Raw genomic sequence first — 141,656 nt, 5'->3', positions numbered from 1 at the left:
TTGAATCTGGGCTACAGGGAGATCTTTCTTGATTCAGCAGAATGCGGCATGAGAGATACCATGCCAGCTCCAGGTCTAGGCCCTAAAGAGCCTGGCAGCTTTCTCTTTTGCTCTCCTGAAGTTCTCAGCCACCCACTAAGGTGGGCCACCCTGCTGGAGAGACCACATAGAAAGGCACCCCGCCAGCCCCAAGGTGTCCTACTCAGTGCAACAGAGGCACCAGATGTGTAAGTAAAGCAATTGTGTCTGCCCAGCCAAGCTTCAAGTGCCTGTCGCTATGTGAGTGACCCCAGCCCCTGCCACTTGGAGCAGCAATGAGCTGTCCCCACTGAACCTTGTCCAGGTTGTAGAATCCTATGTTTTAAGTCACTAACTTTTGAGTGATTTGTTACATGGCAATAGGTAGCTGATATATAAAATGCCTATGGGGACTACTGAGGGTCTGCAACTGAAGGATGAGTGTGCAGATTAACCTCTGTCCTACGTGATCCACTATGGTGACACCTTATATCTCAAGCCACTTGTAAATATTTTAGGAGATATACATACTCCTCTACAAATCCAATGTATTTATTCCAATCTTATAGCTCAAGAAACTGATGCAAAGACCAACCCAGGGCCACATGTCAAGAAAATTACAGAACCAACCACTGAACAACCCAGATCTCATTCCAAAGCCTGTGTTCCTTCTGATAGAGCCCAACACCCCTTAATCATGTGATTCTTTTGGTACCCAGGAGCCCACTGGCATTTCTAATATATGAATTAAAAGGGTAGTCCTGGATGAAGGAAACCGTTGAGTAAACAGATGCTTTCCAAAATCCCCCGGGAAATCCTCCAAGGCAGTGGCGGTGTCTGCTTTGTGACTGCAGAGCCCAGTGCCGTGCCCTGGGTACCACTTCCAGCAAGAGCCAGCCGTAAGCATTTGGTTTTCTTACCTCTGTGTGTAAGCCTGATCTTTCACCAGCTATTACAATGTAAGCGTGTTTTGGATCCTCTGGTTTCTTTGTTTCACTTTCGTGGAGCACACTCTGGGTTTTAAGTAGTCTGAAGTTCTCCAAAATTGATTCATACTTTTCCCCATCATTTCACGGTGAAAATTAAAAAAAGGGATAGCAGTCTTGCAATAAATGTACCCAGAAAAAGGAGAGAGAGAAAGAATGGGAGAGAATGAGAAGTAGAATCTGGAAGATGAACTGACAAACGGTGCCTCCTTGAAGATGAAAGCCAGACACTCCTTTAATAAACACTTGGAAAAGCACTTCTGGGAGGCGCTTTTCACCCTCAGCATCCCAGGAGAAGCTTCTTGGGGAAAGCTCCAGCCCCCGAGACTGGCCCATCTGACCCACATGCACCTTGCCTGCCACTAGAGGCATGGGCAGGCGTCTACAGACCATGCCAGAGAGGATCTGCTAGGCTGAGGAGCCATCGTTCTTCATTTCCGGAGCATTTTGCCTGGGGAACACATGTGGACATTTGGACGGCCTCACAGTCTTGCAACCAGTGAGCCTTCCCACCTCACCAGCTGCCTTCCCAAACATCACACTGAAAGTTTCAGTCCTTAGCCAGACCCTGAAAACACCATGTTTCTATGTTCCCATATGCCCTGGTATCTAAATCTGAAGAAGGTGAAGTGAAAACCCTTCAGAACTGCAGGGCAGACAAGGGGATGTTCTCTGACAGACTTGATTCCTGAATTCCAGGGTCCTATGTCTGAGACATTGCCCTCCCTGGGGAAAAAAAAAAAAAAGTGTCTTTGCTTCCACTGACTTCTTCCCTGAGACTCTCTCACCTCACATAAAACTTTCCAAGCTGGAGGCAGGATTTGGATTAACACCTGCTCACACTTGATTTATAATATTTCATCTCAAACCCCATTGATCTAGCTAGCATTGATAAACCTTCTGAGCTTTGTATTGGTTCCTGAGATTAGTTTTGAATCATGCATTCATACCCTCAATCATTTTAAAAGCCCCAACTGCAGGCTCAGTGATAAATTCTATGCTGTTCTCTAAATTTATTACCAGCTTAATTTGGAATCTGTACTTGTCTCCACCTGAGTTACCTGGACCTCTAGTTAGATGCCAAAGTCCAGATCCTGACTCTGGGTCTGCCCCTGAATCTCATTAAAAAAAAAAAAAAAGAAAGAAATCTCGATGTATAAAAGTATAAGGTAAGATTAAAAATGTGACCTTTTATATTGCAGTCCAAGATGACTTGATGTTAGACAAAATTGATAGATATAGAAACTTTCATTCCAAAGTAAAATAAATTATCCTGAAATATCGAACCTCAAAACAGTAAATGAAACACGTGGAGTACAAATGTTCCTCTGACACGCACCCAGAGTACAGTGCTGATGGTGCCTTAAGGAGTTAAGGGGCAGAGAGTCCTGAACATTCACAGCTGAGGAGATAAGAATGTTTTGATGGAGGAGATGGGGTTAATTCCCTTGAGGAAGGCTGTCTGCACTAGATTTGCCTCCCCTTGTCAGCAACAGTCATGAGCATCTCCCATTTGCAGGGAAATATGCCCAGTGAGCTTGGGCCAGTGTAGCTGCTATGGTTTGCAACTACCCTTGAAATATGAGCGATCTCAAGCTTTGTGTATTAGCAACTGTGTTCTGCCTGACCCGCTTTAAGCTGGTGTGCACACAGTCGTTTGGAACAGGAAGGTGTAGATTGCTCCAGATGCGTCTATGTTTACCAGCTCACGAACAGGGAAGGAGACCTCGGAAGCCCATAAATTAATACCCCAGGCACACTGAAGCCACCGATATTCACAGGAAATTCATTAATTCACCAAAAATGAACTGAGCCTATACTATGCATACCACATTGTTCTGGCTGCAATCTATAAATCAGACAAAACTCCTGCCCTCATAGAGCCTACATTCTAGAGTGGAGATACAGACAATACAGAAAATAGATGAGCAAATATACAGTGTGTGTGCTGGGGTTTCCCTGGTGGTCCAGCGGTTAAAACTTCCCTTTCCAACACAGTGGGGTGTGGGTTTGATCCCCAGTTGAGGAGCTAAGATTTCCACATGGCTCATGGCCAAATAAACCAAAACATAAAACAGAAGCAATATTTAATAAAGCCTTTAAAAATGGTCCACATCAAAAAAAAAAAAAACTTAAAAAAAAAATATATACACACACTGTGAGTGATGAGTATCCACTGCAGACGCTTTGGGTGCTACATCCATATCCCCAGGGCATCTACTGTTCAGTACAAACAGCACTTCTTATCACAGGTCAATTAATCGAGGGCTTTCTCTAGCTACATATGACTGGCTTGTACAGGATGTGGCCAAATGTACTGGTGAATTAATGTCCCAGAAGTGATCTTCAACCAAAGAAGAACAGGAGTTGATGTATTTGCCTCTCAATTCCAAATCCACTCTCTGTTGGCCTCCTAGGATGCTGGGACATTGTCTCCCTATCAACTGACGCAATGTAAAACTTTGTTGCCGAAGGGTACTGGGCGGGGCCTGGAGGAGGAATGGCCTCCTCTTCCTGGTTCTGGCGTCATCCCCTCTGTTTGCTCCTTTAGGGCAGCCATTGGCTAGAGGCGCTCACACTGCACTCCCTTCTGCCCCCAAGAGCCTCAGCAACACCCGCTCACAAGTCGGTCCCTGACAAGTTCTGCACAAGGCACATCCCTGGGGACAGCTTCCCGTTACCCTAGAGGTTAGGTGGCCAGTGAGTCCCTCAGGCGCAGCACCACAGCAAAGTTCACCACCCCGTGGACGCAGCCACACCCTCTCTAGTGAGATCTAGACTTCTGCCCTAATGGGGAATCTCTTCAAGATCCATTTATTCCTTAGCTCTCTGTCACAGCTCTAGAGATGGTGACTCTTCCCTTTTATCTGTCATCCATGTGTTTTATATGGCTCTTACTCCTTAGTAGGTAAGACACTAATATCGTTAATTCTTTACATTAAAATTTTCTTACTTAAATAACTGTGTGGCTACGGTCTCCTTATTGGACCTTGATTGATACAAAACTGTTTTATTTTGTGAGTTTTTTGTTTTCTTACTCTTTGGGCTGGGCCACACGGCATGTAAGATCTTAGTTTTCCAGCCAGGGATCAAACCTGCACCCCCTCCATTTGCAACACAGAGTCTTAACCACTAGTAGATCAGGGAAGTCCCATAACTGGTTTTGTATTTGTTTATTTCTGGCTGTGCTGGGTCTCTGTTGCTGTGCCAGAGCCTTTTCTAGTTGCAGCAAGCAGGGGCTACTCTCGTTACAGTGTGTGGGCTTAATGCAGTGTCTTCTCCTTTGCCCAGCACAGGCTCTAGGGTGCGGGATCTTCGGTAGTTGCAGCACGTGGGCTCAGTAACTGCAGCCCACAGGTTTAGTTGCCCTGCGGCACGTACAGTCATCCCAGACCAGGGATCAAACCCATATCCCCTGCGCTGGCAGTCAGCTTCTTAACCACTGGATTACCAGGGAAGTCCCACAATTGTTTTTTTAATTACTATTTCCTTCTTTAATTCCTAGCTCAAAATATTAGGGACACACAACCCCCAAAATCCTAAACTTCTCTGAATTATAATCTCCACCTAAGAAACCCTGAAAATATGTATTCAGAAGCTGGAAAATGATCACCCTTTTCCTGACAATTCCACTTTTAAGAATCTATCATAGTCTGAAGAATGAGCAAAATCTGAGGCATGAGACAGTCACAGCAGCATTACTTATATCTCAGCCTCCTTCCTTTTACAAAACTTTATCATAATTTGTATTATTTTATATCACTTGTCAATCTCCGGTCTTTTGAATCTCTAGCTTCAGTGGAATGTAAGCTTAGTGAGGGCAGGCAGCACTTCTGTCCTGTTCATTGCTAATTGCCATGAGGCTGGATGTCACCTAGAGAGCCAGGTAGAAGAAAGAAGAGCTTTAAGGCAAGGAGGAAAGGGATGGATAGAGAAGAAACGCATGGAGACTGTGAATGGGGCCCCTGTGCCTTCACCCTCACCCATTAGGGAGACCGCAGTCGTGTGGTTAGAGAGAGTCCAGCTCAGTAGCAACCCCCCCTCCAGATGCATCTCATACCCACAAGACATGAGAACGAGAGAGGAAAGTTAGCAGAAAGGTACAGCTGGACAGGACGGGCAAAGACAACCCCAGATCCACCTGGGTCCCACAGAATGAATCAACTTAGAAAACATCCATGAGGCTCCAAGGTCCTTTCAGAACAGCAAAGAAACTGTCTCTGAGGTCTGTGTGTGAACACTCACTGGAGGGAAGGGTGGGTGTGTGTGTGTGTACACTCATGGAGTGGGAGGGGAAACTGCTGTACACCCAGGAGGTGTAGGTGGGCAGAACAGACTACCTGCATCACAGGCTGGATGGAGTGATGCCACCTGTGCCAGGCAGAGCTGACTAAGCAGTGTAGAGATAACCCTGGAAGAGAAACACTGGAGGGCAAGAGGAAGCCCTTCTCCCCTCTTCCCAGCCCTAATCAATCACCAAAGGAGGCCCTCAGGGGAAGCCAGTGGGGTACCACACTGGGACTAGAAAAGAATCCCAAATCCACCTGGGCAAACCACTGGATCATAGTTGCTGTTTGTGAAAGGGCCGGGATGAAGTCCCCCCATTCACGGGAATAAAAATCTCAATTATAATTATAAATTAACTGTGGGCTCCATTTGTTGTGCTTTCAAGCTTTGCAGACTGTTACAACTGTTCAACTGATACAAGTTACATGAGGCTTCAATAAGTATTTCCCAAATTATAGACATGTATGTAGATGTGTAATGTCTGCTCTAATTTTTGCCAAATTTGAATACCACTTAAACTTATACTGTTATTTAACATTTTTCTTTAATCAACTTCCTTTTATAACTAGCTTCACTCTAAGCAAGAAACTGTTATAGGTTTGTTGTACTAATTATATTTGCATTATAGATTTATTACACACATTAAAATAAATACCTCTTTATACCTACTAATAAAATAAAAGGTCTGATCTTTATCCTACTTAAAATCATCTCACAAACCACTGATGAGTGCAATGCGTTTGGTGAATCATGGTACTACAAAATGTTTAAGGCCCTTCATTTGTCCAAGTCATGAGAGTTGGACTGTGAAGAAGGCTGAGCGCCGAAGAATTGATGCTTTTGAACTGTGGTGTTGGAGAAGACTCTTGAGAGTCCCTTGGACTGCAAGGAGATCCAACCAGTCCATCCTAAAGAAGATCAACCCTGGGATTTCTTTGGAAGGAATGATGCTAAAGCTGAAACTCCAGTACTTTGGCCACCTCATGCGAAGAGTTGACGCATTGGAAAAGACTCTGATGCTGGGAGGGATTGGGGGCAGGAGGAGAAGGGGACGACAGAGGATGAGATGGCTGGATGGCATCACTGACTTGATGGACATGAGTCTGAGTGAACTCCGGGAGTTGGTGATGGACAGGGAGGCCTGGCGTGCTGCAATTCATGGGGTCACAAAGAGTCGGACACGACTGAGCAACTGAACTGAATGGAGAAATGTCAGGAACCCTAAGAAAGATGCTGTGAGCTGTTGGCATCTTCCTGATAGAAAGAAAGATGTTCTGTGCCCTACTGTAAGCTTTTCTCTTCAAACAAATGCTCATCACTGGAGACATTTGGAAACATAAAGAACTTAAAACAAAGCTGCTACCTACTTCCATTTCCCTTCTGTGATATCAATATCCCAAGTGATGCCAGCCAGCTTGTACAGAATGAGACCCATAATCTTTGGTGCTTATCTAAACAGATAAAGGGAAGAGAATATTAAGGCAATTACAATATGTAAACAACTTAGAGAATCAGAGCACATTGCTGTGTTAAGTGTATTCGATGCTAAAATCGAGACCTGGGAGAACCTGGGTCCTTGTCTCACCTCTGCCACTTACAGGCTGAGCTGAGAGCCTGCAGGTAAACTGTTCCCTGTCTCTGGAGCATCTTTCTTCTGTAGTAAGAGGGTTGGATTAGACAAGAGCTTCTTAGGCTAAGATGGCTGGACAGATACCATTACTTAGTGCTACCCTCACAAGGAGGCAAAATACCCAGTAGCCCTCATCAACTTTTCTAAATTTTATTATTCTCCTAGAAAAAAACAAAATAGCAACCACTGGACAATGTGGCCTCTTGTCACATTCAGAAGCTGACACTCCCTCAATGGTTTTGAGTCAACGCTGGATAAAGAACTCTTTAAAGGCGGGTATCTTCTCGTGAGAGGTTCCTGGGCAAGAGATTGGGGGCCGGGAGCCTTGTGCTCACCCAGGACAGAACTGATGGGGACCTTTCTCCTGCCCTTGAATATATGTTCACCAATGGCTCACCTCAAATGCTTTCCCAGGCTTTCATTCCCTTCCCGATCCTTCCGCTGAACCCTGGGCTGGCTCCCTCCCGGGACACTCAGAGTCAGCCCGCAGGAACTGTGGGAGCTTAATTCATCCTGGGCTAATTCATCCTGGCCAAGCTCATTCTGGCCAGTGAGCTGCAGTTGATGGGCAGCCCTGCAGGCTCCAGGGCACTGATTTTCTCTGAGGTAATCTTACTTTTTTACATTTTCTGCTCTGCAAAACTTGTTCAGAACAGCAGTGTAAGCCTTTTGTGTTGACTAAGGCAATACCTTCACGATGCACAAAATGGCTCAAAGATTTACAGTCAACCTGAATTTTCACTTCTTACTCCTTTAACCACAGTCTTGGGCTTTTAAGCTTGACAAGCCTATCTCCCCAGACAAGTGTTTGTATCCTGTAATCCCTGGCACTCTTGTGTGACCTGCCTTAGAAGGGACACTTTCTGGCACATGATGAGTCCTTAGGAGTCATATATATGACCCCACCAGCCACTCCTGCAATCTCAGGCCACTTTATTGTATGAGAGGCTTCTGCAGGACACTGTGTCCACAGCCCTCCTCCAGTAACCATAGAAACCACGGGAGAGGGACCCAGTTTTCCTGCGGCACCTAGAAAGGGATTAGCTTCACTCCCAGTCTGCTGGAAATAACCTCAAGCTCAGAAATAAAGACACTCACCCAGGCTCAGCTCTTGTTGCAGCAAGGACGGATCCTGCCTCACTTCCTGGCCTAACGTGCAAGACCATCCACAGGTCCGTCAGTGCTCCTCCTCCCTCCAAGACTCCTCCCCACGCTCTGTTGCACCAGCGAGAGCAAAAGTCAGCAAGCCTGTTCAACACTTTATACTGTTAACACACAGGGAGAAAATAGCATGGCTCCCACCATGTTACAGATGAGACAACATTGAAACAGAGACTAAGCTACTTGCCAGAAATCACGCAGATTCTAAGCGCTGGAGCCCATATTCACACCCATGCGCACTCACTTCCCAGGATGAAGAGTGGTGCCCCAAGGACAAAAGAACAAGGTGAACGAGAAGTGTCTTGGAATGCAGGAACGGAAAAAAAACAGACCCTTATCACCCTTTCCACCATGGTGTAAGAGTTGTGGAATTTTTGAACCCTCCTGAGTTGTAAGGCCTGTCTCCCCTTCTACCTCATATAAGAAAAAGGTATTTACCTTACTCTTCTCCCACCGGGTATACCTACCTCATCCAATCAGCAAATGACTAGCAAGACCCCTGCCCTGCTCCTTGTCCGCTAGCTGTAATAACGGACCAAGGACCCACTTTCAAGGTCGGCTCTCCCTTGAGCCAACCTGCTGTTCTAACAGCATCGCCCACTCTAATAAACTTTAATTCTCCGCTCGCTCTGCCTCACATCTGGAAATTCTTTTCCAACCCACCCACAGACCATGACAGAAAGGTATTCACAGTCTGAGCTCCTGACCTAGCTTCTGCTGATTTTAGCATAAAATCACAAGCAAGATTCAACTGCAAAGCTCTCTCTCTCCGTTCTGGATTGGTGCCCAGCCCTACCGAAGCCGAACAGGACATTGTGGGACTCCTGGGCACAAAAGTCTTTCTATCCCCTGAGTTTCTTTTTGGCAGGAAATAGGCTTCATTCAGCCTACGTGACCTTCCCTGAGTTCCAAAGGGCAGGTTCACAGAGTTGCCAATCAGGGAAGGGAGAAGGATGCTGAGACAAGCTGGGCTGTGTCAAAAAACAATTGTGCAGCTTTGGGGCAGGATCCTGGTTTCCCCTCGAGAGATACAGAGAACAGCACCTTTAAGCTGATTTGCAGAGCCCGAAAGCCCTGCCAGGTGAAAGAAGTTAATTGCATGCTGCCCGCTAGAACAGAGACCCCAGACCAGTAGAAACCAGAAGGTTGATGGTGCTGACTCCCACTCACCTCAGCAGCAACCGGTTAGAAGATTGTCCATGAGCTGATCACACCCTCCCTCCTCTTTGAACTGTTACTATACAACGCCTCACGCCCACTTTCAGGCTGGAACAAACAGGTTTGAGGTCATTAGCCCACTGTGTCCCGCCTTTGCCTGGCAAAGCAATAAAGCTACTATTTTCTACTTCACCCAAAACTGTGTCCCTGAGATTCAGTTCAGTATCGGGGCACACAGAGGCTACACTACCAGTGAAAGACAGAGCAGGAGTCACAATGAGGAGGTGACATATGTAAAGCCCCGAGAAGCGTGGGTTAGGTCTGCTGGTATAGCCGGGGAGCACTGGTCACCCAGGGCACCTCCCCAGGCAGGCTTTGTGTGCACTGTGGCAGCCTGTCCCACAGAGCCAGCCTGGTACAAGTGTGCTCCCCACTAGGGTGCTGCCAACTAAGAAGAGCTTATGTGACCGTGACATTTCTCTGTAAAGCTTTTCTTACTAACTTTGAATGATTTTTCTCTCATGTGTGCATGCTCACTTGTATCCAACTCTTGGCGACCCTACAGACTACACCCCACCAAGCTCTTCTGTCCATGGAATTTTCCAGGCAAGAATATTAGAGTAGGTTGCCATTTCCTCCTCCAGGGCATCTTCCCGACCTAGGAATCAAGCCCAAGTCGCCTGCGTCTCCTGCATTGGCAGGAGGATGCTTTACCACTGAAGCACCTGGAAACCCTTTTCTCTTATAGACTTTACTAATAAACTCTGAAATGTCTTGTTTTCGGTCAGAATCCAACTGGGATTGTTGGATTCATCTACATTGTTCCCTTTACACATATGCGTGCACGCATGCACTTGTGCACACACCTTTAAGCTGGGCAATTCCTAGAGCCTGCCTATACTTTCTGAATGTGCCTCTTCCGCATTAAATGGCTTTAAGCCAGTATTTAAAGCCCAATTCAAATGCCACATACTCCAGAAAGCCTTCCCTGATCTTTCCAGGCAAAAATAAACTTAATCTTTTCCCTCTCTAAACTCTAAAAGCTTTTTACTTTAGCTCCTTTCTGATACCTTTATTTACGGGTTTGCATCTCATCTTCCCTGATCCTCCTGAGGCTGCAAAACCTTGCTAGGCTCTCCATCTTCATAATGGATATATCAATACCAATCAATAGGTATTTGCTGAATTTATTTCGATAATTGTAGTCCCCAGTGATGGCTGACAGTAGAAATTAGATTGTGATTAGCACTCATGATCCCTACTGATGATGAAGATAAAAAATAATGAAAGTCAAAGGAAGTGCAAATGACGGCGAATATGTGATTCAAAACAAGATAAAGAAGAATTATGCATCCCATTTCTCATATAAGGAAACCTCAGAAATTTGCATTAAGTATGGATCCTACCAGATAAAGCCAAGAGCCTGCAGTTGTCTCCATCTTACTTCTGGAAACTCTATAGTCCATAACTTTAATTCTTTTTCACATTCATTGGTCAAAACAGGGAAAATTATTATTTATTATTTTAACATTCTTTCCTCAACCCTGTCACCCTCAAGTGATATTGGCTGGATGACTTAAAATATGTAAATATATTCAATGCCTCAATTTTCCTCTGGAAATTTTAACTGTTGTTTTCATGTACCTTAATAATTTCTTGGTGTAATTTTTCCCAAGAGAATGTATCAAAAGAAAGCGTGCATAGATTTACATACATAATTGCTAATAACCCTCCCGGGAAGAAAATAGCCTTCCAACCAGGTAGAAACCATATCATTTTAAATAAAAACTCAATGACTACCAAATTATATTTCTGAAATTACAGAAGAATGCTAGGCTATAAGTCAAAGACAACTGGGAAACATAAATGACAGTTTTGACAAGTGGCTACTTAAATGACTGTGTGACCACGTTCCAAACTCTTCTATGCCTCATTTACCATTGTGTCTGCCCAGACTGGATACACCCTTCTTATTGGAGAGTATTGATAATCCCAAGAGGGTTGGCCATCTCCCATACTGGATAACCAAGGGACAGCCTAACTCCTGGGCTACAAGAGTATAGGCATGAAATGATGAAACCTGACAAAGTAATAAAGGATCAATTAATGACAAAGTCCAACAAAAATTTAGTTTATAGATGGCATCCTGAATTAGTGTAATTGTGTCGTAAGTAAAGCTTTTTTTAAGTTGAGAATGAAAACTATAAAATGTTTACAAGTGACTTATTATGATGTCTAGAATTGCTTCACAATATTCCAGCAAAAAAATTATTTTTAAATGGGGGATAGATTAAATAGAATTGACAGAATTGTAATAATCAAGGAATCTGGGAATGAATGCATGGAGTTTCATTACAGTTTTATATGAAACATTAAAATTTTTTGTAAAAAGTTTCAAAAACTTTTTTAAAAGCCCATGAGTGTTGCAAGGAAGGTCCTGGAGCAGTGGTGGTTTTGGAGGCAGTGATAAGTATCCAGGAATACCAAGGGCGCCTGCCTATGGCCCAGATTATCTTGTGTGCATGCTCAGTCACTTCAGTCACGTCCAACTCTTTGTGACACTATGGACTGTAGCCCGTCAGGCTCCCCTGTCCATGGGATTTTCCTGGCAAGAATACCAGAGTGGGTTGACATGCCCTCCTCCAGGGGATCTTCCTGATCCAGGGATCAAACCCATGTCTCCTGCACTGCAGGTGGATTTACCGCTGAGCCATAGGCAAGCCCCCAGGTTATCTTGGTTGCTGCCAATTTTACGAGCTAGGTTCTCCAGCCTTCCTGGAGAGTCAATGAACTTCCAATATCCTACAGTACATTTTGTTTTCTGCCTAATTTCCTGTAGTTTGAAGCCCTGGACCTTAATGGTAACACCTAGTAAGTTAAAACGGAGAAGGCGATGGCACCCCACTCCAGTACTCTTGCCTGGAAAATCCCATGCACGGAGGAGCCTGGTGGGCTGCAGTCCATGGGGTCGAGAAGAGTCAGACACGACTGAGCAACTTCACTTTCACTTTTCACTTTCATGCATTGGAGAAGGAAATGGCAACCCACTCCAGTGTTCTTGCCTGGAGAATCCCAGGGACAGGGGAGCCTGGTGGGCTGCCGTCTATGGGGTCGCACAGAGTCGGACACGACTGAAGCAACTTAGCAGCAGCAGCAGTAAGTTAAAATTCTGGAAGACTTTCAGGGTGCCTCATCTAGTAAGTGCAACTTGTTAACATGAAACCAGGCCAAGAATGCCAAACACATTTCAAAAGTGTAGCTTTTCTCCCTCCCTACACCTGTGACTTTGATAATTAATTTTATACCAATTAATGACCTTCCTGTTACGCCTGCTTATGGCCTCAGATTCCTTCTCAACACAGCTTTCCAGGCAACCACTGCCTAACATAGCTGACCCAGGAATTAAAAGATATTTTCCATTTCAATCCAAGCAAAGTAGAATAAACAGGACTATCTGCCATTCCTAAGGGATCATGTCATTTTAAGATGATTATAAATGAGATGAAGGCAATTGTATCTGCCCTCTCTCCTCTCCATCTCCCTTTTCCCAGTAGCAAAGGTACAAAGGACAAATACATTATGTTTGGTATGAATATCAGAAACTCCTCAGAAGAAAACTTCACCGCAGGAGATTCTCCCTGGACCAGAGACTTTAGAATCCCTTTTGTTCAACTGTATCTCTGTATCTGTTGCTTCATAACCCCGGGAGTTCCTCAGGTGAAATCTGAGACTAGTCCGCATACCTGGTGGGCAATGGGAGACCAAAGAAAGAAGCTTTGTCCAAAGCTCCCGGAACTTGATCAGCCTTGCATAAGCCCTCCTGGCTTTGCACGCTAAGGGCTCCAGTATTGTCTCCTGCGCTCCCGATTTATCCACCAGCCCCACACTAGCAGATCAGTGGACTCCTGCACATCGTCTCCAACCTCAGTTCTTCCAACTTCCTGATTTGAGCTCAACCTCTAGTGGGCTCCAAAATCACTGAAGATGGTGACTGCAGCCATGAAATTAAAAGACGCTTACTCCTTGGAAGGAAAGTTATGACCAACCTAGATAGCATATTCAAAAGCAGAGACATTACTTTGCCAACAAAGGTCCGTCTAGTCAAGGCTATGGTTTTTCCTGTGGACATGTATGGATGTGAGAGTTGGACTGTGAAGAAGGCTGAGCACCAAAGAATTGATGCTTTTGAACTGTGGTGTTGGAGAAGACTCTTGAGAGTCCCTTGGACTGCAAGGAGATCCAACCAGTCCATTCTGAAGGAGATCAGCCCTGGGATTTCTTTGGAAGGAATGATGCTAAAGCTGAAACTCCAGTACTTTGGCCACCTCATGGGAAGAGTTGACTCATTAGAAAAGACTTTGATGCTGGGAGGGATTGGGGGCAGGAGGAGAAGGGGACGACAGAGGATGAGATGACTGGATGGCTCACTGACTCGATGGACGTGAGTCTGAGTGAACTCCAGGAGTTGGTGATGGACAGGGAGGCCTGGCGTGCTGCAGTTCATGGGGTCGCAAAGAGTCAGACATGACTGAGCGACTGATCTGATGTGATCTAGTTGGACGACAGAGCCCAATTAACCGCGCAGCCACGTGTTTCTCTCCCATGCCTCCTGGCGCTCTGCACAGTTCCTTAGACCAGTCGGCATTTTCCGGGTGCCCCTGAACTCCCCAGGTGCCCCTGAACTCACCGGGTGCCCAAAGCATCTGACATACAGGTCATAGAGAGGGGTCAATGGCCCAGTCAGGAGTTCCCCACTGCGCGTCTCCCAAGATCCATTCTTCAGTTTCCTAGCTGCTCCCCCCCCTCAGTTGTTAGTTTCCAACCTTGGGAGCTTCATGGGGGCGGGCAGGGGGTGAATTCGAAACTGGCCCTCTGGACACGGAGGGCAGGGACAGACTGAAGAAAGAGGCAAACCACTTCCAGACGGGTAGGTGGCAGGTTTAGTAAGAAAGGGGACGTACTCACGAGACCGGCCCTGGGTGGTCACGAGACGAGCAGCTCTCCATTCCTACCTGCCGAAATCTTGGAAGTTTCTGTAGAGGACTTTACTGGATTCAGTCAAATATACTGTCCAGATGATCTCAAGAACACCTACTCTCCCAAGACTAGGTGTGAGGCAGCTTCCAGCTCTGGAAAAGCCAGCGGAACTCCCATCCCAAAGACGGTACAGGGACAGGGTCAGAGCCTTGGGTTGCCCCGTGGAGCTCCAGAGTCAACCAGCAATCACGTGACCCCCTCCAACAGTTTCATCTGAGTCGTTTGCCAAGACCAAAAACCACTCCCCCCACGGACACCTCACCCAAGTCTCCAGGTGGATTTTTTAAGCCCTCTCAAGCATAGACAAAAGGCACAGGAATGGGCACTTTAGAATTGATTAGGACGTTGAAGGTGTAACCTACATGAGAGTAAGTAGCCAACAAGGCCCTATCCTACAGCACAGGGAACTGTATTCAATATCCTGTCATAAACCAAAGTGGAAAAGAATTCTAAAAATAATATATATATACACATATATACATATATGTACAACTGAATCACTTTGCAATATAGCAGAAATTAACACAACATTGTAAATCAACAGTCCCTCAATTAAAAAAAAAGAGCAGTATGAGTCATAAAACTGGAATAGGATCATTAATCAGAAAAAATAGCTGAAGATTTATAAAACTGGGAAGAAATCTGGGAACAACAGAGAAAAGTTAGAATTTTTTAGAAAAATTAAACATGTTCATATCCCCAAAGAGCTGAGAATCCTCAACCATATTAGTTAAATATGAAATGGGATAAAAATTGCATCTAACTCACATGGTTGCTGTGAAGTTTAAAAGAGGAATATGGAAGGTTCATAAGGGCAGATGTTCTGTTTGCTTTGTTCAACACCAAAAATCCTTGCCTAGCACACAGGAGGCTCTCAAAGGTATTCATTGAATGAACAGTTGCCTTGACTAGCAGGCAAGTGCTAGATAAATGTATGTTCAAGATCAGCCTATGTAACCCTCCAAACTAACCACCTCTTAGTTTGGCTTCTCCAAAAGCAGGGACTGAGACAAGGATGAGGGCTCAAGTAGTTCATTTCAGAGTGGCCAGAGAAGTTGGCAAGAGAGGGGAGGACGGAAACCCAATAAAGAATTGTTTGACTGAGCTGGTGGTTACTGCTCAGTCCTGCTGGGGAAGATACACAGAAATGAAACTTGGGTCTAAGGTTGGGTTGGAGTTATTTATCCATCAATTCCTACCCCAGGGGATGCTGGTTACTGTGGGGGCACCAACTCCTGTCTCACACTTCCAGGCCCAAACACACAGGCTGAGCAAGCCCCTTTCACTTGGAGAAAGACGGTAAGGCAGAGCTAAGTCCTGAGAGTATGTGAGAAGGGAGGTGGTCTGCATTGAAAGCTCCCACCACACCACAGCTGGAGGCCAAGGAGGGCTTAGGGCGTAAAACACGGGCCAACAACAGGTCTGCTCCATTCCTAATATATAATCAAGTGTTAACAGGTGTTAACTATTTATGAGGTCCTGTGAGTGCCTCAGGAGACAGCCATGATATCTAATCACAGAACAATTTTATAATTTAAAAGGGATTTGATTCTCTCCTCTGTCTAGACAGAAAATAAGCTGGGAGAATGACTCAGATCCTGTATATTTAAACAGAACACTTTGTATGCCCCTTAAGTTAAGATATGTTAGTCTCTAGTGTGGAAAGTCAGATTAATATACATTACTTTGCAGGGAAACTAATTAAATTTTTCAATCTTCCTCCATGGCCTCTGTCAATTAACTGTAATTTAAACTTTACCGGGGTCTTTCCAAAGAGGAAATAAAGCACACAACCAAAGTCCTGAGAAGCAAATACAGTGTTCTTAGGGGAAACCTGTAAAACGTGAGATAAAAAGCCGAGAAACCTGGGTCCTTTAGAGTTCAACTAATTTTAAATTCTATTATTGAAGGAGGATAAAACCTAGATGGCACAAAGAATTGAACCAATAGGCTGGCCCGCATTATCCATTTCAAGGAGATATTAATGAAAGTCATATTTTCTACAATAAAATCAAGCAGAGAAACAGAACCAAGAAAACTATTCTACATAATATTGCTTCCTAAGCATTTTCTTAGATGAGTTCCGGATGTTTCTGCAAGCCAACCAAAGGGCTAGTTGAAGGAATGTCCAGAATGAGAGATGACACAAGACTATTCTTGCAGGTAATGAGATTCTGCCCCGCCCTTCACAGCCGGTGGGAGCTACCAGTGTGCCATTAGCAGAAATAATTCATTTTTCAGTGGGTCATGCCCCTTCTGGGCCACTGAGGTGTTTCTTGGAGTCCGGGTATGTCTCAGGGGTATCTACGAACACGTCTGCTCATCTGAGTGCTGCTGTTGTCCCTCTATTTCCTTCCAGATGTCCCTCTCCCACTGCAGCTGAACTCTGAACCCCCAAGATACCAACAGTGCACGGTGGTCCCTCTCCCCTTGTCTTCGCTCTGTTTCAGGAGTGTCAGAGCTGTGTGGCTCGTGCCCAAGTGGCCTGGAGAAAAAGCCTTGTCAGAGTACGTATAGCATACTTGTTCTCCAAGGGACTCCAACGCCTTCTACAAAACCCCAGGATGAAAAACTTGGCACAAACTGGAATAACAAACACTGCTAAGTCCTCCCCACCACATCCCCTTGGCTCTGTTTGGTTCAAAACTTCTCCGTGATCCCTTCCTCCTTTAGGTGGCTTTCTCTCCTAGGAGACACTGTAATCCCTCCAGATATGCCCAGGTGGCCCTGAACCCCAGTCTAGGACTCTGTTGATTAAAAAAAAAAAAAAAAACTTATGCCAATTTTCATTTTCTTTATTACTTTTCAGTGCTTGTTCTCTTTTTTTATAAGCATCTCTAAAAAAATTCTTTTTAACTTACTTGTCTATGTATCGGCTGTGCTGGGTCTTCACTGCTGAGCAAGGGCTTTCTCCAGTTGTGGAGAGCGGGGCCCGCTCTCTAGTTGCAGGCTGCTCACCGCCCTAGCTTCCCCTGTTGCAGAGTGCAGGCTCTAGGCACGTGGGCTTCAGCAGTTGTGGTGCAGGGGCTTAGTTGCCTCGTGGCACATGAGAACTTCCCAGAGCAGGGACTGAACCTGTGTCCCCTGCATTGGCAGGTGGGTTCTCGACCACTGGACCACTGGGGAAGCCCCAGTGCTTGTTCTCTTTAATGAACTCGTTCCCTACCCAAGGTTTCAGGATGGTGGTTTCCCCTGCATCTTCATTCCCATAATAAAACCAAGAAAAGTCACTGGTTTTCAGGTTGTCCAGTTTTTCTTGTTGTAAGGATAGGAGTGACAGATTCCAAGCTCTTCACATTTGGAAGCTGAATTGAAAGTCCTTTTTTAAAAAATATTTGGGCCTCACCCCACAGCATGTGGAACTTTAGTTCCCTGACCAGGGATCGAACCCATGCCCTCTGCATTGGAAGGCAGAGTCTTAACCACTGGACCACCAGGGAAATCCCTGGAAATCTTTTCAATGTTAATCTAAACATCATAGTTTCATAAAGGAAAGTTATCAACAGAAATAAAGCCAGATTCATGTGTCATCTCAAAACCAAAGACCATCCATGCCAGTTCCTCAAGCATCTTGCTCAGGACTTCTGTTCAAAAACAGATTCATGTTGATGTATGGCAAAACCAATACAATATTGTAAAGTAATTAGCCTCTAATTAAAATAAATAAATTTAAATTAAAAAAAAAAAAAAAAACAGAACTAAGATGAAAACTTGTGTAACCAAGCAGGACCCTATGATGCCTTCCCAGGATAGGCCCCCACCCATGTCCTCCGCCTGCCTTTTGTCTGTAGAAAACTTTAGTCAAAGAATAAATTTAATCAGAGAAGTGAGAAAATGCAAAAACAGTCAAGCAGGACAAAATAATAATACTTTAGCCATTAAACAAAGTTAAGGGCCTTTAGCTCTCCTTCAAGGACTATGCTGTCCTCCTTAGCATAGTGACAGGTATCCCCACCGTCACTCCGGAGGCCAGAGTTTGATTTCCTGACAGGGAGGCAACATGTCCTCTGGGCTTCCCAGGTGGCGCTCCTGGTAAAGAACCTGCCTGCCAATGTAGGAGATGTAAGAACCGCAGGTTCGATCCCTGGGTTGGGAAGATCGCCCTAGAGGCGGGCACTGGCAGCCCACTGCAGTATTCTTGCCTGGAGAATCCCACGGACAGAGGAGTCTGGAGGGCTACTGTGCGTAGGGTCGCAAAGTCAGACACGACTGAAGCGACTTAGCACGCAGGCACCCAAGGGCTATAGATAATATTGTGAGCTCAAAAATAGCTCCTTTGAGCTATTTTACACACACCAAAACCCCCACCAGGTGAAGGAAGTTAACTACATGCTGGTCACCAGCACGTAGACCCCAGGCTAGTCGGAACCGGAAAGCTAACACTGCTGACTCCCAATTACCTCACCACTAGCCAATCAGAAGAATGTCCGTGAGCTGATCACACCCTGCTCCTCAATACCCTCTGTGGGGCAAGGCACAGTCTTGAGGGCATTAGCCCACTGTGGCACCCTTTGCCTGGCAAACCAATCAATAAAGACATTTCTTTCTACTTCACCCAAAGCTCTACGGGATTTAATCCAGCACCAGGGTATAGAGACTGAATTTTGGCCACATTTGGATTTGGTATTTCTGCTCAAGATATCCACAGCCTTCTTGTAGAAGATCCTGATTTCATCCTCAGTTCACTGTACTCCAAAGACAATTTTTTCTTATCAATACACAATATAATCCCATGTACAATGTGGCAAGGACACTGGAATAATAAGCCTTAACTGTGTTTCCTTTTCATTTCTAAATATGAAATATTTATGATAAATCACAGCCATAATCTAGGACAGTAGTCCCCAACCTTTTGGGCACCAGGGACCACGTTTCGTGGAAGACAATTTTTCCACGGAATGAGAAGGTGGGGGGGGTGGTTTCAGGACGATTCAGGCGCACTGCATGTATTGTGCACTTTATTTCTATTATTATTACATCACCTCCACCTCAGATCATCAGGCATTAGATCCCAGAGGCTGGGGACCCTTGGTCGAGGAAGCTCTGGTGTTGGGCAAACACTGCTGAATTTGAAAGTCGAATGCCATGGCTTAGTTTTGTGCTGACTCAATATCAATTTAGAATATGTCCACCTCCTTGTCTGTGGCTACTTTTTCCAGTTATGTAAGTGACCCTTTTGTTCTCTTTCCAATTCTTTTGTTTTAAATTTTTTTTTATTAATTTCAAAGAAAATAGCAATTTTATATCATTTAGAAAATGCCAAAGTGTAGGGTGTAAACAATTATTCATTTTCTTACCATGTAAAGACAACTGTTAACATTTCAAAAACTTTCTTCTACCTTTTTATGAAAACCCTTTGACAATTCAACAACAGTTGCTGAGTACCACGAAAGTGAAATAAGGGAACTCCCTGGTGGTCCCGTGGTTAAGACTCCACCTCCCAATGCAGGGGGCAGAGGGTCAGTGATCTCCAGTGAACTGGTCAGTGAACTGAGGTCCCATATGCCATAGCATGCAGCCAAAAAAAAAAAAAAATGTTTTAAGTGAACTAAAACAATGCTTATGTCCCTCTAGTAGTGCGGATATCAAATGGTTAAATAAATATTATTACTATTACTGTATGAAGTAATCCCTCGTCCCAATTCTTATATTACAAGCGTCTTATTCAAATATTGAGCATGACTTGAAACCAGAGAAATAGAAATTGAAAGAAGAATGAGGTATATTAATGCCCAGAGTGTGTTTACAAAATGTGAAATGTCAGCAGAGCATGGTGGGGCAAAGGAAAAAGCATTAGATCATCTGACAGATGACCGCTGAGCCTCTTAGGACAGTCCCTGGCCAGCTCACCTCTTAGCCTTGCCATTGCCACCTGAAAATGGGCACATTCACAGCACCTGTTCGTGCTATTCAGTCAGTTGAGTTCAGCCACGTCTGACTCTGCGGCCCCATGGACTGCAGCACGCCAGGCTTCCCTGTCCATCACCAGCTCCCGTCCAAACTCACTTCCATCGAGTCCGTGATGCCATCCAACCGTCTCATCTTCTGTCGTCCCCTTCTCCTCCTGCCTTCAATCCTTCCCAGCATCAGGATCTCTTCGAATGAGTCAGTTCTTCACATCATGTGACCGAAATTCATGCTGTAATGAAGATGAAATGAGGGAGTCCCTTAAAAACTTAAAGTATCCATTAGACAGTAAAAATCAACTTTTAATTATTGCTGAGTCCAGTGTGGTTGTGTGTGTCTGAAACACTTCCTGTGAGTTGACACAGACACAACCAATACGGGCTTCAAACCTTGTACTTCACCCTGCCCGCCCCGCCCTCTTGGCTTTTTCTGCCCCACTGCTTCTTCAATCTTTAAGTGTCCATCAGATTTTTGACCTTTTCTTTTTTTTTTTTTTTTTTACTTCCTATTTCCTTTTATTCCTCCTACTTACAATTCTACCTCTGACTTGAAGTTCACAGCAGAATTTCAGCTTCACTAAGTTTTACTGTCAGCAAATCCCTAGATGAAACTTTCAGTGGCCTTCAGCCTCTTTCCACATGGGAGAGTCATTCTGCCTGACCCTGCTCCAGCCTTTTGGACCATATAATCAAAGCTATGGTTTTTCTAGTAGTCATGTATGGATGTCAGAGTTGGGCCTTAAAGAAGGTTAAGCACCAAAGCATTGATGCTTTCGAACTGTGGTGCTGGAGAAGGCTCTTGGGAGTCCTTTGGACTGCAGGGAGATCAAACCAGTCAATCCTAAAGGAAATCAACCCTGAATATTCATTGGAAGGACTGATGCTGGAGCTGAAGCTCCAATACTTTGGCCACATGATGCAAAAAGCCAGCTCATTGGAAAAGACGTGGTGCTGGGAAAGATTGAGGGCAGAAGAAGCAGGCAACAGAGGATGAGATGGTTGGGTGGCATCACCGACTCAATGGAGTTTGAGCAAACTCTGGGAGATATTGAAAGACAGGGGAACCTGGTGTGCTGCGGTCCGTGGGATTGCAAAGAGTCAGACACAACTGAGCAACTGAACAACATCAACCCACTTAGCAAACTTTAATTGGTGATGTCATAATCAGTAAGCTCTTTTAAAAAGGCAATATGGAAATAAATATGAAGTTTAAATGTTCATCCTCTATGACTCAGTAATCCCACTTTTGAAAATATAACCTACAACACAATATAGAATATAGGGATAGAGTCACACATACAATATTTTTCAATACAGCCCTACTTATGATAGTGATAAATTAGAAACAGACTAAATATGTCCTATAGTAGAGGAATATTTAATTAACTTATGGCCTATATATTCCCTGGCATATTATGCAATCATTTAAAAAGAATAATGATAAAGGCTACTTAGCAACTCAGAATAATGCTTGAGTCAACCAAAAAAGCCAGTGATAAAACTATATATAATCTGTATGATTGTAATTATGCAAAAATATGAGTGCATATAGAAGAAATATAGAAATACTCAAAAAGGATAGTAACTATGCTAATAAGATTAGCAGTGGTTCTCTTTTCTGCTTTTTGACTCTCTGTTATATTATTACATTGTTTTTACAATCAAAAGAAGTTTCTTACAAATGTTAATAAATAGCTACAAGGCCAAATTCAGCTTCCAGAATTTCTTGTGCTTTTAGCTTAAATGATTCATGCTGCTGCTAAGTCACTTCAATCGTGTCCAACTCTGTGCGACCCCAGAGACGGCAGCCCACCAGGCTCCCCCATCCCTGGGATTCTCCAGGCAAGAATGCTGGAGTGGGTTGCTAGCTCCTTCTCCAAAAATGATTCATAGTCCAGGGTTAATTTCTCATGCTCGAAGGCTGTTCTAGAGGCAAATATTTTTCTTTCCAGAGAGAATAAAGGGAGTAATTGAGTTTACTGAGGAAAATTTGACCTCTTTGTTGAAGTGATGTTATACAAAGATAATGCTTTTGCTCCTCTGTGAGCAGGGCATATGTTTTGAATTGCTTTTTCCCTCGTGGGGATGGATTTGAGCTGAACCATCCTTTCTCCTTTCACCTTGCTCTCTGTTCAGCTGATGATGACACATTTATAAGGCTGGGGACAGGGGGGCACTCAGGAGCCTGGCCAAGCAAAGCAAATTGACCCATCCACTGAGTACACTGAGGCCTTGGCCAAATACTCAACCCACACACACTGAATTGAGATGCAATAATGAAACGCTTGTAGGTAATTCTGTGCCAGTCAAGTGAAGCACAGTCATTCAGTGGAAAGATGAATTATCTAGAATGCCACCAGATAATAATGTGTGTGTGTGTGTATGAATGTGTATGTGTATCTTAATGTAAAGCACCCAGAGAGGGAATTTCTTGGCAGTCTAGTGGTTAGGAATTGGCGCTTTTACCAGGGCCTGGGGTTTAATCCCTGGTGAGGGAATAAAGATCCTGCAAGCTGAGCGGTGAGCCTCTCCCCGCAAAAAAAAAGCACTCAGAAAAATAAGGGGAATGGCCCATGCTAAAGAATAAAAAATAAATATACTTATGGTCATAACTTATGGGTATGAAAAGGGCAGAATATGTAATATACTCACCGTTGTGCTGAAACTGCTCTGATGAAATGCACTCGGAGCTGCCCCGTCGTTCCAGCCTATTTCTTAGTGACTTCTCTGCACCCCGGCTGGTGGCGAAGCATTGCTTCCTCCGTAAGGCTTTTCCTCACTTGGCCTGCATTTTCCCACCATGTTACTTGTCCTCCTACTGTTCCAGGTGCCCAATTTCATTCTCTCTGTGTGAGTTCCTTTCCTTCTTCCCATCTTTACATTGGTGATCCTTAGCCTGCTAGGATTTTTCTGTTTCCACATTCTTTTCCTAGACAATGTCGTGCATTTCCATGGATTCTAACTCCCAGCAACCTACTGATGACTTTCAGCTCTTTATTTCTGTGCCAGACCTCTCTTCTAAATTCCAGCCTTCTGTATGACCAACGTACTGCACAACCCTCTGTGGATGTTTCATAAAGGTTCCTCCACTGTACATGTCCATACTTAAATATACCTTAGCTCTTTTCTTCCGAAATCACCTATTCCTCCAATATTCCTTATCTCCAAGAAAGAAACCTATTGCTACAAAACACCCGATCAGCACATTGCAGACGTGTGAAGGTGCGAAGGTCAGGAAAGACAAAGTCTGCAAAACAATCCCAGATAAGAAAATACTGAAGCGGCATGGCAATCCAACACAATGTGGTGTTCTGGACTGGATCTTAGAACAGAAGAAAAAAATTAGTGGGAAACCGATAAAAATCTAAATGAAGTCTGTGATTTAGTTATTAGTATTGTACCAGCTTTATTGACTATGCCGAAGCCTTTGACTGTGTGGATCACAATAAACTGTGGAAAATTCTGAAAGAGATGGGAATACCAGACCACCTGATCTGCCTCTTGAGAAATTTGTATGCAGGTCAGGAAGCAACAGTTAGAACTGGACATGGAATAACAGACTGGTTCCAAATAGGAAAAGGAGTTCGTCAAGGCTGTATATTGTCACCCTGTTTATTTAACCTATATGCAGAGTACATCATGAGAAACACTGGACTGGAAGAAGCACAAACTGGAATCAAGATTGCCGGGAGAAATATCAATCACCTCAGATATGCAGATGACACCACCCTTATGACAGAAAGTGAAGAGGAACTCAAAAGCCTCTTGATGAAAGTGAAAGTGGAGAGTGAAAAAGTTGGCTTAAAGCTCAACATTCAGAAAACGAAGATCATGGCATCCGGTCCCATCACTTCATGGGAAATAGATGGGGAAACAGTGGAAACAGTGTCAGACTTTATTTTGGGGGGCTCCAAAATCACTACAGATGGTGACTGCAGCCATGAAATTAAAAGACGCTTACTCCTTGAAAGGAAAGTTATGACCAACCTAGATAGCACATTAAAAAGCAGAGACATTACTTTGCCAACAAAGGTCCGTCTAGTCAAGGCTATGGTTTTTCCTGTGGTCATGTATGGATGTGAGAGTTGGACTGTGAAGAAGGCTGAGTGCCAAAGAATTGATGCTTTTGAACTGTGGTGTTGGAGAAGACTCTTGAGAGTCCCTTGGACTGCAAGGAGATCCAACCAGTCCATTCTGAAGGAGATCAGCCCTGGGATTTCTTTGGAAGGAATGATGCTAAAGCTGAAACTCCAGTACTTTGGCCACCTCATGGGAAGAGTTGACTCATTGGAAAAGACTCTGATGCTGGGAGGGACTGGGGGCAGGAGGAGAAGGGGATGACAGAGGATGAGATGGCTGGATGGCATCACTGAGTCCCTGAGTGAACTCCGGGAGTTGGTGATGGACAGGGAGGCCTGGCGTGCTACGATTCATGGGGTCGCAAAGCGTCAGACACGACTGAGCGACTTAGCAACAGTAGCAGCAGCAATACCCTGTAATGGTGTATGTCACACATGGAATTGAGGACTCTGAACTCATTCATCTCGAATGCAAACACTGCAATCGTCATGAAGACAAAAATGGGCACAATTAACACATATTTCAAAGTGTATAGTTCTGCTTTTATCAGTCCCATTACAATCCTGTCTAAATTCTAAAGTGAAAATGAATGTCACAGTGAAAAAATTACTGGTGCATATGAAACAGCCTGGTCTAACTTTTTAATATATTCACAAACAGGGATTTGATTCTTTTATTAGTAGTTAGAAAACGTTGCATTAATATTCAGTAGTTAAAATGTACTGTTCTAAATTTTTTATAATTTCCCATGGGGCAGTAATTTTTTGGAAAATATTTCCAGTAGGTGAATGACTTTAATAACACTGTGTCTGTGAAGATGGCAAATAAAATGGCTCCTAGATCTATGCTTTGGCAAACAGTTGAAATAGCTATTCTTTATAGACAAGTGTTAGCCGTGCTTGTTTGAGGTTTATTGAGATTGGTTAGCTTCTGTGTATAAGTATGTTGACAATTCTTGGAGTCCTATTGACTTTTTGGGTCCCAAAATCCTTTCCTGAGAACTTTAAAAGCTAAAGCCTTAGTAAAGAGAGCAGAGAGTGCAGACAGATGGGCCCGGCCGTAAGTAAAGGATTCTGAAATAAAAGAAATGAAGACAGCAACTGAAAATTCTCTCATTTCTCAATCTTGCTCTCTTTTTCCTTTCTATCTTGGTTGCAGAGGTACAGGATGACCAACCTATATATATATATATATATATATTTTTTTTTTTTTTTAAGAATATCAACTTGAAGTAGCAGAAGGGGAAACTTCTTATTCAAGTGAGGGAAAGAGCTACTAGAAGCCACAGGAGCAGACAAGCAATCATTGCGGGTCAGAAAGGACTGCAGTGCCGTTGAAAGCTTTTTTTTCCTGGGGTTCTGAAGAGCACCACTGCAATCCCAGCAGAACCAGACAAAATTGCCTGGAGAGAGTGAATCACAGCAACTACGCCCAAGGCTAGTGATGTACTCCACTCTAGAAATTGTTCACAATCAGGTAAACACCACTTTTCAAAACTCGAGAGTGCCATGTCTGAGGAGTCCAACCTTTCGAGACGGCAGTTACTTTTCTGCTTTGCAGAGTTCTGAGGTGGATTTGCAGACACGGATGTGAGAGACCAGCAATTCTCAGGCAGGCTGACATTCATGGGCAAACACTTCAAACATAGCAGCGAAGGGATGAAGGGAAGATTTGGGCACCCCTGACAAATCTCTCAGTAAAGAATCTGCCTGCAAGCCGGGAGACCCGGGTTCAATCTATGGGTCGGGAAGATCCCCTGGAGAAGGAAATGGCTACCCACTCCAGTATTCTTGCCTACAGAATTCCATGGACAGAGGAGCCAGGCGAACTACAGTTCATGGAGTCACAAAGAGTTGGACCAGACTGAAGCAACTAACACTTTCACTTTCAAAAAATGCCACGTCTCTTCTCTGAGGGAGAGGACAGCAGAACACCTGAAAATCGTCATTTTCCTAAAAGCAGCAAACTGACCTTATATATATATATATATATATATATGTATATAATCAGTCAGTCAGTTCAGTGGCTCCATCATGTTCGACTCTTTGCGATCCCTGGACTGCAACACCCCAGGCTTCCCTGTCCATCACTAACTGCCGGAGCTTGCTCAAACTCGTGTCCATTGAGTTGGTGATGCCATCCAACCATCTCATCCTCTGTCGTCCCCTTCTCCTCCTGCCTTCAATCTTTCCCAGCATCTGGGTCTTTTCCAGTGAGTCAGTTCTTCGCATCAGGTGGCCAGAGTATTGGAGTTTCAGCTTCAGCATCAGTCCTTATGATGAATATTCAGGACTGATTTCCTTCAGGATGGACTGGTTGGATCTCCTTGCAGTCCAAGGGACTCTCAAGAGTCTTATCCAACACCACAGTTCAAAAGCATCAATTCTTTGGCTCTCAGCTTTCTTTACACTCCAACTCTCACATCCATACATGACCACTGGAAAAACCATAGCTTTGACTAGAAGTACCTTTGTTGGCAACGTAATGTCTCTTCTTTTTAATATTCTATCTTGGTTGGTCATAGCTTTTCTTCCAAGGAGCAAGTGTTTTTTAATTTCATGGCTGCAGTCACCATCTGCAGTGATTTTGAAGCCCCCAAAAATAAAGTCTGTCACTTTTTCCATTGTTTCCCCATCTATTTGCCATGAAGTGATGGGACCAGATGCCATGATCTTAGTTTTTGAATGTTGAGTTTTAAGCCAACTTTTTCACTCTCCATATATATAAATTATATATATATACATATGTATACATATATCCCATGTATATATGTATACATATGTACATATATCCTGTATATACGTATATAGGTAGAACAGGAAAATACTATAGATCCTTAAAAGATATAGATGGATACACCAGCAGTGATTACATTCATAGAAAAGGTTCTAGAAGTACAAAACTATTGCATTAACAGTGTTTACAGGGACTTTCCTGGTGATCCAGTAGTTAACACTCTGTGCTTTCAACCCCTGGTTGGGGAACTAAGATCCCATGTTCAATGTGGTGCAGGCAAAAAAAACAAAAACAAAACAGTGCTTATCTCTGACCACTGGGATTATGGGTTGTTTTGTTTTTCTTATGTTTAATCTGTAGAGCACTTGCTTTTTTGTGTGGTATAATTGACACCAAAAAATTGCGTATATTTTGAAGTATGATTGATGTACAGAAACTGCACAATATTTAAAGTGTACAATTTGGAAATTTTTGATGTATGAACATACATGAAACCATCACCATAATCAAGACAAGAACATGGCTGATACTCAAGAAGTTTCTTTAGGCCGCTTTGCTGTAATCCCTTCCTCTCGCCTCTCCCTCCCTCCACCCTCTCCAGGCCACCACTGATTGGCTTTCTGTCACTTTTGAGTAGTCTACATTTTCTAGAGTTTTATATAAATGGAATCATCAGTTCAGTTCAGTCGCTCAGTCGTGTCCGACTCTTCGTGACCCCATGAATTGCAGCACGCCAGGCCTCCCTGTCCATCACCAACTCCCGGAGTTCACTCAGACTCATGTCCATTGACTCAGTGATGCCATCCAGCCATCTCATCCTCTGTCGTCCCCTTCTCCTCCTGCCCCCAATCCCTCCCAGCATCAGAGTCTTTTCCAATGAGTCAACTCTTCGCATGAGGTGGCCAAAGTATTGGAGTTTCAGCTTCAGCATCAGTCCTTCCAATGAACACCCAGGACTGATCGCCTTTAGGATGGACTGGTTGGATCTCCTTGCAGTCCAAGGGACTCTCAAGAGTCTTCTCCAACACCACAGTTCAAAAGCATCAATTCTTCGGCGCTCAGCCTTCTTCACAGTCCAACTCTCACATCCATACATGACCACAGGAAAAACCATAGCCTTGACTAGACAGACCTTTGTTGGCAAAGTAATGCTCTGCTTTTGAATATGCTTTCTAGGTTGCAGTTTTGTTGTTGTTTTGCTGGGTATTTACTTTTTACAAGTCTCTAGGGTAGCCTTGGTCATTCATCGGAAGCCCCTGCTCTAGGCAGCATCCTTCCTAGAAAAAAGATTAAACCAAAATATTCCTCTTGGACCTAGGAATTTGTTACAGAGAACTAAAGAGGGGACAAAGAAAATCAAAGGGATCCGAGTACTTTGCTAAGTTCTTTTATTGAAAAGAAGAATAAACTTTTAGCATATATTTCTATACCTGACAACTCTCAAATATTTCCATAATTCCTTGGAAAATTAAAGACTATAAAAATGAGACTATAAAACTTTCAAATAAATTGCTTTACTATAGGAACAGCATTATATCTTATATTTATAAAACACTAAATTAGGAAGAAAATATTAACCTTAGTTTTTATTTCAGATGTTTGTTAACTTACACCTGAAATTAACTATAGTTGATACTTTTTCCAACTTGCCTTTTCTGATCACAGACTTTTAAAAATGTATAATAAATATGGAAATGTCTTGCAGAAATGGGAAGATAAAGAACTGCTCTGTGGTAATATTCTTTAGAAATCTGATTCCTCAGTGTGGATGTCATTAAGGACTTCTGAACAAAAAGCCCAACTCTACCACTCAGAGGTGCTGACTCAGGAACTCACATACTAGCAACAGCAAGCAAATGCTATATCCCTGCTATCTTAATAACTCAGATTTTATGGCAAAGGTGAAAACTGGTTGGCTCCTCTCTGCTATAGGGAACCTGATAGTACTTTTTTTTAAAAAATAATTGTATATGATTATTTATTTATTTTTGGCTGCATTGTGTTCTCGTTGCTGCACAGGCTTTTCTCTGGTTGTAGAAGCAGGGGATACTCCTCATTGTGGTGCGTGGGCTTCTCATTGTAGTGGCCTCTCTTGCTACAGAGCACAGGCTTCAGCAGTTGTGGTTCCTGGGCTCTAGAGCACAAACTCAATGGCTGTGGTGCACAGGCTTAGTTGCTCTGGGGCACATGAGATCCTCCTGGACCAACGATCGAACCCATGTCTCCTACATTGGCAGGAAGATTCTTTACCACTGAGACACCAGGAAAGCCCAGAAACTTGATAGTTCTGTAACATGTGATCACTTCCTTCCTTGAAATTAGCCTCAAAGGAAGTTGTATATTTCAGGTGGACACTAATAAACCTACAGCTTTAAACAAATTCTTTTCTTCCTCTGAAAGGGTCATGCTGGAGAATGTTAAAATCTCTTTAGCTCCAACTGTCAATGGCCTCAACATTAGAGTCTTTGTTCAGCATAAACCTGCAAGCTTCAAATTCATTTCTAAATCAAGAACTAAGAATAAACCGTAAATGGAGAATGAATGAATGAATACACACTGAACATAAATTCTTCTACATGAAAAAGAATTTGAATCTAAATATTAGTTCAGTTTCTTTTGATGTCAAGGGTCGGGAACCCAACGTGCTAAATGTTTAAGTGTGTTCTCAGAAACTCTGCTCTGCAGTCTGTGGGGATATGAATGATCCCTCCATTTGTCCCTGCTGAAATGTGTATTGTAAAGGCTAGAACACAGAAGATGCTCTTATTAACTAGATACCATAGTATTAATATAAGCAGCTTCAATAAATAAGCCCCTGAAACCCTTTGCAGTGTAAGGAGAAAGGCATCTAGAATGCAAAGCAGGAGGCAAAGCGATGGTATGCTCAGATTTCCCCCCAGATCTAATTTTTAAAACTTCAGTGCAAGCTCACTCCAAGGAGAAATTATATTAAGCACAGACTCATTTATTTTCTGCATAAGCAAGTGAACAGCTGATAAAAAGTCATCTCTCTCTGCAAAAGGATATCAGCAATATAGTTATGAGTTTCAGTTTCAAAGTTCAAAACCACCCTAGTTGAAAATGCAATAATAGGTGTGCCACCATTGCACTAGACTAAATGTGTAGGTGGCTTAGCTCTGTCTTCTTTTATTGTCTTCCTTAGCAAGATTGGCAAGGAAACATGTTCCACCTACTAGAAAAAAAAAAATATTTCAGACATCCATTCAGGAAATGAATACAATGAGAGGTGATAGGAATATTTTTGGAAAAGTATCGAAAATTCTTAATTTTAAAAAGTTCTCAGCATGAGAATCCTGACTGCATGTTTCGAAATCTGGGTAAGGAAGGCTTGTTGCAGAGTTTTCAGCTGCCGTCTGCTCAGGGCTCCACGGAGACAGCTCCCCCACAGCCCATTAACAATGACCCCCGCTAGGGCTGTTTCCAGGGAATCTTGTTGATTCGCCATTTCATTCAATCTCAAAGCCGTGAAGATAGTCACACAGGTTTATGACGCCTATTACAAATTCTTCTCTCTAGCCCTGCAACTGTTTTTAAAGCTATTAAGCCTACAGACAGGACCACATATGTGATGTGGGAGGTCCAAGGCAAGATGTAGTTCTTAATAATTTTTTAATGTTTTCAAGAGAGTAATAGCAGAACATTAAACCAAGCACTGGATCTTTCTAAGCACATAGCTTTGCGTGACTGTATAGATCACAGGCCCATGAAGACATCCTTGCCTACAGAAATGTTACTCACCTTCTCCTGAAATTAGTGCCCTAAAGACTGGCTACACTTCCCTCCATGAATTCACTGTGATTTTCCTGATGTTGCTCCTCTCTCATTAGGCTAGTGTAGTCAACTTCTTACACACAATGTGTGTTCATGCACATATGTGTGTGTGACTCTCATTAACTCAATCTCAATGAGCTCACTACTAGATTTCTTCAGACCTTAGAATCATGGGCCAAAGCACAAGATGCTCACCTTTAAATCCTTGCTGTAGATTATTTTCCAAACAGAAAATATTGCTTTCAGCATAGTAACATCAAATGCTCCCATTCATAATATAAAAAGAATATTGAAAGGAGAAGTGTCAGCATTATTACTTGTGGGTGTAATAAAAAGGCTGCAGGGAGGTTAGGCATAGAAATATTATCAAGTATGAAATGCTAAGAATATTTCCATTAATGTTAATAAATTAGCATTCTGTATTTAGCTAGGCATGATTAAGTACACGATTTGCTTAAATTAATGCTATAGCATAATAGATTCAGAATCACTATAAATAACTTAAGGTTTTTTTTATTATTATTAATGTTTTCCTTAGAACCTGAATTACCCAAAGGTGTTGAAGATGACCCCAACCTGATTAATGGACCTGTTTTAATGACCTGTCTGAGAGCAGCATCTCCAGAACATTGCTTATGGAAATTCTCTTAAGAGTAAATAAATATAAAGAAGCAAGAAGCTTGGGAGAAAGAATGAAAAGCAAATGGGCACTCAGTTATTTCTGAACAAGATTAATTTTCACCCCAGTTTGTGGCTTTAACACACACAGCTAGCACCACCTATGGAAACAAAAGTGAAAAATTGTGCTGACGGCAAACAGGCTGTTTCTGCAAAGACTGAACCAGATCAAACATCATAAAGCAATGAGCCAGCATTGTAGTGAAAAACTGTGGTCTTTGTGCAGTAAACAAAAAGGCCTTACTCTAATAAGCTTCAGCAGGGAGCTACTAAAGGGTTATTAGAAATGGAAAATGTGGTTTATTATCAAGGCTGTTTCTGAGTCTTACCCCAGCCTATTACAAAAGAAAAACAAAAATTGAAACAAGCACAACAATTCTCCCACAGGGGGAAAGCACTGAGCTTTTTATTTTAACTAAGATATCACATTGCTCATCGTTTTCTTCTCTGACTCGTTAATACATATTCAAAATAACATTTTTGGAAACATCTACTTTCTGCCAGACACTTGAAAATAAAATACTCTGTCCTCCAGAAGCATCCAACCTAATTGGAAAAATATATACATATGCACAGAAATATCAGAATACAGCTTAGGAAGTGTTCAATACTGTAAAATTCTTCACAGCACAGATGAAAACTGCGGTATGCAGAGGAGGAACTTCTAGCTGGAAGATCAGATAAAGTTAGATAGAAAAGCGATGTAAAATGAAGAGAACAAGAGGGGAAAGTGGGAGAACACAGTTATGTATGAAGAGTAGCAAACAGTTCAAAAAGAAAGTAGAAAGGGAGGCACATTTGGAAGGGTATCAAGGAGCCAGATCATAGAGTCTGTGACAGCAAAGTAATAAAATATAACAGAAAACACTTGTATAGTGTTTGCAATGTCCCAGGTTCCAGTTTCCAAGTTTTTTGTAGATTAACTCATGTCATCCTCAGAACAGTCATGAAGAGGTGGGTCCTATATTTAATATCCCAACTTCACAGGTAAGAAACGGAAATATAGTAAGTTCATATAACGTGACTGAGATCACATAGCCAGTAAGATTTCAACCGTGCTCAGAACGACCACCCACTATTGGCTGTTGGTAATATGAAGTTTGCGCTTAATTCTCTCCAGGATGAACAAAAGTAGAACACTTGCTTTTGTTTTTATTTTTTTTAAGTAAACAACTGCTTCCATGGAAAAGTAAATAGAAATCATATAGATAACTCAAAGGATAAAGCAAAGAGAAGGGAGGAAATACGATTTTACTTCCCAGAGATAAATGCTGTTAACTTTTTTCTCTTTTATGGAAATGTGTGTGCTAAGTCATTTCAGTCATGTATGACTTTTTGCAACCCTATGGACTTCAGCCCACCAAGCGCCTTTGTCCGTGGGATTTTCCAGGCAAAAATCCTGGAGTACATTTGCCATGCCCTCCTCCAGGGAATCTTCTCCACCCAGGGATCAAACCTGTGTCTCTTATGTCTCCTGCATTCGCAGGCAGGTTCTTTACCACTAGCACCACCTGGGAAGCCCTTCTCTTTCATTCCAACATGTTTTAAAACCTCCTGGACACAAATTAAAGAATAAAAGAGAGCTGAGGGTGGAAAGCAACATAGCCTGCCCCAACCCACCCCTGTCATCCCTGCTCCCAGCCCACACCCCCAGAACAGCCTCTCTCTTGAGCCGACAACTGGAGGAAGTATTTATAGAAACCAGGAATGCTACTCCTGCATCTCATAACGTCTGACAATTACCATTCTGCTCATAAGTCTACTACTGGTTTTCTTAATCATTTTAAATTATATAGTCATCCTCTACTTATTCTATCAATTTTAGAATTCTTCATTCACAAAGTGGGAATATTAATGCCTCATACTTCCCTTCAATTTTCTTCCCTTGACCTCCTGCAACTGCACTTTTGCTTATAGTACCAAGGTTGTTAACATTTACGTTCTCTGCTGCAACCACAATTGAGTTCTCTTTTCTTTGTATTTAGGTTGACTTTAAGAGCTAAAAAGCAATAAACAGCATTTACATTAATATGACTCAATATTTTCTATGGCAAAGCCAAATGGAATGCTATGATTATATACCCTTTCTTTACAAGTCCAGTGCCACAGCCTCAGGCCATGACAGGAAGAATGCTCCCTGCATCAAGGTGAAATGAGTTTTCTTATATTCTATCAATTATGCTTAAAATCATTGCATATTTTATTTTGCTTCAAGTTTGGATCATAACAGCTTGTGGCCTTACATAGATTTTATTTTGGAGAGGTGTGAAATGGCCTGTTTTGGAGCCCTCTGAACTGCTTCAAGGTGATGTGTTTGGGCTATAGGCCTGTGGCACAATTCTTATCCTGGATTTTCCTTCAGTGCTCTCTCGAATTGGATCTACTGTTCCCTCTTGTCCTCTTGGAGTGGATCCAGCCTCTTTCCTGAATTCTTCCCTTACTGTTTACCATCATAAAACTTCCTAAGAAGGACTATGCCAGAGATAAAACTTTCTGAGTCCATGAATTTCCAAAAAGTAACTTTATCTTGCTAGTACATCACTGGAACTCCTAACAGGAAGAGTGAAACCATTATGGGCACCCAAACAGGAGCTTTAAGGGCGGCAACTGGTTACTGGAATAACGGAGGAGCCATGACGCCGGGCAAGGAGAAAGGCGACGCAGTCATTAGAGAGTAGGCACGCACAGCCACCCTTAGGCTGCGCGGACAAAGCAAGAGGTGGTGTTTGCAGGTGCCAGCCTTCGGCCAGATCATCCAGAAGCTGGAGCCACCGAGAACACGCAGCAAAGATCAGACTCCTCTAGAGGGGTAGGGGTGGGAGGCGTTGGGAGGAATTAAAACCCAGTTTCTTCATTCTTCTTGTGCTCTTGCTGGTTGAACCCAGCCAGAAGCCAGTGAAACAGAAGCCTGGGAGCCGCAGTCTCTGGAACAACTCCCCTGCAGGGCAGAGGAAAAGGCAAGGGATCTACCCCAGAGCAAAATCTCACCCACACTCACACTCACTTTGTGTTCTTGCTTAGTACACAGCTCCAGGTGCTAAGTCCTTTTTCTTTAGAGCTTTACAGGCATTGCTCCCCTGACTCCTAGCATCTGATGTTGTGAATAAGAAATCTGATGCCAGTCTGATTCTTCTTTCGTTTTAGGTGGCCTTCTCTTCTCCGGCCTGTCAAGCCACCAGAGAAAACGAAAGTCCCAAGCTTCCTATTCCAAATAAGACATCACTGCCATCAGTGTTCTTTCCTTCTCGTCTCCCCTCCACCATCCAGACTGCCATACCACCCTGCGCATAGAAGAGAAAAAGGAATCTTTTAGAGCAACTCAAATTTCTGGCATTCAGAAGAACAGTCCCCAGGAGTCCCCAGGAGTCCCCAGGAGGTTGCACTAACTTGCCTGTGGGTCAACAAATCATTCTTGCCCATAACAGATGGGCTCCTGTAACAGATTGCCACTAACTTATTGGCTTAAAACAACACAAATTTGTTATACTTCAGTTGTGGAATCTAAAATGGTTTCAGAAAGGGTTGCATTCCTTCTTGCACTTCCCTTGTGGCTCATTTGGCAAAGAATCTGCCTGCAATGTGGGAGACCTGGGTTCGATTCCCAGATTGGGAAGATTTCCTGGAGAAGGGAAAGGCTACCCACTCCAGTATTTTGGCCTATGTAATTCCATGAACTGTAATATTCTCCATATTCTTGCTTCCCTGATAGCTCAGTCGGTAAAGAATCCACCTACAATGCAGGAGACCCTGGTTCAATTCCTGGGCCAGAAAGATCCACTGGAGAAGGAATAGACTACTCCAGTATTCCTGGGCTTCCCTTGTGGCTCAGCTGGTAAAGAATCTACCTGAAACACGGGAGACCTGGGTTCGATCCCTGGGTTGGGAAGATCCCCAGGAGAAGGAAAGGCTCCCCACTCCAGGATTCTGGCCTGGAGAATTCCATGGACTGTAGGGCTTCCAGAAGGGAAGCATCTATCTCTGTGCCTTTTCTAGCTCTGAGAGGCTGCCCACATTCCTTGAGCCATAACCCCGACTCCAACCTGTCATCACATCTCCTGCCCTGACTCTAATCCTGTTGCCTCATTCTTATAATCATCCTTGTGACTAAATTTCCCCTTAGCCCCATAATCCAGGCTAAACTCCCCATCTGAAGATCCTTAACCCAAACATATATACAAAGTCCCTTTTGCCACATAAGGAAACATAGGGTCCAGAGATTAGAACATGGGCATTTTTCGGGGGCCAATATTGCATTTACACACCCACCCTCCCTTCCACCTCTACTCCTGTCACCATTCTCAGCGCATCAGCATCCACTGGAAGATCTGTCCAACACCTGCCCTCTCAGCTCTGTCGCTAGTAATCATCTTTTATTCTACCATACATTACTCACTTATCTCACGGTCATACTCATGACCTTGCCATTACCGTTAACCACACTTGCTCCAAACTCTGAATTTCAAATACCCCGTTTGTTTTTTTTTCACTACAACCTCATTTCATTGAAATCACCAATTCTAGAAATAATGCAAATTCCGAAACTTCCAACTCATTAACAGTAGCAGGTTTTTAGTTTCTTTCATCTTTCCCACATCCATCTGACCCAGCCAAGATCCATGGATCTTGGATTATAATAGTCCATCATTATAATCCCTACCTTGAAAATCCTTAATTTGTTTGCCCTTTTTGACCACCCACACACTCACCTGGAAAAGTCCCATCCTGGGTCAAATATAATCAAGAGATTTAGATTCTCAAGCGGAGGGAGTGGGGGGGTGGGTAACAGGGTATAGATCAAGGTCAAGCCTCTGAGACTTTCTAGTAAGCCTTCAGTTCAGTTCAGTTCAGTCGCTCAGCCATGCCCAACTCTTTGCGACCCCATGGACTGCAGCACACCAGGTCTCCCTGTCCATCGCCAACTCCTGGAGTTTACTTAAACTCATGTCCATGGAGTCAGTGATGCCATCCAACCATCTCATCCTCTGTCGTCCCCTTCTCCTCCCACCTTCAATCTTTCCCAGCATCAGGGTCTTTTCAAATGAGTCAGCTCCTTGCATCAGGTGGCCAAAGTATTGAAATTTCAGCTTCAGCATCAGTCCTTCCAATGAATAGTCAGGACTGATTTCCTTTTGGATGGACTGGTTGGATCTCCTTGTGGTCCAAGGGATGCTCAAGAGTCTTCTTCAACACCATAGTTCAAAAGCATCAATTCTTTAGCGCTCAGCTTTCTTTCTAGTCCAACTATCACATCCATACATGACTACGGGAAAAACCATAGCTTTAACTAGACGGACCTTTGCTGGCAAACTAATTCTCTGCTTTTTAATATGCTGTCTAGGTTGGTCATAGCTTTTCTTCCAAGGAGCAAGCATCTTTTCATGGCTGAAGTCACCATCTGCAGTGATTTTGGAGCCCAAAAAAATAAAGTCTGCCACTGTTTCCCCATTTATTTGCCCACGAAGTGATGGGACCGGATGCCATGATCTTTGTTTTCTGAATGTTGAGCTTTAAGCCAACTTTTTCACTCTCCTCTTTCACTTTCATCAAGAGGCTCTTTAGTTCCTCTTCACTTTCTGCCATGAGGGCGGTGTCATCTACATATCTGAGGTTATTGATATTTCTCCCAGCAATCTTGATTCCAGTTTGTGCTTCTTCCAGCCCAGCATTTCTCATGATGTACTCTGTATATAAGTTAAATAAGCAGGGTGACAATATACAGCCTTGACATACTCCTTTCCCTATTTGGAACCAGTCTGTTTTTCCGTGTCCAGTTCTAACTGTTGCTTCCTGACCTGCATACAGATTTCTCAAGAGGCAGGTCAGGTGGTCTGGTATTCCCATCTCTTTCAGAATTTTCCAGAGTTTGTTGTAGTCCACACAGTCAAAGGCTTTGGCAAAGTCAATAAAGCAATATAATAAATATAAAATGACCAACAACTAGCAATGCCTGCCCATAGTAGAATTCAGTAAGTTTTATCTATTATTATTCTTTCAGCCTACTTTCTGTATTATTTTTAAAACAGTATAATCCTAGTATCTAACAAACTGTTGCACTATTGTTATCTTTTCTTTAAAGATCCATGTGGGCCCCTCACTTTCAGGTTTTTGACCATGTGGCCTAGTCCTGTCCTAAAATATCTGGATGATCACGCTTTATTACAAGTACACCTTCCATTCCTATAAATCTAAATAAATCAAGTTCTAAGATACGAATTTTTTTTCCTGAAAAGATTTTCATTATATTTTCCAAAACTATCAGTGTGTTTGATGCTTGAAACTGACATATAAAATGATATAAAATGAGTGCTTTCTGCCCATAAGCATTTATGTATTAAAAAGACAAGCAAGACATGATGTAAAATATAGAAGATAGAAAATGAAAATAGTGTTGGGCTTGCTATTTGACAAGAACATTTTGAAATGTGGCAGGTGAGCTTCATCAGAGACTGATAAAAGTAATCCACTCAGGAAAAAAATAATAATATAATCTATATTTATAGAGTAATGAGCTCAGAACCATCTGTTATAAACCAGTAAAGAAGACACTATAAACTTCTAAAGGAGACACTAATCCAGAGGGCTACAGAGGTTGGGGAGGGGAGTGAGATATTAACAAAAACAGATTACATTATACATTAAAAAGTGTATCCCAAACCACATAGTATATATAATGTATGAAAGCCTGTTTGGTTCACCTCAAGAAAGAGAACTGAAGCTCAAAAAAAAAAAAAAAGGTTTCTAAAAAAAATGAGACTCACTACTTAACTCTTAATACCAATAATAAACATAATAAAGAATTATTGAACTTTCCAGGCAGTCAAGTGGTTAAGACACTGTACTTCCAAGACAGGGTGTGCAGATTTGACATCTGGTCAGGAAACTAAGATCCCACATACCAAGTATCATGGCCAAAATAAAGCAATAAAATATTTTTAAATGGGTTATTAATCATTGTGCATTTACTCGGCTCAGAAACCTCATACATGCTACATCATTTATTCCTTCTAGGAACCCCATGGGCCACATATTCCAATCTTCATCTTATAAATGATGTCTTAGACTGCTTGGACTGCCACAGCAAAATGCCACAGATCAGATGGCTTAATCAACAGAAATTTATTTTCCCACAGTTCTGGAAGCTCGAAGTCCAAGATCAAAGTGCCATCAGGGTTGGCATCCGGTGAGACCTCCCTTCCCGGTTTGTAGACAGCTGACTTCTCGCTGTGTCTCAGATGAGAGTGAGGGAGAGAGTACGAGAGATTATCTGGTGTCTATTCCTCTTCTAACAAGGACATTAGTCCTATCAGATTAAGGCCCTACACTTACCACCTCATTTAACTTCACCTCCTTAAGAGCCCATGTCCAAACACAGTTACACTGGTGGTTAGAGCTTCAGCTTATGACTGAGGGAGAAGGGGACCATAATTCTGCCTATAACAAATGAAGAACTAGAGTCCACTCTCAACACTCATCCACGCTGCCATGGGCTCTGGAAGACTGACCTCAGGGATGCACTGTTGCAGCTCCCTCTGGCTTGAGTTGAGTTCAGCCACTGGGAGACACCAGCAGGAGGTTAGAGGATGGGAGGTTGGGATATTTATCCCCATGGCTCCCATCCTGCCATTGCATAGGTTTAATAATGGTCATGCATGGCTCCGTTTGATGATCTCTCTCTCCTATGCCTGAAACTCTTGCCAGGATCCACTAACTGTTTCCTCCCCTTGTCCCTCTGGGCCCAAGGTGGTAACAGCTTCTCACTGCTGCTAATTCTAGGATGCTCTACTATTCCCATGTGTGTGTTATGCTAGCACACACACTTGCAAATAGTGACTTCATTAGACTCTTCAATTGTCTCCTTTTAATGTACCATCTGTTTTCTATGAGATGCTAATACAATCAGTGGTACCCAGGAGATAATCCTTTTGAGATACAGGCTCTCAAAACAGGATTCTGAAATGGCTCACATATTTGATGAGAGCATAGATAACCTTTTTCCCAGACATGTGGTGGCAACACAATGACTCAGATTATTACTGGTATAGAAAGGGGTGCAGCATGGATCCAGGGAAGGGAGTTGAGAGTTGTAGCATTTAGTTGCTAAGATAAAACGCGGCACTTATTTGTTAAGGCAACAGAGGTCATTATAAACATGTGGGGCCAGCTGGCTATTTCTGACTGTCCTGTACAGGGAAGACGACACTGAAACTTTGAAACCCAAACTCAAATAATGGGTATAAAATCAAAATATCACTATGGGACTTCCCTGGGTGTCGAGTGGTTTGGACTCTGGGCTTCCACTGTGGGGCACATGGGTTCTAATCCTGGTCACAGAACTAAGATCCTGGAAGCTGCACAGTGTGGCCAAAAAATAAGTTAATTAATTTTTTTAATTTAATATTAAAACAAAAAACACCACTATGACAACAATCTCTTATCTCCTGTGACCACAGAACAGATGTAGTTGAGAATCAAACTTGGGGCCTGATTAGAAGGATTATAAAGTTTCAGCATGAGTTATCTAGGAAAATCTGCCAAATCTCACACTAAGGTGAGGGCATCGGTGCAGACAGAATGGTGTGGCAACATTTGGGCAGATCCTAATGAGGTTGAGAATTTTGAACCCCCAAGTGTCCCTTAGTATTCATTCCTGGCAGCAGTAGTCACACACACACACACACACACACACACACAAATGCCTGCCACTCCCCCCACAAGGAAACCTTGCCTTTGCTCCATTTAAAAAACTAAAATTCAACAGCTACACCTAAAGCACTTTACTCATAAAAGATGCAGAATCTTATCACCTATACCACCACTTACTGGCTCCAGGTCCAAGATAAGAGTCAGATTTCAACATAGCCCAGATGGAGAAAGCTGCTTCTGGAGGCTTTTTTTTTTTTTTTTTTTTTAACATACCAAGGAGTTATAGGATCTCACCAATTAGAATCATCAGTAGTCTGGCTAGCACATAAGGATGTAGAATGTAAGGGTATTAAGGAAAATTAAATATATAGTTTGATTATCAATACAGATGTACTCCCCTGGAATTCAGGATTTAAATTGCATTACTATGAGCTTGTGAGGTCTTCCCTGGTGGCTCAGTGGTAAAGAATTTGCCTGCAATGCAGAAGACGTGGGTTCGATCCCTGAGTGAGGAAGATCCCCTGGAGGAGGGCATGGCAACCCACTTTAGTATTCTTGCCTGAAGAATTCCATGGCCCAAGGAACCTGGCAAGCTACAGAACATGGGGTTACAAAGAGTTGGACATGACTGAAGCTACTTAGCACATACACACACGTAAGCCTGTAGAAGTCCCTTTATAATTTTCTAGTTGATTAACTAAAGCTTGGGCTTCCCTGGTGACTCAGACAGTAAAGAATCTACCTGTAATGCGGGAGACCTGGGTTTGATCCCTGGGTTGGGATCCCTGGAAGGTGGCATGGCAATCCCCTCCAGTAGTCTTGCCTGGAGAATCCTCATGGACAGAGGAGCCTGACAGGCTACAGTCCAACAAAGAGTCGGATACACTGAGCGACTAAGCACACCACGACTAAAGCTTGGATTAAACAGTACCCTATATGAAGGTATATGAGACACCAAAATTTCCCTAGCACACTGTCAAAAAGTGGTTGTTAATTTTTAACATGCTGAAATATCACTTGGAAATTTGGTTAAACAGTTTCCTGGGCCCTAGAGCCAGAAATTCTGATCTAGTAGGTTGAGGGGGACCTTGAATTTTCATATCTAACAAGCTCAGGGGTGATGCCACTGCGTTTGGCACAAGGATCTGAAAGAAAGTGAAAGTGAAGTCGCTCAGTCGTGTCTGACTCTTTGCGACCCAGTGGACTGTAGCCCACCAGGCTCCTCCGTCCATGGGATTCTCCAGGCAAGAATACTGGAATGGGTTGCCATTTCCTTCTTCAGGGGATCTTCCCAACCCAGGGATCGAACCCAGGTCTCCCGCGTTGCAGGCAGAAGCCTTAACCTCTGAGCCACCTAGAACCTATTAATCCTTACACTTGGAGTGAAAGTCACTCAATCCTGCCTGACTCTTTGCAACACCATGGACTATACAGTCCATGGAATTCTCCAGGCCAGAATAATGGCGTGGGTAGCCTTTCCCTTCTCCAGGGGATCTTCCCAACCCAGGGATCAAACCCAGCTCTCCTGTATCGCAGGTGGATCCTTTACCAGCTGAGCCACAAGGGAAGCCCTACACATGAAAAGCACTACCATAAAAGAATCTGAAGGCTCAGGGAGAAAGGAATATTGGAGTACATCTCTTACATGCAATCTGCTGGACCACCTCTTAGTTTAACTTGGTTTTAGACATGTTAGATAGAGATGTCCTAGAGCAGCTAGAAATAAGATTCTGGAATACAGAGAACACATTTATGGATTACCGAGAGATCATAAAACTACCTCAAACAACATCTCATTGATTGATAGAATCGTAGATGGCAAACTAAAACTTTTCTGCTGAGCAGGCCTGCCACCAGAGTGGACCACCATGTCAGAGGAGTCCAAGATTCTAAAGTTTCTTCAGCCAATTTTTCATGATTTCTTCTTTAAGGAATCTTTTCAGGCATTTTTTCCCTAATTTCCCTCCTCCATGAAATTTTAATGTCACAGATAAACTGGTACGTGTACTGTGTGTAATGTATAGCTGTGGTGTGTGTGTGTGTGTGCACGCGTGTGCATGCATGCTAAGTTCCTTCATTTATGTCCGACTCTCTGAGACCCCATGGACTGTAGCCCACCAGGCTCCTCTGTCCATGGAATTCTCCAGGTTAGAATACTGAAATGGGTTGCCATGCCCTCCTCCAGGGGATCTTCCCAACCCAGGGCTCAAATCTGTGTCTCCTGCATCTCCTGCATTGCAGGCAGATTCTTTAGCAGATTCTTTATACATATCCAGGCATATCTCATTTATTGCACTTTGAAGATACACTACATCTTTTACAAGTTGAAGGTCTGTGGCAACCTTGCAGTGAGCAAGTCTATCGCTGCCATTTTTCCAATGGTATTCGTTTACTTCGTGTCTCTACGACACATTTTGGTAATTCTCAGAACATTTCCAATGTTTTCAGTATTATTTTATTTGTTATGGTGATCTGTGGTCAGTGATCTTCGAGTTTACTACTATGACTGAAGACTCAGATGATGGTTTGTATTTTTTAGCAATAAAACATTTTTTAATTAAGATATGAACACTGTTTTTTCAGACACAATGCTTTTATTGCACACTTAATAGAGTGCAGCATAGTGTAAACATAATTTTTACATGTGTTGGGAAATCAAAATATTTGTGTAACTCTTTTTAATGAGACAGTCACTTTATGTTGTAGCCCAGAATCAAACCCACAATATCTCTAAAGTCTGTCTGTGTATAAAGATTTTTTTCAGCCCTTGAGAACCAGTTTTTACATTCATTTGGGAACGTACATTCTAGACCCAGATCCACCATTATCTTGTTAGGTTTTCTTAAGCTTACGATCATTTCTGGATCTTAGTTTACTCCTTCCAATCTGATCAGGAAGTATGAGACAATTCTCAGGATTTCTCCAATGTTCTGCACCTCCATGGATACTATTCCATTAATGGTGTTCCCCTGTGACCCATATACAGTATTTGGTTGCATCTCCGTGTGAAGTAGACACTGAAAAGTTGCCAGTAAAATGAGAATGAAAATGAGCTGCATCTTCCCTTAGTCTGACATCAATGTTGCTTTCGAGTCCTCAGTCAGTCTAAAGCAGATAGCTTAGTTTATTCCATTCTGGGAAGCTCAGGACAGTCTGGTAATTTGCCAGCCCAGATTCAGAACCTATCACCAACCCTGGAGTTCAAACTATTTTCTCCTCTCCTGGGTGCCATGTGGATTAGAACAGCCACATTATTCAGTTCTTCTGCCCATTTTTAAATTGGGCTGCTGTTTTGTTTTGTTTTTGATGTTGAGTTGTATGAGCTCTTTATATATGTTGAGTATTAATCCTTATGTCATTTACAAGCATTTTTTCCCATTGAGTAAGTTAGGGCTTCCTTGGTGGCTCAGACAGTAAAAAATCTGCCTGCAATGCAGGAAGATCTCCTGAATGACAACCCACTCCAGTATTCTTGCCTGGAGAATTCCGCTGACAAAGGAAGGGCCTGGTGGGCTACAGTCCCCGGGGTCATAGAGTTGGACACTACTGAACGAATAACACACAACACACACACATTAAGTCAGTTACCTGTTTTGTCCATAGTTTGCTTTACTATGCAAAAGCTTTTAAGTTTAATTAGGTCCCACTTTAATATTTTTGCTTTTGTTTCTTTTACTTTAGGAGACGGATCCAAAAAATATTACTGTGATTTATGTCAAATAGTGTTCTGCCTGTTTTCCTCCAGTATCTGCTGCTACTGCTAAGTCGCTTCAGTCGTGTCCAACTCTGTGTGACCCCATAGATGGCAGCCCACCAGGCTCCCCCATCCCTGGGATTCTCCAGGCAAGAACACTGGAGTGGGTTGCCATTTCCTTCTCCAGTGCATGAAAGTGAAAAGTGAACGTGAAGTTGCTCAGTGGTGTCAGACTCTTTGCGACCCCATGGACTGCAGCCCACCAGGCTCCTCCAACCATGGGATTTTCCAGGCAAGAGTACTGGAGTGGGGTGCCATTGCCTTCCCTGCCTCCAGTATCTAGTAGTTTTATATTTAGGTCTTTAATCCATTTTGAGTTCATTTTTGTGTATGGTGTTAGAGAATATTCTAATTTCATTCTTTTACATGTAGCTGCCCAGTTTTCCCATTTTTTCCAGAGGACCTGCAGATGGTCAATGGGCACCTGAAAAGATGCTCAACATTGCTAATCATCAGGGAAATGCAAAATCAAAACCACAATGAGATGTCACCTTCCACCTGTCAGAGTGTTTATCATTAAAAAGAACACAAACAACAGATGTTGGCAAGGATGTGGGGAAAAGTGAACTCTCATACTGTTGGTGGGAATGGAAATTGGTGTAGCCACTGTGGAAAACAGAATGGAGGTTTCTCAAAAAAAGTGAACAAAGGACTACTATATGACCCAGAATTTCCACTCCTTGGGAGATATTTGGGGGCGGGGGAAGTAATGCTAATTTGACAAGATACATACACCCCAGTGTTCATAGCAGCATTACTTACAATTGCCAAAGTATGGACGCCTCCATCAACAGATGAACAGAAACCCGCTCCAATAGTCTTGCCTGGAAAATTCCATGGACAGAGGAGCCTGGCAGGCTACAGTCCATGGGGCTGCAAAGAGTGGGACACGCTGAGCACAGTGTACCTACATTAGGATTAGTGATTAATGACTTTTTCTGTTATCTGTCCTACAGTGCCAAGGTCTTAGACTCAGAGAACTTACAATGGAACACTTCATACTGAGCTTTATCTACTTCCCCCACATTTGTAGCTCTTCCTGTATCCTGCCTCTAAATTAATGGTGCAATTATCCAGCCAATCTCACTCCATTCAGTACAGAGGGATTATGTTGAGTGCCTCCCTCATCCTTATCAGCTACATTCAATCAGTCATTAAAACCTGTAAATTCCTCCTTACTTTTTTACCTCTGTCATAAACCCCCTCTGTCGCTCTACTGCCTTAATTCCAACGTGGGTCCCTTTTTGCTTAACAATTGCAATAGATTCCTAACTGGTTTCTAAGTCAATGAAACCTCTCCCACTCCACACTAAGCACATCTTCCCAGTGATGTGCCTAGGTAACTCGCCTTCCTTAAAACACTTAACATCTTTGGAAACAATACTAGCCTGAAGATTATTCATGATCTGTTCATAACCTCAAGTGACAGCTTTCTCTACAGTATTTTCCTGCCATTTTCAGGGTAAAGAAACAAGAACTGTGTGTGAGCTGCCAGTTTTATTACCCACATAAAATGCAAATCTGTGTGTCAAGATTTACATGGTTAGAGAATTATCATAAATCACAATTAACAATAGCTTAGATAAGGTTCATAAATTTTACATGTTGTTAAATCACCTTTATCGAAATACCGCTCCTCTAGTGTTTCACGCAGCTTTTTCTTCTTAGTGAAGTTGCTCGGTCGTGTCCAACTCTTTGCGACCCTATGGACTGTAGCCTACCAGGCTCCTCAGTCCATGGGATTTTCCAGGCAAGAGTACTGGAGTGCGTTGCCATTTCCTTCTCTAGGGGATCTTCCTGGCCCAGGGATCGGACCCAGGGATCGAACCCTGGTCTCCCGCATTGTAGGCAGACGCTTTACTGTCTGAGCTACCAGGGAACCTGGTACTTCTTAGTACTTATCACTAACAAATATTTTGTCAATTTTTAGTCTCCAGCAGAGTAAACGCCATAGTACCTTTGTTTTGCCAAAACGGTACAATGTTATCTTTTATTTGTACGTATCCTTAGTACAGAGCTTGGTACAAAGTTAGCCTCAGTAAATATTTAATGAGTAAACAGGCTAGGAGAAAAAAGTCTTCCTCGCGTAACCAAAAAAAGGTTTTTCAATTTACAAATTATCTGAATAGGAGCAGTTCTCAGAACAACCCTGCATAAGAGGCAGAGCCTGTTGTACCAACCTATTATTCAAGTATTCGCTGAACCTTGAACATATGTCGTGGGTATGTCACAAAACAATGAAATAAACTTCTAAAAATCTGCCTGTCCGCTCTCCGACCTTGTGTAACTCACACCCTTTTGCACTTTTCACCTCGTACCCAAGACACCGGTTGGTTCCGGTTTGAACCCAATTTGGCACACTATGTCGCAATACGTTCTTGAGAAGGCGCAAAAACGCAACAAGGGGAAAGAAACGCGGCGAAAGAATAATATTCTCATACTATCCTCTTTCAATTTTAAAATCAGATCAGATCAGATCATAATTTCTGTAATTCCTGCCGTTAAGACAAGAACGAAAGAACGTTCCGCGGTCCTCCGCAAAGACGGCTTAAACGCCTTCGCTGCCCACACCCACAATGGACGTTGTCTGTGACGCCCTCAACAGTGCTCCACTGGCCCCGCCCCCTAACCCGGAAGCCCTCCTCCCTACTATGCCCACCCTTCCGTTAGGGCTCCGTTCATGATTGGCTGTCCGTCGTAGGGTTTGCAGCTTCTCCGGATGCTGCGTCACGCCGTGAGCTAAAGAGACTGCGCGCACAGTCAGTAAGAGGTGGGCGGAGGGAGCGGGAGGTTTGGGTGCTTGAGTTTCACCGGCCCGGAAGGGGAACTGCGCGCTTGAGGTGTCCAGGGACTGAGGTACGGCTCCCCCGGGCCTACAGGTACCGCGGTACTCTGCACTACTGACTGTCGGCCCTCTGGGGCCGCTGCCGACGTGTGGGGAAGGTCGGAGGCTGCGGCGCTGCAGACTGCGTCACGGCCTGGCGGCCCGTCAGTTTTCTCCTGCAGGTGACCCTGTGGAGGGGGTGGCGGCTGCGGGACCTGGGATAGGCGGGCAGGGGCTCGTCCTCTCTGCCCTCTTCTTGGGCAGCGAGGTGCTGATTCATCTCCGCGGCCGGGCGGCCCAGCCGCCGCCCCAGTAGATAAGGGGATCCCGAGTCTGCTGTGTTGTAGAGTGGTGCGAGTTTTGCTGCCCGGCTCTCATCCGAGTGTTGTGGTAAGGGTGAACTTTCTTTGATGACCAAGCGCCGGAGCTCATGAATGTGCACGGAAGCGTAAGGGCTCGGTAACATTACCCATTCTGTAGCTAAGGCACCTGAGTTTCAGAGAACAAACCTGTGCCCGAGGCCACTTTTTTCTTACGGTAGAAGCAGAATTGCCATCTTGGAGGCCGCTGAACTGGCGTGCCTCCGTAGGTGTGTTGAGGACTGAGAGGCATAGCAGCTTTAGGCTGAGATGATGTAATGGCGTGAAAGTGCTAGAATGACATGGTGTTTTCCCAAAGGATATTTGTCAGAGTTGTGCACCTCGCAGATCCCGTGACAGATCTGGAAATACATTTATATATTTAAAAGCAAGGATTCTTAGCTGTCTTCTAGGGGTTAAATCATTAGAACAGGAGTTAGACCTAGAAATCTACATTTTTAAGATATATCTCAGGTGGTTTTAGTACCTTGAATATTTTTATGTTTTGTTTCCAAGGGAAGTAATACTTGGCATGGGCTTCCCAGGTGGCTCAGTGATGAAATATCTGCCTACCAATGCAGGAACCTCAGGCTCAGTCTCTGGGTGGGGAAGATCCTCTGGAGAAAGATATGGCGGCCTACTCCAGTATTCTTGCCTGGGAAATCCAGGACAGAGGAGCCTGGCATGCTGCAGTCCATGGGGTTGAAAAGAGTCCCTTGGACTTAACCAACTAAACAACAACACTTGGCATGTTTGGTTTCCACGGATGGTTTGTATAGCCATAAAAAGTAATATGACCTTGAAAAGTTAATCATTTCTTGTTTGGATGACATTTTTCCTCTGCTCAAAGTTGTTATTAGCTCTCTTTTATAATTTCCCGCTGAATACTGGTATAAATCTTCAGCCAAAACCACGTTTATAAAATCCATCACACACCCTTTTAATTCTCTGTTAGCCACATAACTCAAACAAGTTATTTCTTTTGTTACTGTTCCTGTTGAGATTTAAGCCCATTTTGGTGATCTGTCTCAAACTTTTTGTGAGATGGGTTTCTTGAACTAACAAGAAACAAGCAGAGTATTTATTATCATTTTAAAACATCTCTTGGTCTTTTCCACTAGGAAGTGACTGGCTTTTATCTCTTCTACGTCCTTCCTTCAGTTGGTTAATGGGTTATTTTTTGTCTGTTTCTAGCGTTTCAGATCTGCTTGGTAAACCTGGTGGACCACCATGCTGGCCGCAAGACTTGTGTGTCTCCGAGCACTGCCTTCTAGGGTTTTCCACCCAGCTTTCACCAAGGCCTCCCCCGCTGTGAAGAATTCCATCACAAAGAATCAATGGCTTTTAACACCCAGCAGGGTAAAGATAATGTTTTTGTATTGTCTGTCTGTCTCTGTGCTCCTGGGCCTTTTTTTTTTTTGGACGAAGCATGAAGCTCCCGACTCTATCATTAGTGATTAACTGAAACAACCCTGCAAAAGCCCCAAATCAGCACTGTCTCCCTATTGGCTTCTTAGCGTTCTGTTCCGGCCTTATCGCATATGAAAAAGAACCCCTACAACTTGTCCTTTACTTACAGCTCTTGGAGTTTCTCATTCAGAGAATTTAGAGTAATTTGTGAAGGATTGAGAGCTATATGGTTCAACAAAGAAATCGTGGATCCTATTGTCAAAAGCTTAAGACCCTGAGAATATTACTGGCTGACCAATTGCTAACCATGTCATTTCAGCTCTTGCTTAGAGAGTGGTAAAATAAAATCTGTCAGGTTAAAGAGAAACCCGTTCCTTTTATACTAGATTTCTGCTCTAGCATTCAGATTAGGAGTATAAATTTTAAAATGTGAGGTAGATGGAAATGTACAGAAGCTAAGAGGGACAACTTTTTTCTTCTTAAAATTAACTGTTTCACTGTTGAAAAAGCTGAAATACAGGTAGAAGTCCTCTCTCCCTTTGGCTTTGTGTTGAGGGAAAAATTGAGCCCATTTCCCAGAAGAGAACTGTAGTTAATACTTATTGAATGCATATCTTTTAAAAGTTAGTGTTTAAAATGATAAGTCTAGAGGTATAAATAAAATTTATAGTTTATGAAATAAGTAATTCTGAAACTTGAACTCAGAAGTTATATTGTAATGAATTAGTGAGTCACTTCAAAGCTAGAATACAGGTAGGGTCTAATTTAATTTATTAAAGATTAGCTAACCTTCATTCATAGTGAAGTTACACACATAGAAAGTATCAAGCTACTTTTTACAGAGTTATCTAGAGTGTCGAGATGCACCCTCTGTTTTATTGTTAACATTCTTTTATATGGGTGGTATGTGTCTTTGTTTTCATTTATGTCAGGAATATGCTACCAAGACAAGAATTGGGATTCGACGTGGAAAAACAACCCAAGAACTCAAGGAGGCAGCTTTGGAACCATCGGTGGAAAAAATATTTAAAAGTAGGTGGCAACCTTTAGTAAACTCTTAAGAGGCCCCTGAACAACCTCCTTAAAATGTGTGCAAACTTGTGTGTATGTGCATCTTGTGAGAAGGGCAGTCATCCTCAGGGATCTGATGACCCTGGAAAGATTGCTACTTGGCTCTGGGCTCAGTGGTTCCCAGTCAGATTTCTTCCAGAAAAAAAATTGTACTTTCACCATTTTTTTTAAGGATTATTAGTTATTATGCTATAATCTGAAAGTTATACTCTGTTAATGAAGTTCATTTGAAGTTGTGTAGACTCTTACTCAGACATAATATTTGTATATGTTTCAGGCCAAGAGTAAATCACCAAAACATAGGTGTTAATAAAAACCTGGTTGTTCAGGAAGGGCCCATTTAGGGCCTCTCAGGAAGCAATACCTTAATGAAGTCAGCTTAGTTCACAGCTTGACTTTCAGCTTTGCAACCTCAGAATCTTGATTGGTCATCTACCCAAAGTCAAAGAACTCTACTTAACACCCTTGCAAAAGGTTAATACCTATCTTCCCTGACTTAAAATGGGGTTACATCCTGATAAACCCATCATAAGTTGAGGATAAGTTCAGGATACACTTAATATACCTAACCTTGAGAATATCATACATAGCTCAGCCTAGCCTACCTTAAATGTGTTGAGAATATATAACATTTGCCTAAAGTTGGGCAAAACTGTTTTATAAAGTGTTGACTCTTTCCTGTTATTTGTTGAATCCTGAAGGTGAAAAACTTGTTGAATGAGCACAGAATGGTTATAAGTGTGTGGGTGGTTTGCCCGCACAGTCAGCTGGCTGGCTGGGCGCTGTGGCTTCCTGTCACGGCCCTGCATCACAGGGAACTATTAACCCAGGAAAAGACTCACATTAAAAATTTAAAGTGCAGTTTCTACTTGAATGCATATTGTTTTTGCATCTTTGTAAAGTTGAAAAATCTTAAGTTGGGGATCATCTGTATACAAATGGGAGAGAGCCCTACGTGGCGTTCCTCAGGGCATTTCTATTGGTCAGTTGGCCCTAGAAACCAAATTATATGAGTCATCTCAGTCCATAGTAACATTGTTAGTGAACAGACTTTGACTAAAGGGAGTAAGAGGCTTTTTGTCAATATCTTCATCCAGTTAAGAGTTGATAAATTGTTTCTTTCTCAGTACTCTTGAAAACAAGAGCACCCTCTCCCTTGATTCAGCTGCATAAACACTAATTACATTTTACTTTGGTTCTTTTGTTCTTGATCATCTTTGTTAATAGCACTGTATAACATTTGACTGAAAATGTGCTCATCTTTACTTTCTAAGAGTGCCATGAGGATATACATCTCTTATGAATAAAATAGTGTGTATCACAGAAGTACCCCTACATCTGCAGATAACACTGTGTCCTCAAATTTTGTTAGAGTGAAATCACAGATTAATTAAGTCTGATCATGTTAGTCAAGACAACAATTACTGTGCATCTCCTCCTGTGTTCTGCAGTTGATCAGATGGGAAGATGGTTTATTGCTGGAGGGGCTGCAGTTGGTCTTGGAGCTTTGTGCTACTATGGATTGGGAATGTCTAATGAGATCGGAGCTATTGAAAAAGCTGTGTAAGTAAATTGTTCCCAGACAAGTTAGCCTTAAAGCTTCCAGGTTTCTTCTCATCTTTTGCCGCTTTTGGAATCTTTTATGTCCAGTGTTCTAACTGTGTGCAGATATACATGAATAAAAACAATCTATTTCCTTTGCACCTATTTATTCAAAGTAAATAGAAATCTTTACCATAGTCATATGTGTTTAAGCTAGGAGAAAATGTGTTGTTTTGTATGTATGCCAAGTGCTTCTATGCATTTTGGTACTTTTTATCATAACTCCAACATACACATCATTATCTCCTAGATAATGGGATAAAATTTGGAGCAATTATCCAGGTCTCCCAGCCAGTAAATGATTCAACCAAGATTCACATTCATAATCCTGTAAATTAACCATGTTGTGTTTCTTACAGAATTTGGCCTCAGTATGTGAAGGATAGAATTCATTCCACTTACATGTACTTAGCAGGAAGTATTGGCTTAACAGCTTTGTCTGCTGTGGCAGTGAGCAGAACTCCTGCTCTCATGAACTTCATGATGAGAGGCTCTTGGATAGTAAGTCGGCTTGTTTTTGTTTTCCTTTGCCACTAAATAGCAAAAGATTAGATGAAAACTATTGGAGGAGGGGTATTAAGTGGAAAGAATACCTTACTATATTAAATATGTTTTTGTTCAGGTAATATATGAATTGTGGGTGCAGCTGAAACAAAGTAGGATATACATTCTTAGGCAAGTCAGGTATTATTCCATGTTGAATATGTATTTTAGTAGCAGTAAAGGTGTTGGAACTTACAGGGAACATCCTACTTACCTAGTAGCAGATTTAACACAGCTCTGTTTTCTAGAAGTTCACTAAAAAATAAGGCAGATGAAAATCCATCTTAGAGATCAAGGAAAATAGCTGTCACAAAAACCCAAGCTACTCTAAGAGTAGAATAATACTGCTGCTGTTACTCTGAATTCTCCTTGAACCTATATAAGGCTTTATATTCAATGAGAGTTTCGGTTCAGAGGACAGAGTAGTCCAGTTGTATAAAATAGTTTGGAAAGAGGAGAGAAGGTAGTCACTGCAAGTGACCTTATAGTCCCATTCAAGTGAACTTTGAGCGTTTGAGGTCTGGAGTGTAAAGAAGACACAATTAGGGTGTGTTTGATTGCCAAGCTGAGCAGAGTGCCTAACAGAGGCCATTGCAGATACTGAAACAGCAAAAGTATGATGTGTATTTGAGCTTTAAGAGCTGATGTGGACTGGCATCTCGTTTCATACATGATATTTTACATGTTTCAATGCCATTCTCCCAAATCTTCCCACCCTCTCCCACAAAGTCCATAAGACTGTTCCATACATCAGTGAGGGAGGAGGGTTCAGGATGGGGAGCACATGTATACCTGTGATGGATTCATTTTGATATTTGGCAAAACTAATACAATTATGTAAAGTTTAAAAATAAAATTAAAAAAAAGTAATCCCAGTTATCACAGAAAATAAACATCTTTTCATAATTAAAAAAAAAAAAAAAAAAAAGAGCTGATGTGGAAGAGACGAGAAGCAAGTGTACCAGCTGTGTCTCTTCGAGGTCTGAAACAAGGGATGGTAAGAGCACAAACCAAAGCAGTAGTGTGAGACTGGAAAGGAAGGGGAGATGGGAAAGTTTATCTAATACACTTACAGACTTCTCATGGCAACTGCCCACTGATTCTTTCCATTTTTCTCTTGGCAACCCAGATCCCCATGACTTCCAAATCTGTAATATTTCCACTATACTGTACTTTCCAAAAGGAGACCCATGTGCAGTTATTTAGCCATTTGGACGCTTGAGTATTAGGGTCTTGCTTCTCAGATGGGTGTAAGGGTCTCCTAGCCTCGAGGTTGTCGAAGGCACACAATCAGCTTGTTGCATTCTCATCAGGTATGCCAGTTTTAATGAGGTAAACAGTTCAAAGCAGTGCTTTTATAATAAAGCAAACATGAAAGATTAAAATACACAAAAGACTTTAACCCCTAAAATACAAGACTTAAAGGAAGTTTTGTGCTTGAACCATATTCTGAGGTGCCTGTAGGCATAAGATTAGTCTCACCTAAAATAGTTTAGAAAGCCAGACAGGTGCTACAGAGATGAAGAAGCCTTTGGAAGGTGACAGGCATACGCATGCTGTCAAAGTACCAAGCACAAAGTTTCTGCTTTTGAAACAGAGTAGAGACATCTGACACTGCTTATAACAGCCATGGTACCTACTAAGAAAACTTTCTCAAGGAAGGAATCCTTGAATACCTCAGCCAGATGGGAAGACAGGTATTTTTTGGCACAATAAACAGAATTAAAGAGGCATGAAACTGGAATGTATTTGCAGTATACCAGTTCAGTGTAGCTGAAGTGTACAGTATGGGAAGGTAAAAGGCAAAAAACAGACCTGTGTCATGAAGGATTTTAAAAGAAAAATACACAATTGTGTTAAATATCCTGAAAATGCAGAAATCCATGAAGTAGGTTTTAGTAATTGTTTCTCCATTGGAAGATGTTGGAGTAGAATCCAGTGTGCTGGTCTGTATTAGGAGTGAAGGCTTTCCCATTCTCAGCAGAAACAGCTGTTACATTTACCTGGACTTTACCACAGGGGTTGACCATTCAGATGTCCTTGGTTCAGACAGATGAGGCAGATGAATGAGGCAGGCCTGGTATGTTACACGGGATTATTGGCACCTAGAGAAGTGAAGTGAAGTCGCTCAGTCGTGTCCGACTCTGCGACCCCATGGACTGTAGCCCACCAGGCTCCTCGGTCCATGGGATTTTCCAGGCATGAATACTGGAGTGGGTTGCCATTTCCTTCTCCAGGGGATCTTCCTGACCCAGGGGTCTAACCCAGGTCTCCCGCGTTGTAGGCAGACGCTTTACCGTCTGAGCCAGCAGAGAAAGCCTTCCCAACTAAATGAATTCACTTCTGTTTGTTTGTTTGAATAGTTGGCCAAACAAAATGTCTGCTGCCTAATCTTGCCAAAGGGCTGCAAGTATGCAGTTTCTGCCTTAAATTTCCTGAAGATCATCATCTTTCTTGCATTACAAACATTTCTCTTTTGTGCACACAGAGTATATAAATGTATAACAATGGAAATCTAACATAGACAAAGAAGAGGGATGAGGGCCAATTCAGCCAAAAACTGGGAGGTTAGAAGCGAAGACTCTTATTTCTCATCTTTTCATGTGCTCCTATTTTTCAAGTTTTCATTTAGAGAATAAAGTTTAAGGCAGTGTGCCATATATGTTCTAATTGGTATATCATCACTAATTGTTTTTAATGTTAGTGCTATGCCAAAATAAATATAATCTAAAATAATTGTTCTGGGATTTTTAAAGTGGTTTTGTTACACCTCTGTCTAGCAAGAATAAACTTTTTTAAAGATTTATTTTTACATTTATTTGTTTGACTGTGGTGGGTCCTTGTTGCTGTACGTGGGCTCTAGCTGCGGCATGTGAGGCCCTCTCTCCATTGTGGTGCGTGACCTCATTGCTGTGGCTTCTCTTGTTGCGGAGCACAGGCTCTAGGTGTGTGGGCTCGTAGTTGTGGCTCCTGGACTCTAGAACACAGGCCCAGCAGTTGTGGTGCACAGGCCTAGTTGCTTCGTGGAATGTGGGACACTCCCGGACCAGGGATAAATAGGTGTCCCCTAGCATTGCAGGGTGGATTCCTAACCACTGGACCACCAGGGAAGCCCAGAATAAAAACTCATTTACTTAAAGTTGTCTGCAATACCTTATGTGTGACAGTAGGGGGCACTCTTGCTAATTTGATCAAACTGAAGTAAGCACAAGGCCTTTTAATGTGCTAGAAAAATAAAGGATTCTGTTTATTCTTCATCTTTTTAAGCATAGTCTATTGGAAGGACTAACTGAACTTGGAACTTGTGGGTTCTACTTTGTTGTTGTGTGAGGATCCGTTTTTCTTAGTAATACATGTCTTTCAGACCATTGGTGCAACCTTTGCAGCCATGATTGGAGCTGGAATGCTGGTACAGTCAATATCATACGAGCAGAGTCCAGGCCCAAAGCATCTTGCTTGGTTACTACATTCTGGTATGTTGTTTAAAATTGTTGTTAAACAGTCTTAAATACTACCTTTTTGGGTGGCTCTTCACAGTCGTAAATGATACACACACACAGTTTAATTAAGCCTCTGGTCTACTAAACACTTATCCTGCACTTATTCCTGGTTGTATTATTGCCAGAGCTCCATTCTGGCAAGTTAATGTTTCTGATACTGAGACCATGGACGGTCCCAATGGTACACTATTCTCTGGTAATAGTCTAGGTAAGGCAGAGGTTTCTTTTTATGTATTTTGTCTAATACCAGAAAGATTTCAGGTCTGGTACACATCACTTGAGAATTGTTCTTACTGTGTATCTTTCAGAAAATAAAAAACTAAAGGTCTCCACCAGGGACAGAGGAGGTAAAAATAAGAGCAGAGGTTTTTGCAGTAGAATATAGGGAAGAAAACAATCAAAAAGATCTGTACAGAAGTACAGCTAATGTGACACCATTAGCTGGATCGATATTTAGATAGATCTTGACACAAAGTTACTGTAGGCAAGGCAGAGGCTGTCCAACCCTGGTATTCTGGAACAGTTTTAGTATTCTTTGAGGTACTTGTAATAGTCTCCTTAATTATGGAATGGCACATGCTTATTTACATAAAGTATTTTCCATGGCAAGTATCTGCCTCTGGGTTGAGCAAAGAGCCAGCCAGGTGCAGAACCAAAACGCTTCTTAGATGCATGTTCCCTGCCACAAAATAAGACAAATTCTATAAGCGTTTCCATGAAACTTCCAGGGAGAGAGACTGAAATGTTTTTAATATGGGTTAGTACATGGAAATTAGGCTTTGGACACCCAATATGATGAATTTCCAGTGTGAAATACATCATTTATATTCATGTGCTGTCTTTGGGTGTATATGAGACAGCGTGACTTCCCAACCTTGGCTTTCAGGTCTCTGTCCCATTAGGTCTTAGGTAATTCAACCATAGGTATTTTCCATGGAACTTTACAAGACAGAACTTTAGTGGATGGGAGGGCAGTGATCCCAGTGTTTTCTTTTAATACCAGTATCCTGCTTTTAAGAAGAAAATTATTTATAACATAATATGCATTTGCTGCTTTTTAAAAAAAGTTATTTTAAGCCTTTTCTTCATCTCATTTCTTCCAAATGTGAGTGTTATTATAAAGACTTGGTAGACTCAGACCCAAATAGTGAGCTACATTGAATTTGACAGCTACTAAAAATCTAGACTACTGTTTATACTTGTGAGTATTGATTATTTGGCTAGAAATGGTATTACTGTTGTGATTTAGAATTTGGATAGGTACAAGTTTTAGCTTAGGAGTTTTGTGGCTACTGTTAGCTAAATAAGGAGAAAACTTTGTAGTCCTATTGTTTAACAGTAAGCTCTAATTTGTTGAAAAGGCAGGTTAGTTAGAAGCATTTTCCTTTTGATGGTTATGTAGTAAATGCTTAAGTGCCCACTTGCTCTTTCTCCAGGTGTAATGGGTGCTGTGGTGGCTCCTCTGACGATCCTAGGGGGGCCTCTTCTCCTCAGAGCTGCGTGGTACACGGCTGGCATCGTGGGAGGTCTCTCCACCGTGGCCATGTGTGCACCCAGTGAGAAGTTTCTGAACATGGGGGCCCCCCTGGGTGTGGGCCTCGGTGTCGTCTTTGTGTCCTCACTAGGTAAGCCGCTATGCTTTGACGCTTGGTTCTTGGTCCTGAAATCATCTAGCATACCCTCGTATTCTAATGGAGAGAATGTAGTCAGTGTCATTCAAGTTTATTTAAAGATATATGCCAGTTTGACTGGATTTACTCATTTGGCATAATGGCAGACCATTATTACTGGTTTAACCAAATACATCTAAAATGAGAAAGTTGGTCTGGAGAATGTGAAAATTGCTCTGATGCAGGAACCTTCCTATTATGTGGGCAGATGACCCATTGCAGGAATGAGTACAATGGCTTTTGAACTAAATGTATTTAAAATTAGTGCGCTTACTCAAATGTTTCCTTACCTGTGCAGTATACCAAACAAAAAGTTTTGTGAGTAATGTTGATTACAAATCCCAGTTACAGAAAAATCCTTTCAAACAATTTTTTTCCCATTTTGATTTCAGGATCGATGTTTCTTCCACCTACCACTGTGGCTGGTGCCACTCTGTACTCAGTGGCGGTTTATGGTGGATTAGTTCTTTTCAGCATGTTTCTTCTGTATGATACACAGAAAGTAATCAAGCGTGCAGAAGTAGTACCAATGTATGGAGTTCAGAAATACGATCCCATCAATTCGTAAGTAGCCTTGAATGTCTTTTCTTCGTTGCATAAGGACGTTTGTGTTGGTTTGGCCTATTTTGTTTTATGACTCTTAGTTTCCAAGGGCTGCTGTAACAATTATGTAAACTGGGTGATTCACAACAACAGAAGTTTATTCTGTTTCAGAGCCCGGAAGTGTGACACCAGGGTATCATCAGGGCTGGTGCGTTCTGAGGGTTCCAGAGGAGCATCTGGTCCATGCCTCTCCTAGCTTCTTGTCGTGACCAGCCATCCTTGGCATTCCTTAGCTTCTGTCCCTCTGACCTCTGCTCCTGTGTTCATGTGATGTTCTCCCTGTATCTCTGTCTCTCATCAGTTCAGTTCAGTCATTCAGTCGTGTCCAACTCTTTGCAACCCCTTGGACGGCAGCACGCCAGGCTTCCCTGTCCACCACCAGCTCCCAGAACTTGCTCAAACTCATGTCCATTGAGTCAGTGATGCCATCCAGCCATCTCATCCTCTGTCGTCCCCTTCTCCTGCCGTCAGTCTTGCCCAGAGTATTATGTCTCTCATGATGATGCCATATTGGACTAAGGTTCACCCTTCTCCAGTCCTACCTCTTCTTAATTCACATCTTAATTACATTCACAAAGACCCGAAAATAAGGTCACATTCACGGATAACACAGATTAGGACTTGAACATATCTTTTGAGTTCAGCCTCCAACAATGACTTTGTTGAATTTTAGTATTTTATTACTATTAACATTTGGTCTGGTCTCTGTCCTTAGTAAGCTATATGTACATGGAACATTTGATTGTATGGCAACTAAGTGTGATAATTAGGTGTGTATTCAGTTCATTCAGAGTATTGTACCTACTTTTGTTAGTTAGCCTTATAGAACTCTTGTCGGTAAATTATTTTTGTAGTTTATATTTAACAGACTTTAAAAGTGAAGAAAAGATATATTAGTCAAGTGTTGTTTTTGGCGAGTGTACATGATTGACTTAATTTTTTATAGAAAAGCCAGTTTCATTAAAAATTGAGAACACTTCAATTTTAAATTTTTTATTAAAAATTGAAAATTCCATTTTGGAAATATTCAGCTTACACGCTGATGTTAAGTGTTGTATAATGATGCTGTTTCGTTTCCTTGGTGTCTCCACCAAAGTAATTAAGTAATTTCCATGAGTTTCACAGGGTCTGTGACATTTCTAAAAGTAACTTATTTTTCTTTATTTAAAACTTAATATAATGATTTTTTTTAAGTGTTTCTATAATGCTTACAGATTTGTAGCAGGTTTCTTTGGAGGTGACGCAGGGAGGCAATGAGGAAGTACACTTTAAAACGCCAGGCTTGTGTCTGACACATTTTTGTAAGGTGTCTCTTTGGTCTTGTTTTGATGAGTTCATTGTCTATCACCCTTTCTTTTTTTTTTAACAAAATAACTGTACTCAGAGTATCAGAGAATATAAAGATTTTTTAAAAACTGCCCTTAAACAAAGATTAATCTGCCAAAAGAAAATCTTGACAGTTTGCTAGTCTGGGACTTCCTTTTTTGTTGTTTAGTCCCTAAGTAGTGTCCCGACTCTTTTGCAGCCCCACCAACTATAGCCTGCCAGGCTCCTCTCTCCCTGGGATATCCCAGGCAAGAACACTGGAATGGATTGCCATTTCCTTCTCTAGGGAATCTTCCAGACCCAAGGATCGAACCCGCATCTCCTGCATTAGCAGACAGATTCTTTACCGTTGAGCCACCAGGGAAGCCCAGGATTTCTTTAGTTGACATCTTTTTTAAAATTTCCATTTCATATACCTAGGACACATAATCTCTGGAGAAGGCAATGGCACCCCACTCCAGTACTCTTGCCTGGAAAATCCCATGGACAGAGGAGCATGGTAGGCTGCAGTCCATGGGGTCGCTAAGAGTTGGACACAACTAAGCGACTTCACTTTCACTTTGCACTTCCATGCATTGGAGAAGGAAATGGCAACCCACTCCAGTGTTCTTGCCTGGAGAATCCCAGGGACGGGGGAGCCTGGTGGGCTGCCGTCTGTGGGGTCACACAGAGTCGGACACGACTGAAGTGACTTAGCAGCAGCAGGACACATAATCAGTATTGCTCTTTCTCTCCTTCATTAAGGAATAGTTTTTGTCATCGTTACAAGAACTACATCATACTTAATGGACATAATTTCTTTTCTAGGATGCTGGGAATCTACATGGATACATTAAACATATTTATGCGTGTTGCCACTATTCTAGCAACTGGAGGCAACAGGAAGAAGTGAAGTGACTCAGCTTCTGATATCCTCAATACATCAGATATCTGGCTTGTTTAATAGGGGCAGATATTCATTAAATAGTTTGTACAAGCAGCTTTCGTTGAAGTTTAGAAGATAAGAACTTGTCATCGTGTTTCAAACGTTCCAGTAATGTGATGCTTCAGGTCTGTTTTTCTCCTGGAGAATAAATTCAGTAGTTCTCTTCCAGATAGCACATGCATTTTCAATTCTAATGTCTGAGTAATTCTACAATGTTCAAATTATTGTGAAAACCAAGGTTTGTTTTTCAGGAATTTGAGTGTTTTATCTGTTTTAAAATTTATTTGGTTTAGTGAAAGTTCACAAACTTGTGTACCTGCAGTTTCCTTTTTGGAATGTGGAATATTAACAAGTAATGTCATAAGTGATGAAAGGATTTGGTGAAGGGACCAAAGAGAAGCAAAAGGGCACCTGCAGTGTTTCTTTGAATGCTCAGCACTGAGGCGATGGCGGCGGCAAGCCAGGGAGTCTGCACATGGGCAGACGAGGCATGGCTGCATCTCCGCAGAGCCGCCAGACACACTGAGCAGGTGACAAAGACATCGAGGGTTCTCCAGGCGCTCCTTACAGTACAGATGGGGTCATGCTTGACTGCCTGCTGTCTCACGCTGTTAGCAGAGTTCAAAATGCTAACCACATGGCGAATTCCTGTTATATAACGTGTATGTTGTAAGTCTTACTTTTGAATCACCTGAAACAAAGTATCCTTAAAACACTCAGGAAAAAATACTCAAAGCATGAATGTTATTGCATTTTTAAGTATAGAAACAATATGTGCATAATTGCTGAAAAATCTTGCAAATTTATTGAGATGCTTAAAGAAATGCATGCTTGTCTTTCTCATTTCTTCAAGCTTTAAAGCTTTTATCAGAAAAACCTGTTCATGATTTATACTTGAGATTATGAAAGTTTTTCCCTTTAATCTGATTTCTTGCATTCAAAAAGGAAGGCAAAGTGAGGCTTTTTTCCTGAACTGTATTGATCAAAAATGTATTGGAGAAAACACTTCATTAGAGTTTCCCCCACCAGGATTTTCCTTCCGCATAGACTGTTATCTTGTGCCCTTTGTAAGTTTTTTGATACAGAAGAGTTATTTCTGGAAGCTCTTAAGAATGAAAAAAGTGTATGATTATTGAGATGGTGTATCGACAAATATTTATTACAGTAATCCAGAAAAAAACTATTCTAACCACCTCACTTCAGGATGTCCATTTCTGAATAATAAAGGGTCTAGTCAGATGGTGATTGGTCTGTAATTTTTCCAGCTGAACCATATACATACCATCGAATAGGGGTTTGAGAAAGCACATGACTCTCTTACTAACATAGTACGTAGAGTAGTAGTAGTTGTTTAGTCGCTAAATCATGTCCAGCTCTTTGTGACCCCATGGACTGTAGGTCACCAGGCTCAGCTGTCTGTGGGATTTTCCAGCAGCAATACTGGAGTGGATTGCCATTTCCTTTTCCAGGGGATCTTCCTGACCCAGGGATCAAACCTGCGTCTTCCTACATGGGCAGCCGGATTCTTAACCACTGAGCTACAGTATGTCATGATGATAACCATGGTACTTCCAGCTAGAACTGCATTTATTTGAACTCCGGCTCTTCTGTTTATTCCTTTTGTGACTGCAGGCAAATTATTTCACCTCTCCCCCCATTGCCTCGTCTGTAAAACGAAGATGACAACAGAACTACCTCATAGGGTTAAGGTGAAATGTACGGGCACTTAGTAAACACTGCCTGAGATTTACCTGCTGTTGCTGGCTGGTTTTGAAGGGTTTTTTTTTTTTTCTTAAGAAAGATCTGTATTTGTTTTCCCTTGTCTACGTCTTAAAATGTAATCTTACAGGTCCTGTTGTCAGTCATGTTTTAGAATTCAGTTTATATCCTTATGTTTGCATGGTATACACAATGCAAAATGCTGTATCTCAACACTGGGTGTCAGGCAAAGGCTTAGCTAGAAAATCGGGGTGGGCATCATTTTATTGTAGATAAGACAATGAAGACTTCAATATAAAGTGAGATATAAAATATGAATACTTATAAATTAAAATAGTAGGTCTAAAATGATAATAGAAGATCTCTAGTTCTCTGGCTCCTGTTAACAATACCACTGGGTTTTTTTTTTCTCTTCACATGACTCACGGGGAAGAGTGGAGACCTACTGATTGACAAGCTTTAGGGGGAAAAAAACGTTTCTCATTTTCTATAACATCCAGTGTTAATGGATAACTGAGATACATGATTTTAAAAAGTCACACAAAGTAATAAAGATCTATTTGTTTGCTTAGAATGGTATCTAATGAACATTCAGAGGGCGTGAATATAGCAGACACCGTGCTAACTGGACCCAGGAGAGACAATAATAAGTAGAAATTGCCTTCTAAAGTACAGCAACCTCATGTAAAAACAACCATAATGTATTGTGATGAATGTTACAAGAGAAGTGAACAAAATGTGTTTCTAATATGTCCAAGGAGGAAGTCTTCAAGAGTAAACATAGTTACAGCACATAAAAAAGGTAGGGCATTTTACACAGCAGCAATACAGCGGAGTCAGGGCAGAGACATGGGGGCAGACGGCAAGATGTGAAGCCCGACTTCCTGCTCACAGCTGGTGGTGTGTGCTGGGCCTAGGGCCCCGGACTTCTGAGTATTTTATGTGCATTTTGAGTGTTAGGATCTGGGAAGAAAGGCATGCTTTCCTTAAAATTGTTCATCTGTGTAGGATGTGTCCCAGTTAAAGTCCCTGGAGTTGATACCCAAGATCTGTATCATTGGAATAGGGTAGGAGGATCCAGGCATGTTAAAGCTAATGATTGAATTGAAATTTTTCCGTGTTGTATGCTGTCCTTTGTGTGATCATAACATTCCTTTGAGCCAAGCACTGCTTCCCCCATTTTGCAGAGGAGTAAACCAAAGCCCACAGGTTGTCTTTGCACAAGGTCATAGCAGGGAAAAATAAAGTGGCAGAGTTAACCAGTTATACTGGTAAGTTTGTGATGAATGCCGTAGAGCTGAAGTCCTATTTGAGAATCAGAAACTCTGTACTAGTTAAATAGGTTGAAGTTTAGCAGAACGTTAGAATTTTAGTGTTTATCAAAAGGCATTGATATTGAAGGGTAAATGGATGGTAATCGATGTTTTACTTCCTAGATCCTATTATATAGAGGACCAGAAACTCTTGTATTGCCCAGTCCACTTGAAGCTACAAAGCAGGCCATTTATTTAAGGTTGATGTAATAATCAGTAAGATGAAATCCTCCTTATTAAATAGTACTCAGTTTCACTGGCACTCAGAATGGAAGCTGTTTTCAGGAAAAGATGAAAGTTATGATCTTGACCACTTTGTATTTTTTGAAACAGCTCAGGAAGATGGAGAAAGTCCTCTCAATATTATTAATACTTGAAAATAGCAAAAGGAGCATTTTGTGTCTCCTTTTCATCTTCAGCAAAGATGAAGTAAGTGAAAAGTCTGGTGGGGAAGGAGGTTTATACTCTCAGCTGGTCCTAGGCAGGGCTGCTGCTAGTCAGCACGTGGCAGGAGCAGCGCGGTGTGTTCCCTTCAGCCTCAGCATGCCGCTCTGCTCTGCTCGTTGCTTGCGTTGCTTCCTCACCTAATGGAATATCAGCCCTCCAAAGGGGCCTCTCAGCCCTCTGCCTTCAACTGAGAGGTTGTGTTGCAACCTTGGGGCTACAGCTGGAAGCCTTTGGGTGGGGGAGGGGAGGGTCTCTGTGACTACACCCAGAAATACAGGATTGATATTTTTCTGGCAGGATCAACCTGACATTCATTCTCATAACTGGGCAAATTCAGACAGTTTTTAAATATTTAAATGCTTTCCACTAAGCGCTTGTTAAAATCTGATGACCAGTAAGTGTGGTGTCAGATGGCCATCCTTCCAGCCTAACCTTCCACATGCCTGGAAAGGTGGACTGCTCGCCTCTGCACCCCAGGGCAGTTTACATAGCATCACAGGGCTTGGTAACCTGAGGTTCTAATGATGATCTCCCAGGAGGTGTCATGTCTTGATGTATTAGCGTGTTAGTCATGCTACCTGTTCTCAGATGCAATATTTTTCACACTTCATTTCTGAAACGTGTATTTGATTTTGTAATTTTTTCCCCATAAAACCAAACCGCTTATCTTTAAATCAGTGGCATCTTAGAATTGAAGAAATAATGGTAGTTCTCAATGATTTGTTTTCTGTTTCTCATAGTTCATTGTCCTGTAAGAACAGGTATCTGATGATTCAGAGGGAATCTTCCACAAGAAAAGTAAGAACAACCTAGCCCCACCCAGTCATGTACTTAACACAGGCTGAATGGACTGATTTCCCAGCAATGCAGAATGACTTATGAACAGAAAGGGCAGTGGTGGCTGAGAAAGAAAGCTTTTGTGCTTGGGTATGATCTGTTCATAAGGAGAGTAGGGAATTAACAAGTTGGTTCAGTTTGGTACTCCTTGAAGGAAAGACCTCCTAGCACCAACTGTGGGAACAAACCAGGATGAAGGAGACCCATTTTTGCCCTCCTGTCAAAGCCTGGCTGCAAACTTGTCAGCTAGAAGACAGCATCAGATGGGCAGAGGCAATGGGTGGTGGCCAGAAGAGCTCCCAAAGTGAGAGACAGCCACTGGCCCTGGCCCTGGCGACCTTTGAGCAGGGAACACTGGAGACAAACCTCTACCATTGGTGGGAAATTTCGGGGCTGTACACCACAGCATTAATCTTTACACGTCACTTTTTTAAGAAGTCAGGTGAAGAGAGTCAGTCTATTTGGTAGCAAGCTGTTAGGAGAAACGGCAACAAACAAACCAAGGTAATTGTGAAGTAATTATTCAGAAACTACAAAAGCAGTATCCAGACTGATCGCTCCAGGAGTTCAGAGACAGCAATTATGTAAGTGCTCACAGGAACACCGATGTCCTGTGTACCACAGAAGGGTTGGGAGCCCCCAGCTTTGATGGGAAGGGGCGTGTCTGGGGCAGCCTCCACACAAGGCATCATGGGAAGTATCCTGACCTACTTTGCAGAGGTGGACTGCCATCTATGGGGTCGCACAGAGTCGGACACGACTGAAGCGACTTAGCAGCAGCGGCCTCTGCCTGCACACCAAATGTGTCTGTGACTAATTGTGTGCTCATATGTTATGTCACCATTGTACTGGCTGCTTCAGAAAAGACGGAAGTGCGATCTCCTACCTCATTTAAGTAGAAGAAGCATTTAAAAAAGAAGTTGGGGTCTTCTCTGGCAGTGTAGTGATTAGGACTCTGAGCTTCCACGCCATGGGGCATGGGTTCAATCCCTGGTTAGGGAACTAAGATCCTGCATGCCCTGAGGCATGGCAAAAAGAAGGTGGAGAAATTATGACAAGATTTTTACTCTTGTTAATTCTGAGTGACAGAAAAATGGGCATTTGGAAGGGAAATGGGGTGTTCAGTATCTTTTTCAGTATATTATATCTGCCCCTAAATAGTTTTGGGGGGCTTCCCTGGTGGCTCAGTGGTAAAGAATCTGCCTGCCAATGGAGGAGACATGGGTTTGATCCCTGAGTTGGGAAGATATAAGAAAGTGCCAACCTACTCCAGTATTCCTGCCTGGGAAATCCCATGGACATAGGGGCCTGGAGGGCTACAGTCCATGTGGTCACCAAGAGTCAGATGTGACTTAGCAACTAAATACCACAACAAATAGTTTTGTAAAATGGGAAGTCCATAGGGAGAGAAAATACATTGAAACACTTTAAAAGAAGCTTTTCGGATTTTAGAAACTTAGTGGGAAAGCAGAACCTCTCTCCACCCTGTGGCCTTTGGCACCATCTCACCTGAGTGGGACTGACCCAGAGCCTTCAAGGTTCTTGAAGTGCTGATGTGCTGTGTCTGCAGTGATGTCAGGGTTGAAGTTTAGCCCAGGACACAGAGCTCTTGCCGCACCTTAGGCATCCACCGGGTCCTGGTGGTGCTAGGTGTGGGGGTGAGAGTAAGGGAAGGTGACACCTCTCTTCTGGGAAGCCTGCTGCCAAACTTGCAAAGCACAGCAGATGCTGACAAACAGGATCCATCCCAACCCTCCCTGCCATCCTCCAGCTCCGAGCACTGGCAGAAGCGGAACATCTTGGCATCCCCCTCCTCCTCCCTGCTGCCCAAGTTCCTGGCACCCGATCTGCTGGTCCTTTCACCCTTCCCCGTCAAGGTCCTCGTTCATGAGTGGGTCTGCTGTCAGTCATTTAGACCTGAATTTCGGGGTGCTTATTTTTTCTTAGCCCTGAATCGTGGCAAGAAAAGACAGTCATTTCGCACTGAAGCATAGTACATTCTTGAACACCAGTGGGAGGTTGGTATTTCTTGGAGACAGGTTGCTATTGAAAAAAGAAAGGAAAGCTTTGCACTCCACTGCTGGCAGCTGACTGCCTAATGGAACAAAAACTCCTTTTCATATAACACGATGCTTTACCATCCCACTTTCATCAAAGGGATCTCTTCCTCTCCAGCTTCAACTACTGTTTTACAGAGGAGCAAAGAAACTGAGGAACAGAGGAGTTGAGCAACTTGTCCTGAGTCATACAGCTTACACACGGCACGGCTCCGCTTAGAGCCTGGATCTCGTGGCTGTAGAGCCTGGGCTCTTCACAAGTGTAGGGGAAGGTAGGGAGACAGTGATCGCAAGTGTCCTGAGTCCCCTACTCCAGACTAAAACCATGTGGTGGGTGTGAAGGGGTGGAGGCGAGAGGCCAGGAAGTCCAGTGAGAAAGCAGAAAGCCAAGGGACTGGTCCCATTAGAGACTCAGAGGTGGTGGCTTCATAGGTGCTGCAGCACCAGCATGGAGCGGCCAGAGGATGGGAAAGACAGTGCCTTCCAGTCTCCTCGGGCGGCTTCATGGTGTGGGAGAGGAGATCATTTTCTGGCGTGTGCCCATGGAGGAGCCAACAGGTCTGCCAGTAGCCACCATGGTGAGCCAGGGCAGCCCACAGCCGTGACTGGGGGCAGGCAGCGGGAGAGGCAAGAGGAGAGGTGGAAGGATTCACAGCAACTTTGAGCACCGAGGGGGCCAGTGAGGGCAGAGGTGGAGGCAGCAGGCCCTGGTTCACCAGTCCTGACCCCAGCAGCAGAGCAACCCAGAGGCAGGCAGGATCCAGTGAGCTGGAGGCTGATGAGGAAGTTCAGATTAGCTGTAAAAACACAGAGAAAGTATCGGGTTTGGGTGCAGATTGAGGATGGCACGTAAGCTAAACATTAACATTGTGGATTATTTCCAACCAACGAGTTCTTGTAGAACCAAGTCAGAAAAGAACCTCAGCTTTGGAGGCACAAGACTGGTTCCAAGTGAGAAGTTACCATAACCTGTTCAGGTGAAAGAAAACTTTCCTTTCCCTTGTTGCAAGATGGAAATGAAATGCCTGCATCCCTAAGGCAGGAGGAGAATTAAATTAGAAGACAGTTGAAGGACCACACCAGATGCTGACCCCTCCCTATATTATAAACTGACCTGCAATTTGCTGGGCAAATAAAAGAGGGAGAATCATTTCTGATCAATCACGGGGTCCATAAAGCATCCTTGAAGAAAAGCATGATGGCCAAGAGTGAAGTGAGGGACACGAGCCAGAATGTTCTTACCATAAAGGGCTTCAGGCATTTTCCTAATTGACCTCACAAATCACAGACTTAACTTGAAAATATTTTCTTCCTTGTAAATTCCCCTGTGTGTTAGGTGTGTCTCCGGAGACTTATTTCTCAGGAAGGCCGCCAAGTGTTCCAATTCATCTTTGGAAAGGATTCAAAGCCTCAAATTTGATTATTTTTGTACCCAAACTTCATGTGCTTAAAAACTAACAGGTGTTCCTGTTAAAATGCTTCTCATTTTCACCTCTCTCAGTTCGACATGAGATTTCAAATATTCTAAAGAGCCAGAGGTGTTTCTTCCTTTTTTAAAGAAGTTGACAGCTATCTTTGAAATGTTAAAAAAGCAGGTGATAAATCTGTGAACAGGAATTGTCTCTGGGGAGTGGGATTACAGATGGAATTTATACTTAATACCCTGTGTTATTCAAATGAATGCATCAGAGATCGCTTCAGTAATTTTTTAGAAGCATTTAAAAAGGAGATGGAATTCTGACATCTGAATCTACTCTTCTCTTTAAACATATGGTCCCAGGAACACCTGAGAATCTGTGAATCGTATGTGTGAGTGTGTAAGTAACAGTCTCCTGAGATTGCCGGTTCTTCTTGCTCTTAACTGTTCCGTGCCCCCATGGCTCTGTTCTATGGTGACAAAAAAGCCATACTGAAAACCTAATGTCTATTTCTGACTCTCTGGCTGAGTGGCTGAGGGTTCTGAGAAAATTACCCAAGTCCTGGCTTTAGTTAGAGCATAAATCTCAACAAATCTCTTCACTAGCCTGAGTTGTTGTTGTTCGGTCACTCAGTCATGTCTGACTCTCTGCGACCCCATGGACTGCTGCATGCTAGGCTTCCTTACAGAGAAGGCAATGGCACCCCACTCCAGTACTCTTGCCTGGAAAATCCCATGGACGGAGGAGCCTGGTAGGCTGTAGTTCATGGGGTCACTAAGAGTCGGACACGACTGAACGACTTCACTTTCACTTTTCACTTTCCTGCATTGGAGAAGGAAATGGCAACCCACTCCAGTGTTCTTGCCTAGAGAATCCCAGGGACGGGGGAGCCTGGTGGGCTGCCGTCTATGGGGTCGCACAGAGTTGGACACGACTGAAGTGACTTAGCAGCAACAGCAGGCTTCCTTATCCTCCACTATCTCCCAAAGTTGCTCAGATTCATATCCACTGACTCAGTGATGCTATCCAGCCATCTCATCCTCTGTTGCCCCCTTCTCCTTTTGCCTTCAATCTTTCCCAGTATCAGGGTTGTTTCCAATGAGTTGGCTCTTCCCATCACGTGGCCAAAATATTGGAACTTCAGCTTCAGCATCAGTCCTTCCGATGAATATTCAGGGTTGACTCTCTCCTAACTTCTGCACCACTGCTAAGCAGTGAGAGTTCAGCTTGGCCAGTCTCTACTCCCTCTGCTAAGTGGCTTGTTCTTTTCACCTCTGATGATGGTTTGCCAAAAGGAAAAAGGAACCATGCCAATGCAAAGAGTACCTATTTCAGCAGGTAACGGGTGAGTGGCAGCCAAAGGTAGGCTGTTGCCCAGAGAACTCGGTGGCACCCCAAGTAACCCCAGATAAGAATTAGATAAAATAGTGGTAAAGTACTTGATGTGGGTCATGGATGTAATCTCAATCTTAGGAAGCATCTTCAGGAAATGTTGCTGAGTTTAGGAACCTGTAACAAGCAATCTAAGAACAAGGTGTGGGCTGACGGATGCAGCCTCAAGACCAGCCCCATCCTCTCTCGGCCTCTCCTTCCTACGATGCCTCTCCTTGGCACCTTCTCTGAAGCCACCCTTGGCAGACCCCTTGGGTCTTTCTCATCATACCTTCTGCCACTGCCCACTCAGCACAGCCAGCAGGATTCAGAACACAGCCTGGAAAGGGAATCAGGCAGGGGCCAGGCAAGTGACTAACGCAGTATGACATTTGGTCCTTGAGCCCAGTGGCTCCAACTAGTTTCCTTGTGTGGACTGGTTTTAAAGGTTTTTGAAAACACATCAAAGCACACAGGCTGACTGTCAGAAATCCCCTGGCCGAGCAATTTGCTCAGGAAGCTGTCTGAGAATGTGATCTAAATTGAATCTCTAATCTCTAGCAAGAGAAGAGGGCCAGTCCCAGGCAGTGGGGATTGTCCGAACTGACTGCCAGAAACTAGTACGATCCTAGAGAGCTGAACCTGATACTACCATCTGTCCACATGCCCTTCAACGCTGGGAACCAGAGCCAGCTCTTTGGTTAGAAGGGCAGACTTATTAAGGCAAAGGACAGAGAGACATGATATCGCAAGGGCAAATGCCAATTCTGTGTGTCTGCACGACGCCCTCCACCAACAGAAGCTCCCTGAGACCAGCCGGTCACAGTGTCTTCTGTGTCCCTGGGGCCCAGTACACAGCCGAGCCCATGATGTGTATCCAGTGAGTAGGTGACTCTCAAGCCACCAGTACCATTGACCAACTTTCCCCCATGTTTGCTGTCATAAGATGTTCTTCCTTCGCGTCTTTTCTCACGTTGATCCTTAACCCGCATGTTCTTTTGTTTCATTACTATCTTAAATACCCGTCAAGGTGCAGCCACCAATCCATCTCCTTTCCAGCTGTACAAGCATCTCCCGTGCTTCGGGTGGCTTCTCACGCACGTCCTTGTTCAGGTTTGTGGGAAAGAGAGCAGTGTACCCACTTCACAGATAGGAAGCAGACTCAAAGACATTTGATGGCAAGTTCAAGGACACACCATGGATATGTGGCAGACCAAGGACTCAAACCCAGGCTGTCTGATTCCTTGCCCTGGGCTCCCTATTTTTCACTCCCTGCTCAAGACTCTTCCCCTGAGATTTTGCAAAGGGTTTTATGGTTCTGTTCTCCCTGCCACATCTAAGGAATAAGCAGGAAAATCTGTGTTTGATAGAATGATTACTGACACTAAAAGTTAATGTTCAACCTTGGAAAATGACTCTTCCTTCCCAGGAGCTTTCTGAAGCCAGGGCTGGGAGCTCCCCCCGGGGCTGGGCATTTATAGCTTTGCGTGTTACAGTTCACGAAATGCTCTCAACTTCTTGAAAAGCTGGTTTGGGTTTTTTCCTCTTGGGAGGGGCTGACTCTACCCTTTATGAGGATTCCAAGTGCCCTGCCCACTGGGAAACACCTCTGTCTCTGCTGCTCTATAAAGTTCCCAGGTGGCCCCAAGGGAGGACTTCTGCAGCACAGCAGCCTCCCCAGGTCGCGAGGTTCCTGGCTCGCCACCATGAGGCTTCTAATCCTCACCAGCCTGCTCTGCATCCTGCTTCTCTGCTTGTCCGTCTTCTCCGCAGAAGGTAGGACTCTCCCCTGTCCCCGCCCAGGGTGCCGGTCCCTGAGCAGGGATTCTCTGGTCTGGGATGGTGGGAATCAGGAAATGTTGGAGGGCAGGCAGTCCTGGGCCCTGAAAGACGTCACCCTTGAACCCATATGGCACCTCTATTCACAGCAGCAGCACCAGAGGGAGGCTCAGGAGCCTTAAACCCCGCAACCTGTCCACAGTGCCAGCTCCCTGCACACGCACGCACTAAGTAACAGGAAGAGGTTTTGTGTCTGTGTGGTGAGCACGCTGCTTCTACTGCGCCTAATTCCTACCTCACTGGAAGCTTTGGAGCCACTCTGATACACGTGAATAATGCAGTCAATCTGTGTTGAACGAGTGAATACATTGATTAGTAGACCATCTGGTTTGAACACCCCCAAATCTCATGCAAACACCTGTGGCAGATGGGGTGAGAATGTGGTGGGGAGGCATGTTCATTTAGAACTGGGGCACACGGCCCTTGCACCTTTACAGATATGAGTGTTTAGCGCTCCTATCTTTTTCAATTCAGATTGTTGAATATTTTGAACTTTTTCTCTTGCCTAACCCTCTAAAAACTGCTTACTGTGTGTGTGTTTTTTTTTAACAGTTATGGTTATTTTAACATTTATCTGAATTTGGGGATATAGAAATAAATACTGGAGTGAAAAACACCCATAATTTCATTACTCAAGAATAGCCATGTTCAACATTTTGTTTATTTCTTTTCAGTATGCTTACAAGCATCTTTGTAATGGATATCTCTCTGTATGTTTGCTCTTGTATCCGTTTTGTTTATCACTGTATTATTATAGTCACCAAAAATATTTACAATTGAAATCTGGAAGCATTTACACCAGAATGTCAACAGCAGCCATCTCTGCCCGAGCAGTAGGATTATCGAAAGTATTCACTTTCTAAAGTTTCTGCAATGAACATTGCCACATAAACACAGCCCATAGCAACATGATTTATCAGACCTCTTCTGCTGGACATGTTAGAGATCGCCAATGCTGCCTTGATGACATTTCAGTGAAGAGGAATGTCTTTCCTCATTAAGCTTCCTATCCTAGGAGTGTCTCTACCAGATTCCCCAAAATGGGGTTATTTAACTAATAATTTTAGGTATAACTCGCCACTACATGAATGTACTATGATGAATTTACATGTTTAGATATTTAAATGATTCACAACTTTGAGCTATTTTACATATACAGTAAAAAGCATGGTCTACATAAAACATTTCCTATATTTCGGCTGATTTTCCTAGATTGCCCAGGGGAGAGAATTACTATGTCAAAGGGTATAGATGATTCTTAAAAAAACATTTACTTTTTTAGTGTGGCTGCACCAGGTCTCAGTTGCCACCTGCACACTCTTAGCTGCAACATGAGGGATCTCGTTCTTTGACCAGGGATGGAACCTGGGTCCCCGACATTGGGAGCACAGAATCGTAGTCCCTGGACCACCACGGAAGTCCCAAGGGCATAGATACTTCTGAGTGATGGTGCTGAACTGTTTCTTGGGCAGGAAGATGAGGAAGACATATTCTGAGGGCAGAGTGTCTCCCCACATTGACTTTGTTATTTATGGAAAAGAGACAGCCTCAAGGCCCACTCTCCCTGGATCCTCCTGTAGCCTGACCCATCCTGAGTTTCCCTGAATAAATATTCCCAAGCCCTTGGCCTTGGGGCCTGAAGTTCCCTCCTGTCACTCCTGCACAGACCCTGTCCCCAGTGTCCCCAAGTGTGCTAAGGGAGGGACTCTGTTCCTGTGTCCCCTCTCAGGGAGAAGTCACCTGAGGCATCATGCCAAGCCCGGAAAAGGCAAGCCCTGCTGTCCCCGAATTCCTGGCCCTGACCTGATGACCCAGAAAGGTAAGCACCGCACAACTGCCCAGGTATAAGGAAATGCTCTACGGAGGCTGTGGGACAGGCTGTGTATGTCCCCCCCGCCCACCCGCCCTCCATTCCTGGCATCAGGCCCTTTTGTGGAGAAGCCATGAGCAGACGTGATCTTGGCCTCATGGATCTTTCTAGTCTAGTGGGGGAAACTGCCCTGCCCCCCCCCAAAAAGTCAACAGATTAATCACCTTGGATTGAATACATTCCCTCAAGAGAAAGAACAGGATGCAATTAGAAAATGGGATGGAGAAGGTCCTTACCCTGGGTGGGAGGCATCAGAGGCGCCAACCTTTGTGAGACGCAAAAGACCAAGGAACTGGCAGAAGGAGTGTGGAAGGGATGGCGCAGGAGGGGAAACAGCAGGCATGAATACAGAGCAGATGGGGAGCGCGAGGTGCTCAGAGAAGCTACGAGCCAAGGCAGGGCTGGCCTGGTGAGTGAGCTGGCCCATGAGGTAGGGTGGCAGAGGGGATGGGGTGCACAGATTCAAGGAGTCCCAAGCTGCAGGCAGGCAGCACGCATCCCAGGCGGCAGGCTAGGGGTGCAGAGCTGGACTCCCTGCCAGGGTGAGGCCGTGAAGAACAAGGCTGCCCTCTCCTACAAGGCCTGGGGGGCAGGGGGATTGAGGGGTGAGGAGACAGGCCAACAGAGGGCTACAGGCTCCCAGCTCACAGTACTGGGGCACCAGGACAGGGCAGGCTGATGCATGGGAGTTACCTAACCCAGGATGCAAGGTTGGGATGGCTGAACCTTGGCTGGCCTTTGGTAGAAGGTCCTAGGGCCTGGGGCAGTCAGAGTCCCCAGGGGAAAAGCCAGCCAGGCCTGACACAAACCCAGGGTTCCTGTCCCCCATCCCCCACTTAGTCTCTGCAGCCTAAGGAAGGCCCCATCTCAGGTGTCTAAGAAGGCCCAGCTCTGCTGACTCCTCTGGGGCCATGGCTCAGGGAGCCCGTGACCAGAGCTGGAGCCTCCACACCCCGCCTGATTATCAAGAGTTCTGTGTGCCAAAGGGAGGCCTGGGTGTGAAGCAGAGGGAGGGAGGCAGGCTGCATGGCTCAGCCTCGGGCCACTTCTCTGGAGAAGCTGACAGCCCCCCTTTCCAGAGTGGCATCACATCCCACTGGGGCTGGGTAAAAATAACCGGTTCTCACACCCTGAACCCGAGTGTAAGGCCCCCACCCGGGCTGGCTGGCTGTCTGGCTGCAGCCTGGCTCTCCCTGAAGGCTCCAGCCTGGCAGAGGAGGGCTGTTTCCCTGAGTCTCTCCGCACCGGGAGGCCAGGCTGGGCTCAGACCCTGCAACGCCCTCCCCAGAATGGACTTGCTCAGGAGCACTTGTCAATGAAAATAATGAATAAACAATCAAAAGTAAGAATAGAAAAGAGTTTTATTTGAGCCAAACTGAAGACTAGCCAGAAGCCTGCTACCCAGTTGACTCTTGAGAAACTGCCCAAGAGAAGCAGAGTTTTCACCAGTTTCATATCTTGTCAGAATAAGACAATTAAACAAGTCAGGGTCACATTTCTTCAAGGTTTTTTTTAGAAAAAAATAAAAAAACAGACCAACCTGTACACAGCAAATCAGTATGGCCTTGGTACCTGGAAAGTGACTCTTATCATCAGAGAATTAGCATTGGTGTCCTAGGAAGGGGAGCGTTTAATCTACACTTTAAACATGGACATTCTTTACTTCTGGTCAATGTGCCCTTTTTTAAAAATATTCAAAGCAGATGTACAATGTATGTTTGATAGGCACACAAAGGCTATTTTATTGAGCGTAAAATTCAAGTTAGCTCATGTATGAGCCAGAATGACTTCCCACAACACTGAAAGCCCAGAATCCTAACCACTAAGCCACCAGGGAATTCCCTGTGAAAATGTTTTTTATTACAATAAAGAAAAGAGAAGTTGAAGATGTATGTGCATGCACGCACACACGACTCATAGGAAACAGCAGCATTAACTCCTTGTGCACAGCACAAGGGTAGCTCTCTTTTTTTGAGTCACACAATACTTCAGAATAATCTAAGTGTGTGGCTCCCATGCTGAGTCTGGATTTCTATCAGTGTACATAGCTTTTAAATTCCACTGCAGGGATCTGCAAGCAACTTAGAACAAGAAGGGCAAAGCAAGCATTTTTACTAGGTCCCTACCATGCAGTCTCATTTAAATCCTTGGTACCATCCCAGGGCAGCATGGTCCATTTTACAGATTTGAAACTGAAGCTCAGAAAGGTTATGAGGCAGAGCCAGAAACTTGTGTCTGTCCATGTATTTCCATTGCAACAACTGCCTCCTGCATAGAAAGGAGTTTCCTCATCACATTATGAAGACATGCAGGTGCCTGAGGGAGAACGCAGACTTCCGGCAAGGGAAGCTCTGTCTGCGTTGGAATCTCAGCTCCACCACCGGCTAGATATGCGTCCTTGAGCAGCTTCAGCTCTGCTAAGCCTCAGTCTTCTCCCCTGTGAATGGGTATAACAATAGACTCTATGATCACAATCTATTACCCCATAGTCAGTGAGGTTGTGACTATAAAGCCAGGCATTGGCATGGCACCAGCTACCTGGTAAACTTGCTCTCTGTGGCTACAGAGGAAGTCTGAGCATGCCCAGGTGTAGTGGTTCCACCCTTACAGCGTCTTCTGGGGCTGACCCTGCGGCTCACTCAGCACTGTGGAGTAAACAGCAGGGGCGCCGGGTGTGCCGGGCTCTGGGAATTTGGCCTCTTGTACCCTGGTTCACTGACACAGGAGAGCCTGTGCCCTGTCTGCTGAAAGAGAAAGTGGCCTAGGCTGCCTGGAGGATGTCCCTGAGCTGCCATCACCAGCTGTGACACACAAAGGCCCGTATTGCCCACTGTCCAGTCTAAGATGTCTTTCGGGAGCATGGCTTTGCCTAAGTGCTGTGCTAGGCCCGTGGCAGTGACATGAAGTGGCAAGCATGGGACTCTGGGTTAATTCTAGAAAGCCATCATCAAAAATCAACGTGTTGAGTGGCCAGTTTGCTGAACTTACCACAATTGGTAAATTGTTTCAGATCACATCAGATGAGATCAGTCGCTCAGTCATGTCCAACTCTTTGTGACCCCATGAATCTCAGCACACCAGGCCTCCCTGTCCATCACCAACTCCCGGAGTTCACTCAGACTCACGTCCATCGAGTCAGTGATGCCATCCAGCCATCTCATCCTCTGTCGTCCCCTTCTCCTCCTGCCCCCAATCCCTCCCAGCATCAGAGTCTTTTCTAATGAGTCAACTCTTCCCAGGAGGTGGCCAAAGTACTGGAGTTTCAGCTTTAGCATCATTCCTTCCAAAGAAATCCCAGGGCTGATCTCCTTCAGAATGGACTGGTTGGATCTCCTTGCAGTCCAAGGGACTCTCAAGAGTCTTCTCCAACACCACAGTTCAAAAGCATCAATTCTTTGGCACTCAGCTTTCTTCACAGTCCAACTCTCACATCCATACATGACCACAGGAAAAACCATAGCCTTGACTAGATGGACCTTTGTTGGCAAAGTAATGTCTCTGCTTTTGAATATACTATCTAGGTTGGTCATAACTTTCCTTCCAAGGAGTAAGCGTCTTTTAATTTCATGGCTGCAGTCACCATCTGCAGTGATTTTGGAGCCCAGAAAAATAAAGTCTGACACTGTTTTCACTGTTTCCCCATCTATTTCCCATGAAGTGATGGGACCGGATGTCATGATCTTCGTTTTCTGAATGTTGAGCTTTAAGCCAACTTTTTCACTCTCCACTTTCACTTTCATCAAGAGGCTTTTGAGTTCCTCTTCACTTTCTGCCATAAGGGTGGTGTCATCTGCATATCTGAGGTTATTGATATTTCTCCCGGCAATCTTGATTCCAGCTTGTGTTTCTTCCAGTCCAGCGTTTCTCATGATGTACTCTGCAAAGAAGTTAAATAAGCAGGGTGACAATATACAGCCTTGACGTACTCCTTTTCCTATTTGGAACCAGTCTGTTGTTCCATGTCCAGTTCTAACTGTTGCTTCCTGACCTGCATACAAATTTCTCAAGAAGCAAATCAGGTGGTCTGGTATTCCCATCTCTTTCAGAATTTTCCACAATTTACTGTGATCCACACAGTCAAAGGCTTTGGCATAGTCAATAAAGCAGAAATAGATGCTTTTCTGGAACTCTCTTGCTTTTTCCATGATTCAGCAGATGTTGGCAATTTGATCTCTGGTTCCTCTGCCTTTTCTAAAACCAGCTTGAACATCAGAAAGTTCACGGTTCACATATTGCTGAAGCCTGGCTTAGAGAATTTTGAGCATTACTTTACTAGTGTGTGAGATGAGTGCAAATGTGCAGTAGTTTGAGCATTCTTTGGCATTGCCTTTCTTTGGGATTGGAATGAAAACTGACCTTTTCCAGTCAAAAAAAAAAAATGGGCTTTCTCTAAAGCATTTGAGAAGTTGGTAACCATCTATATGGCAGCATTGTTTTAAAGGAATGTTCCATTTGTTGGTTCTCTTGGGACTTGAGGGGTCTCAGGTTTAGGTGTGGTCAGACAGACAGCTGTCCAGGCCTCACCAGCCAGGAAACTCCGTGACACTGAGCTTCTGTCAGGCTGCCCTCCTTCCATGGGTCCTGAGGCTGTCAGCGAGGGGACTCCTGGGGAGGGCTAGAGAGGCCTTGTGGGAGGGTCCTTGGGGTCTGAGAGAGTGCCTGTACATCCTGCAGGCTTCCTAGGGCCTGAGAGCTCCATGCCACCTTCCCCGCTTTGAAGCCTCACACAGTGACTTGAATTATAGTGGGAGGCAGGGGCTGAAAGGGACACAGAGATATTCCTCTCCACCATGGGGTTTCCCCTGTCTTCAGAAAGGAGCCTAGACTACAGAGACAAAGGTTATCCACTGAAGACCTTGAGTGTGATAACATGAGGGTTTTGGCATCTTTGGAAGGCAGCAAGGTGGACACCAGGGCTCAGTGCAACAGATGGAGGAGGTGGAGAGGGTACGCATCCTGCCCAGTGGACTCATCAGAGGGGCTCAGATTAGCGGTCTTGTTCCTTGTAATTACACCTGTCAGCCACGGCTGCATAATAAGACACCTGCAGCTTCAGTGGCCCAAAACAATGTGTAGATGTCACCTGCTGAGTCTGTAGGTCAGCTGAGCCATTCTTCCAGTCTTGAATGGGCTCATTCACTTTCCCAAGGGTTTGGATAGGTACTTCTGCTGAGCCTCTCTGGGCTCTCTCGCATGTTTGGGGGGTCAGTGGGATGAAGCTAGGATGGTCTCAGTTGAGTGACTGAACTCTCTTCCACAAGGCATGGAAGAGTCATCCTCTGACAGGTAACTCAGGCTTGTTCACCTGGGGACTGCAGGGCTCCACCTACAGAAGGGGAGTACCTAAGGCCTCTTTAGGCCTCAGAACTGATCCATCTTCATTTCCGCTTCATTCTCTGGGCCAAAGCAAGTCAGCAGACCAGATTCAAGGAGCAGGGAAATAGACCCCTTGTCATGATGGGAAAAGATGCAAAGCCACGTTGCAAAGGAAGGTCAGAGAACTCTATCCTTACTTGCACTCAGTTAACGACAGAGGATGAGATGGCTGGATGGCATCACTGACTCGATGGATGTGAGTTTGAGTGAACTCAGGGAGTTGGTGATGGACAGGGAGGCCTGGCGTGCTGCAATTCATGGGGTCACAGTGTTGGGCACGACTGAGTGAGTGAACTGAACTGAACTGAACCACATTATTTATTGTAGGAACCAGAGAAGAGAGTTTTGGGGCTTGAGGGTGGGGATAGGGGGTAGAGGGGAAGCAGTGGTCAGGAAATCGTGGTTCTCCATCAGAAATGCTAGTAGAAAACTCTCACAATACAATATTAATAGAAAGGAGTAGTTAACACTGTATATTACTATGATTATCACTATGGGAAGGCAAAAGCACTTTCAAATAGGAAGAAAAAGAAAATTACACCAATATTAGCACTTATTTATGATTAAGACATGAAGCTATGGAAGAATTATGATAATTAAATTTATTTTTTGTATAGCTGGTAATTATATAGCAACTACGGCACGGCACTTACATCTGCTAACTCATTCAACCCTCACAATAATCCAAAGAGTTAGATACTATTGCTATTCTTATTACAGACAAGGCACCAACGCACAGAGAAGTTTAGTCAGCTGTTGAAGGTCACCCAGCTAGTAAGTAAGGGGTAGAGCAGGGCTTTGAATCCAAGTAATCTGCTCCAGAGTCTATGCTCTTAACTAGTATACCACCTTGCATATAGTAATAATCCAGAAACTAAAACAGAAAAAAGAATATTACCATAATTTAATAACCATCTCATTCATATTTCCTTTTTTCATGCAAACATGTTTACCTAGCTTTATTTTTATTATACCTTGTTTTTTTTTCCAATTTTTAAAATTAACATTGTATTGTATGTGTTTTTCTTCAAGGTGCTGTATAGTCTTCATAGCCACAGGGCTTTATCCCAGTTAAACATTTTTTTCATCACAACATATCATTTAGTAATTAACCATTTCTCTACCACAGGATATTCAGACTGTTTCCAGAATTTTTTTCTGCTGCTAAAAGCAAAACTATGAAGACTAGCTTAATGCGTGCAGGCTTTGCTTTCCTTATGGATTATCCCTCCCACAAATGGGACTGGTTCATCAAAAGATGCAAACCAAGCCTTGAGACACACATTACCTGAGAAAGAGGAGACAGCTGAGGGTTCAAGGGTGAACCCTCTCACCACCACCATCAGAAACAGACCTTCCAGACCCCTCGATTTTAGTGGACTCTGCTCTTGACAGAGACGGTTGAACAGATAAACTTCCTTCCCTCCATCTTCTGCTAATAAATAAGATTTCTCCCCCATGGGATAGAAATAGCCCGGGATGGTCACGTTTGCAATGAAAGACCCCCTCTGGGCATCCCAGAAAGAGGGTAAGATCTGACACTTGCTTTGATTTTTTTTTAAACATATCTTCCTATCTAAAAAGTAATCTTAATTGTGTTTCTCCCTTTCCCCCACCTTGACTCTGTCTGCCTCTCTGCCACTTGTCTGATCTTGTCTGTTCTTGTCTGCCCGCTGCTTCTTCCTAGGACACCGTACGAGAAACTGCAGACCATGCAAACTCAAGTCAAAGCTCCGCTTTTGGGTGGTTCCTGGGGCACTCCCACAGGTGTAGTGTGCCCCCGAACAGGCTCCATACCCCTGAGACCCTCACGATTAATTCTTAAGGCACCCAGAAGCCTTAGGTTCCCCCAGGGTGCTCCCCTCAAAGTCGGGACTGATGACAAAGCCTCTGCCCATGAACCTGAGCTTCCTTTCTTAAAGACACAGCATTTCTTGCCTACTGTGTTGGACTGTGCTCATGATTTTTTTAGAAAAGCCTGAACTAGAATCTTCTGAAAACCACACCATGGATTCGAAAGTCCAAGCTCTGGAATGCCTGTTTCTTGCTGTATGGTTTTGGGCAAGTAACTTAGTCCCTCTGGGCTCAGGCTGGCTTCAGAGATACAAACTCCAGTGAGAGAAGACATCCAAGGAAGGCGCCAATGGGCTTCACTTACCCCTTTCAAGCCTCATGGCAGTGAGCTAAGGTGTTAGAGGGCTTCATCTCAGGCAGCAAAGGCCCCGGCATAGTTTCAGAACTCCAGATCCTGGTATCAATCATCCACCAACCTTCAGAGTCATTGTGAGCCAGGTCCAGCCCACCCAGCCTCAGTCTCCATCTGGCCACTTGCACACGGATAATCAAGACTCCATCGTGACCTGAAGAGCTGCAAATCCAGAGACTTCTGAGCCTGCTAGAATGAAGGGTAACAGGGACCCAAGAATGGCCAACCAGCAATGCAGAGGCTCAGCTGACCCAAGACACACCTAAGCTCCTAGCTGTCCCACATCCCATGGCCCCTGCAGGAACCCTTGCCTGATTTTCTGATGTGAGTCTGCTGTAAAGAGCATGCAATGAAACAAACTGTAAATAAATAAACAAAATACACGGCACGTGGTTGTTTGAGAAAACCGGGGGTAGGACCTTCGGTAGGACCTTGGGCTTCCCTGGTAGCTCAGACACTGAAGAATCTGCCTGCAATGTGGGAGGCCTGGGTTCGACCCTTGGTTTGGGAAGATCCCCTGGAGGAGGGCATTGCAACTCACTCCAGTCTTCTTGCCTGGAGAATTCCATTGACAGAGGAACCTGGCGGGCTACAGTCCATGGGGTCACAAAGAGTCAGATACGACTAAGCACAGCACCGCACAGGAGGCAGGACCTGAGTGAGACACAGCTGTCTGCTGCAGGAAACCCACTCGCTGAGGCCTCTCCTGCAGGCAACACCCTCGTCACAGCACAACCTAACCATGAAAGGGGGCAGGGCTGGGGAGTGAGGAACTGATGGGAGCAAGGGTCTCTGGTGTGCCGGTTTGACACACCAGCACTCCCCAGGATTTTCATGTGATCTGGTCAAGTCAGTTCCCGTTTCTGTAAAATGGAGAGTCCAAGGCCTATTCAGAGAAGCTAATGTGAGGCCCCAACAAGTAGACAGATGTAAAGTGCCCACAAGGGGCCCGGCACAAACAGAGGAGCTTGGTTCCAGAAAGCCCCTCCCTGCCTTCCCTGCCCCCATCCTGGAGGGAATGTTTATGTCCAAGTGAACATGCAACTGTGGAGAGGAGGCTCAGAGGGAACAGATGGCCCACGTCTAAGAGGCTTATCCCTCAATAAATTTCCTTCTAATCTGCTTCTCCCGGCAAGGTGAGAAGCCCCTCCCTACATCATCCCACGGCTGTCTGAAAATGCCAGACCCACCAGGTGTGAGGCTGATGAGCAGAAGTTCCCTGGCACCTGGCAATGGGGACAGTGGTCCCAGGGCAAGCCCAGGGTCCTCACCTCATCCTAGGCCAGACCTTTCTGTTCCTGCCAGAAACTTAATTTGCGAGCTCATCCACTCACCCACTCAGTCACCCATTCCTGGGGTAGGTAACTGTCAGAATGTGCTAGTTCCAGGGCTCAGAGACGAGCAGATTCAGTCCTTGAGGGCTGAGAAGCCTTCACTGCTCTGCACAGTGAGGTAAGAACAGAGGACTGGGCTCAGGAGTGGACCTGAAAAGAGGAAGAGCTGCTGCCTGTGCTGATTCTGGGAGAGTTCTAGCTGGAGAAGAGACGGATATGTGTGTGTACGTGTGTGTGTGTGTGTGTGCGCACGCACGTGCGTGCTGGGGTAAAGCAGGGGTAAGACTTGAGTGTTTGAGAGGAATCCAGCAACTGGACAGCAAAATGGGGAACAATGGGGAGGTTTCAGTCTGGGACCATAAGAGCACCCAAAGTTATCAGGTATTTTGAGCTTATCCTGAGGACAATGGAGCGGGAGAAAACGCAGGTAGGAAGAACCATTAGGAGGAGATGGAATGAGGTAGAACTAAGGCAGGGCAGCGAGGAAGATACAGAGGCAAGGGATTTGAGGTATTGAGTGGACAGGGAGAGTCTTAGGAATAACACTATTCAAGGCTCTCAGGGGACTTCCCTGGTGGTCCAGTGGTTAAGATTCCATGCTTCTAATGCAGAGGGTGTGTGTTCGATCCTTGCTTAGGGAACTAAGAGCCCACATGCCACAGGCATGGCCAAAAAAGTGGGTGGGGGGAGGGGGGAAGGCTCTTGGGGACCTAAGAGGATACAAAGAAAACCAGACATGTGGAAGTGGCTTTGCATTACAGAACTGGAATTCTTCTGTCTCCTTAATGATCCCCTTGAAGAATCCTAACATACTGGCATGTGACAGTAGTGTCACTAGAGAAAGTGTGCCATCTCCATGGCAACTGAAGGGGCCCACGTGCCCTGACTGGGTAGGGCCCCACTGCAATTGGCAAGGCACAGGTTTCTCAGACAGACTTGGGCTCAAAGGATGACTCTGTCACGTGTCCTCTGTCATGTGACATCAGGAAGTTCAGACGACCTCTCAGAGTCTCTGGTTTCCCATCTGGAAATGAGGCTAAGACTGCCTATCAGAGGCCCATGAGGGAGAGGAAATCAGGAAGTAAAGAATGTCTGGCTCTGAAATAGTAGCCTCATTTGCTTCCACTAAACTGAACACATCCAGGACTCTCCACCTCTCCACCTCCACTCAAGACTAGGTCCTCCAGGACCAATTCCATCCCCAGCTATGGCAGAACTTCCTGTTGGAAACCACACACGCTTTACAGCCCTGCGTGCCCACTCACTCTGCTGATTCACCTGAGCTTATCTCTGGGCAGACTGTCCAGGCTGAACCAGGTTCTGGAGTCCCGGCTGGTTAATGTTCACGCTGGACCCCACATGTGACTCCCCTGACTGTGCAGCCGCTTGCCCAGTCATGGAAGCATCATAAAACTTCTAGAATCTGGGTGTGTCTAGGTATATAGTCTGGTCTCCCAAGTGGTGGCTGGACCTTGCCTGTTTACAAGCAGTCCAGTAACGTGTGGCCAGCTCCAGAAGCAGGCTTGTTATCAATAGCTCCATCTCTGCATGAGGTCATTGGTTTATCTGCTGTTTAATCTGTCCAATTGCCCTGCCTCTCAGGATTTGAAAAGTATGAGCCAGAGGGTGGAAGTTATCAAGCTGTCAGAACTGAAAAGTTCCTTACACACATAAAAATGCAACTCTTTCACTTGTTCAACTCAGGGCTTAAATATGCTCCGGATATGGGCGCTTATACATGTGCAGTAATCCCCTACAGCCCTTCCCTCAACTACTTCACACTTTTCCATGTCTTGCCTGGCTCAGCAGGCATTTCATTGTATCCCCTTTGGCTACTCCACTCTACCAGTTTATGGATGGATGGAGGGGGTGGAGCATTTCAAAGGCCTGCAGAATGTCAGCTGTTGACTAGAACCAGGAACCAGAACTCAAAATACTCTCAAGTGTCTGTTCATTAATTCATGTACTCAGTCATCATTCACCCAGTCAACAACCGCTCATTGAGGACCTCCTGAGGGACAGGTCCTGTGTGGATACTAAAGCAACCTATGCATGAAACACGGTCGCTCCCCTAAATGATTCATGGCACCCTGGGGGAGACACCAAAGCAGACAGATTACACACTGGATTCTTTCAAGGGCCCTGTCAAGGTCCTAAGGAGGGACCAGTTCTGTCTGGGGGCAGAAGCATGCCAGGGGGGAAAAAAAAGCTTTCTGGAGGAGAAGACATTCTTGGGAGTGTCCTTACCCAGGCTCAGCCATGTGGCAGGCTGCGAGAACAATGGAGACTGCTATAAGGTGAAAATAGGTGACGTCAGGGCTGGAGCCTTTGCCCACCTGTGTGGATGCCACAGTGACCAAGAGCCAGCATTACCGCACAGGATCCCAGCCAGTGGGTACTAGCTCCAGCTAGATGGGGACCGGGGAAATAGAGGGCAGCCCCAGATTCCTGCCCCCTAGAGAAGGAAATGGCAACCCACTCCAGTACTCTTGCCTAGAGAAACCCATAGACGGAGGAGCCTGGTGCAGGCTACAGTCCATCCGGCCGAAAAGAGTTGGACATGACTGAGCGACTTCACTTTCACTTTCACTTTCTTTCCAGATTCCTGCAGAGTCTCTCAGTTAGGGGAACAAGTCAGGCTTTAGACAGATAAGAAGAGGAATGCCATCTCCATGTGAGAGGAAACGGAGGCCGCCACCCTACACCTGGCCTGGACACAGCAAGGGGACAGAGGGTGGCCACACTTCACAGCAAACAATGTCCAGAACTCCCCAGCCCTGCAGAACCCCTGCTGTGGAAAGCAACTCCCCAGTTTCAGCCAGCTGAGGACACCTGGTCCAGACCTGTAGAGGACTGTCCTCAGGGCTTCACCTGAGCTGAGACGGGCGGAGCCTCACAGTCATGTTCAAACAGGGTCCATCCCCTGATTCTATGTCTTCATCCTCAGGACCAAATCCTACCTTGGACCACAGCTTCCAGGCCAGGTGTAGGGTGGCTGCCTCCGTTTCCTCTCACATGGAGATGGCATTCCTCTTCTTATCTGTCCAAAGCCTGACTTGTTCCCCTAACTGAGAGACTCTGCAGGAATCTGGAAAGAAAGTGAAAGTGAAAGTGAAGTCGCTCAGTCATGTCCAACTCAGTCAGTTTTGTTGGAACTCAGCAACTGGACAGAAGAGCTCAGGATGCCAAGTACCAAGGGCAGATGTCTGTCTCTAGATGGTCTCATCCCAGACAGCTGGGATAGTAGCAGGGTGCTGGAGACCTACCCTTCCCCCTTCCAGAGCAGGGTCATTAGGAAGATGAGCCTGGAAGCAGGCATCTGCTTCTCCCCACAGCCTCAACACCAGAAGCTGGGAGAACCTTTTACCCAACATCTCCTGGTGCACGTGTGCACATATGACCTGGGCATGCACGTTTACATGAGGAAACATGGGCGATGCACTGGTGTATTGGTGTGCACATATGTGTGCACAAATGGGACTAGAACTCACATGTGTTCGGGGGCAGCTGTGTGAATGTGTATGAGTACGGGAGAAGGCACTCAGATCAGATATGAGCAAAGAGGTCATAAGAGCCTAACCTGGCATATTGGCAGATGGGGCTAGAACACACATGCGTGCCCAGGCTGGCAGCTGGCACTCAAATTCCCACTAACAGCTGGACCAGCTGTTGTACATCTACCTGAGGAAGAGCCCTTGGAACCTGCCCTAGAGATGACTGATGAGATATTTCACAGCAGGTGCCGTGGTGGGGAGGCCCAGAGGAGAGGAGCATGTCACCCTGCATGGGGTGATGGGCGTGTAGAGGACAAGGCAATGCGTGTGCCGAGACTGCCCAGGGCATTTGGCTGAGGGCCACACCACCTGTCTCAGGACAGGTGGGACCTTCCTTCCCAGCTATGAGCAACTGAGCTCTCCAGGCCGTTTCCAGACCCTCGGTACCACAATGTCAAGATCAGAGTCCAGGGTGAGAATCTCCATCAAGACCTGCTGTTTTCCTTGGTTCTCGGGCACTTTGTTTGAGGACTGGTGCCAGCCCAGAGTGACCAACTCCTTCCAGTTAACCTTAAATCTTACTGGTTCTAGCACTGAAAATCCCATATCCCTGGAAATCCCTTCAGTCCCAGGCAAACCAGGCTGCTAGTCACTCTAGCAGATCTAAACAGGTACAACTGAAGGGGGACAGTCTTTTTAAGAAAAAGAATATAAACTATAAATACAAAGCTGGGCTATGGAAGGACCAAGCGTGAGCAAGGGGCTCAAGAACTGAAGCGTCAGGAGCTTCATGGTGATTGTACTCTGCCATGGAAAGAGTTTCAACTATTTTTGCCAGGCTAAACTGGGCATGAACCCACACTCTTTCTCCCACTGGCTGTGTGAGCCTGGGCAAGTAACTTACCCTCCCTGTGCTTTAACTTATTCCATTTGAAAGCAGGGCCACTCACACCACACACGCACACAGCGTGTGGAGTATTCCTCTATCCCTCTCTAGTACAAGTCTGTTGACTGGCACTGTCTCGGCATTTTGTAACACAAAGTTGCAGAAATGTCTGCAATTTAAAGTGCATCTTTTCAGCAGACTCACAGATATACAGAATAAACTAGTAGTTACCAGTGGGGAAAGAGGAGGGGGTAGGCAATGTAGCGGCAGGAAATTAAGAGGTGCAAACTATTAGATACAAAATATTGTATAACACAAGGAATATAGCCAATATCTTATAATAATTATAAATAACTTTAAAAATTGTGATTCACTATATTGTACACCTATCAGTTCAGTTCAGTCACTCAGTCGTGTCTGACTCTTTGCAACCCCATGAACTGCAGCACACCAGGCTTCCCTGTCCATTGCCAGCTCCCGGAGTTTATTAAACTCATGTCCATTTAGTCGGTGATGCCATCCAACCATCTCTTCCTCTGTCTTCCCCTTCTCCTCCCACCTTCAATCTTTCCCAGCATCAGGGTCTTTTCCAATAAGTCAGTTCTTCGCATCAGGTGACCAAAGTACTGGAGTTTCAGCTTCAGCATCAGTCCTTCCAATGAATATTCAGGACTGATTTTCTTTAGGATGGACTGGTTGGATCTCCTTGCAGTCCAGGGGACTCTCAAGAGTTTTCTCCACACAGTTCAAAAGCATCAATTCTTTGGTGCTCAGCTTTCTTTATAGTCCAACTCTCACATCCATACATGACCACTGGAAAAACCATAGCTTTGACTAGATGTACCTTTGTTGGCAAAGTAATGTCTCTGCTTTTTAATATGCCATCTAGGTTGGTCATAACTTTTCTTCCAAGGAGGAAGCATCTTTTAATTTCATGGCTGCAGTCACCATCTGCAGTGACTTTGGAGCCCCCAAAAACAAAGTCTTTCACTGTTTCTACTGTTTCCCCATCTATTTGCCATGAAGTGATGGGGCCAGATGCCATGATCTCAGTTTTCTGAATGTTGAGCTTTAAGCTAATTTTTTCACTCTCTTTCACTTTCATCAAGAGGCTCTTTAGTTCTTCTTCACCTTCTGCCATAAGAGTGGTGTCATCTCATATCTGAGGTTATTAATATTTCTCCCAGCAATCTTGATTCCAGCTTGTGCTTCATCCAGCCCAGTGTTTCTCATGATGTACTCTGCTGCTGCTGCTAAGTCGCTTCAGTCATGTCTGACCCTGTGCGAACCCATAGATGGCAGCCCACCAGACTGCCCTGTCCCTGGGATTCTCCAGGCAAGAACACTGGAGTGGGTTGCCATTTCCTTTTCCAATGCAGGAAAGTGAAAAGTGAAAGTGAAGTCGCTCAGTCATGTCCGGCGCTTAGCGATCCCATTGACTGCACCCTACCAGGCTCCTCTGTCCATGGGATTTTCCAGGCAAGAGTATTGGAGTGGATTGTCACTGCCTTCTCCGATGTACTCTGCATATAAGTTAAATAAGCAGAGTGACAATATACAGCCTTGATGTACTCCTTTCCTTATTTGTAATCAGTACACCTATACCTTATATAATATTGTACATCAACTATATGTCAATAAAATAAAAATTACTGTTATAACTTTTCAAAAAATAAATAAATTAAGTGCATTTTTCCAGCCACAGGGCCAAGCCCGAGGGGATTGAACAAGAAAGGTTTCGGCTAATGGGGCCTAAAAATTGCCCAGCATTCTAGGACTGCTCATTAACCTTCTCCTTGGCCTGAATCCCTATCTTGCTAACAGTAGATGGAGGGGGTCTGCTACAGGGGGATGGAGGAGGGGTAGTGTGGTCCCCCCTCCCGCCCCACTGCCCTCGCCCCTGCTGGGAGCCGGTTCCCCTCAGCTCTGCACCCACTAATTGGTCTCATTAGGAGGCGGGCGGGAGGCTCCAGCGGCGCCGATCCGAGCTGTGTCATCCGCTTAGCGCCCTTGCACCCCCGCCCGCGCCCCCTCCCGCCGCCGCCGCCCCCGTCGTCAGCTCTGCACTCGTCGCGCGCCCAGGGCATGCTCCGCGCTCCGGAGCCCGGCCTCGGCTGCGGGGAGCCGCACCACCCGCCCGCGGAGACATGGGGCACGGCCCGCCGGCCGTCCTGGCCCCGTGGATGCTGTTCCTCAGCCTGGGTGAGTGGCCGCAGCGTCCAGTGGGCCCGATGGGGACGAGAAATGGGTGCCAGCTCCGCCCGGGTGGACCTAGGGACAGCGCTGGACCTTTCGCTTCCAGAGTGGGGCTGGGGACCGGGGACGGGGACGGGGACCGGGCGAGGGGAATGGGAACTCTCGCTGCTCTTTGCTTCTTCAGAAGCAGCTTTGGCGGCTGCACTGGGGGCTGTGGGAGGGTATCCCCACTCCCCGTGTGACCTTGGCCAGGGACCTGTCCCTCTCTGGGTCTGCCCACCGATGAGGCTGAAATCGGCCGCTGCCTAGGTCCCAGACACCCCAGATGGTGCGTGTCCCTGACAAATCCAGCCCAGTCCGAGCGCACGGGCGGTGGTAGCCGCGGGACCTGGTGGGTGCGCTGGGGTCGGGGAGTGGGTACCGCCTGCCCGCTTGTGGGGCCAGACGGCGCGACCAGCGGGTGCGAAGCTGTCCCTCCGCGTTCCCAGCGGTCCTGTGTCTGTGTTCTCTCCCTAGCTCAGGCCAACTTCGCCCCCCACTTCTTCGACAACGGGGCGGGCAGCACCAACGGAAACATGGCCCTGTTCAGCCTCCCGGAGGACACGCCGGTGGGTGAGTAGCCCTGGCGCCTGCCCCGCATAGTCTCCCAGAGGAGCGGCCCACGTTCCCCTGGACACAGGGACCGAACCCGTGACTCCTCCGAACCTATCGGGAGGCCGAGCGCCAGGCGGCAGGCGCTCCCGGGGCGCCCGGTTTGCGCTCTGAATCCCCCGGGGCTGTAGCGGGAAAGGTCTCCACGCAGTCGTGGAGACCCGAGCCCGGGCAGTTCTAGAGATCCAGCCGCCAGCCCAGAGACATGACCAGCCCCAAGAGGCAGGTGGAGGTCCCCAGATCCGGGGCTCCTGACCCTCTGTATTTATGACCTTGAACAAAGCACTTACTCCCAGAGCCCCATGGCTCCAGGCTTTAAAACGGCCCAAGAACAGTGAACTCACTGGGATCTGCAGAGATGGGGGAGGAGGAGGGAGATTCGCACTTCCTCTCCTTCACTGGACGGGCAGAACCCTGAGAATAAGGACAAGCGCCTTTTCTTGTGTAAAGTGTACTAAGTGTAAGAGGAGCACCTGCTGAGAATTCTCTGAAGAACTCGTCCAAGCTGGGGAACAGTGCTACAGTTGGCTCTCCGCTCCACCTTAATGACTCCTCCCTTTTCCCTCCTCCGCCACCCCCAGTCTTGGCTCCAGGCAGAGACCCTAGAGTTAAACCCAGCAGCCCTGAAGCCCTCCGTAATCTATATTCTAGACTACAATCTGTAAAGCAGTGGCTACTGCCTGCTAACTGATAGCTGGGAAGAATAAAGAGGAAGAGAGGGAAGCAGCCAGTGCTCAGCGTGTCCCCTCTGTCTTCTTCCAGGCTCTCATGTGTACACCCTGAATGGAACAGACCCGGAGGGAGACCCTGTCTCCTACCACATCAGCTTTAACCCCAGCGCTAGAAGCGTCTTTTCAGTTGACCCCAATTTGGGAAACATCACCCTGATTGAAGAGCTGGACAGAGAGGTAGGGGGACCTGGGAGGAGCATTGCCTGCAGGTGTGCAGATGACCTCGGTGGGCTGGAAGGTTCCCTCAAGAGCATCCTTGGAGAGGTCTCATAAGTCACAGAAAATTCAGCCAGCAGATCAGCCCTGGTTTTAAGGACAGGTCTGACTTGGGTAAAAGTACAACCCTCTGTGCGCTCTGAGCCTGCGGGGGACAGACTGTGTTTCTCTTGTGAGACCCCATGCCAGGCAGGGGAGCCAGCTGCCTGGACCCCAGCTGTGGGGTGCTCCCAGCAGACTGCCCCAGCCCAGAGAAAGGAAATGGTGGGGACACAGCAGAGGAGGTGCGACAGTGCTGCCCCTGCCTGTCAACCCAGGGCAGGACCAGGGGACCTCGACACCCTTCCTTACTGAGGCCCCCCCCCCCGTGTCCCGGGGAGGGCTTGAGACACCACGGACCTGGATCTCTGAGGAACCGTAGGATACAGACCAGTGCAGCAGAGATGAAAGGGAGAAAGAGGAAAATTTTTAAAAGGATGAAAAACCCCTTCCTGCGTCCTCCAGCATACCAGTTAGCAACTCTCCTAGCAGGAGGGTGCAATCTGTTGGCACCCAAGCCCCCTGAGTTTATAACTCCTGATGGGTTAAACCCCAACCTGGTCTCAAGCATGAGCGTGGCCAGAGGTAACGGAGGAAGCTTTTGGCCACCTCGCCCTGCTCCAGGGCCCCTCTGATGTGCCCAGCTTCAGGGGTCCTCAGGGCACCTCCGACTCCCGGATCCTCACTCTGCCCTTGTGCTTCACAGAGGGAAGATGAGATTGAAGCCATTATCAGCATTTCTGATGGGCTGAACCTGGTGAGTGCACACTGCAGCCCCCCCCACACACACACACCCCACTCCACCCCCCTCACCCCCCCCCCCCCGCCTCTGAGCACTATGCCCTCCCCCAGGGGCTGGGGGTGGGGGCTCCCAGATGAAGTCCAACAAGATCTGCCCCAGTGAGCTCATAGGAGAGAGGGGATGGAAGGGAGAGAGCGGGAAGAGACAGACCTGCCTGCTGCCCTTCTGACGGAGCACCCCACATTCCTCAAGCAGCGCCTCCTCTATCCTGTGCCCCCTCACTCCTCCAGCCTGGCTCTTGGCTCCATCCTCATCACACAAGCTGAATACCTGGGCACGCATCCCTCCTCCCTACCTCTTCCTACACAGCTTCCACTTGCACCAATCCCTTTTTAGTGCTTCTCAGATAATCCCAGGGGCTCCCCTCCCTCCAAGGCTCCCAGACCCCAATCTGGAGCCACCACTGTGCAACACAGTCCTGCGTGGCCACAGTCCCCTGGCTCAGAAGGTGCTACCAGCTGCTCCCCACTACCCTCAGGATGGAATCCTAGTTTCAGACTGGCATTCGGAACACCCTCAGCCTCAACCAGCTTCTCTCCCACATTCACCCTACCAGCCGTCTAGCCCTAAATCTGCTTCCATTCTGTTCTCTGAACTCACCTGGCTTTTCACTTTGCATTTTGCCCCTGCTGCTGCTGCTTCCTGACATACCTTCCACCCCCTTTTCCCTCTCACCCGACAAATGGCTTGCTTCCCAGGCCTCCCTGGTGTCCTCCACTAGGCTGGGTCAGATGCCTCTTCTCGGAGCCCCTGGATGCAGCCACCTAGACCGGTGCCTTTAGCTAGGTTGGGGTGCATGGTGCCCCCAGAGTCGTGCGGTGCAGGCCCTTGCCCTCAGCTCCCAGCATGTCGCTGTTGTCAGGCTGAATGATAACACGCTTGTACATGTTGATCTTTGCCCACCACTCCACCCTGCAAATTTCATACCGTCAGACAGAACACAGTGCTTGGCGTCAAGTAGTTGCTTAATAATAATATGTGCTTCATGAATGACCAAAAGAGGGAAGGAAGAAGGGAGGAAGGGAAGGAAGGAGGGAAGGGGAAAGGAAAGGGAGAAGGGGGCAGAGACTACACCCAGGGTGTTAGAGGACATTGTTCCTTTATCACCCAGAAGGTCTCACTCTCCCAACTTCTGTCTGCTTTGCCTCTTTTCAGGTGGCGGAAAAAGTCACGATCCTAGTTACTGATGCCAATGATGAGGCACCCAGGTTTATCCAGGAGCCCTATGTTGTCCAGGTTCCCGAGGTGAGCGAGGGGCCCCCGAGCAGTGTTGATGGACTCCCACCAACCTGTGGCCTGTCCTCTGGACTGACCTGTGACCTGGCCAAGGGGAACTGGGCACCGGAGGGAAGAGCCCCTCCATCACTCACTAACCTCTGGAGACCCCTCCCCTCTGTGTCCTCCCCGCCACCTCCATTGCCGTCCCCTCATACATTCATTATTATTCCAAAGGAATGTTTATTTACCATTTTCCATTAGAATTTTAGTGTACTCTTATTGTGGAAGTGTGAAATATACAGACAAGTAGAAGTATAAAGAAGTATAAAGAGTTTAAAAGACCACTCTTAATCCCTGCAGCTTGAGACAACATTGTTAAATTTGGGGGAATCTCCTTCTCGTCAGTTCTGTGATTATAGGCTCTTGATTTCTGTTTGTTTTACATAGTTGTAACCACTAAACATATGCTTTCTGCAGTCTCTTTTTCACTGAATTTATAACATAAGCATGAAGTTGTAATCGTGAAGTTGGGGTACCTAACATTTTAATAGCTTTCCAGCATTTACTGAACTATTGCTTTATGTCTGGATATTAAAGGTGCTTTAAATTGTTGCCATCATAAGAAACATCAAACTCTGAACTTAAAAGTTCCTTTTCTCTGATGGGAACGACTTGAAATTGCTAGGTCAAAGCGTGGGTACATGTGAGGCATTGTCAAATTGATTTTCCAGAATGGAACCTGTTTGCCTTTACCCTGGAAGGTGGGAAAGGGTATGTCTCCTGGTTCCTGGCCCACACTGGGGATTCTTGCAGTTTTAGATGTCTGCTAATTCAGTAGGAGAAAGCTATTCTTTTTGGCTCTAAGCTGCACGTATGTGACCTCTGGTGATACTGAATATGCCCTTGTTTATTAACTGTTTCCAGTCATTTCATATTTAAACCCTTGGTCTTCTGGGAGCCCTAGATTTTTCTTTGCTCTTTCCCTGAAGCTGTTTTCAGAAGGAGGATGTCTGTGTGTTCCCCCTCTCCTGACCCCACTTTGACTCGAGTGTCTCCTCCACCAAGGCGCCTCCTCCTCTTCATGCTCCCTGGGTCAATGGCCGCCTTTCGCCTGTTTTTAGCCCTCACTCCCCTGACCCCACCTTTCCATGCCCCACACCCCAGCTCCCTGAGCTCCTGTCACTGCTCCTGGGACTGACCCTCTGTGGCTGTGGCCCCTCAGGACACACCTTCTGGGAGCAGTATCGCCAGGGTCCGAGCAGTGGACAGGGACACCGGGTCTGCAGGGAGTGTCACCTACTTCCTGAAGGTAAGGTGGGATGCTCAGGAAGTAACCAGGGGCCTGGGCTGGTGGGGACACCTGGATGGCCTCCGCCTCCATCCATCAGGTCAGTGCCTCAGCGATTCCCAAAGATTATCAGAGATGGTGCATCCCATTCCAGCGAGGTCTCGGTACACTCAGATGTGGGACCAACAAGTGGGGACACGAGACTGGCCTGAGCAGAAGCCATCTTCCCCTGACTGGCACATCCTGGCTCCCACTAAGCTGACCTGCCTTCCTTTCCCCAGATTTCAGGACCCTCACCTCACCACCGGCCAATCCCTTCCCCAGGAGATTGGGCATTTGGTACCCACACAGAGTAAAAGAAACCTGTCTGGGCCTAGAATTGTCAAGAGGAAAAAGGGAAGGGGAGGCAGCTCTCAGGAGGAGCAGAGCTGTGACACCCCCTCCCCGCCCTTGTCCATCCAATGCACTCTCTTAAAGGCAGAGACCCCACCCCATGTCTCCTGCCTCTCCCCCAGCTCCTCCAGAACCCATTGCCCTCCACCCCACAGCTGCTGTTTCCACAGCTCCTCCTCTTCTCTCCACTTTTAATCTCTCGCTTTCACAAATTTCAAGGTAGTATAGCTCAGTGGTTAGAAACCCTGGCAACACCCCTGGGCTCCACGGGTTCTGGAGAGATCCCACCACTTCCCCCACACAGGGGTTCAACCATTATGTGACTTTCCTGCTCAGCTTCCTCACGCATTGGGTGGGAAAGATGAAAGCACATCCTCATTGGATTGTGAGGATTCTGTGTGAACATGCTAAGTCGCTTCAGTCATGTGCAGCTCTGTGCAACCCCGTGGGCTGTAGCCCGCCAGGCTCCTCTGTCCATGGGATTCGCCAGACCAGAATACTGGAGAGGGTTGCCCTGCCCTCCTCCAGGGGATCTTCCTGAGCCAGGGATCGAGCCTGTGTCTCTCATGTCTCCCGCGTTGGCAAATGGATTCTTTACCACTGGTGCCACCTGCGAAGCCCGTTGTGAGGATTAAACCCATGAGAAGCTCCAGCAACAGCTCTTGACCCACAGTGACCCCCCCTTCAGATCAAAGATCACCTCCTGTCCCCACCTGACCTTCCCCACCCCCACCCAGATGCTGCCTGGCTGATCCACAGTCACTTAATGGTGGGATTGGAAGATCCTGAAGGTTCTGTCTCTACAGCTTTCAGCCCACACCTCCTCTAGGTTAGAGCATGCTGCTGACGTTTCCACCTGGGAACTCTGGGCCAGGGTTTAGCCCCAAGCTGGGCCCTGTTGTTTTCCAGCTGAGACCGAGAGAAAACCTGAGGCCCTGCTGGAACATCTTGGTTGGACTGAGGGAGGGGGACGGGAAGGCCTGAGCTCCAGGAAGGGGGACTCTGGAGACAGGAAAGCCTGAGTGCCCTGAAGTTGCACCTAAGCCCCTAGGTTGGAGTTCCTGTGACAAAGGATGGTGAAGACTCCCTTTCAGTAAGCAGAGCGGGTGCTCCTGGGCCGGGCCTGGGCCCGCCCCAAGGCCCAGCCTGCCCCTCGCTCTTACAGAATCCGCACCCCACCGAGTTCTCCGTGGACCGCCACAGCGGGGTGCTGCGCCTCCGGGCCGGGGCCATCCTGGACTTCGAGAAGGCCCGGGCCCACTTCGTCACTGTGGTTGCCAAGGTAACAGACAGGGAGGAATGGGAGCATCCAGGCAGTCCTCAGCCTCCGTCGGGGGGAAGCTGCCCTTGGATGGGAGCAGTTAGGTTCTACGGTGGAGGGGATGGACGGTACCACCGAGGCGGGAGTGGGGCTGCCGCTGCTCGGGATCTGTGTTGAGCAGACCCTGCCGGACGCAGACATATTCTTCAGGGACGCTGGTGTCTGTGGGTGGGAGAGGGCGTATTCCCTCTCGGGAGAGGGCGTCCGCCCCCTCAGGACTGACAGGCCAGCCTGCCCTCTGTAGGCCCAGTGGCCACTCCCTCACATCCCACACAGCCTGGCCTCTGGGCACCTCCATTTCTCTGTCCAGGCTCGTCCATCCTGCCTCTGCCTGTGTGACCAATTACCCACCCTGAGCCTCAATTTCCTCATCTGCCCACCCCAAAACTTGACTAAATTCCTCATATTTCTAAAGTGTGTGGTGTAGGGTTTGCAACTCAGCAGGCATTCAAATCAAGTGACTGCTCTTCCCCTCGAGGGCAGGAAACCCCAGCCTTCCTTCTCAGCCCCTGGTTTTCTTTTCCAGTAAAGTCCCTGCTGGTCACAGAGGCCGCAGGGCAGCCCCCTCAGTCTATGTCAGGAGGCCTGAGCCAACCCTGCCTGCCAGCTTCCCCGTGAGGGCTGGCTTGGTGGGTGCACACTTCTATGATGTACCCTCATGCGTGGGTCCACCTCATATTCTTTGAAGATTCTCAGGAGACTTTGCGGCTGGGCTCCTGGCTGGGAGGAGAGATTTTGGCCCTGACCCCCTCCTCCTCTGCTACTCTTCAGAGATGATCTCCCTGGAGAGAAACCTAACCCTCTTTCCAAAGGAACACTTTTGAGCACCTGCTGCGCACTGGCTGAAGACCTTCATGTGTTATCTCATTTAATTTTCCTAACACCCGTAGGAGGGGGAAAATTATCTCTAAGTGGCATAGAAGCACACAGAAATAGGGCGGGCAGCTGGCCTCGAGGCCAGTCAGTGGCAGGAGCCAGATTCCACGGGAGTCTGCTCGACTCTGGAGCCCAACCTCTCTTCCCTCTCTGATTCTTCTGCAGGATGGCGGGGGAAAGCTGCGAGGGGCTGACGTGGTGCTCTCGGCCACCACTGTGGTCACGGTCAATGTGGAGGATGTGCAGGACATGGGCCCCGTCTTTGTGGGCACGCCCTACTATGGCTATGTGTATGAGGACACCCTTCTGGTGGGTAGCTGCACCCCTCAACCCATGGCACCTCCAGATGCCTCCCGCCCTGTCCTTTGCACTGCCCAAGGGTCCCCTGGTGGAGATGGTTAGGCTCAGCCCAGGCTTGCTCGCCTCACATGGAGGCCAGTTCTGGATTCACTGACTCAGGCCACACATAGGCCGTTAAGGGGGAAGAAGAAGCTGCTCGTGTGTGGAGCACCTATTGGGTGCCAGGGCTGTGCCAGGCATGTCTTCACTCATCCACACTTACCCCAGCCTGGCTGCAAGTGTCAGCCCTTCCAAAGGGCTGTGAAGAGAGGTTGGGAGGAGAGCTGACGGTTTGGTTTAGAGGGGCCTTTCCCGCACCCTGCACAGGAGGTGAGGCGCCAAAGTTTTGCTTCCTTTCCTCCAGGCCAGTAGCCTTAGGCCCCTTGGGCCAGTCGTCCTCCCACAGTTTGCTGCTGCATCACCCTCGTCAGACATCACACACAGGCCCAGCTCAAAGGCTGTCTTCAGCCTCTGCCCCTTTTGGCCCCTCAATTTCCAACCCTGGGCCTGGCATCCAAGGGCCAGCCTGCCCTCCACCCAGGAGCCAGCAACGTCCTTTACTCAGTCCAGCCTGTCTCCCCACCCCACTCTTTTCCCTTCTCCTGGCATGTGGCCATGGGCACAATGCCCCTCATCTTTCTCAACTCAGCCCAGGTGCCACTTTCCCCTCTATGGTGCACCCATGTCTTACTATGCCCCCCAACCAGACCATGAGCTCCCAGCCAGCAGGGGCTAGGCTGGAGTCAACTCTCACGTAGCTGGCCGCAGTTCCAGAACTATCCGTGGAATGGAATTGCATCCTCTAGTCTCACTTCCCCAGTTTCTCATTATTTCCAACACGCTGAGCGCCGCTTATGTGCTGGGTCCAAGCTGAGAAACCACCTTTCCAAAAGTTGCAAGTTGAGTGGAGGAGATAGACAGAGAGGGAGAGAGAAAGGCCGGGCTTCCCCCATGGGGGCCATAGGGCAGAGCCAGGGGGAAGCCCAGACTGTCCTGCTGAGGAGCTAAGGGGGAAAGAGATGCCATGAACAGGGGGAGAAGACGGTCAGGAAGCAGCCATGAGCATGGGTAGCCCTCTGGGGTGAAGGGTCTGCCTAGGGAGGTAGGAGAGGGTGGCAGGCAGGGCTTGAACAGGGCTTGTCAGTTGAGACAGCTTTCCAAACACTTTGAGCAGCTCCTGCAGCTGCAGGACAAAATCCTAGTTCCTGGACTTTGCACTGGACCTCCTCTGCCTGGCCCCTCTCCTGGCTCTCCCTTCAGGTGCCTTTGAAGGCCAAAGACAGATGAGGCAGCAGGTGTGAGGCTGGAGAGTGGGCAAGAGAGGTGAGGCCTGAGGGTGGTGTGTCGGGGAGGAGGCTTGTAAGAGGTGTGAGGAGGAGGCCCAGGCAGGAGCCCTGAGTGTCCCTGGGCAGCGATGTGCCAAGCCATGTGGGGGGCAGGCAGCGGGGCTCAGGCTGTCCCTCCAGCCCTGGGAGGCCAGGGGGCTATGAGCTCCCTGCAGAGCAAGGATGGGGCCTGGCAGAGGCCTGACTCTCGAGTGTGGTGGCACCTCCCCTCTGTGATGGGAGCAGTATCTGGGGAAGGGAGAAGCCCAACCCCTGACATTGGCCTCAGGCAGCTGCTCCTGTTCCTCCCAGGGCTCAGAGGTCTTGACGGTGGTTGCCATGGATGGAGATCGGGGCAAACCCAACCGTGTTCTCTACAGTCTGGTGAATGGTGAGTCTGGGGCTCATTGCTGGGCTGTAGGTACACATCCCTGGGTGAGCAGGTTGAGATCCCCAGTCTCTGTGGGTCCCAGTTTCCTCATCCATAGGCCAGAAGGACAAGGTGCGTGGAGAGGAGAGGCTGGGTCCCTCCAGGAGGCGGCACGTCTCCTTGGGCATCTGCTGTGGGCCCTGCTTGTCGTTAAGTCCAGTAACAGGGAGCGGCGCATTGGGTGGGTAGGGGCAGTGGTGTTGCTGAGTGCAGCGCAGGTGGCACCAGCTCACGTTCCCTCACGCTCATGGCCGTACGCTCGTGATAGGAAACGGTGGCAAGCTTTCTTACACTCTAAATTGCTACTGTTTTTTCTCATTCCTTTAAATGTTTTGGCTTAGAGCATACTATTGAATTAAGTGAATTAAATACAGTGATGATTCAGGGTGTCCCTAATACTCACCCTGTGTATGGATGAGAAAAACTGAGGCTCAAAGAAGCTAAATCATCCCAAGTTCCCATTGGGCTTGAGTCTGCTGCCTCCTTCCACAGTTGGGCAACAACTGGGCAGGAGGAGCCAGCTCAGGGAAGGCTCTTCAGCCCTCGGTAGCTGGCACCCTCCAGGGGCCGCCACACCTGGTGCCTGGCCCCACACATGCACACGTCACCATGCCCTCACTCAGATACCGTCACTTCCTCTGACCCTGTCCCTGGGACATGCCTGCCGCACACTCCCCTTCCAGCAGCTCACACACGTGCACACGTGCACACATGCCCACCGTCACAGACAGGCTTCTCTCCCAGGCACGCAGACCCCTGACTGCCTTCCCTCCCCTCCACAGCTGCAAGCCTGCACGCAGCTACCACACACCCAGCCCACCCCGTCTCCTCTCCCATCTTCTTGCCTCTCTCTCTACTCCTGCTCCTCCTCCAGTCTTTTTCTTCCTTCTTCCCATTATTTTCTCTCCTCCCTCCCCCTTTTCTTATCTCCCTCCGTTTGTACCTCTTTATTTCTCCTTTCTCTTTCCATCACACCTACCCACACACCACACATGCATGCATGAGAGAAGCAAAATACTAGGGAACCTGGGAGCCGGAAAGTAGTGACTTGAAGTCCCAGCTCTGCACTCACTGTGTAACCTAAGACAAGTTACTGAGCCCCTCTGAGCTCAGCTTCCTCACTGGCAAGACACGGATAATAATACAGGAGACTTGAATGAAATACCCTGTGAGGCCTGGCATAACTCCCCTGCGCCACCGTGTGGCCTTGTTCAGAACTGCAGGGCACATCTCTCTGTGACAGGAAGTGATGGAGCCTTTGAAATTAATGAGACGTCGGGAGCCATCTCCGTGATGCAGAGCCCTTCCCAGCTACGGAGAGAGGTGTATGAGCTGCATGTACAGGTACCTCCCTCGATCTTGGCCTTCTCCACCAAAGGCGATAAGACCCTGGCCGCCCGCCTTACTCCTCAGGGCCCACAGTCAGGGGGAGGAACACCTGCAAGAGGTGGCACCTGGTGTGGGAAGCTGAGGCAAGGCAGAGAAGGCAGGATGGGAGCAGCAATGCCTTGAACGTGGGTAGGACCCAGGAAGCAGAGAGGTGTGGGGAGCATTGGTTGGTTGGGGCGGGTGGAGGCATTGCAACCGAGGGAAGCTTAGTGAGCCAAGGCTGGGTGTGAAAGCACATGATATACTAGGGGGACAATGAGGAGCAAGTGGGACTTGAGCCAAGAGGCCACATCAGCCTGTAATGCAGAAACAGTTGGACCCCAAGTGGGGGACAGAGGAGCAAAGGCTCTGAATACAAGGTATGGATTTTTCCTGCAACGGGGCCAGCTTTGTGGCCATGCAACCTGTGTGATTACACAGGGGCCACAATTAGAAGTGTCCCACGCTGGGCTTAATGCTTTGCTCTTGCTCTCTTGAAATTCTTAGCAATTTTCTAGCAAGGGGCCAGCTCTTTTCATTTTTCACTGAGCCTGCAAACTATATAGCTAGTCCTGCCCAAGAGCAGTGAAGAGCCATGGAAAGGTTTTGAACAGGATCGGAGTCTTGTAAACGCTCACTCTGACTGCTCACTAAACTAGAGGGATTCTCAGATTCAGAGAGCTTGGCAAACAAAGATTTCCAGGGCCCACTACCAGGGATAGGAATATAGTGTGTCTGGGGGAAACCCAGGACTCGGCATGTTTCGAGCTCCCAGGCGATTCTGGCACTAGTCCCGGGCTGGCATCTGAAAACCCTGGTCCCAACTCGGGTTTGAAGGGAATCAGATGAGGAGCAGGGCAGCAGAGCCATCAGCCCAGGTGATAGATGGCATGAGCCCGTGGGGGTGAGGGAAGATGGGATGGGAAAAATGGACAGGCTGTGAACTATGAAGGAGGCGGACACCACGGAATGTGGCTGTGAGGGGTCGGGGAGAGGAGAGGGAGGGAAGAAGCCAGTGTAGATCCACACCATCAGAAACACAGGAGGGGAGGCAAGTTGAATAGGACAGGCATGATGCGTATTGGTGCCTTGGGGACATTCAAGTTGAAAATCCACACCTGAGTGTACAGGTTTGAGCTTCCGACAACATCCACATGCAGGTAGCTGTGAAAGGCTAGGAGGGAATAAGACTGCCCAGAGGAGGGCTGGGGGGAGAGAGGAGCCAGTAGCTGGGAACACCACTGCTGGAGCATCCCGACTAAGAGTGAGGAAGGGGGAGGAGCAGGTGAAGGAGGGATGGGGGTCAAGGCCAACCTGCAGTGTGGAGTCACATTAGCCGAGGGGACGGAGCACGCGGGAGGGTGAGGGAGAGTGGCCATGCCACATGCGGTGTGGGGATCGGCGTGAAGGGTCTGACTTGGGGACAGGTCGACAGCTGAGTGGGAGGAGAGAAAAGGAGGCAGAGGAATAAGTTCTAGAAAAGAAGAGTGGGGCTTCCCTGGTGGCCCAGCAGCGGGGACTCCACCCTTCCCATGCAGGGGTCATGGGTTCCATCCCTGGTCAGGGAAGTTCCAAATGCCTTGGAATGTGGCCAAAAATAAATAAATAAATAAATTTTTTTTAATTAAAAAGAAGAGTTATGAAGCAGCTAATGTATGACAGAGTGGAGTCCAGGAGGGTGATTAGAGGACAGTAATTTGAAGGCCAGAGCCTGCTTATAGGAAGGGGGAGGGAGCCCTTCCAGGCCTCACGTGACATTTGCTACATGCCCTTGAGGTACCTGTGGACACTCAGCCCTGGCTTGCAGGCTGAATTAGTCATCCACGCTGCATCACCCCACCTACCTTCCCTGCAGCCTCCCTCTAGCAAGTGGACACAAGGGCAGAATATGGCAGAGCTAGGGTTTGAACCTGTGTCTGGCTACAAGAAGGGGGCGGTATGATGCAGTGGAGAGGGCACTGACTAAGGAATCAGACGCATCTTCTAGTCCAGCTGTGTGACCCCTGGTGACCACCTGACCCCTCCCGCCTCATCTGTAAAACAGGACTAGTAACAGTACTAAGTTTCCTAGGACTGTTGTAATGTATTACCACAAACTTATTGTCTTCAAACAACACATATTTAAACACTGCAGTTGCTGTGGGCAGGAATCTAGGTCAGCTTAGTTGGGTCCGCAGTTTCAAGGTCTCTCACGCGGCTGCCAACAGATATTCAGCCAAGACCGGGTTCTCATCTGAAGGCCCAACAAGGGAGGATGAGCTTCTGGGCCCACACGGATTTTTGGCGGGATTTGCTTCCTCTCGGGCTGTTGGACTAAGAACCTCTCCAGCTGTCGACTGGAGATCACCATTAGTTCCTCGAAACATCAGAGAAGCTGTCAACAGAGCTGTCTGCTTTGCTAAAAAACAGAAGTTATGATCTAATCTAATCACAGAATGATATTTCATCACCTCTACTGTATTCTATCAGTTTGAAGCAGGTTCCTAGGCCAAGCCACACTCAAAAAGAGGAGATTACACGGACTTCTCTGGTGGTCAGTGGCTAAGAGTCCATGCTCCCAGTGCAGGGTGCCCAGGGTTCAGTCGCTGATCAGGGAACTAGATCCCACATGCCTTGACTAAGACCTGGTACAAACAAATAAATTTTCTTTTTCTAAGAAAAGAGGAGATTACATGAGGGCATAGATACCAAGAAGCAGGGATCACTGGGGCCGTGCTGGAGTCAGCCTGCCACACAGCCGTAGCCACCTGTCCCCACCCAGGTGACTGAGGTCAGCTCTGCAGGGACTCCAGCTGCCCAGGCCATGGTGCCTGTCACCATCCGGATCGTGGACCTCAACAACCATCCACCGACATTCTATGGGGAGAGTGGACCCCAGAACAGATTTGAGCTGTCCATGTATGAGCACCCGCCCCAGGGGGAGATCCTTCGGGGCCTCAAGATCACCGTCAATGACTCAGACCAGGTTTGTGGTCCTGCCCTCCACCTGTCTTCCTGAAAACCGCCGGGGCCCGAGGCCCAAACCTTTCCTGCTGATGTCACCAGGGCTGGAGGGTCACAAAAGGAATGAGGCAAGAGTGGGTAACCAAGAGGGAGAGGAGGGAGGGTAGGTAACCAGAGACTAGCTGCATGGCCTAAAGATATTCACAATCAATTAAAAAGAAAAGCCAGTCAGAAAAAAGCACCTCTGGGAGTTTCCTGGTAGCCTAGTGGTTAGGATTCCCGGCTTTCGGTGCCAGTGCCCAGGGTTCAACCCCTGGCTGGGCGATGTCCTGCAAGCCATGCATGAGGCCTTAAAAACTAAAAGCACCTCTGTGTCTAACCCTCCAGACACTGTGACTGTGTCCTGTGCCCAGCGCAGGGCTGGGCTTTCTGTGCTTGTTTCTTCGCTTAGTCCTCATAGTTCACTCAGCTTTTCTGATTCTTGATCACCTCTCCTAAGAATACTTACCTCCCAGGGTCAAGGGCATGCAAAGTCTCCTTGCACAGCATGACTCTATAATGAGGTTCATTCTCATTCATCTTCCCTGTTTCTGCTCTCCAAACTGTTACCCAGGGAGCCAATGCCAAATTCAACTTGCGGCTGGTGGGACCTGGGGGCATCTTCCGAGTGGTCCCACAGACGGTCCTGAATGAAGCCCAAGTCACGATCATTGTGGAGAACTCAGCCGCCATTGACTTTGAAAAGTCCAAAGTGTTGACCTTCAAGGTAAGTGATGCTGTGCACGACCTTGAACGGGGGGAGGGGTGTCACAGTAGTACCTAGATTCATCCTTGGGGGTCTCTTGTCGCCCCCTACCCCTCCTAGCCCTACTCTTTCCCTCTGCTCCCCCTTCTGACTTGGGGAGCAGTGGGGAGAGGAAAAGTATGATGCGAGAGCTCCCCTCTACTCCACAGCCTCACTGAGCTCCAGTGTCTGTCTACAGCTCTCCCCAGGAATGCAAGGAGGAGGGTGGTCCAAAGAAAAACCACCCATGTAATGTGCCCTGCGAACAGACTGAGAGAAAAAACTCTGATCATCAGGAGAGATGTTTTCTTATTTGCACTCGACATGCCAATTGTTCTGTTAAAAACTTTAGCAAAGGATGAGAAAAGTTCCCTTGCATTTGGAATTATTCAAAATGATAAACACAAAAAAATAATGTATATTTACATAAATATGTAAATAAATATGGGGGTTGACCCAAAAGTTCATTCGGAATTTTCCATAAGATGTTGGATGTTGTGGAAAAATGCAGGCAAACTTTTTGACCAACCCAATATTAATAAAAAGAAAAAGTACTTTGCTGATATTAATTTAAATTGTTATAATTTATAATTATACATGCATACATATTGCTAGCTAACATCATACTTAAAAGTGAAATTCTATACAACATTGTTAATCAACTATACTTCAATCAACCAATGAAAGTGAAATTTTAAAAGTATTCTTTGAAGTCATAAACAAAATGTGGATACCTGCTGTTACCAATATTTTTCAACACTGTTCCTAGAATTAAACGTTATTCCTAAATAAGAAAGGAAATAAAAGGTACAGTCACTAGAAAGGAAGAGATAAAGTTATCACTGTTTTTAGATGATGTGATTGCTTGCTTAGAAAAATCTAAAAGAAATGATCAGAACATTGTTAGATACTGCAAAGTGGCTAACATGATGGATTACAAAGTTAGGTCACAAAATCTAATAATTCTCCTGCATTCCAAAAAAACAGCAATGAGAATAATGGAATTAGAGATCACTTTTATAAGAACAACTAATAGATAAAATTCCTAAGAGTTACCATAACAAGATTGGACCATATAAAGAACAAAAAATGTACAAATTTAACAAAAAGATAAAAGAAGGTGAGAAATACAAAGATAAACCCTGTTCAAAAATGCAAATTCTCATCAGGTTAATAAAGAATCCAATGCCACTTCAATTAAGTCTTACCCAAAATTTCCTTAGGGGAGGACGTAGGGGACTTGACACAATTATACTGGCTTTTATCTGGAGAAACAAAACGATAAGAACAGTCAGGGAATTTGGGAAAAAAAGAGTATGAGGCAAGAATTTGCTCTAACAGATATTAAATTATATTATGAAGCAAAGTTGCTTTAAATTGAAAGCAAAAAAAAAAAAAAGTAATATGCAAACCAATGGAGCAAAAGAAACTGGTTCTCATGCAAATGCCAACTCTAAGGAACCCGGCGGTCAGTTGCCCGGCGGGGGGGGCGGGGCGGAGGAGGGCGGGGGAGGGGGATGATGTTTGCCTTAGAGGTGCCCCCTGCAGGTGGCGGCAGGAATAGCTGGCTGGCCGCAGAGAAACTGGGAGGCAAGGCAGGTGGATGCCGGGTGATACCGAGACAGGATGTGACAGGCTCTCTGCAGAGCAACTGCCATCCAGACAAGTCTTCCTTTTCCTTCCTTCCCCAGCTCCTGGCCATTGAAGTGAACACCCCAGAGAAGTTCAGCTCCACGGCGGATGTCGTGATCCAGCTCCTGGATACCAATGACAACGTCCCCAAGTTCACCTCCCACTACTACGTCGCCAGGATCCCAGAGAACGCCCCCGGGGGCTCCAACGTGTTGGCTGTCACAGTGGGTTGGGGGCTGCCCCAGGGACTGGGGGTGGGGTTGTGAGCCCCACTGAAGGGGGCCCTTGTGAAGTCAGACAAACCTGGGCTCCTGTTTGATTCGATAAACCCACATTCATTGGCTGTGTCCTTGGACAAGCTACGTGCCTTCTCTGAGCCTCAGTTTTCCTTCAGTACAATGGGTATAACAGCACTTCTCAGGATGATAATGAGGACACGTAACGATAAGTAGAAGGCCTTCCAGATCTGGTTCCTCCAACGCTTTAGACCTGAGGCAAAACTAGGGCTCCAGAGCAGGCCTCCAGTTCTCCCCAGCGGGTCAATCCTCCCACCCCACCCAAATCCTCATGTGGCCATTGAAAGCAAGAGCTGCCAACATGCCCTGACAAAGGGACCTGGGCCACCGGGAGCTTTCTCTCTTCCAGGCCGTGGATCCAGACTCAGGTCCCTGGGGTGAAGTCAAATACTCCATTTATGGATCTGGGGCAGACCTGTGAGTAGATCCAGAAACGCAGTCAGGGCCTTGGGTAAGGGATTTGGGAGGCTGAGGGTGGAGGAGGATCTGTGCTGAAGGCAGATCTGGGCCGAACGGCACCTGGGCTGGGGAGGTGAGCCTGGGGACCGGGAATGAAGGGCAGCTGTAGAGAGCCCAAGGCAGAGGGGATACACCTGATGAGGTGCATCTGAGAGAAGTAAGGTCATCACCACAATCTGGAGCTGGGACTCATGGCCCCAGGGCCAGGCAAGCAGTGCTGGGCTAGGGAGAGGCAGGCCATGGGAGGAGAAGGAAGGGCTGTAACTCGGGTGAAGTTCAAAATTGATAGTAAATAGATGAGTGGCCCTGCCTCCCTGAGTCAGACTGTGAGGATGTGGGGAGGAACAGATGGGATGCTCAGAGAAGCTGCCCAATGCATCGCCGCCTCTTCTTGGAGGCGGCTCCTTACTGCAGGCACGTGTGTGCACACGTATGTACGTGTGCATGCTTCTGTACACCCTTGCTGCACTCTCTGTGCCCGGCAGCTTCCTGATCCACCCGTCCTCCGGGATCATCTACACCCAGCCCTGGGCCAGCCTGGACGCTGAGGCCACTGCCAGGTATAACTTCTATGTGAAGGCGGAGGACATGGAGGGCAGGTACAGCCTGGCCGAGGTGTTCATCACGCTGCTGGATGTCAATGACCACTATCCCCAGTTTGGAAAGAGCGTCCAGGAGAAGACAATGGTGCTGGGGACCCCGGTGAAAATTGAGGTGAGCTTCAAAAGTGGCCGAGCTGTCGCCGTGGCTTGGTCACTGTGCACTTGGCCACCTGCAGGGCCCTCAGAGCCTGTCCTCTCCCTGCCCCGCCCCAGCGGGCTTAGGTAGCTTCCTGCCTTAGTATCTTGGGCCCACTGTGGGAGCCAGCCACTTGTCCAGTACTGTCCGAGAGGATCTGTGGACCCAATGCTGGCAGCTTGTGTATGCTTCTGGTTAGAGCCCCATGAGGACCCTCCCTTCAAGCTTTGCAGGAGTGACTGGCCTGGGGAAGCAGGGTCCCATGGCATTTCCCCATGTGAGCTTCCGACAGGCTAGAAGCCATGACTCAGCTTACCAGGCCGCCCAGCGTCCGGCTGTTGTATCCAGGAGCTGCTAGCCAGTTGCTCAGAACCTGGCTGGAGATGCTGCTGCCTGCCGGGCCCCTCCACCCTCTCACCATGGACTGAAGGCTGGCCTCGCCCCTCCGTGGGCACCAACCACATGACGATGCCAGGCTCTGCGTGAGCCCCTGACTCTGGCCATCCTGGATCTGGCACTTCCGGAGTCACTGTGGCTAACTCCTCCCTGCTCCCCTCAGCAGCCACCAGCAACCCCCACACCAGCAGCCTGGCCGTTGCCCCAGCAGTGCCCACTCCCTTCCTCTCTGTCCTTGCTCTGCCCACCCCTGGTGTGGCACTGGCCAGGTGTGAGCCTGGTGCTGGTGTCTAAATCTCCATCATTCTTAGACCAAAAAAAAAAACCTTTGTTCCTGCAGCTGCAAGTGGCGCTGTGGCTTAAGAATGTCTTTTCAAATATCTTGGACTCCTGAAATAGGCAATGATTTTTAAGGTACTTTATATACCCCTAGTGGTTCAGATAGTAAAGAATTTGCCTGCAATGAAGGAGATCGGGGTTTGGTCCCTGAATTAAGAAGATCCCCTGGAGAAGGGAATGGCACCCCACTCCACTATTCTTGCCTGCAGAATTCTATGGACAGAGGAACCTGGCAGGCTGCAGTCCATGGGACCGCAGAGAATGGACATGGGTCACAAAGAATTGGACACGACTTAGAGATTAACATTTTCACTGTATACCCCCATGCCCACCTCCACCCAGAATTAACCTCTGAGAAAGAAGATATTATTGCCACTTTACGGATTAAAAAATGGAGGCTCGGGCAGGTGGCATGTTCGGCTGGCCTGAGCTCACACAGCTGTCCGCCTGCTTTCACAGCACTGCTCCTCCACTGCTCTGCCTTCCCATGGAGGAAGCATGGACCCCAAAACCCAACAGGCTTGACTCTGGACCCCAGCTCCCCTCCTTCTCCCTCTCCATCCTTACTCAAGACGCTCAGCCTCCGAGCTTTTTGTTTCTTACCAGCACTGACTTGAAGGGGCTTGTTCTGAGACTGACAGCACATGTATATAGCCAATGTATATACATTGTATATACATGTATATATACATACATGTATATATAGCACATGTATACAGACCCGGCTCATGCACTTCCTGTCCCAGCTCCACTCACTCAAAATAGGATTAGGGCCATTTCCCATCAACCCAGCAAACCGCATATGACCTGTCGGTTCAGCCAGGGGACACAAATAGGACCCTCAGAGTCCAGCTCCGCCTATCCCTCCCCGTGCACAGGCTACAGACCAGGACGCAGAAGAGCCCAACAACCTAGTGGACTATTCCATCACCCACGCAGAGCCGGCCAACGTGTTCGACATCAACGCACACACGGGGGAGATCTGGCTCAAGAACTCCATCCGATCCCTGGATGCCCTGCACAACATCACGCCCAATGGGGACCGCACGTGGTCCCTAGAGGTGCAGGCCAAGGACCGTGGCTCCCCATCCTTCAGCACCACGGCCTTGCTCAAGATTGACATCGTAGACACTGAGGTGAGTACAAAGCCCACGTAGAGGGTTGGTCAGAGGCCAGCTCAGACCTCCCTGCAACATGGCCAGAGAGAGAAAGACCACCTTCCTCCAAAGACACACACCCAGTGCTCACAGAGACTACCTGTGCCATCCAACGCACAGGCTTTGACTCAGGTCGAAATACCAGTTTCAACACTTTGTAGCAGTGTGACTTTGCTAAGTCTTTCCCCTTCCTGTGAAATGGGACTCACGATGCCTCCTTCACATGCGTGTTGAAAGGCAGAAGTAAAATCATGTGCGGTTCTCAGCTCAGTGTCTGGCAGGAAGTCATCCCTTAAGAGGTTCCTAATACACTTGGGCAGATATGAACCCCCCGACCCCCATCAAAGGGAAGCAGTGCTAGCTAATACAGGAGTTCCTCATCCAATCCAGCCTGCATTGTATTTTCTCTGTGTGTGTGTGTGTGTGTGTGTGTTTTTTTTTCTGGAATAAAGCCCATAGTTCTCATCAGATTCTCTAGGGGACGACTGACCCCAGAGAGCTTAAAACCATCTGGCCTAAGGGAGCTCAGGGCCCCTCCTCTGTCCTCTGGGCACCTCTCTTCCAGATGCTGTCCCGAAGCCCCATGGCCGCCTTCCTGATGCAGACCAAAGACAACCCCATGAAGGCTGTGGGTGTGCTGGCTGGCATCATGGCCATCATTGTGGCCATAACGGTCCTCATCTCCACCGCCACCTTCTGGCGCAACAAGAAGTCCAACAAGGTCCAGCCGGTGCGGCGAGTGCTCCGCAAGCGGCCCAGCCCTGCACCCCGCAGCGTCCGCATCGAGTGGCTTAAGTTCCGAAGGACCAAGGCCGCTGACAAGTTTGTGCTCAGAGAGGCTCCTCCCAATGAGAACTGCAACAACAACAGCCGCGGAAGCACACCAGCCCCCCAGGCCCCCGCTCCCCCTCCGCCACCCAGCCCGGCACCCAGCGTGGGCCAGGCCCCCTGGACGGTGCCTACCGTCTCCGGCTCGCTTGCCCCTCAGCAGCCCCGACAACCATCACCAAAACCCAGGGCCGTGGCGAAACGCAAGGCCGTGGGAAGCCCCGTCCAGTCAGCTCTGGTCTCTGAGCTCAGGCAAAAGTTCGAGAAGAAGAATCTACACAGCAAAGCTTACTTCTAGACTGTGTCCTGTGGCCCCTCTCTCCCCACTCCAGTTGCCCTGATGCCTGGGCCACGCTCCGCAACTCTGCTCCTTAGGGTCACCCCTGTTTTGTACAATGGTGTAACCCCCATAACCAGGGCTCTGGACAGTGCCTTGGGCAAAGGATTTATTCCTCTGGCTACGACTGCAATTGGGAAATACTTCCCCATCACCCAACTCCTCGGCACATGTGCAACGCTCCCCGTACAGCAGAGGCTGGGCAGCAACAAGGAGCCAGATTGACATCTTCTATCCTCCAACTCCAGACCTCACAGTGTCGCTTGGGTCCTGCTGGGGCCCCAGCTTTCTTAGTTTGGGAGCAGAGCCCTGTCCACACGTGACAAGGTTGACTAGCACCTGGATCCTGAAGCCTCCAGCTAAGAGCAGGAGCAGAAAAAGGCTCAGGGGCTGACTAAGGCTGAGGGTCAGCGAACCTTGCAGGCTGTGGGAAACCAGATGCAGCTAGAGGGTGAGGATGCGCTGAGAACTTGCCGACTGTGGGCCTGCGCCTAAAAGCCACTGGAGGGTGAGGTTGGGGTCTGGGCAGAGACTGGGCGCCCCTGCTGTGCCCCCTCGGGACCAGGGGCACAGAGTTATAAGATGGACTCTGTGGGAGTGAGGGCAGCTGCCCCAGCCAGGGCTGCCCTGGGCCCAGAGATGGCTGGAGCCAAGCTGGTTGCCCCAGAGACATCCGCAGGAGCAGCAGGTACCCTTAGGAGCTGTCCCGCTAGAAGTCCTTGAGACAGAGCAGGGCTGAGATCTGGGGAGACTTCTGTTTTATCCAGCTCTTCTGCTGACGTGTGATAACCTTGGGAAGGCTCATCCTCTTTCTCATCTGGAAAATGAAGAACGTGAATCAGCCTTATTCACAGGCCTGGGGTGAGGATCAAAACAAGTAGGGGTGATGAGGGCTTTAACCACGTGCAAGACAGCACAAAAAGGAAGTGTTTTTCCCCTGGCCGGTTCTCCGGGGTGCAGCTCTTCCACAAAGTATTAGGAACCTCCCAGCTGTTCTGCCAAGCACCCGCAGGAGGCGCTGTGCTAGGGGTAGGGTACTGCCACTGATCCAAGACGGCTGGAGCTGGACCATGGCACAGCTTCCCTTCCACGTCTCCTCCCCATCCCCACCTCCCCCAACTACATCCCCCATGCAGCCCAGGCCAGCCGTTGTTAGAAAGAACCAGAGCTGGGCCGCACAGCCAGCCGAAGCTCCATCTTGCCAAGATGACGCAAACGAGTTCCCGAGAGGGAGCGTGATCGCCAGAGGTCACAGAAGTTTGGCGGCAGGAACCTGGTTTGAGGGCTCTGGGCTCCTTAGCATGTCCCTCTAGTCGGATCGCACCTCCTCTGCTTGTGACCCCCGCCCCCACCAGATGACGTGCAAGCTTCGCTTAATGCAAAGAAGTTCCATCTGATTTTAAGGACACTTGCCAAGAGGAGATACAGATACGTGCCTAGAGAGAGAAACAGAACAGTTCCTTGCATTTCACTCCACTCACTCATAACCCCTCTAGGATATGTCTGTGAATTTAACCACAGATTGTATGCGTATGTGGTTTTCTTGATTTCTGAGCTGGTGTTTGGAGGTGTTACTCAAATGTGTTGGTGTGCAAGCTCCTTGCTGGGGTTTCTGCAGTCCACAACTCAGGGTGTATTAACAGCTGGGCTCTAACAAACTAGGAGCCCAGGCTGAACAAATGGGTATGGGTTTCAAGACTAGATTGGATCATGTTTGCCCTTCACAGGGAATGCAGCATCCTTACAACTTGCATGCGGCCAACCTTTTTTGTAAATGATCAATAAAATCTGTTAACCAAAAGCCAACCTGGCCTCCAGCTCCTGCCTTTTTTAAAAAAAATTCTGCCACTCCTGCAGCATGCAGGATCTTAGTTTCCCAACCAGAGATCAAACCTGTGCCCCTGCATGAGAACACAGAGTCTTAAACACTAGACCACCAGGGAAGTCCCTCTGGATCCCTGTCCAACATCAGTGTTAGCTGACTTGTAGAGGCCGATCTTCCTGATAGCCAAGATCAGGGCTGCTGTTTGGTTCTTTTAACGGATCCATCCCCCAACTCCCAGATCCGACTGTGGAAGGCTGCAAAAGTTTTTCCAAATTGCCATGCATACATCTCCAACAAACGCATTTGTGGGGCTTGTCTCCCTGAGTAGTCATGGCCTGGACGGGGCTTTTCTCTCAAGCAGGACAAGCCCCAGCAGGGCTTCCTGGGGAGGAGTAGGGTCTGGAGCTAGAACTAATTATCCCAGCCCAGCCCAGAGAGGGCAGGTGTGGGCATGGAAGCCCACGCATGGAATCAGTGTCGTCTCTGGGACAGTGGCACTGGGTTGGAAGCTCAGGAGAGCATCAGGGCCCAAGGGTGGAGAGTGGAGCTCCAGGACAAGCCCGGGAACTTGAACCAAGGCAGAGTCAATCTTGGAAACTAGGCACATGAGCAACTCTTGTGCTGGAAAGTATGGGCAGAGTGCCTCATTGCCAGCACAAGCCATGCTGAGAAAGAGGAGGAAGATATGGTGGACCCGTAAGGGACCCGCAAAGGTGGTGGCACTGGAGGAGACCCCAGACCAGTGGGAGTGAGCGTGGGCCAGTGCCACTGCAGGGGATGGGGTGGGGGCAGGGGCAAGGGGGTGCCTGGCCAGTCACACTGGGGCAAGCACAATGTTGCACCTCAAGGCAAAGAGCTGGGAGGCAGGGTGACGGGTGGGCAGGCTGTCCCACTCTTGGGTCTCCAGGGAGTCTGTAGAACAGTGTGTGTTTCTTCCTGTGGTTGAGCTCAGACTTTCTAATTATCTGAAATAACATTGTGCTTTACAGTCTGACAGCCCTGAGTCTGAATCCTGGCTCTGCCTCCTAAGTGTGACTTGGGGCCAGACACCAAAGCCTCCATGGACCTCATTTTCCTCACCAATACACAGTGCAGAAAATCACTGCTCTGAGGATGACAAGAGCTAATCTATGCAAAGCACCTGCCACAGCTTTGTTTCTGCTGATGCCAGCTCAGGAGGCAGGCGCTATTCTTAGCTGTACACGAGGGCATTTGAGGCCGGCTGATGGTCCCCATGCTAGAGCATCATACCTGGACAGGAGGGCTCCTTCTGCTCATCCTTGCTTCCAGGATGTTTTCCACCCTCTGATGGGCCTGGAAACCTCTCCCGGGTACTAGGAGAAGAGAGGAGAGTGGACAGTAGGAAGTGGGGGAGGATGGGCAGACTCCACATCTGTGACCTTTGCAGCCCTGCAGCCTGCATTTGATCATCCACCTGCCCAGGGAGTTAGGAATTGATGAGAATGCTCCAAAGAGCACCTGTGGGACTCTGTACTCAGTGGCTGCCCCCAGAGTCTAGCTGGTCAAGTATGGCAAGAACTGGGGAGGAGCCACACTCTCCCAGTTCTCTGGGGGCTGCAGGAATTCTGTTACTCTGAGGACTGGAAGCTTTTTCAAAATTATTATTAATTTTTATTGGAGTATATTTGATTTATACTGCTGTGTTAGGTTCTGCTGTACAGCCAAGTGAATCAATTATACATATACATAAAAGCATGTATGTATATGTATAACTTTTCTTTTCCCGTATGGGTCATTACTGAGTATTGATTAGAGTTCCCTTGTGCTATATGGTAGATCCTTATAAGTTACTTTCTTTATATATAGTAGTATGTATATGTCAATCCCAATCTCCCAATTTATCCATCCCCCACCATGAAGACTAGAAGCTTTGAGAAAATCCAGGTCGGCCCACCCAGCATGGATGTTGGCAGGCAGTCATGCTTCCCCAACAGTCTTCAAAGGCCCAAGCACAGGAGGATGGACAGGGAGGATGGGGAGGATGCCATGTGAAGACTAAGGTGAATCGCTGCCATGTGGACACAGGGAGGATCCCATAGGAGATTCATAGAAGTAACTGGGGAGGGGCAGTGCTCAGAAGGTCTTAGTTTCTAGAATGAAGCGGCAATGGCTTAAGTAACCATAACTTGAATAATAAAGTAAGTGACCTTACTTTATATCAATAGTCTAGGGATGTTGGTGATGTCATAAAATTGTACAAATGTACCTCTTTGGCTTAGTGAGGTCCAGTCATTCATTTATTAATCAGTAATTTACTGAATCCTTCTTTCAGTGACACAATGTCTGAATATACATATTACCTGTCTCAGGCCCTCTTCTAGGTGTTAGGGATACAGGCTCTAACAAGCAAAAATAAAAGAGAAAAAGGACAAAACACTTCTCTCAGGTTGCTAACTACATATACCTAAGACTAGCAATGGCTTCCGAAGAAGGCAATGGCACCCCACTCCAGTACTCTTGTCTGGAAAATCCCATGGGCAGAGGAGCCTGGTGGGCTGCAGTCCACGGGGTCGCGAAGAGTCAGACATGACTGAGCGACTTCACTTTCCCTTTTCACTTTCATGCATTGGAGAAGGAAATGGCAACCCACCCCAGTGTTCTTGCCTGGAGAATCCTAGGGATGGCAGAGCTTGGTGGGCTGCCGTCTATGGGGTCACACAGAGTCGGACACGACTGAAGTGACTTAGCAGCAGCAGCAGCAGCAACAGCAGCAATGGCTTCACTCTAAAAGCAAGTAGACCTGCTTACCAATGTCTCCTGCATCAAAGGCACTTACCTTAAAATGACACAGTCTAAGCTCTAAACAAATTCCCGAGAGCATGAATCTAAACTCCTGCATCTTTGAAACATGATTTACACAGAACACTACTTAAACATTCATTAAACAGAATGTGAGTTAAATTAAAAGATGCTTGCTCCTTGGAAGGAAAGCTATGACAAACCTAGACAGCATATTCAGAAGCATAGATGTCACTTTGCCAACAGAGGTCCACATTGTCAAAGTTACGGTTTGACAACTTTCAGACAAAGCGACTGAACAACAGAATGTGAAGGATATTAGCCTAGATATTCTGTCATTATGAGTATATCAGTTCAGTTCAGTCACTCAGTTGTGTCCGACTCTTTGTGACCCCATGGACTGCAGCACACCAGGCTTCCCTGTCCATCACCAACTCCCGGAGACTACTCAAACTCATGTCCATCATTGTGGGTGATGCCATCCAACCATCTCACCCTCTGCCATTCCCCTCTCCTCCCGCCTTCAGTCCTTCCCAGCATCAGGGTCTTTTCCAACAAGTTGGTTCTTCGCATCAGGTGGCCAAAGTGTGGGAGTTTCAGCTTCAGCATCAGTCCTTCCAGTGAATATTCAGGACTGAATATATATAGTGTGTATATACACGTATCTATCTATCTATATATTTCTACATATACACACATATGTAAGCCTAGTAAGATCTGATGTTCCTAATGACCAGTGTCTGCAAAGTCAAAGAAAACACAAATGGACACGGATGCCTTAAATGGTGATAACATTTATTGAGGGCTTACTGTGTGCCAGACATTGTTCTGAGAACTTTACATGTAAAAATTCATATAATCATCTGGACAACTCTATGCAGTAGTTACTATTATTATCTCCATTTTACAGCTGACGAAATTAAGGCACAAGGAAATAGACTCACAAAGCCAGTAAGAAGCAAAGCCAAAATTTAAGCCCAGGAAACTGGGCTGCAGAGTCAATGCTATTGACTAACCATATTGCCTGATCAGTCTGAGTAATGCACATCTTTACTCTAGGATTTTTTAAGGGAAAGTCTAAGGGACAGATTCTCAGAATTCCTCTGTGGATTGTGTTCCCTTGCCCTAAATTCCCAAGTTCACAGATTCAGCCGACAATGACCCCTGCTCAGGACATGCTCCTGATTCTCCCGCGTCCTACACGTCTCTTCTACTCCCCTTTCCTCCTCCTGCCCCTCTGTCCACGCCCACCACAAAGGTTTCATTGCCAGAAATGGAGGCCACAGCATCCACTCCTGCCTTCACTTTAGCCCCAGGCCCCTTCGTGAAGGCTGCAACGCCCACTCACCAAGAACTGTGGATGGCCTTTGATCCTACGGAATGAAGTACCTGGAGGCCAGTGGAAGTACATTTTTGTCCTGCTCCAACAACTTTATCATGGAAAATTTCTCATAAACAAATTCTGTTATATAACATACATGTGTGTGTTGTTTGTATACATATGTGCATATATATATATATATAAAACTATATACATATCATTCAAAAATGGATGTTCTTTGGTGTGATGATGGCGTTGTGAGTGTGTCTTTTTGAAACTTCTTTATCTGTTAGGGGTAAAACTAAAATATTCATAGGTAAGCTGTGAAGCTTTTTATCTGCCACAAACACTCCAGTTAAAAAAAACTGTTCAGAGGCGTCCCTGGTGGTCCAGTGGTTAAGACTTCACCTTCCAATGCAGGGGGTGCGGGTTCTATCCCTGTTCAGGGAGCTACAATCCCACATGCTTTGTGGCCAAAAAAAAAAAAAAAACCCAAAACATAAAACAGAAGCAATATTGTAACAAATTCAATAAAGATTTTAAAAATGGTCCACATCCCCCCCCACCAAAAAAAAATCAACTGTTGAGAGCAAGGACTAGATGAAATAAGACTTCAAAATGTTAAAAAAAAATTTTTTTTTGAAGCTGACTGAAGGAGAGGAACAAGAGTGTCTATACTTTTGGTATGACTGAAATTTTCCGTAAAAAACTTCTTGCTCAGAAGAAAATAAATGAGAATTAACGGAACAATTTGTTTGATATGAGAGCTGTCTTCAATTTCTAAAAATTCATTACAACCAATATTGATTATTAACACAGTCCAGGGGTTGGATGAGTCCAGTAGTTTCAGCAAGAAAGGTCAGCCTCTGCCCCAAGGGCTTGCAAGCAACAAAAACTCACACATCCTGTTCTATTCCTTATTTCTTTTCCACAGACATGGGAAGTCCAGGAAGGCTACTTGGAGGAAGGACGTGATACTTAAGATGGATCTGGAAGGAACTGGGAAGGAAGGTAGGAAGAAGAGAGGGAGAAAATATTTCTGGGGACGTCACAAGAAGGCCAGCTTACCCTCGAACCTTCAGAAGGTTTTTCCTGTGGCAAGTTGGAGAAGCTGTGAAGACGTAGATGTGGGTTTAAACCCTGGGAAAGACCTCCATCAACAGAGCTGCCTGGAGGGACACTGAGCCATCCCCGGGTTTCATGGGGATCCCCATTCCATGTGAGCATAGATAAGAAGAAACATTCACCTCTCAGGAGTTTAATAGGAGGGCTTGAAACATTAACTGGAAACAGGAGTAGGCATTATATCCTTATTCATGTGAAAAAACATGTGTCATACTCAGCACTGAGATACTAGGAAGACGGGGCTGAACAAATAAGCCTGAATCTCACAGTCTCAAGAAAATAGGTGGGAATCAGGATCATGTAATAGTAACAACAATAATAATAGTCATATGCTTTTATAGAGATTCTTTTCCTCCCCGACAGGGCTCCCGGAAGCCATATGACTTTGGTTTCCAGCAATCACTAGACATGAGCCCCGGGCTGCAGCCAGTCCCCTGTTCCTTAGTGCTGGCAATGCCAGGCTCTCAGCAGCACCAAGGACTGCTCTGCGGGACACAGACACCCACGCATGGAGACTCACATCACCCACCAGCTCTCATTTCACCCCCAAAGGCAGCTTTTTCAGAACATCAGACTCAGGTGGTTATAACTTCCTGAACTTCTGCTTCTTCACCTGTAATAAGGGATAGAAGCCTAGCTTTCTCCAGTGGGATAACATATGTGAAATGTATTATATGTTAATGTTCCATGTAAACATATAAATGTTATACTGTTATTTACATAGAAAATAACATGTATTAATCTCCAGTCACCATGGATAATAAAATGATTAATTGGACGAAGCTCCTTTGGCATCAGTTCCATGAGGGTAATAAAGACTATGTCTCCAGGACCGTTGTGTGAAGTTCAGAGCCTGGAACTGAGTCGGTGCTCGATAAACACTTCCTGAATAAATGGGTCCAGCCAAGTTGAGCGGCCACAGAGAATTAGCTTAAGGGCTGGAGGTCCACGCCAGTCCTCCCCGGTGGTCATCTCCCTCTCCGGCTCTCTGCTCGTCCCCCTCCGGCTCAGCACCTCCGGGCCCCAGGCCGTCCTCACAGACGGCGGTGTGGTCTCTGTAGGGGTCGTCCCTGTGCTCTGGGACCGCCTGGGGGCACCTGGGGGCTTTCCTGCGGTGAAGACACCAGCGCTGGCCCCATCCCCGGCAGCTGCAGGGCGCCTGGGCCGCCCAGGCGTAGGCGCCCACAGGCACCGCCAGCAGCACCGCGCACAGGATCACCGTGGTGTGCAGCAGGCGCTCTCGTCCCTCCAGCCCGCCGTCATCTCGGCCGGTCACAAAGACCACACACCGGCCCTGGCGTGGAGGCTGCCCCCCCAGGCTAAGGCAAATCTCGTATTTCGTGCCAGGGAGGAGATCATCCACGGTGTACGTGTTGATTCCCGGGCCGACGTGGACCACCTTCTTCCTGAAGGCTTCATCCGACGCAATATAGAGCGTGAACCACGTCTCAGGAGTGTCCGCCGCCGCAAACCACTCTAGCAGGATCCCGTGCACCGTCTGCTTGACCACCCGCAGGTCAACATAGGCACTGCTCTCCGACGGGGAGAAAACAGAACGCGGTGCGAGCAGGGCCTGGGCGGGCTGGACGCGGAGGGAGATGACCACGGTACTCATGCCAATGGAGTTGGAGGCCATGCAGGTATAATTGCCTCTGTCTACCAGGTGGGCAGCAGGTATGACCAGCTCAGACAGAGTAGCATCTTCTGCAGTAAACGAGGTCAACACTGGGTGGAGAGAGAACAAAACAACTCCGGTAGACATCTCTCTGATAAACAGTCAGCTGGAGAGTGTCCAGCAATGCTGGTGTTTTTGTTTTTGTTTTGGGTGGGGGGTGGGTGTTTGTTCTTGTTGTTGTTTTTAAAGTGGTGGTGACCATTTATTAAGCACGTGTTTGGTGCCAGGGTTTTGCCTCCTGGGCTTCCCTTGCAGCCCAGCGGGTAAAGAATCTGCCTGCAATGCAGGAGACCTGGGTGCAATTCCTGGTTTGGGAAGATCCCCTGGAGAAGGGAAAGGTTATCCACTCCAGTATTCTAGCCTAGAGAATTCCACGGACTGTGTAGTCCATGGGGTCGTAAAGAATCAGACACAACTGAGTGACTTTCACTCACTCACTCTTTTGCCTCTCAGCAACCCTGTAAGGTAAGTAACCAATTTTTACACATGGGAAGTTGAGGACTAGAGTGATTAAGCAACTTGTCCATAATTAGAATTGTTCAGAGTCATTGATTGATCTGGAACCTTGTTCTTCTGCCTATGAAGACTGCACTCTTTCAGCTTCACTAGCTCCTCCTACCAACTGACTTTAGCCTTGCCAAGCTATCCCCTGGTTTCTAGGAGATCTCTCACAATAGTGTGATTGTACAATATCATGAGCTTCAGGAAGTGCCTTTTTACTTTGCAGAGGTAGAGTGGCTCAGAGCCCGGAGCCAAATGCCTGGAATCTATCCCTTACTAAGTAAATGGTCTTGCACTTACTTGGTAAATTAGTAAAATCCATGTACTAAGTAAGTAGAGTTGCTTAGATTCTCTTGGCTTCAATTTCCTCACCAGTAAAATGGGATGATAATAGTACTCACTCCATAAGTTTGACAGTAAGTGGTCAGTATGTGTTAGCTGTTACTAGTATTGAGAGAATGGATTGAACATGATACCAAAGAGACTGATGATAACGCATCACAAGGGATAACATCTGGATGTACCTCACCACTCTCAAAGAACCCACAACAACAAATGCTGTATTTCTCCTTCACTGGTATTTAACCTTGAGCCAATAAGATGTAATCAAAATGATAGGACAAAGTCAAAATTTCAGTTACTTAGGTATTTTTTCCAGAGTTTTGCCACCATGTATTATATAAACTACCGCACAATTGCACTCATTTCACACGCTAGTAAAGTAATGCTCAAAATTCTCCAAGCCAGGCTTCAGCAATATGTGAACCGTGAACTTCCTGATGTTCAAGCTAGTTTTAGAAAAGGAAGAGGAACCAGAGATCAAATTGCCAACATCCGCTGGATCATCGAAAAAGCAAGAGAGTTTCAGAAAAGCATCTATTTCTGCTTTATTGACTATGCCAAACCCTTTGACTGTGTGGATCACAATAAACTGTGGAAAATTCTGAAAGAGATGGGAATACCAGACCACCTGATCTGCCTCTTGAGAAATTTGTATGCAGGTCAGGAAGCAACAGTTAGAACTGGACATGGAACAACAGACTGGTTCCAAATAGGAAAAGGAGTACGTCAAGGTTGTATATTGTCAGCCTGTTTATTTAACTTATATGCAGAGTACATCATGAGAAATGCTGGACTGGAAGAAGCACAAGCTGGAATCAAGATTGCTGGGAGAAATATCAATCACCTCAGATATGCAGATGACACCACCCTTATGGCAGAAAGTGAAGAGGAACTAAAAAGCCTCTTGATGAAAGTGAAAGTGGAGAGTGAAAAAGTTGGCTTAAAGCTCAAAATTCAGAAAATGAAGATCATGGCATCTGGTCCCATCACTTCATGGAAAATAGATGGGGAAACAGTGAAAACAGTGTCAGACTTTATTTTTCTGGGCTCCAAAATCACTGCAGATGGTGACTGCAGCCATGAAATTAAAAGACGCTTACTCCTTGGAAGGAAAGTTATGACCAACCTAGATAGCATATTGAAAAGCAGAGACGTTACTTTGCCAACAAAGGTCCGTCTAGTCAAGGCTATGGTTTTTCCTATGGTCATGTATGGATGTGAGAGTTGGACTGTGAAGAAGGCTGAGCACTGAAGAATTGATGCTTTTGAACTGTGGTGTTGGGAGAAGACTCTTGGGAGTCCCTTGGACTGCAAGGAGATCCAACCAGTCCATTCTAAAGGAGATCAGCCCCGGGTGTTCTTTGGAAGGAATGATGCTAAAGCTGAAACTCCAGTACTTTGGCCACCTCATGCAAAGAGTTGACTCACTGGAAAAGACTCTGATGCTGGGAGGGATTGGGGACAAGAGGAGAAGGGGACGACAGAGGATGAGATGGCTGGATGGCATCACTGACTCGATGGACGTGAGTCTGAGTGAGCTCCGGGAGTTGGTGATGGACAGAGAGGCCTTGCGTGCTGCGATTCATGGGGTCGCAAAGAGTCAGACACGACTGAGTGACTGATCTGATCTGATCTGATATCTGAGTGACTGTATTTCTCCGGTTTTACTTAGATATTACCAGCTGTCTTCTAGATAGTGTTGAGATGCTTCTAGAAAGGCCATCCCTGGCTTCATGACGTGCTCCAAACCTGCAGGGTCAACACTAAAGATGACTTCTGCTGGGGTGTGAAAGCAGAGCCTGAGCTTCAGGAAATGAAAGACAGGTTCAAATCCCAGCAGTGGGACCCCTGGAGGTCTCTCCCTGGGTCCCAGGATTGCAACTTCAAGCCAATAAGGTCTGATCAACATAGTGGTAGGAAGTGTAAAATTCACTCAATATCTAGGACTTCCGAACCTTGTCTGGTAAGAGGTAGCTGGAGGTTAGGGAATGACAGAGTGAGGAAACACTTGTTAAAACAAATGTTCTCAGGGTCTCCCCTGGTCTAATTGAACCAAATCTCCAAAGAGAGGTCTGAAATTTTTATTTCAAACAAGAACCTCAGATGAGTTTTCTCAGAAAAGTTTAAGAAATAAGTAATAAGTTATCTCTAGACTCAGTTCTAGTCATAAATTCTATGATTTAAAAATAGAATAGTATTTTGCATCTAGAAGGCTTTCAAAGAATATATGTGTTCACATACAATATTACAATATTTATACAGTATGTTAAGTCAACTAATATATATTTATGTCTTACATACTGTATGCAACATATATATATGTAAACAACAAATACACATGTAATATATATATACTTACATCTCATAGAGTTCTATATGCAACACATATATAAATATATTATTATATACACCTGTGTGTAACAAATATAAATATCATATTGATAGATCTACATGCAACAAATATGTAAATATATTAGTATATAGTATTTACATCATACGTCTTATAGAGATCTGTATGCACCCATTTAAAATAATGCCAATAGTGGGGCACTATCTTGGCATTCTTTCTGTCGTGGTGAGTATAATTCAGGCCTGTCCCAATCTTGCTTGCACCCCTCCTTCATGATTGATCCAGTTTAGAACTTCTCTTCTGAGGACAGGGTTGCTACAGAACTCCCCAGCCCCCCAGATACATGGAGAGGGTGCATGCACTTACCATCAAATTCCCTCCATGTGCTCAGAGGATAAGTCCAGGCAATAGTTGGTGAGGGGCTAGCCTGTGCCAGGCATCGCAGGGTCACATTCTGTCCCACCTGGACGCTGACATTGGCACTGGGGGTTGAGATCTGAGGCTTTGTGCAAACACTGAGCTCCGTTTCGTGAAAAAGTTGCCCTGCCTTGAAGAGAGGACCTCGGCACATGAGATGGGGATTCACCAGGATGACTGGAAGGCTGATGGACTTGATAAACTGGACAAGTCCCCTTAGGCGGCAATCACATAACCAGGGGTTGTCGTGTAGCGCCAGCACCATGCTGGAGAGAATCTCAGCCTCATGGCCAGACTGCCGGTGTTTCTGGTAGGCTGGCCAGTTCAAGAAGACATTCTTGGATACAACTGTCAGTCTATTGGAGGATAGGTCAAGGTAGGTCAGGTTGACCAGGAACTGAAGAGCCAGTTCAGGGAGTGCATCAATCCTGTTGTGTTTGAGGTCCAAGATCCTCAGGAGCGGGGTGGCACGGAATGCTGTCCACGGTACTGAACGGAGTTTGTTCCCCTCCAGTCTCAGTTCTTTCAGTTCTGACAGGTGCTCCAGGGCTCCTGGGTGAATCACAGTGACATTGTCAAAATTGAGCCAAAGGTACTCCAAAGTGTGCATGTTGATGAAAAACCCTCGGGGCAGTTCAAATACGGGTGAGTGTTCAATTCTCACTTGCTTGAACTCTTCAGAAAGGTTCCTTGGGATCTCGCCCAAAGAGATAGATACGCACTTCAGAGTCCTACACAAAAAAACAGAACAGCTTTGAGATGAACATCAAGAGTCTGGAAAGTAGGATCAGAGTCATCCTGGTATTAGATGTATGAATTAGAAGGGAAAAAATGCAATTCACTTGAGTTAGACCCATTCTGGTAAAAATGCAAAGTTTATCAAACTTCAGCACCAACTAAACCAACTAAAGTGAGTTTCAAAGAGATTTTGCTGATTTCCTGCCAAATCTTGGCCTTCTCCCACACCACATCATCCCCAAAGAAAACCCACTCCCCCACAACCTTCTGGGATCTTGCTAGCCCAGCGCACCTGCCAAAACTCTCCTCTGAGCAGGCACATCCTGGCAGACAGGATGGCTGAGCCACATGTGAATCCAGAAAGACCAGAACTAGCAGGAAATAGTGAGGAACTGAAGCCATAGCCTTCTGTAAGAAACTACCTTATGAGTTTTTTAAATAAGTACAGTCCAAGCCTCCAAGTGGCAAATCCTATTATTGGTAATCCATAATGATGTAGGTCAGCACAGCAACAGCAAAGCCCTTGGATGCCCTGAGGTCTGTAATGGCCCAGATCATAAGCTCAGTAAGAACCCAGAAGAGGGAGCTATTTCTCCTAACTAGATAGCAAATTCACTCTCTTTCTGGCTCTTCAGTCCAGAGAGCAAACTATCAGGCAGATGTCTAATTCAATCCTTATACTGCCTCCCCTCAGTCTCATATGAAAAGATCAGAGAAACAAGTAATGCTTTTCTGAGCACCATGGTTCAGGTGATTTGGCCAGAATCCATCTAAAATTCATCAATCACAATTGGCTCCTGAAACCCAGAACTTTCAACCAGTCTCTAAACGCAAATTCAGATGATGGTTGACAAAGTAATTTTAGAACCACTCTTATCAGTGGCAATATCTCCAGCATGTGGTGGATTCATTTGTCTTGTGAGTTAAGACAGCTTCACCTGCTGCTTGGATGACCAGAATCAGAGAAGCATCATATACAGAGGTTAAACCACAAGATTGTTGCTTTCTGATTAAATCAAAGCATGTTTCTTGTCCTGAATCACATAACTTATCCTGAATGCAGTGTATCTCACATGTTAAATTTTTTTAAGTGAGATTCTATGTGATTCTGGATACTTTGCCATTCTTCATTCATTCAACAAATATAAATTGGTCATCTGCTCTAAGCCACACCCTTGCTAGATGCAAGGAATGTTGTGGCTAGCAAGACTGCTATGAATCTGGTCCCATGAGGCCTTCTGTCTAGCTTATGCTTCCTAATCTTGAAATCTTTGAAAAGTGAATTTCTCTGTGCAAAGTGAGAAAATTAACACTTTTTAGTGTTTCCAGGAAATACTAGGATTATGCAAAATAAAGTATCTAACATATAGTAGGTACCCAATAAAGTTTAATTCACCTCCCAGACCAACAGACTCTTGAAGACAGTCACTTTCTTTTACTTGGGGTACTATTACTTCTGATGACTGTCAAAATTCCACGGCTTCCCCTAAGATTCATCATATATATTATACCCTATAAAAGACCTCAGGGAAGAAAATCCGCTTAATCGCTAACCAGTGATGGGGAAATGGGTCACCAACTAAGCTGATTATACCCCAGGCTTTCCATCCAAGCCAAATATATTTGCTGGAGTTTCCAGAGAACCTAACTCTACAATATGGCTAGATATCTGGACTTCCTCTCCAGGTAAAGAAAAAATTAGAAAGGAAGGAGAGTGCCATGGGCACAAAGCTATGGTCAACAAGGAGATGTGCTGCCTAGACACTCTTTGAGAAATGAGTCAGTGCTTGCATGCCCTTCCCAAGGCAGCCCCACGCAGAGACTGATGGTGGTGGGGGAACAGGGACCTGGCCAGTTTGGCATGATAGGGGACAACTCCGATGGGTGGTTCTCATTCCAGAGTTCCCTAGCAGGCTGGCCAAGGTTTTGTCAGGCTTGCTTTGTGGGAAAATATGATTCAATCCACGGGTATCACAAATGACCAGTGAGTTCTTTTCTCATCCCAAAATAAAAATGCCAAAAGAGCCCTACATCCCCTACAATTTCTTCTCCGTTCATCCCATCTAGCTTTCTTAAAAGAATCCTGCTCAACTCAGCCTTCCAGTGGTCTGCCGGGAGCTTGAGAAGAACGCCCACTGGCATGTCCTCTCTGAAATCAGCCAGGTCACCTTTGCACTGCTACTTCTCTCCTGACTCCTTCATCCTCTGGTTTCCTTATCTGATATTTGGTCATAGGGAGTAGCTGTGCTGTTGGCTAGAAGACTAAACTCAAGAGATGGAACAACAAAGGGAAGGGATCTGAGAATACTACACTTCCATCTCCCTTCTGGCAGGATGCTCTTAGGGACTTGTCTCTTAGGATTCTTAGTAGAGACGGGGTCATGGAAGAGGAGTTACTCTATGTTTGTGAAATAATTAGATAAAATTGGCTTCTGGACAGAAGCAGATTTCCTGTCTATTCAATTGGAGAAAAGTCACTCCAACATGACCGGAACTTTTTTTTTTTTAATATTTATTTATTTGGCTCTGCTGCATCTTAGCTGTGGCATGCAGAATCTTTAGTTTTGGCACGTGAACTCTTAATTGCAGCACGTGGGATCTAGTTTCCTGACCAGGGATCCAACCTGGGCCCCCTTCATTGAGAGCATGGTCTTGGTCACTGGACCACAAGGGAAGTCTCATGACCAGAACTTTGGAAGAGCTCAGACTGAGAACCAGACAGCCTACTAGGGAGCAGGTGTGCTATCTTTCCTCTTTCTCCAGCTGGGGTTTTTCCTTCTTTCCTCCACCTGCTCCAACCACGTCTGAGATGGTCTTCTAGGCTCCCCTTGCTCTGGGGCGTGCCTGTGACAGACGCACAGAAGAATATGTCCCTAGGCCCTTTTGAAATAGGTGGGCTACATGACCAATATTCACGCCAATGAAATGTTGGAGGAAATAATGTTTCAAAGGTCCCTCCATGATTCTCCAAGTTCTCTTCTCTCTTGTTGGAACAAGCATTGCCATTCCAGGTGGTAGAGCCTTCATCAACCTGTGTCCCTGGGTGAATAAGAGAGCAGGACCCTTTCTCCATCCTTATTTCCCACTCACTCAAGTAGACTCCATGAGAGCAGGAATGTTTCTATGTTAAGCCACTGATATCTGGGAGCTGTTAACACAGCATAAGCCTAAGCTATCCTGACTACAATGCCCTTATAATCAAATAAAATATGCTCAAATAATTGTAAGTTGATTTCTGTCTCTCTTGGATTAAAAGTTTTCAGCTCTAGTCTTCTAAACATGCTGCTGAGTCTCTTGATTAATAGCCTAGTTTAATAACCACATCCACTTCCCAGGATTAAATTTCGCTTGTCTGCCTTTTAGTACCCTGTAAGGTTGCAAGTCTACATCGAGTGACCTACTATGTAAATCAGGAGGAATATAACCATGTTGCATTAAAAAAAAAAAAGAAAGACATTATGGAGATGTCATGATTTCAGCCAAGCTCCAAACAAGGCTTCCTAGGGCCACATGCTGTGGGATCACCATAGTACAGGCTGGTCTTCAGCATCTGGGAGATTAGAAATTCTTTTCCCAAGACTCTAAGAAGACATTAGGTTTTCAGGGATTGACTTATACTAACCAGACTCATGTACCAACAGACTAATATATAAACAGGACATCATTTTATTTTTTACAACATGAATATGTTTTTTCCAATGACTTGAATATTCACGAGCACAATCCAGGATGATTCTTCTCTACAAGAGCAAACCAAGGAAGACAGAACACACAAAGAGAGGCTGACAGAAGGGTGCTGGGAAGCTGACCATCTGGGGAGCCATTCCATTCAGACCACTAAGGTAGGTCTTCATGAATCACTGGGAAGTTGAATCTTTTTTCGCTCTTTTTCACACACACACGTGCGCACGTGCCGGGGCGGGGGGCACACACACACATAATATTGGATAAATACTAACAGGTTTTTGCTTTCAAGTTCCTGATTTTTCTTCAAACAGGGTTCAATAAAACTGACTACATGTTAGTTGGGCCAGTAATTGTTCAATCTTGATTGGCTCAGTCAGTCATTTAGAGAAAATATCTTTATCATTTCAACAGATGGCTGCTTTAATCTACCACACTTACATTTGTTCTGATTTGGGGAGTGCCTGTCAGTCTCATACATCAAACAATCAGAGTTGAAACTTGAGTCTCATAAGGCATTGCAGAATGCCTTTACACATCTAGATTGAGGGGAAGCCCAATTCAGTCTGCCACCTGTTTTTGTAAATAACATCTTCTTTGAACTCATCCGTGCTCATTAACTTGCATATTGTCTGAGACTGCTTTCACACTCAAGAGATGAGTAGCAGCAACAGAGCTTAAATTCTCTCTTATCTGGCTTCCTTTACAGAAAAAAATGTTTGCTGACCTATGATATAGACAGCGGCTTCGTCATCTTCTAACCAAATAATTTCTCTAGCCAATAGCCACGGTTCTCAAATTATAGTCAGTTGGACCCTCCAGATGATGGGCAGGAAATATACATGTATGAAAATCCCATGTTCGTGTGCACTGGTGCTCTCATGGTTCTGACCCCAGGTTTCGCTTAGATCGAGAAAAACCCATTTCCATAGTAAACCTGCTATGAGTCACACTGCAGAGATCTACACTGAATAAAGACCCTCAGCCTGGCCGGAACATTATCAAAGATTCAGATCCTCCAAGAAAATTTATCACTGTCCTCTATAAATTGTTCAGCTCTTTGGGCTTCAGTTTTCTTGTCTGTTAAGTCAAATAGCCCAGGCTTCAAAACAGGTCATTTTGAAGATCAAAATGAGAGAAAACAAGAAAATAAGTTGTAAGGTCATCCATTGTAAGGTCTTTTGTAAATGTCACAGGAAGTAGTTTAGAAATGATTGCATCACATTGGTTTTTATATTCAGCAAATATTAAAGACAATACAGGGTCTCAGATGACACTAACAAAGTAGCTTCCTTGCATCACTTGCTGTCCCCAGTTTCAAAAAGCTGTCCCATCACTTGCTTTCCTGAGTTGTTACCCAAAGGCCTTGGCACCAAACACCTTGGGTGTTCTCTTCATTAGAAGACAGTTCTACAGACAAGACAGAACGCTGTCCTTCTGCAGGAAACATTTGCCTTCTCCTGTGCACAGAGACCACATCTCAGAGGTTTCCCACCTTTAAGCAAATTGAATAGGAATCCTCCTTTGACATGGCTTATGGAGTGACCCAGGAGGCTCTGAGACACCTCCGGGAACTCAGGTAAGTTTCAGTTAGAATCACAAAGAGTGCTACATAGGGACAGAAGTGAGCTGTGTGCCAGACAGTGTTGGGTGTACCATGCCACCTGCTTCAGAGGATGTCTCAGATCCCTTCAGTCTCACATTCTGAGTAAATGAGCAGTAGTCTCATGGCATCATCCAAACCTCTAGAATTTACTAAAAATCAGATGATTAGAATCCATGAGTGTCCACAGTGAGGGCATGGTGTTTGTCTCTGTATGTGTATGTGTGTGACTATACAAATGTGGAAAATGGACAAAGAGATTAAATGTGAGTGCCTACCAGTTAGCATAAATGTAGTCAAGATGCAGTGTAGGAAGCAGTAAGGACTAGCAACTCCGGAAGCAAGTGTGTGGTCCGAACGCTAGAGCTGCCACTTCCTAGCTGTGTACTTGTGAGCAACATAGGTTAGATCACTGCCCAGCAAAGTTTGCCCTGCCCCACCATTACCTCTGTGGGAGAACTGTCCCTTTCTGCCCTGTTAAAAGCTTAGTTTTGGCCATGAGACTCACTTTGGCAGACAGAATATGGGCAGAAATAGCAGTGTTAAGGAGCTTAAGAGGTATTGTATGTTTTTTCTCATTTCTGTATCATCTGACATCTCCATGAAAGAAGCCTCCTCCAGATAGCCACTGAGTCTCCATCCTGGGCCCCAAGTAGGACACAGGGAGCAGAGCCACCCCAGTCAACCCACCAGCCTGTAGACTGTGTGAAAATAAGTGCTTGCTGCCTTGTACCACTGCGATTTTGCCTTTATTTGTTACGCAGCAAAAAGTGATACAGGCAAGTTACTCCCCCTGTTCCTTCTCCAGGTAAGCTAGGAGAAGGGTGGTGCCTGCTGCAAAGGACTGTCATAAGAATTAAATGCGTTGATATATATAAAGCACTTAGAACACTTCCTGGCACATAGTAAGTGCTTTTATAAGTGTGTAAATGTAAGAGGAAGCAGGCACCCGGTAGGTAAGAGTGGGTGAGCATGGACTCAGGTGTCAGAGTGAGCGTGTGGGAGGAGAAGAAGGGGATAGGCGCAGGAGTGTAGGCAGCTGTGTGCAGGGAGGGGAAAGCACGGCCCTCAGCAGAAGTATTCGTTGATCCGTCTGCTGGCCCTGATGCCCACAGCCTGAGAGTCCAGGCTGGAGCGAGCAGAGAGGAGTCTGTCGGCCTCACTGAGGCTGTGCTGCGACAGATCCTCCGAGCCGTCCTCGCTGTGGCCCAGCCTCTCCAGGTTGACGTAGGCACCTGTGGCCTCGGCGGAGCCCCCGGCGCGGCACTTGCGCCAGCGCCTCCGTACGGCACCGCAGCAGACGAGCAGCGTGAGCGGCAGGGCGATGACGGCGGCCACGCTGATCACCACCACGTTGATGAGCCGCTGCGTGGCCTCGGCGTCCACCGCCTCGTCGGTGGAGAAGATGACGCACTGCTCCTTCCGGGGCACCAGGCCCCGCACGCAGACGCACGCCACGTACTTGACCTTGGGCACCAGCCCGCGGATGGTGACGCTGGTCTTCCCGGGCTGCACCAGCACCCGCCGCATGTCGCGCTTCCCAAAGACCGCGTAGAGGACGCTGAAGGCAGTTGTGTTCCCAGCCTGGGGGGCCTTCCACACCAAGGTCACGCTCTGGTAAGTGTCCCCCACCACCTTGAGGGAGCTCACCGTCTGGGCCTCGTGGGAGCCGGCCGGCACGTCCGAGTGCTCTTCCGGGGGTCTCATCTGGAAGTGCTGGAGGAACAGCTGCTCCTTCGCATTGGGCACGGGGGGCCCGGTGGCCGGGACGCCAGGCTCAGGGACGTGGGGAACGTGTCTGGCCACCATCTTGTTATACGCTGCGGCTTCCGCCCCCTCGCCCGTCCTTGCCCACCGCGCCCCTGGGCCCCCACTGCGTTCCGTGGACGTCTGGGGCTCCGTGACGACCAGGGAGATAAGCGTCTCAGAGGCTCCCAGGAAGTTCTTGGCCTGACAGATGTAGTCTCCTGAGTCCAGTTGGGACACGGCAGGCAGGCCCAGTAGAGCCCAGCTCGTGCCGTCACTGGAGACTTCCTGGTGCACTGCAAGGGGAAGAGAGACACATGACGGAGAATGAACAGCCCCATCTGCCCCAAGCCTATTTCCAGCCAAGTTCACAGCCCCTGGATTGTGTACATTCTGCCCAACACCCGAGAAAAGACTGGGCCTTATTGAACTTTTCTTAGATTGGCCAAGGGAATGGAGATCAGCTGGGATTAAATTTGGGGAGACCCAGACTGGGGCATGGACTTCCTGGTGGCTCAGACGGTAAAAGCGTCTGCCTACAGTGTGGGAGACCCGGGTTCGATCCCTGGGTCGGGGAGATACCCCTGGAGAAGGAAATGGCAACCTACTCCAGTACTCTTGCCTGGAAAATCCCATGGACAGACCGGAGGAGCCTGGTAGGCTACAGTTCATGGGGTTGCAAAGAGTTGGACACGACTGATTGACTTCACGTTCACTTTTAAGAATGGGGTAGAGTGTAAGAATGATCAGCCATGTAGATCGGAGATGTTCCAGGGCTGTCTTTCAGGGGCCTGAGTTCTGAAGAGCTGACCCCTCAGAGGAGGTGGGCTGATGTTTTGGGCATGGGGGTTTGGGTGCACCTGAGGCAGAGGCCCAGCTGCAAGTGCTCTGCACACCCCTGCCCCGGCCCACTGCCACTTCCACCAAGGCATCTCCAACTTTTCTGTTTTAGGTGAGTGGAACTCCTCCACAGTTTTGTTGGTACATTGATTTCAAACTCGCAGTCCTAGAACAACACTTGCCAACATAGTTGAGGGAAACAGAGAAGAAAGCTTGGAGGGATGGGAGGTGTTCTGGTCAGAGGCCAAAAAATGATGCCTCCTCCATCCTCTTTCTGCATGTAGGTGGGCTGTGATGCTTGCAAACCCCCTCCCTCCACTCAGTGCCAGGGATGAACCATCTCTGTCTACATAGCAAAAAGGGCACAGGCTAAGGAGCCCCAGTTCCTCCTTAGGAGCTGTGTGGTGTAGACCAAGCATTTAGCCCCTCAGGGCCTCAATTTACTTATATGCAAAATAGAAAGATAATCAGGTTGTTCTTTAAAGTTCAGTGACATTATGTACATAATACATTTAACACATAAAGAACTCAGTAGATGGTAACTCCTAGCATTTAATTACTCCTAGTGATACTGGCTTCATGTTTACAATGTAGAAACTTACTGTAAATATTAAATACACTAAGAGAGCACTTTTACCCCAAAGCCAGTGTTTTGTTCCTCTCGGGTGGGCCCCGAGAATCCACCAGTCTGTGGCTGGTGGAATACGACAGAACAGGTTGAGTGCCACTGTCATCACTGAAGCCACTGCCCCCATGCCCACCTCTGGGTGGAGCCCTCCAACTCCATTCAGACAGGACGGGAGTAAAGAGCCTTCCTTATCCCTCCTCCTGGGAAACCTGAACCCCCTCACCGCCTGTGTGGGGTGTTGACCCACCCATCCTAGTCTGGGATCTCACCACAGTGGTCCCTGTAGGTCACACACCTGTGCCATTGAGAGGGTGCCCGTTGGCCCTACTCCAGCTCATCTCTGGCCCGGGGACCCCAGTGGCCCCACAACGTAGCAATACTCTGCTGCCCAAAGGCGACCTGATGCTGGTCATCCCCGGATGGAGCTCCGGACTCTGGCACTTCCTGAGTTCCAGCTGGCTGAAGACCACTCCAGCCAGGCTACGTGGGCTGGCACACCTCAGCCTGGCCTCTATGAAAGCCAGGTTTGGAGCCCAGCCTGCTAGGAAATGGACCAGGTCGTAGAGTCGGCAGTCACACACCCAGGGGTTGTCCTGCAGCCCTGCAGGGGTGAGAGGGAAGGCAAGAGGTAAGCCTAAGGTATTCAGATCCCCAGATCCAGTGCCCCTGGTATGTCATGAGCTCAGAGTCAGCAGAACTGACCTCCAGGCCCAGCTCCTTGCCTCACTAGCTATACAGCCTTAAGTCTGGTTCTTCATCTAGAATGACAGCATTGGGAATTCCCTGGCAGTCCAGTGGTTAAGGCTCCATGCTTTCAATGCAGGGGACATGGGTTCAATCCCTGGCGGGGAACTAAGGTCCCAAATGTGTGGCCAAAAATTTTTTATAATAAATAAATAAAATAGAATGATAGCATTGCTCCCTTTTCTAGGTGGCTATAAATATAAATAAAGGTAAATCATATTAAGCACTGGGTGAGTGGGACAGCATCATGCATGGACCCAGGAGCCCAGCAGGCTACAGTTCATAGCATCCCAAAGAATCAGACACAACCGAAGTGACTTAACACGCACGTGTCAGCAGGACAGCATGTGGGCAAAATTGCCAGTTACCACTGCCGCTGCTGGGCTGATCCTCTCAGGCTCCTGGCCAGGCAGTGGGTATTTCTGCAAAACCTGAAATATGCCAAAATCTCTTTCTAGAAATGCTTCATGACCCCAACCCTTGACACCTGTCCCCCCAGGATAAGTGTGCTTTGAGCATCACTCCAGCAAAGAGGGTGGATGTTCTGAGCCATGATCCCTTTGACACAGGCTCAAAAAGACAAGAGTGAGGATGACAGGAGATCAAATCCTATGTTATATCCTCAGCCCTCTTTACTTTAAAATTGAACATCTTTCGGAGGAGCCTGGTAGGCTGCAGTCCATGGGGTCGCTAGGAGTCGGACATGACTCCGCGACTTCACTTTCACCTTTCACTTTCATACATTGGAGAGGGAAATGGCAACCCACTCCAGTGTTCTTGCCTGGAGAATCCCAGGGACAGGGGAGCCTGGTGGGCTGCCGTCTATGGGGTCGCACAGAGTCGGACACGACTGAAGTGACTTAGCAGCAGCATAGAGCTGAATGCAGGTCACTGCACCCACCCTGTCAAAGAACCTCCAATATATAGAGAGGTATCATGTGTCCTCAATCCTAAAACACAATTCCTTTTCGTATGTTTGAATTTCTCAAATACAAAATGAATCATTTAATGTGATGTCCTTCTGTCCTCCCCTGATTGTTATTGAATTTGATAGTGTCTAACCAGTAGCCATGAAATTAAAAGACGCTTACTCCTTGGAAGAAAAGTTATGACCAACCTAGATAGTATATTGAAAAGCAGAGACATTACTTTGCCAACAAAGGTCCGTCTAGTCAAGGCTATGGTTTTTCCAGTGGTCATGTATGGATGTGAGAGTTGGACTGTGAAGAAAGCTGAGCGCCAAAGAATTGATGCTTTTGAACTGCGGTGTTGGAGAAGACTCTTGAGAGTCCCTTGGACTGCAAGGAGATCCAACCAGTCCATCCTAAAGGAGATCAGCCCTGGGTGTTCTTTGGAAGGAATGATGCTAAAGCTGAAACTCCAGTACTTTGGCCACCTCATGCAAAGAGTTGACTCATTGGAAAAGACTCTAATGCTGGGAGGGATTGGGGGCAGGAGGAAAACGGGACGACAGAGGATAAGATGGCTGGATGGCATCACTGACTCGATGGACGTGAGTCTGAGTGAACTCCGGGAGTTGGTGTTGGACAGGGAGGCCTGGCGTGCTGCAATTCATGGGGTCGCAAAGAGTCAGACACGACTGAGCGAATGAACTGAACTAAACTGAACCAACAGCATCTAATACATTTACATAGATGTACTTGATCTATTTGGAGGGGAAAACGTCAGGTGAATTCACACGTGCGTGTATACCCATGACTCTGAGGCCCTTCAGAGCACTGGTTAGAAGGCACTACTTTATTTCCCACCCCCCAACCTCATTCCATCCTGGTGACTGCTGTCCTGTGTCACTGGCTAAATGCATTTTATGATACATCTGCATCCCAAGAGTCCTCACTCCCCAGCTCTGGTAGTCAGCTCTCTGACTTCACTTGTTAGGACAGAATCCCCAAAGAATAAATACAAATGGCAAAGTGCAAGGAGAGTGAAACTTTCACCAGTCAGATTGGCAAAAGTTGAACATTCTGACCACTTTGATCGTTAGCCTCATGCAGGAAAAGATGTCCATCCATCTTGCTCACTGCTGTATGCTCACAGCTAGAATGGAGCCCACACATTGGCTGGCTGAGTTCCTCAAATAACCTTTCTGAGCAAACATACACATGGGTGGGGGGTGGGGTGGCGGGTAAGAACTGGCACGTTAGAGACCATGGTCGATATGAAAACATCTAACTTGTGCACTCCATGGACCCAGAAATTCCACTTCTCTCTTCCTATTCTAGAGAAACGTTTGTCTCCGTGCACAAGGATGCATTGTCAAGAATGCTCTCTGCAGCACCACAGGCATTAACAAAATAAGGGAAACAATGTAAAGGGCTGTAAAAGGAGGAATGGCCAGATAAACTGCAGTATAACTGTTTGGTGGGCTTCCTCCGTGGCTCAGTGGCAAGGAATCTGCCTGCAATACAGGAGACTCGGCAGGAGCCTTGGGCTTGACCCCTGAGTCGGAAGATCCCCCAGAGAAGGAAATGGCAACTTGCTTGGAGAATTCCATGGACAGAGGAGCCTGGTGGGCTACAGTCCATGGGGTTGCAGAGAGTTGGACATAACTAGCAACTAAGCATCAACAATAATAACTTTATGATGGAATATTATGCCAAAGCTTAAAAACAATGAAGTTGATCCACTTGTGGTAACGTACAAAGGCCTCCAAGACTTATTGCTGGGTGGAAAAGTGCTGTTTTTTATGTATAATATGATGAAATATTCCTAAAGTTTCTATGTGCATGTATGTATGTTTATGCATGTGTATGTGAATATATTGTAGAAGAGAGGGAGCATGCAAATAAACATAACGGCTACCTTTTAGGAGAGGGAGAAGAAATTATAATCAGAAGAGGGCACTACACACACACACACACACACACACACACACACATATTTATATATATTTAGTTCAGTTCAGTCACTCAGTTGTGTCCGACTCTTTGCAACCCCATGAACTGCAGCACGCCAGGCCTCCCTGTCCATCACCAACTCCCGGAGCCTACCCAAACTCATGTCCATCAAGTTGGTGATGCCATCTAACCACCTCATCCTCTGTTATCTCCTTCTTCTCCTGCCCTCAATCTTTCCCAGCATCAGGGTCTTTTCCAGTGAGTCAGCTCTTCGCATCAGGTGGCCAAAGTATTGGAGTTTCAGCTTCAACATCAGTCCTTCCAACAAACACCCAGGACTGATCTTCCTTTAGGATGGACTGGTCGCAAGAGTCTTCTCCAACACTACAGTTCAAAAGCATCAGTTCTTCGGTGCTCAGCTTTCTTTATATATTTAAAGGGCATTCAAATTTGATTTTCAAATAAACAATTTCTTTCCATGTAAGTACTACCCTGTACAGTGTTCTTTACTAGGTAAGAAAATCTGTAAAGTACATAGAGTTAGAATGGGCTTTGCTGTTCCCTGCCCCACTTCCAGGGAAGTGAGGTGTCTAAATTTTCCGTTTGAGAGACATTCCCTGGCCTCAGGGCGGGAGCTGCCCTGAACCACTCTGATTGCTCCATCCCCCAATGCTGGACCCCACATGAGCCAAAGCATGTTTAGGGGACATCTGTCTCTCTGATGATACTCCTCACCCACTCCCCAAGACTCCACCAGGGTTCCCCAACCCTCCTGGGACAAGGGGAAAGTTCAGAGCTGGAATGTGAACTGAAGCAGTCTGGCTGCGAGCTTGAGCTCTTAACCCTACCTTGTCAATGTGTGCCTCTTAGGAGATGCCATTTCTTACCTAGGACCAACCTGGCATGGTGACCGGGAAGGAAGGGCCCGGTGTGCAGGTGGATCCAAGTGGCGAGCAGCTCCTGCGGGAGCCTCAGCAGCTGGTTGCTGGAGAGGTCGAGGAAAGTGAGGTTCCCCAAGAAGCGCGCGGCCTCCAGCGGCACAGCAGAGAGGCGGTTCGCCTGCAGGTCCAGCAGCCGCAGCTGGGGGGCGTCCCTGAGCGCCGCCCAGGGGAAGGCGGCCAGGCGGTTCCCGGGCATGCGCAGCTCGCGGAGGCGGCGCAGGCCCCTGAGCATCAGGGCACTGAGCTCGCAAAGGGCGTTGTAGGGCAGCCACAGCTGCTCCAGGCGGCCCAGCGTCTTGAAGGCGTCCCCGGGCACCCTGCGAATGGCTGTCCGCTCCAGGCGCAGTTTGGAGGTGTCCGGAGGGACAGATGCTGGGGGCAGAGTCATGTCCGGGTCGTTGCACACCACTGTCCTGGGCACAGAAATGGGAGTATTTCAGCAAAGGTTCTGTGGAGGGGGCCCAGTCACCTGCCTGAAGGACTTCAAGCTTGAATTGCTACGTCCCCTTACAGCCCATACCTCCTGCAGCGCACGAAGAATGAATAGTATTTAGAAATCCTGAGACTGTCTCGTGTACTGTCACATTGCATCTATGAATTGAAAGGGTTTCTTTGTTAAATTATATCTCAGTTTGTGACTGCATTGCCTTTTCTGAAGAAGATCAGCCCTAGGATTTCTTTGGAAGGAATGATACTAAAGCTGAAACTCCAGTATTTCGGCCACCTCATGCGAAGAGCTGACTCATTGGAAAAGACTCTGATGCTGGGAGGGATTGAGGGCAGGAGGAGAAGGGGACAACAGAGGATGAGATGGCTGGATGGCATCTGACTCGATGGACGTGAGTCTGAGTGAACTCCGGGAGTTGGTGATGGACAGGGAGGCATGGCGTGCTGCAATTCATGGGGTCGCAAAGAGTCGGACAGGACTGAGCGACTGATCTGATCTGATCTGATATAGCAATGGTATCAGATGTGGAAACCATAGAAGAGATGCCTCAAGACCCTCCTGACTCTGAGGGACCTTGAGATGATCAAGGTGTTTAGCTGGAACTTTGCAGTCTCACAAGTAGATCTACCTCTGGGCTCTGTCTTTGCTTGCTGGCTGTGTGCCCTTGAGTATGTTATATAACCTCTCTTTTCCTCCGTTTCCCCAGAATAATAGACTCCTCCTCAGAGGATAGTTTGGGGGTTTTAATGAGGTCATATGTGTACCACCTCTGCAATATCTGTTACCCGTAGAAACCCAATTCCTGTTGACCGGTGTTGTAAGTTTCTGCATCTAGCACTGCAAGTACATCAGGTCAGTCTGACCAGCTCCTTCCCATGCTCCTTCTGCCCAGACAGTGACTTCTTAAACCTCATTCTATCAAGTTTGACCCTAAAGCTGAGGATAGAGAGATAGCAGGAGGCAGTCCCCACTCTGGCTGCTGCTGCTAAGTCGCTTCCAACTCTGTGCGACCCCATAGACAGCAGCCCACCAGGCTCCCCCGTCCCTGGGGTTCTCCAGGCAACCACACTCTGGAGGAGCCTCCAATTCAGGGCTCTGCTATACACTATCACTGAGAGCAGCACACCCACGTATGGTGAAGGGGAAGATGCTTAAGGGAATAAAACGTGGAGGCTGGGCCTGAGGGATCCAGCCCTTGTGCAGCCCCCGTTTCATCTGGAGGTCGGCTCTGCTCACACTGCAGGAGGTGGGGGGTGGGGGGGTGGGGTATTGGTAGTTATACTAAGAGAGGTTGTACTCTTGTAATGTCCTAACACATTGCTCATATCATCCTTTCCGGCACCACACACACACACAGGCTCCACCAGCATCCTTCAGCTTAACTCACACACAGTACTCAAAAGTCTGGGCTTAGCTCGTTATTGTCAATGTGCCCACAAAAGGCCCAGTTACTTCCACCCACTCTATTCATTCTTCAGATGTACATGGAACTCCTACTGAGCGATGAGTATAGTGGAAATTCAGAACAGCAGACTCACAGCCCCTGTTTCCATACAGCTTATAATTTAGCAAAGAAAAAAAGCATTGGAGGCAATGATATCTTCAAGGTAATGGAAGCTTGGGTGTTGCAGGGAGGGAGGTCTGGATGTAGGTAGAAGGAAGGGAGTTGATGGGGAAACGTGTTGGAAGGGGGAGAAAACAGTCAAGGAAGGGATGAAAGAAACCAAAAGAGCCCAATACAGGCCAACAGCATGGCTCCTGGTGGGGCGAAAAGGCACAGAGGACATGGGCACATCTTTCCAGATGCCCAGACTCACCCTCCTCCCAGGAAACCACAGGGACCCATAAGTGCACACGATCTTTTCGTGATCGGGGAGCATGGAGCACAGGCAGGCTCACCAGGCACTCAGATGTGAAAACTGGACCCTCCAAGAGGCCCAAAGGCATCTGAGATACCAAAGCAGCCTTGGTCTGACTGTGCCATCTGTGCCTGTGGCCACTGGGGACCTCAGGATCCTCTACAGCCTTTCATGGCCTCATGCCCCCTCATAAAACACTATGCAGATGGCCTGGTGCCTATTAGATGTGAGACTTCTGGGCAGGTGAGAAGCTGGTGAGAGCTCTGGCTTTAGAGGAGGCAAGACTCTTGAGAGTCCCTTGGACTGCAAGGAGATCCAACCAGTCCATCCTAAAGGAGATCAATCCTGGGTGTTCATTGGAAAACTCTAATACTTTGGCCACCTGATGCGAAGAGCTGACTCATTTGAAAATACCCTGATGCTAGGAAAGATTGAGGGCAGGAGGAGAAGGGGATGACAGAGGATAAGATGCCTGGATGGCATCACCGATTCAATGGACACGGGTTTGGGTGGACTCTGGGAGTTGGTGATGGACAGGGAGGCCTGGCGTGCTGCGGTTCATGGGGTCACAAAGAGTCAGACACGACTGAGCGACTGAACTGGGCTGACCATTGGCTGACTGTATGGGCCCTGGAAACTGCCCTTGGAATTTCATTTCCATCCTAAAGCCAGCTTGCTGTCAGAAGCCTTCCTTGGTCCTTGCTCATGGCAGCATCACCAGGTAAGAAGGATTCTAGAAGTAAAACTGCAGCTCTGAGTTCTAGGAGCAGCTCTGCCACCGATGCTGTGTGACTTTGAGCCCTGGGCTCTCTGTGGGTTGCAAGGGAGGGTCTTTGTCACCCTGGTCACACTGTTCTTGTGTGCTAAATCACTTCAGTCATGTCTGACCCTTTGCAATCCCATGGACTGTAGCTGCCAGGCCCCTCTGTCCTAGAGATTTTCCAGGCAAGAATACTAGAGTGAGTTACCATTCCCTTCTCCAGGGGATCTTCCTGACCCAGAGATCAAACCAGCATCTCTTATGTCCCCTGCATTGGCAGGCAGGTTCTTTATCACTAGCGCCACCTGGGAAACCCCTGTCCTTGGCCATAAGGTATTTCCTGGGCTGCTCAGGGCTCAGCCCTGACTTCCCCTGGGGAGAAAATCCTTACCTCTGATGATCCATTTGAGTTGGAGCATCACAGACTTGGGCTGAATATGGAGCTCTTCCTGTTCTTCAGACCACATGGGGTATCCTTTCTTGGGGGTGCCTCTCCATTCTCTACCTCCCATCACACCCAATCAGCCTGACACTCACTGGTAACATCATTGAAAGAGTTGTACTGATAACATTGCTGCCCTGATCAGAAACCATCAGTGGCTCCCCAACCCTCATCTAAGACAAGGGAGAAAGGGAGGATGAAATTCCAGAAGGTTAGAAAGATGGTAAGAAAGACCCTAAGACAGGGACTGAAATCCTTGAGCAAAGTGGGAAATGGCAGCAGTCATTAATGGAGTGCTGAAGAGGTCAGAGAAAAGATAGTTTAAAGATTGCCAAAGAGAGACAGGGAATGAGCCACAGGGGAAGAGCAAGGGTCCACAAACTACGGGGGCCTTGGGAACATTCCAGAAGGGGGCAGAGGAGAAGATGGAAGTGCTCTCCAGGCTCAGATAGAAAATGGGAAAAGTCAAAGAAGAGGCTGAGGATGGGAGGGTCCTTGCCTGCAATGGAATGGGCACTCGTGGCCTTTCTGAGAGTCCATAGAATGGGGTCAAGGCTGGATAAGTGGGCCAGAGGGGACCCTAAGTGGGAAAAGCATGAGGGAGCAGGTGGTCCCATCACGGGTGGGGTGGTAAATACCTGGGATATGATTGGGTACCCCCAGGAAGTGAGGAAAGAGAATGAAAGAGTCCTGGGGAAGAAGGAGCTGGGGAGATAGCGAGGGGATAGTCGGGGGCAGGAAGGAAGGAGAAGAAGCAAGTGACGGGGAGGTTTCCTGTGCCCTGAAGGAGGGTTCTTCTCTCAGGATGCTGGCAGAAGATTCAGGAAGGATTTCCTGGAGCTGGCACCCCTGTGCCCCACCCCTGCCCCCTGTGTATAGGTACCTGGTACCCGCACCCCATCCCCAGGGTAGAGGCGCAACCTGCTGACTGGAAGAAAATGAGGCATAGACTAGCCCATAAGACCCTCGGATCTTGGTGACCAAGGAAATGGAGGGTTCACCCAACTGTGGTCCTAGGGCCCTGCATCCAACCCCTCACAGCCCAGACTAGCTGGGAGAGCCTTGGGGGCTGAGCTACCCACCCCGCACACCTGGTGCCATACCTGGCTTTGCTGCCATCGCTCAGGACGTGGAGGCTGCAGCTGCATTGAGAGGGGCAGGCACCCTGGGCCTGTGGGGGCCCTCCGAGGGCCAGGAGCCAGAGCATGCCCACCACCACCCTCATGGCTCCTGGCTCCTCTGTAGCCCAGGCAGGGGCCTGTCCCTCACTGCTCTGTCCTGCCAGCCCAGCAAACCCAGCAGCTGCCTACTGCTCATCGTCTGCCCACACCCCCACTTGAAGCCATCGGATAAACCCAGACAGGCTGGGGATTAGGGAGGGGAGCCCTGGCCACAGCACTCAGCAGCTTATTGCTTCCTGGAATCACCCAGTCCTGAAGATGGGGGTGGGGGATCCCCTTTCATGGCAGCAACCACAGGCCCAGAGCACACAGGGCACAGCCAGAGGTGGGCGGTCACCCAGAGGGGCAGGGGGCTGCTGGACTGACCGGCAGGGCTGCCCACCTGCAAAGCCACTGCACGCCAGCCAGGCTGTGACTACACAGACCCTGCAGGGTGCCTGGGCTCAAAGGAGATGAAGACAGAACCTAGAAATTCTCTCAGTGACACTATCTCATAGTGAAAAGTCAGTGAGATGAAGGCCGTGAAGGCATTAGAAAGAGCCCAAGCTCCAGGCAAGGCCAGCCAGGTTCAAATCCCAGCTCTTCCATTCACGTGCTGTGATCTAGGACAAGTTACATGGCCTCTCGTGGCCTCTGTGTCCTCATCTATCAATGGGAAGTAACGTTACTCTGCTCAGGGTGCTTACGAAAATTAAACAAGCCACATTTCTCAGACCTTGACAGCCTGTGGGAACAGAGGCTTCTTGGGAGCAGTAAGTACCCTGCTCCCCTGGTGCTTCCAAGGACGAGCTGGGTATATTCAGATATTTGGGGGTGACCACAGAGGTGCCTCCCAAGGGCTCATGAACTCTCCCAGCCCACCACCCTGAACACCCCGTGGACACAGTCTCAGATCACTGCCATCTGAGCCTTATGGGCATTACCACCAATGGCAAAGCACGAGGTGTCTTGGCCTGAGGGTAGCGAGCACCCCTCACCTCTAGTTTTCTCTCTCCGAGGAGGGTCCCAGAGCAGGACCCCCCAGAGCTCTTAGAGAAGGATCTGTCGATTTCTACTGATTGGCCTCATCCCACCCTCAACCTCATCCCACCATCAACAGCGCCTTTCACTCATCCATTCTTCACATTTGACTCCAAGGCTTTGCTCTCTGGCCAGGCATGCCCTACCTGGCTCTGATGGCTTTTCCAGAAGGCTCCTCAGCCCCCTTGCCCATGGGCCTAGACAGGCCTCCATCAGTGAGGTGTGACCAAGGCAGATAGCTGGGGCCCCAGTACACACACAGAAGGTCTGTGCCTGTTGTGACAACATTGGCTTCCAGGCACTGCTGGTTCCCATTCCTTCCTCTCTTCCAGTTCAGCCAATATGATTTTCTCAGTGTTTTCCACCTGTAACTCCTCCTCCCTAAACCAAAAAGCCAGCCCTGCCCATTCCCACATCTCTGGCTTTTCTTCTGTTGGGGATGCCTTTCCTTCTCTCTTTTGCCTACCCAAACTGTACCCTTGATTCCTGGCCCTGTCCTGCTTTCTCTTCTCCCCTGAAGTCTTTTGTGATCTTGCAGGCATGAAAAAAAAAAAAAATCTGACTTGTGCTTCTGGTTACAGTAATGCAAGATAGAAATCAGGAAGGGCAGGGAGGATTCTGTGGTAACAGGGTTATCAAGGAAGGCTTCCAGAAAGACGTGGAGGGTCAGCTTAGCCCTGAGTGTTGTTAGGCTTGGATACAAGTGAGGATCAACAAGAGGAAGGACATGGGGAATGAACACTTCCAGAATAAAATGAACTGCTTGACAGGGAGCTGTAGGGGTAGGAGATTGGGCTTCTGTTCCAGCTCCATCTGTGAATCGGTGTATGACTTCAGGCCAATTCTTAACTGCACTGAGCCTCAGTTTCCTTGCATGACA

At 46.7% G+C, this 141,656-nt stretch overlaps 5 protein-coding genes and 1 long non-coding RNA gene across 11 annotated transcripts; 3 read left to right on the top strand and 3 right to left on the bottom strand.

Annotated features, from left to right (window-relative positions):
* Window positions 1–33,645: 33,645 nt before the first annotated feature.
* On the bottom strand, window positions 33,646–45,011 carry LOC147342804 (uncharacterized). Its single transcript, XR_015157179.1, has 2 exons — window positions 44,629–45,011; window positions 33,646–34,750 (listed from the first exon to the last, which is right to left on the bottom strand). It is a non-coding gene; the product is annotated as an uncharacterized LOC147342804 (long non-coding RNA).
* A 1,596-nt stretch (window positions 45,012–46,607) lies between these two features.
* GHITM (growth hormone inducible transmembrane protein) lies at window positions 46,608–60,944 on the top strand. 4 transcript variants are annotated; one of them, XM_086382910.1, is made up of 9 exons: window positions 46,608–46,636; window positions 48,244–48,408; window positions 49,392–49,491; window positions 50,982–51,093; window positions 51,492–51,633; window positions 55,040–55,148; window positions 56,612–56,800; window positions 57,238–57,409; window positions 59,582–60,944. In XM_086382910.1, exons 2-9 carry the CDS (start codon window positions 48,280–48,282, stop codon window positions 59,664–59,666), a joined length of 1,038 nt encoding a protein of 345 aa, XP_086239036.1. In that variant the 5' UTR covers window positions 46,608–46,636; window positions 48,244–48,279; the 3' UTR covers window positions 59,667–60,944. The 4 variants fall into 4 exon arrangements, with proteins under 4 accessions (XP_086239036.1, XP_086239033.1, XP_086239035.1 ...); XM_086382907.1 differs by having other exon boundaries at window positions 46,629–46,722; XM_086382909.1 differs by having other exon boundaries at window positions 46,629–46,872.
* Window positions 60,945–70,514: 9,570 nt separating this feature from the next.
* Window positions 70,515–80,535, top strand: GPR15LG (G protein-coupled receptor 15 ligand). The gene is made up of 3 exons (XM_086382912.1): window positions 70,515–70,637; window positions 72,430–72,519; window positions 79,634–80,535. The coding sequence occupies exons 1-3, from the start codon at window positions 70,568–70,570 to the stop codon at window positions 79,717–79,719; spliced, it is 246 nt and encodes an 81-aa protein (XP_086239038.1). The 5' UTR covers window positions 70,515–70,567; the 3' UTR covers window positions 79,720–80,535.
* A 7,417-nt stretch (window positions 80,536–87,952) lies between these two features.
* CDHR1 (cadherin related family member 1) lies at window positions 87,953–110,774 on the top strand. Of its 3 annotated transcripts, XM_086381202.1 has the most exons (17): window positions 87,953–88,068; window positions 88,579–88,674; window positions 89,476–89,621; window positions 90,406–90,456; window positions 91,657–91,746; window positions 92,942–93,028; window positions 94,566–94,682; window positions 95,763–95,906; window positions 97,574–97,652; window positions 98,935–99,035; window positions 101,821–102,024; window positions 102,616–102,768; window positions 104,478–104,642; window positions 105,064–105,131; window positions 105,659–105,887; window positions 107,525–107,782; window positions 108,369–110,774. In XM_086381202.1, exons 1-17 carry the CDS (start codon window positions 88,014–88,016, stop codon window positions 108,927–108,929), a joined length of 2,604 nt encoding a protein of 867 aa, XP_086237328.1. In that variant the 5' UTR covers window positions 87,953–88,013; the 3' UTR covers window positions 108,930–110,774. The 3 variants fall into 3 exon arrangements, with proteins under 3 accessions (XP_086237328.1, XP_086237327.1, XP_086237326.1); XM_086381201.1 differs by lacking the exons at window positions 87,953–88,068; window positions 88,579–88,674; window positions 89,476–89,621; ... (1 more) ...; window positions 91,657–91,746; window positions 92,942–93,028 and having other exon boundaries at window positions 94,249–94,682; window positions 108,256–108,546; XM_086381200.1 differs by lacking the exons at window positions 87,953–88,068; window positions 88,579–88,674; window positions 89,476–89,621; ... (1 more) ...; window positions 91,657–91,746; window positions 92,942–93,028 and having other exon boundaries at window positions 94,253–94,682; window positions 108,333–110,774.
* Window positions 110,775–116,318: 5,544 nt separating this feature from the next.
* LRIT2 (leucine rich repeat, Ig-like and transmembrane domains 2) lies at window positions 116,319–124,255 on the bottom strand. Its single transcript, XM_086381213.1, has 4 exons — window positions 124,191–124,255; window positions 121,234–122,015; window positions 118,109–118,132; window positions 116,319–117,748 (listed from the first exon to the last, which is right to left on the bottom strand). The coding sequence occupies exons 1-4, from the start codon at window positions 124,253–124,255 to the stop codon at window positions 116,931–116,933; spliced, it is 1,689 nt and encodes a 562-aa protein (XP_086237339.1). The 3' UTR covers window positions 116,319–116,930.
* A 3,784-nt stretch (window positions 124,256–128,039) lies between these two features.
* LRIT1 (leucine rich repeat, Ig-like and transmembrane domains 1) lies at window positions 128,040–139,800 on the bottom strand. Its single transcript, XM_086381211.1, has 5 exons — window positions 139,679–139,800; window positions 136,645–136,751; window positions 135,013–135,492; window positions 130,819–131,124; window positions 128,040–129,351 (listed from the first exon to the last, which is right to left on the bottom strand). The coding sequence occupies exons 1-5, from the start codon at window positions 139,798–139,800 to the stop codon at window positions 128,378–128,380; spliced, it is 1,989 nt and encodes a 662-aa protein (XP_086237337.1). The 3' UTR covers window positions 128,040–128,377.
* Between the last annotated feature and the right edge of the window lie 1,856 nt (window positions 139,801–141,656).

The sequence above is a fragment of the Bos grunniens genome, chromosome 28, assembly GCF_055505025.1.
Source record: "Bos grunniens cultivar Pamir isolate PY7600 chromosome 28, Bosgru_T2T1.0, whole genome shotgun sequence".
Classification (NCBI taxonomy): domain Eukaryota; kingdom Metazoa; phylum Chordata; class Mammalia; order Artiodactyla; family Bovidae; genus Bos; species Bos grunniens.
This window is presented reverse-complemented; position numbering and strand designations above follow the sequence as displayed.

Bases quoted from the DNA above. Each gene is read 5' to 3' on its own strand.
- CDHR1 (XM_086381202.1), top strand. From the start codon at position 88,014: ATGGGGCACGGCCCGCCGGCCGTCCTGGCCCCGTGGATGCTGTTCCTC. The intron at 95,907-97,573 runs GTGGGTAGCTGC...TGTTCCTCCCAG, and splicing joins TGTATGAGGACACCCTTCTG to GGCTCAGAGGTCTTGACGGT. The intron at 102,025-102,615 runs GTTTGTGGTCCT...ACTGTTACCCAG, and splicing joins CCGTCAATGACTCAGACCAG to GGAGCCAATGCCAAATTCAA.
- LRIT1 (XM_086381211.1), bottom strand. From the start codon at position 139,800: ATGAGGGTGGTGGTGGGCATGCTCTGGCTCCTGGCCCTCGGAGGGCCC. The intron at 135,493-136,644 runs GTGGGTGTGCTG...GAAATACTCCCA, and splicing joins CATCTTCCCCTTCACCATAC to TTTCTGTGCCCAGGACAGTG. The intron at 129,352-130,818 runs GTGTGTGACCTA...TTCCCCTTGCAG, and splicing joins GCACCCTCTCAATGGCACAG to TGCACCAGGAAGTCTCCAGT.
- GHITM (XM_086382910.1), top strand. From the start codon at position 48,280: ATGCTGGCCGCAAGACTTGTGTGTCTCCGAGCACTGCCTTCTAGGGTT. The intron at 48,409-49,391 runs GTAAAGATAATG...CATTTATGTCAG, and splicing joins GGCTTTTAACACCCAGCAGG to GAATATGCTACCAAGACAAG. The intron at 51,634-55,039 runs GTAAGTCGGCTT...CATGTCTTTCAG, and splicing joins TGATGAGAGGCTCTTGGATA to ACCATTGGTGCAACCTTTGC.
- LRIT2 (XM_086381213.1), bottom strand. From the start codon at position 124,255: ATGACCAAATATCAGATAAGGAAACCAGAGGATGAAGGAGTCAGGAGA. The intron at 118,133-121,233 runs GTAAGTGCATGC...CTTACCTTACAG, and splicing joins CACATGGAGGGAATTTGATG to GGTTGCTGAGAGGCAAAAGA. The intron at 117,749-118,108 runs GTGAGTGAAAGT...TGTCTACCGGAG, and splicing joins GCTGAGAGGCAAAAGAGTGA to TTGTTTTGTTCTCTCTCCAC.
- GPR15LG (XM_086382912.1), top strand. From the start codon at position 70,568: ATGAGGCTTCTAATCCTCACCAGCCTGCTCTGCATCCTGCTTCTCTGC. The intron at 70,638-72,429 runs GTAGGACTCTCC...GTCCCCTCTCAG, and splicing joins GTCCGTCTTCTCCGCAGAAG to GGAGAAGTCACCTGAGGCAT. The intron at 72,520-79,633 runs GTAAGCACCGCA...GCTTCTTCCTAG, and splicing joins TGACCTGATGACCCAGAAAG to GACACCGTACGAGAAACTGC.